This window comes from Drosophila innubila (genome assembly GCF_004354385.1).
Source record: "Drosophila innubila isolate TH190305 chromosome 2R unlocalized genomic scaffold, UK_Dinn_1.0 1_C_2R, whole genome shotgun sequence".
Lineage (NCBI taxonomy): Eukaryota > Metazoa > Arthropoda > Insecta > Diptera > Drosophilidae > Drosophila > Drosophila innubila.
The window spans coordinates 21,173,199-21,280,580 of record NW_022995374.1 but is presented as its reverse complement, the minus strand read 5'-3'; the positions used below and the strand labels follow the sequence as shown (position 1 = coordinate 21,280,580).

The window sequence follows — 107,382 nt, the reverse complement described above, 5'->3', positions numbered from 1 at the left end:
ATTAAAGTGGATGCAGATATGTTTGTACAAGTATGTTGAGTGCAATTCTGGTTAATTGTCGCCACGCCCCATTAATTTCTAGAGTACGACAATATAAGCATTAAATTATAAATAATAAAAGTTTCGATGTCATCAACCTGTGCGTCATGCCGCCTAATTGCCTTTTATGATGACGCGAAACATTTGTTTGCTCTCCCCTCTATGTTCGAGCTATTAAAGTTGAGACCAACTACCTAATAAATCGACGAAAGGATAAACGAAAGTGAGGAAGAGAGAAGGATGTTCTTAAAATTAATGATGGCGCGGTACTGACAATCTCTGGCAATGTTGTTTGTCATTGTTGGGTCTTTGCTTTTGTTCTCTTCCCTTGCACAATCCCGAAACATTGGATGCCTCTGAGTTTGACGGATTTGTGCGCATTTTCAGATTAATGCTGCGATTATTGTTTACTGTTGGCACTGTATACTGTGGTGCGTATACGTTATTTATTTGTTTACTTTCAACATTTTAATGTTTGATGAAGCAATTTTCCATGTGTTGTGTTTAATCTGTTAAAAATCTGTTATTATTCAAATTTAAATGTTCATCTTCCATAAATATATTGTCGCCTATATTAAGTGGATTATTCTCCAAATTGTCGATACTCCCTTTGACTAAATTATGGGAAAATAAAAGACATCTAGGGAAGCATGTTGTTAATTGATTAATTAATAATTTATGCAGGTGTGCTCCAAAAATAAATTAGCTTACATTGGATTTTACATATTTTTATTTAATTCAAATTGCATTTGATTTAGAATGGGAATGTCTGATATTTAATATTATTATCATTATAAAATGACTATCATAATATAAAATACTGATTTTTAAATTTGAAAAACTGACACACTGTGCAACTGCAAAGACGACAGTCACAGAACCGTTGTCTTTTATATGCAAAATTTAACCCAGAATGTAGTCCTGTTCGTTCGTTTGTTGCGTGGGTTAGTGGGTCGGTCGGTAAGTCGGTAGTTGGTAGTGGGATAGTTGGGTGGGTGGAAGCGCCTTCTTCATTTGCTTTCGTCCCTTGCACTCTCGCTCGTCACTTTGTATAGCTTCGCACGCACGATTTAAGGATAACGAGGATGGAATGCAGGAAGCGAGGCAAATATTTACACAGTTGGATGATTTAGATAAAGAAGACATGAACATGAACCATAAAACGAAGCAGCCGAACACCGAAGCTCCGAGGCCGTTAACGCAGTGAGGTGGGGAGGAGAATGAGTTGGCGATGCCAACGGAAGGGGAAAATAAGCCCGAGACATTATAAAAGTGGGTTGGCATTATAAAGGATAAAGAAATTTGAATACAATGAAGAGGATTTAGGAAAGCCGTGATTGCCGAGCGTCACTTCTCGGTTGCTCTTGTGGCAGCAACAGGAAAACAGCAACCATAACAACAACAACATCAACAACAATAAGAGACAAGTAATTGTTGTTATCCAAATTAATGCAACTATCATGTTTATCCTTCAATTGTGTTTAATTGTGACCCACCTGATAGTGATAACCTGTCAGTTTGAGGGATGGAAAGGCGCAATTAAATTCCAACAATTTTCCATAGAATTTAACAGGTCAAGTTAATCGCCAAAGCAACGTATAAATTTCGTATAATATGCACGTTCTAGCTTTGGCTTTAAAGTCAAGTCTGAATGAAAAAAAGGTCCTGAAATACTCGTATGCAAAACAGCGAGCGTGGATAATTTATTCAAGCGAATATTGCATTGGCAAAGCAACACAAATGGAAATGCAAATGCAGATGAGTGTACGAGTAAATATGGAGTGTGTAGAAGCCAGCATGTTGTAGCTCACACAGACACCTGTATCCGGGTGTAGCGGATCAGGTTGAGAGTCCTGGTTGTAGTTCTGGTTGCAGTTCTGGTTGCAGTTCTGGTTGTAGTTCTCGTTGTAGGTGAAAATGGGCCCACTTCAATTTCGTGTATCGTGTGAAATGCACTGGAAGCTGAGGGCTCAAAGAGATGCCGCACGTGCCACATGTTGCCACTGGCAATATGCATACACTGGTGCACACAGATGGGAATAGGCGGGGGTGGGAGGTGGTAAGGAGGATTGTTGGAATAACATATGAGAATTTCGTCAGCTTCACACAGCATTTAAATTATTTGTGTCTGTGTCAACATTTGGAATTCCATAAATTTCAGTCAGTCGATGCATAGGAAATAACATCAGGTTTGCTGCACAAATGCTTAACTCAGCGTCAAAATGTCCACCTGCCCTCCCTCTCCCTCTCCCTCCCCCTCTTCCACCACCTCATCCCAACTACTCCAACTATTTCCAACTGTTTGTGTATTTGCTGACTTGCTCATATGTTTGTGCATATGAGTGCAAAATTGAAATATTTATGCAATTCCCACTATGAGAATTACATTCCCACTTCTCTTTCCCAATTAGCTGCCTGCTCCCTCTGCTCCCTTTACTCATACCCTTCTTCTCTCCCCCTCGTCCATCTCTAGTTTTGTTTTTGTTTCCTTCAGATGCAACTGAAATTCCTGACCGGAAATTGTTTCACAAACGCTGACCAATTAATATGAAAAACAAGTAAAAATTCTGCAATAGATATTGCTCGACGATGAGATACTCTCGGAATTCTATTGATTCCAATACTCTTAATATCCAGTTTCTTTATTATTTGATATGTATATACCTTAATGTTATGGATATGTTATGACTCCATTATATATAGTACGTTTGTACGTTTGAATAAAGCTAAAATACCCTTTAATACACATTTGCAATATGTACAGGGTGTACAATAGAAAGCGAGAAGAGCAAAAGAGAAACACAAAACGAGGTATGCAAAATAAATTGAAAACACGCCAATAACTTTTTTACTTATCGAAGAAACTTTGAAAAAAAAACTCAATAATAAATATTTAGAGCATTTAATGAACTTGATTTGGAAATTGCTGAGACTGATTTGTGTTTCGAGAAATTAACGAATTCCCCAAACAGCATTCTTACTTAATTATATACATATTCAATTTAAATTTCATTTATAATCAAAGTCCCAAGATATAAAAAAGTATTTTTTGTAGAACTAGTTGCAACCATATAAAGCTTGCAGAATGTCACAAAGTTTTGCGGTTAGTTGCCACAAATGGAGCACAAAAATAGTTGAGTGGCCTTTCAACCTTTTGGGAATCGAAATTCGGCCTGTACTCATAATCATACGAGTGTATGTATATAACATTTTTTGGTAATAATGCAATGTACATATATAAATAGGCGTACAAAGTAAAAGTTTTGCCTTTATTGTCCGCAATGTGGTTGCCCAGTGTTGGCCACAAAAAAGCAATGGCAAAGGTCCTTTGAGCTGAATATATTATAAACAATGTGGGCCTAAATAAGAGCGAGTATATATTCATGATGTTAAGATTTAGTTGTAAACATTTTTGAGGGTTTTCTCAAGTCTGAGTTTTGTGGTAAGAGATTCTAATAAATTAAGCTGTCCTAAAAGGACTCTTCTTATAGATGGACGGATGCCAGAGAGCAATTGAGGGCAAATTAGTGAACATCAATAAACAAAAGCATTTTGGCCATAATTTATCTAAATGAGTTTTATTTTGTCAAGCCTCAGCGTAAATCAGTTAATAAATGACACTTCACATTCACACCGACATCTTCACTCTCCTTCTCCCCCACTTCCTCTTCTTTCTCTGTCCCTGCTCCTTTACTTGCCCCCCCTTAAGTTGTCGGCAATGAGATTGAGATAAATCAGAAGCAATTACAAACATCCATTCTCGTTTACAGCGCCCCCGGGGAGTCTTCCCATATAGGTGGATAAGTATATACATACTTATATCTGATTACAGTTATAAATACACAAGGGCATAAGTAACTGACCATTGAATTGCCCGTCGGCTATCTGTATTTACGGTTAAGTAAATAATTAAGTCGTTTTCCCTACTGTAATTAAGTTGTTACATTTCCAGCCGTATTTCCACAAATGTATTTCCACAGCCGTATTTTATTTCATCAGTAATTCAAATTGATTACCTTTAGTCGAAACTGAACTTTCCCCAAAAGCGTAATAACAAATTACTTCTTGATATTTAATGCATACAAATGAAAGTGTTGTACAAGCAAATCTAGGCTAATGACACTGTACTCGAAATACATGTGGGAGTATGTAAATATATGAAAGCAAATGTCAATAAGGAAGGGTATTTCCAAACAACCAGAAGCAGCTGCTTCTCAACCTCCTCAATCATGCAAGTTGGTTAACAAATGGTCCCTGGGGATACCGCTTGAGAACACAAATCCCAAAGGATTCGAATACTTTCTATGTTAATAATACCTATAAATTATTAAGAAAGGCACATAAATCTAAAGAATGACGGAGCATCTACAAACAACATAAGAATAAAAAAAGGTTTTCCCCTCTTAGAATGTTGTTAAAGTTTGGAGTTATGTTATGCTAGAATAATTCACAAAATGATGATATTTATAAGCATAATCCAAAGAAATATTTCCTTAAATATATATATTTGTAATCTCTTCAGTTGATTTAGCCCTAATTTTTAAGGTCTACTTAAGGCTTTTGTAAAATATACCGTATTTATGTAAATTTGATAAATTAAACTTACCAGCTTAAATAAAAGATATTGTTATGATTCGCATCAAATATTTAAAAAGTGGGTAGTTAAAATAATCCGCTTGAATTGATGCTTTAATTGTGAAACATTTATCTCAATTTTCACGATTCACTTAAATTTTCACTTTGCGTTGCGTTGACAAATGCCTGGAAGTGCTTATTTAATGCTTTATTCATTCGCTGCAAACATTTGCACATCCACCAAATTCATCAGGGCTGATTAAAGATGCATGGCCCCTGGGGAGGAGGTGGTTGAGTCGGTTGAAGGGGGCTCGAGGTGCGAAGACTTTGCTCGCTTTTAATTTAAGTCTGTCTGGCAAAAAAACAACGAGAGCAATAACAGTAACAACTACAGTGACAACGGCAACGACAACGACAACACTGTAGATATATCCCGCGGGCCTCAGATAATGTCATCCGATTGGGGAACCGCACGAGAGCAAAGCGCGCGCGACGACATCAACGACGGCGACAACAACAACAACAATCGTTATGCCTCCAGAGGAGCGTTCCAACTGTTTGGCTAAGTACTCCGCAGACGGCGCCACACGGCACCCACAACAGCACCACCAGCGACAACTTTCACTGCCTGAGAAAGTCGTCTGGGGTTGGATCTATCTGCTCGTAGGCCGACAGAGAGATGGGGATGCAGAGAGCGGACGAACTCCGGCAATGTGTTCCTAGCACTTGACACAAGATAAACAATTTGTCTCTGCGACGCGTCGAAATGGGCAGCTTGGCGCCAAACACCTGAATAGAACAGAACAGAACTGAACTGAACAGAACTGAACTGAACTCAACTGGAGATGAGAGAAGCAGTAGCTAAATTAGCGCCACAGCGTTCCCAGTAACCGAGCACATCTCACTGACGATTTTTAACCGAATATTGAACCGTTCCGTCAAGAGACCAGCGCGCAACTGATATGTCCGTTACCTTTACCAAAGTCTGGCCAAAACAAAACCCATCTGTGGATGCTGATGCTGTGATGCACTCAACGAGTCTGCGCACAATTTCCCCCATTATAATCTCTCTCATTTATACTGGGAACACTTTGAGTTTCATTTCCTCCAGCATTTCCGTTATGCTTTAAAATCCACATTTGAACCGACTTCAATGAGGGTTTGTTATTGTGGTCTGCCAGGTCGTGTGTACGAATACCTAACATTTGGCTTAACATCGTCAAAGAAGTTTTGCAAAGATAACACTAATAATTACGGAGAATATGGGCCAGAGATTATACGGCTTAACCAACAAGCATGACGGAACTTAAGCCCTATTCAATGTCCTTCTCCATAAAGGGTTGGCGGTTTAATCGCATTAAACAGGGTTGCCACCTCATGAAATTTAACGCACGATAATTATATAATAATTAGCAACATAATCTGAGACGTTACGGAAAGTGATTCCGTTTAAACTTGTTGATGCTGATTGTTGTTTAAATTTCCGTAAAACAACAAAACTTTTTCTTTTTCAAAGTTGGAGCGGGATTAACTCTAACTGTAACGAATGCAGGAGAAGAGGAGAAAGGCTTTAATCAAACGGATTACCGAAATACTCTCTTGTAGAAGCTTTAGTTAAACTATATTTTAAGATACCACACGTTATACGACCTGAAATCATGAAAGTGGATTTCAATTGTTTACTAGCACTTATGGAAGCGTTTCATATGCAAATTTGCATTGCAAATCAATCACATATTTCACAGATTATATGGCCAACATAAGGTATCGATTGTATTGGTGCAATTGAAAAAGCTTCCATAGTGTTTCAGTGCAGTTTAATTTTGGCCACATCGAATCGATCTGGACTGAGCCATTGGCAGAATAAATTTGCATTCAAGTTATCAGAGGTATTTCGGTAAAATAAAAAGGTAGAACAACAAGCATTTGTGGGATGGACGTGACCACAACAACGGTTGCACCAAAAATGCATATATTTTTTCAGGAATGTCGTTATCCTTTTGGCGAATGTTCGGGTATACTCTACTCCATGACCATGGTTTACATACTCGGGTACCCAGTGTCCAGCACCGAGCACAATACGCTGGGGGCCCTATTTGGATACCGTTCAATGCGCTTGGGACTCTCCTATGTATGACAAACAAACATAAACATTGTGTGCTGAAATGGAGACCGTAAAGTATCGTTTTCTCGGCGTTTATGTTGATGCTGCCGTTTGGAGCCACTGTGGATGCCAGTTTGCTACCTTTGCTTGAGTGGGAATGGAGAATGGAAATGGGAGTGGAAGTGGAAGTGCAAGTGCGAGTCTAGGGCCTTTCTCATGTTTGCGTGGCGCACTCTAATTAAAATTTTGGCCGGGGGCTGCTCAAAATGTTTTACGATGTTAAGGCCAAAAAAAAAAAATTCTTTACGAAACTAAACAAATGCCAACAGCTTAATTTGACCAAGCAGGGAAATGTAATAAACTCCCGCCCTAGGCTTTTTGCTACGTCTGAAAGTGTTGTAAAATTTCGATACGAAAAGGAGAAAAATACGGCATTTATATTTTGTTAAATATAACATTGAATGCACGAAATTTGGTATATATTTCCAAGTAGGCACAAAAAAATTATAGCGTGATCATGATTAGATATCTGATTCTAAATAATGAAGTCCTTTTGCACAATATCTTATATTATAATATTATTATTCGCCCTTAAATAATAAAATAATATACCCTTATACTCATATAATTATAAGTAATATAAGTAATAATTAACAATGTTGGTCATTTTCACTTTTATCCACTATTATTTAGTTTGATATAAAAGAAAAGCACGTGTAATATTTCAACATTGTATTTTCTATTCGGTTTGTGTTCAAATTATAATTACTTAGTTTAATATCAAATATGTTAACATTCGTCTATAATTAGACTTATTTTCATAAAATGATTGAGGGATGTACTGTGTCGGAAGTTTGAAATACATTGTTGACATTTTGATAATTGGAAAGTTTGTCTGTTGGCTGCTTAAGCCCAACTCATATTTATATATTATTTAAATCAAATATTAATACTTTACTAGATGTTAGACATGCCATCATGAAGTGTGTGTGACACGGATTAAAAAAAGGAGGAAGAGTGTGTCATTATAATTGTGCTTTACAAACTGTTTAATTAGCTTTTACTGTCAGTGTGACATCATGTCAGACATGCCGTTGAATGTCATGTTGAAATGTCCTTCTCCAGGTTGTCATTGGCCCAGAGTTGCAGTGACAAGAGCAAAGTTTTAATTGATTTCCTGCAGCGAGAGGACGTTGTATTGGAAAGACAGAAAATCATAATTCATCATGCGAGAAGTCTATGGGAAACTCCACGTCCAGCGGTAGAGGGACAGAGAGAGAGAGAGGATAACAAATTATAGCAACTATAAAGTCAGTTAGGAACATTTGAGTTTTAGATGTGGTGCAACAGATCCCAGCTCCCAACGAAGAAAACTTAGTAGTGGATAGTGGGGGTATTCCTGAAACAGATGCGGATTTGGTTTCGTTACAGATTTGGTTTCGCCGATCAGCTGATCAAAGTTGTGGTGTTTCCAAAAAAAAATAAAAAAAATAATACGGAAAGTGTGGCAGCCCTAAGAGATTCTACGAAATCTACTCTGAGGCAGATTTCGTGTTGATTTCATTTCGATAACATAATTTGGCCACACTTGGTGTTTGTTTACATTTTGTTGTGATTTTAATATGGAGAATCTTGAAATTATCCTGCATTTCAAGAATTGATGATTAAATAAATATATATTTAATGCAGAATAAATACTGTAGATGTCCCTGATGGATATCACAGCTAAGAAAGGGCTGTGAGATTTGAAGCTAAAGCACGAAAATAGTTTAAAAAGACGAAAAGGAGCTGATAATGTGTAAAATTGCAGCTTAAGCATTAAAAACAAATAGTATTATTATAATTATACTAGTCTGCAAGTAAACTGTTAATAAAAATTCTAAGAAAACCAGTCATTTGTCAATTTATGTTTTCGCGGCTTTTTTTTAATTCCCGAATCAAAATCAAATCAGTGTGCAAAAAGGGTCGTTCTTGAAATTGATTCAGATTTGCTTAAACCAAATCGAAACCAAATCTGAATCTGTTTCGGGAATACCACTAAAAGCTGAACTAGTAGTGTGTATAGTATGTAAGTTGAGGCAGTAGAAGCCGCAGTCGTAAAGTTTCGTTTAGTGCAGTGCATTTCTTGCGGCTCGCTTCGCACAGCTCTCAAAATAAAGGCTACAAAGTGTTTTGTGTTTTGTGTTTGCCACTGTGGCAAGCTTGCGACAACACACATAAAGTTGTCAGGCACTCGAGCGTTGCCAAAGCCTGGCAGTCCCATTCTCATAGGCACAAAATAGTAGATAGGTATGCGGAGCGGAGCTGTGAGGGAGGGCTGTGATGGAGATAGAAGCCAAATGTGCCATTTATAATTTAAGCGGGATTAAAGTTTCCTACAATGGAAAACTTGCTGCCTGAACATGCCGCGCGTCAAAAACTTTTTATGGCCGTTGGGCAGGAGCAGGATATAGTCTAGCGGAGGGCGGAGGGGATAACTAAAAACTGTAACTGAAAACGACCCAAGAGTTGCCTGCAAATTTGACATCAAGCGCCCCAGACATACCAAAGCGGATTAGGCAGGCAGTTCACCCTAAGGCGCAGTCAAAGTGCTACACACTTTTTTGACTGCTTTCCTTTTTGCACAGAGATTTCCATGTTTCTCGACCAGTCTCTGTTGTTCCTACTCCTCCTGCTCCTGCAACTGCTTTTGCTGCAAAGCAATTGCAGTTTGGCCTCCATTTTGTTTAGGGTCCAAAAGGGCTGTCGACTGTTGGCATGGAAAGCACGCGGAAAAGCACGTGGAAAACATAGCAAACACAGCAGCCTGCAATTTTGCAAATTGTCTTGAAATGCCAAAATGCTTTCCGTCAACCCACTCACCCACCAACCCACTTACCCACCAACCCACTTACCCACCGCAAGCAGTGGCGAAACGCTCGGAAATGCCAACGGCAGTTGTTGGATTAATTATGAAAAATACCAGCGCCATCACAGTGCCTACCAAGGGTGTGGTTCAAGTGCATTGTTGTGAATTGTTCACGAATTGTTTTCCCCTCGCTCCCTCTCTTTTGCTCTCTTCCACTTTTTCTCTCTCGCTCTATCTACTTGTGTGTGTGTGTGTGTGTGTGGGTCAGCAATTTAATTGTCTGTTAAGTGTCACAGTGCACATGCAAAGTGAGCAGGTGGTTATCCACTGAGAGGCGTGTTGCATGTTGCAACTTTGCTTTGTCATGTTTCGGATGTGTGTCGCCCAGTTATGTTTTGACACTTGAACGCACTTGTCACACTTCCTGCACTTACGGCAGCTGTTGCAGGTGACCTCAAGGACAAACATATCTAATTTGACGTTGGCAAGGAATTCACAGCAGAAAGTACAACATGTCAACCCCATAAAAAATTTAATTTAAGCCAAAATAATCCTATTGATTCCTTACATTACACTTACACATTTTTGATTTCATTTCTTACAGCCATAATTCAATCTGTAATCTTAAACAGTCAACTGTAGTATATTCCTGATATTCTCTTGACTAAACGTAAACTAATAATAGCCAGTTGCAAAGTGTCGAAAGCCGAAATTGGTTTGGTTTACTGAGCTCTAGTCTAAGCTGAAGAATAGTGTTGCCATTTTAGCTATTTTCTTGTTAGAAAGCATATTTTTTCTAATTTATCGCCATAAATTATGAATTTTTAGCTTGTTTTTAGCTTATTTGCAATTTAAATGCTCAATCTGTCTTGGTCTTTTGTCAAATTACCATAATAAAAATCAAATTGAAGAAAGAAATAATGAACTTACAAGAAAATCTTTAGCTTGAGGTTTGCTTTTTAAATATAACTAAATATAACATAATATTCATGCGTTGCCCTTTAAATAGTTAGATTCTAATTCGACTGCAGAAAAATAATTCAAGGAAATAAAGAGATAAAATATAATATAATATTTTGTTTGCTCTTTGCCTTTTATATTTAAACATATTTATATTGTATTTTTTACTTATTTTAAAATTATTAGGAACATTCTCTTTACAAATCTGGCTTTGTTTGACAGTCAAAAGTCCGGCAACACTGTTGAAGAAGCGTTTGGATTTTTACTGACTTTGATTTTCAATTACGTCCACTTGAGTCATATGCATTCAAAGGCTGCCACTGGGCAAGCAGTCAGCTGAAACGACACACTCACAGATACACTCACTCACACATTCACACTCATATTGAAAATATATTCATATGTACGACCGTAGTTCATTGAGATGTACGTGGTCGGCATGGAGCTATTACGGCCTTGGGCAAATATTACGGCCTGCGTTGGACATGAATGATGGGAGCTTTGTGAGAGCATTGTAAAACACTTAACCGAGAGTCTGAGCCACCGAGTAGCATTGGTGATTCCTCAACCTTTTTTCCCGCCACACAGCTCGTATTGGCATCCTCAGCCTCATTCACAAACACTTCCACATCCGCATCCAAAAGATTGTGCGCAATTCATTGTGGGTTTTGATGAAGTGGCCAGCGGATTCTGGTCGATGAGTCGGTGGGGGGTAGGTGGTTTCAGTGGTCGGTGACCAGCTGTGTGCACAGCGCATATAACACACACTCCATTGAGTCTCGGCCAACACTTCACACTCTTTTCGGAATTACCGAAGCCTTGATTAACTCAGCAGAGTCAGAACACAGAAGCGTCGGCAGCAAACGCCGCAAATTTCATAGGTGGTTAAATGAGGAGGGGGAGAGGGGCGTTTATGGAGCAAGTTAAATTGAAATGCATTCTCCGATAACGGACACCGACGTGGTCATTGAATGTGATTGTTCAATGGAGCAAGCTGAAGCTTTTTTTATTAATTAAATTCCACAAAGGTGATTTTCTTTTGTATGAACTTATATAAGTGCCCGATTCTAAGGATATAAAAATGTTCCGATAATAAAAGTCGCAACCACTTTGACCGCGGTCAAATTCTCATTAGCTAATGGCTTGGAATTGAGCCTAATGGAGCTCCGAGATCCAAGATCCAAAATGTGGCTTTAAAAACTTTAACCCTTTGATCTGGAAGAAGCGGTCACAGGACCGCAAAAGCCATTCCATTCAACATTCCATGCTCTGCAGTGTTAAGGATTTCAGCATTTATTATGATTGTTTCGCTTTATGATTGTTTTTCGCATTCGCTTTCATCAAAACGGAGCTCTCCAGCTGCTCCACTTGAGTCAGCCGACTGCCTACTTGGACCTGACAGCCAACTTGGCCAACTTTAGACAAAAAGTTGGCCAACAGAAAGTTGACCCAAGTGCAACTCAATCCTTTCATCAATCATTAGCTTTTTTCTGCAACTGCAAAGTGCTTTCAAAAGCCCCATTCAATAAGGAAAGGTATATACACTTCGGTGTTTCAGAATTGTTTTGACTTGGTTTTTTTTCTCCAGTATTTGCTTTGATAGTGTTTACATGCCGTTTCTCTCGAGCTTTTCCGGCTGCCGCAAAAAAATATAAGGGCTTTACACTCATATATTTTTTCAGTTTTTATTCATCGTGAATGGAAAATACAACGTAAACACAAACAAAGAGAAAATTGTAAAGAAAAACCAGCACTGAGCCTATTTGCAACGATTGTCCTTTTCATTCAGTAGATTGCGTAAAATTATTAACAATTAAAACACTTTATGCTCGAATAAATGAAGGAGCATATGAGATGTAAGCAAATTTCAAACAGCATACTCATAGTATAAAAAAATATATTCATTCAATTTGTATTTTTTAATATTTTAATTTGTTTTTTAATTTTAAATTTTAATCTTATCTAATCCCCTTCAAGTTTGTCCATAACTTTATATATGTGTGTGTAAAATTAGTAATTTGTATATTCGGTTTTTTCGGTTTCGGTATAATAATATATAATAATAATACAAATGTGTTGTCTTGGTTAAGGCTTCAGTTACGGTTACCAATTTCATTCGGTTAATACTGTTTAAATCTTCGGTTTTTTATGATATACTTATTTTATTAAAATTGATTTTAAGTATACTTAATATGTATCCAAACTTTCGATTCTCTAACTGTTTTTGCATAGGTTTCAGTCTCACATTTTTAGTTGTTTGATGTTGTGAGTAATTATAACTAAGCCATCGTATTAAATATCAGATTGAAATAGATAAAAAACTTTCCGTAATTGGCAAGTCGTAAACTGTGATACTCAATATCTCAATATTTTTAAAGTGTAAGATAATCAAATGCAATTATCGCTCATACGTCTCGTGGTTCAATTTGTTCTGTTGTGTGTCTGAAATTTAATACTTCTTGACCGTAAAGTCCGTCCAAGTATGTGTACACGATATTTACATAGTATAAGCAAATACACATATGTACTCTAATACATTTACATATGTATTTCCACTAAAATCTCCTGTTAGCTAGAGATGAAATGTGATGACAATAGATGAGAGACACACACACACACACACAGTCACATTGGATACTCGGAACATCCATTAGCATGAAATGGATGTTAGACGTGCATGTGCTGCATTTCTCTTTAGGATGGCTAATACGAGTGCTTGCAACTGCACTCATACTCGACTCATACTCAGTATCTGTAACGCATCTCATTAAGTTTCTGCCTGCCAGCTGATTGAGCATTTAGCCATTTATCAAATGTGCCGTAGATGCTAAATTACTGTTTGGAAATTTGAATTTCATGTCATCGTCGTCAAATGCAAATTTTTGATTCAAATACAAATGTCGCCACAGGTCGCAATTGACGCATTTCGGGCGTTTGCATTCAAAGCCAAATGTGGATGTCAATTAAAATTGTGGCAAACTCAAGTGGCACTCACACACACGCGCATCAGATCTGCTCAAAAAACGCAGCAGCAAACCACAGGCAGTGCCACAGACACAGCCACAGCCACGAGTGCGAGTGCGAGTATGAGTGCGAGTATGAGTATGAGTATGAGTGCGAATATGAGCACGAAATGTATTCACTTGCAGCAATGGCTGTGGCAGAAGCAAGTGGCATTCACATTCGCATGAATGTGCATATGTAATTGCGGTTATCTGACTGAGTGTCAGTCCCGTCTGTCTGTCTGTTTCACAGCAATGGAAACTGCAGCTGGGCGGGGGGAGTGGCAGAAGGAGGGGAGGGGGGAGTCGTAATGACGGGTTGCTTTGCATTGAGCGCATTGCTGTTCAATAATTCAAGCATTTTCACACTTGTGGTCAGTTATTCCCATGGACATTTATTCGATGAGTGGGCTTATTCGATGGTAAAATGGGCGTGGCAGAATTTCATATTCAAATTTTATTTTTGCGGCCTTTGCTGCATCTAAGCGGAAACAATCAATGTATTCTTGCCTTTATTTATATACTCACAAACACAATCAAAGGAGTTGTCCTTATCCGATGAGAGTATTTGTCCATTTGACTAAACCAACAATATATACATAAATATGCAGGTCAGCAAATACCCTTAATTGATGCACTCTTCAATCAAGCCGTCCATTCAATTCTGGAAGTTTTCTATTGTTACCATCAATTTTATCTCAAATTTTATTGAGGCCCAGCTTGTGCAAATAAATTGTTTGTGTGCTTTTCCCTATTTGTGTGCGTGTGTTGCACAGAGTTTAGTTATTGTATATTCTAGTCTGTTATTTAAGTTTTAATCTTGACTCAATTCTGTGCACATTGTTCATAATTTCGTATGCAACAATTAATCAGCTTTGGCTTTGGATATGGGATATTATGTGGACAGTCAAGGGCTATGAATTGATTACCCATTCATCTCTTTTTCGAAAATCAGAAAATGAGACATTCTGCACAGCTATTTCAATCGAATAAAGAGAGCTTCTGTGAAACAAAAGTCTATTGTACAACATTTTGGAAATCCTATCATAATATTAAGCAACCGTTGCATAAAATGCATTCTTCTTAGGCATGAGTGTGCTAAAATTGATTTTCATTTTTAGACCCCGTACTTAAAAAAAGTACAGGGGTCTATTGGGTTTGTTTTACCGAATATGTGCGTAACAGGCAGAAGGAGACGTGGCACACCCCATAAAGTATATATATTCTTGATCAGCATCAATAGCCGAGTCGATATAGTAATGTCCGTCTGTGTGTCTGTTTGTCTGTCTGTCTGTATGAACACCTAGATCTCGGAGACTATAAGAGCTAGCGACTCCAAACTTGGTATGTGGGTTCCTCTATATTGCAAGCAGATCAAGTTTATTTCAAAATTTGGCCACGCCCCCTTTATCGCCCACAAATTGAAATTAAAAAATTTCATATCCAAATTATAAGAACAATTTAAAAGCCAGTGACACCAAATTTGGTATGTAGATTTCTCTATCTTGCATATATATATATCCTGTCCAAAGTTGGATCAAATCGGAGCACTATATCATATAGCTGTCATAGGACCGATCGGGCGAAAATCAAGTCTTAGTATGAAAAACTTTTTTGTTTAATGAGATATCGTAACCAAACTGATTAAATATGCATAACAATTGGTTTTATATATCCTGTCCAAAGTTGGTTCAAATCGGACCACTATATCATATAGCTGTCATTGGACTGATCGGGCGAAAATCAAGTCTTAGTATAAAAATCTTTTATGTTTTATGAGACATTTTTACTAATATGATAGAATATGCATTTAAGTTAACTAAATATTTTTTAATTTTTTCCATTATTAGTTTTTGCCATAGTAAGTACGGGGTCTCCGACAGGCGAGTATGCTCGAGTGTAGCACCGGCCGACTATTTGAGCTTAAATTTTGCCTAACTTTTAATTTCCTAATGAAATGAGAGTACAGTTGGGAACGAGTCAAAGGAATTCAAGTTTTGCTTAGGGACTGAATTTAATTCAATTTTTCTACCTGTTAATTTCCTTAAACTTTTAGAAACTCCCTTTTTTAACTGCTACCTTCCACCTCAGTTGGTTAGAACTGTTTTTACACTCTGTTCATTGTTTAAAATGTCGAATTTTGTAAACAACAATTAACCACAACGAGTTTGTGAATTGACACTGAAAAACTTTTCAGTGAAAGCTTATACAATGAACAGTAGCTGACACTCTCTTAACTGTTATTGTTGAATGGGCACTTTGACTCCAAGTCCAAGCGCGAATCCGAGTCCGAGTTCAGGTTCAGGTCGTACTGTTAATTATTATAGCTGATCGCTCAATTGAAGTGAGTTTGTAATGCAATTGAACTCATTTAGAAAAAAGGAGAGTACAGAGTACAGAAGAGCAAATATAAAAGTAAGGTGACCCTCCGACATCAACTGTAAATGAAAAGGAAAAGCACAAAGCCAAACGTCAAGTGCTCAATACTCGCACATTTAACGAAAAATCAGTAAAGAGCAAAAGTTGATTTTTCATAGCCGACGTGACCGAGTATCTGCCCCCCATCCCCATCCCCCTAGTCCAGGAGCAGTCATTGATGATGCCAAACGGCAACGAGGTGCCAACTGGCTAAAAACCAATCCAACCTCCCCATCCCGGAAATAGAAAGGTTCTTTGTTCGTTTAGTTGCGTGATATTTCTATGGCTGACTGCTTAATCGTGTGGTAGCAGCAGGAACAGCACCAGAATGATAATGATGAGGATAATGATGACGTTGCTGGTGGTGTCAAAAGTTAATGCCAATGCGGCGATTTCCATTTGACCTCGTTACGCGACTTCCCCAACAGCACATCCCAAACGCGACTGCGGAATCAATGACAAAAATTCAAAGAACATTGCAAATTTCATTGTTTGATTTGTCACATTTTTTTGTCTATGCGTCCTTTGTTTGAGTTTAAAAATGTTGTTCGTTCTTTTTATGTCACCTCCGACAATTGACATCAATGGTTGTATATGTATGTGTGTGTGTGTGTGTGTCTGTGTGTACTAAAAATGAATGCGTCAAGATTGTAAATGGAACGGATGGGAAGGGGAAGGAAATAAATGTATCTGCTCTCATTGGTCACGTTTTTCATGTGGAATATGCGAGAAAATCGCAGTGAAAATAAAATATTTTATGTTCGTTACATATTAACGGGTTACTTGGCAGGTACAAATCTTGGCCAAAACATTGTATATATCAGAATTTATAAGAAAACATGTCGGAAGGCTAAAGTCGAGATTCCGACTATAGGATACCAGTTACATATTTAAATATATATAAAAGTACTTGAAAGGTGTTTTCTTACACTACAAAATATACTGCATACTCTAAGGAGCTTGTATTGCTTTAAGAACTTTGGTTAGCCATTTCTGCTGTTCTCCTTGTCCGATCTTGATGCAATTAAGTGAAATAATAGATAATAATAATAGATAACGGTTATTATGACTAAAACTGTAGAAGTTTCGAAAGGGGGCGTGGCGTTATCTGCTTTAACGCCTTTGGAGTCTCTGTGTCAAATTTGGTTGATCTAGCTCTTATAGTCTCTGAGATCTAGGCGCTCGCACAGATATATATACTTTATATGTAGGGCCGGAGATGCCTCCTTTCCCTGTTACATACATTTCAACGAACACAATACACCCTTTTACTTATTTTTAAGGTAACGGGTATAAATATAGTTAGTTGTAGTCGAATTTTTTGATTGTTAAATAGATTCGTGTTTCACTCTTAAGCTTGCGGCTGAATAATTAGGAAGAAAATTACTACTGCATTTCTTTTCTTGTTGAAATTCAATAAGCCTCGTTTCCATTGAAGCCAAGTCGTTATACTCTCTCTCTCTCTCTCTCTCTCTCTCTCTTTTCGAAGTCTTTTCTTGTTATGACTGACGAATTAAAAAAAAAACAATCCCTGATTATCTATTCCTCTTTCTCTTAGCAGGCAATGTAAACTGTTGCTCCCTCTATTTTTTGTCATATCAGCAAACATGGGAGGCTCAAATGTGGAAATGGAACTCATCAAAGGCATGCCAGGATACTCATATAGTCTAGGAAAAGTGAGACAGATCAAGTGACATGTGACTGGTATGTGTTTGTTTGTATTTCGAGTCAACGCACAACGCACAGAGTGAAAAAGATAGAGAGAGAGAGAGAGAGCAAATAAATTCATACGCCACGTTGCACAAAGCACAGCTCTCAAAACGAGGAAGCTGCCGAAATTGGCCAACAAAGTCCACGATTTACATTCGAGCACTCGTAAATATTTGAATACTAAATTTGTAATTTAAATGAGCGAGTTGTGATACAATGGCATGGGAGCTTAAATACTTATGCTGATTACATGATGGCACAATTACAAGAGGCAATCGAAAAATTAAAAAAAAGGACACTGTTTAGGAGATTTGATGGCTTTATAATTCATGTCGACAGCTGTTGGCACACTTAAGCTATAATTTCAAATTGCGTTCATAAATTGATGCTCAAATTGGCGTCAATTTTGTGCTTTTTCTTTTGGTTCTTCGGTTCTTCTGGTTGTCCTGCTTCTTTCACATCATCCACATTACCTGACGCTCCGTTCAAGCTATTTGCAACTGCGTCTCTGACTTGCCATCAAACTGAAATTTATCTCGTTAGTCCGCCAGGCAGGACCAGACTCGTACCAGGAGCAGACCCGTACCCAACTCGAGACTCGAGACTTTGAAACCGACCCAGACAGCTGTCACGGCAGCCCGGAGGCAGCAGGAAGCGATGAGTTGTAGTGACACTCGGCGACAATTTTCAACAAACTCAAATTACGAGCCGGAGACGCCACTCGATGGCAATCGATATGATTATGGATGGGAATATGTAGATGATGTCACCGACAGATGCTTCGTCTCCTTTAATGAAATCAATTAAATTATTTATTTCCCTCGTGTCGCATTTGCATATTTATTAAACGCTTGTTCATCATGCAGTAACATACTCAAAAGTTTAAGCAACTAAGTTAAATTTAACTGTTGTCAAAATTTCAAAACCTCAAATTTTCCTGTAAAATTCCAAAATTGCATTATCATAATTGTTTTCCTTGATACTTGATTGACTTTACATTCAATTTTTAATCTAATTATATGACTATATCGGTTTTATAACCTACGTCTATATACTCGTAATTTCTATTATAATAATAATTTTCACATCTGGTATTCTCTACTCAGAGGGAAATTTTAGTCGATAGAGTTTAAGGTCTACGGAAATTCTTTATGGCCACAAGAGCAAATACATTTCCACACCAAAAGCAATGTTGACTCATACTCTTAATTTGTGAGCTGTTTCCTTTTTTTATTGTGTGGCAAAACGCAATAAATTTTTCATGTCCTTTTCAAAATATAAAAAAAATCTTTGGTTGTTTGAATGCCTTTCACAAAAGGAATTTCATATGAAATTCCAGTAAACGAATTTGTGACTTTTTTAATGAAGCTAAACAACAATTATTACAATAAATTCTTAAACTGACTGCGGGGCAACGGGAACACGAGTAGAAACTTCAGCTGGGGAAGTGGAAAGGGGAACAAGAGGTGGATGAGTAGGAGACCCCGTGGCGACGTTGAATGGGAACAGAGTGCTTTATTTTTTGTTTTCTCTCTCTCTCTCTCTCTCTCTCTCTCTCTCTCTCTCTCTCTTACCTTTACATTTGCCCAGGGCTTTTGTGGACGCCCCATCATCAAAAATTTTAGGTGACAAGTTGGCGTGAGATGATGACGAGGGATGGCGAAGGGACAACACAGGCCGGCTGAGGGTTGGCTTGACTCTGCCTCTGCCTCTGAGCCGGAGCCTGAGTCTCTGTCTCTGTCTTTTTACGCTTGTGTAAGTAATATATATTGCTGAAAATTAAATTTTAATTATTCATGTGTGTGCTGGTAAATTTTAATTAAATGTTTTCATTTGTCCCCTCTGCTTCCCATTCCCTTTTTATTTACAACCGTCGACAGTCAACAGTTCTAGATAGGTTTAGCTTATTGTTTTGCAATATTACGCGACTTTTTGGCTAAGGATTATGCTGGTTTTGCATCCTAATTACATATATGCAAATATTTATTTACAACTCAGTAAATATTTAAAAAATTCTGGTTGCTGTCATATGCAAACTGAATGAAATGAAAATCTGTATTGAAATTAAAGTGGGAGAAATACAAATGTCAGCATTAAAGTCAAAATATTAATTTTATTTTAAAACCTTGATATTTTTAGCCGTGAGCTAAAAAATAAGTAAAAGGAGACTCCGACCCCATAAAGTATATATATTCATCATCAACATCAACAGCCGAACAGTACTAAAATCGCGAAAAACCACCACACCCACAGTTTTTAAGATAATACGTTTTTTTTATGGTAACTATATATCTTATCTATATTACTATTATCTTATTTAACCGCATCAAGATCGGACAAGTAAAACGGCAGTAATAGCTAACCAAAGTAATTAAAAGATAAGACAATCCAAGCACCCAAAAGTATGCAGTAGCTTTTATTAGGTAGTAATTTCTATTAAGTATGGTCTATGGTCGGTATCTCGACTATAGAATTTCCAACTTGTTTTCATTGTTGTTTTTTTGTTTTATATTACGAATGCATGTGTAAATCGAAATAAGGAATATTGCACCTTTTCTACTCTAATTCCTGGTACTTCGAGCATTCGTTTAACTTCAATTAACTAGGATTGATTCATGAATTCTTACTATTCATGAATTCATTTAGCTCCTTCTCACATTGCCTTACCTTTTCCTGCCTTTACTAATGTGTTCTCCTATTGTCTGCCACACAAAACGAATTAATCCCTGTCAGAGGCTTACCTGCTTCCTTTTTGGCCAGTTTCTCTACTGGCTAGCTCTTTCGGCTCTTCATCATTATGCCCTAGGATGTAGTTCACTCAATGGTCTAGCTTGTTTCCAACAACATGTTATGTTTTTTTCTAATTGAGAGCAGTTTATATAGTCTAATTTTAAACTATGAATTGTAATTTTTATCGGCTGCTTTATATATTGGTCTGAAACATTGATAACTGCTGAAAAAGATAATTACACAAATGTCCTTTTATTGGAGTCCATTGCAGCTGCCGCAGGTTATTGTCCAGCTCAGTTGCAGCTTTATTTCCACTTTTAGATTGCATCTCCTACACAGCCCACAAAAATGGGAAACCGCCAATTGCACAATGGGCCTGCATGTTCGTGTTTTTTTTTCCAGGTTGTTGTTGCTGTTGTTGTTGCTCGGTTTTTTGTGTGCTTTTGTCCTGGGGATAGCAAATGATTCCTAAATTTGCTAGCAAACTCGCTTTTGTTTAGCAGCGTTTCGCGCTTCGTGTGCAATTTCAATTTTCCGCCAGCGCTTTTTGCCATTGCCATTTCCTTGTGTCGCCCTTTGTCGGGATACAAAGGAGTTACATATAGAGGGAGAAAGAGAGAGAGAGCTTGACTGGGGGCGCTTGTAATCGGATTCGACTAGTTAAATTCATTCACTTTTTCATCGCACTCGTAAACTGTGCACAAAATGGCCAATGAGACCGATATGAAAGAGAAATCCAAACTCGTCTAGCTACCCATTAAATCTCAATTATGTTGGCAGAAAAAGGGCCAAACGCTGATGTCATTATAATGAATTGGACGCTGACTTCGTCTTTGAACCTTTTTATGCTCAAATCATTTAAACTTATGTATGTCGAAGTAAGCTTCCGCTTGGCTAACCACCCACAATTCCAACAGACCAGCAGCTGGTGGCCAAGACCATCACATGGCATTAGTATTACCTTACTCCTGGCTTTTCGATCCTAGCACTTTCATTTCCAGCCAAAAAGAGGCCAAAAAGAAGCCAAACCGAATCGAACCAAGCAGAAGCCAAGACGTGGGCCCAAGTTTCTTTTCTAAAATAACAGACTCGACAAAAGCCGCTGGCGGTAGAACCAAAACATACCCATTAATAACAATGCAGCACACGGGACATGAACGACCGCAAGGTAAACTGGAATTCAATATAAGTCCTGAAGCTGGTTAATTATATTACACTTCAGTTTCTGTTGCAAATCTACCATATTTCTTCTGAAGTGAAAGACGTCTGGTATACCCTTTCAAAGACGGGATAAAAACGGGCGCTTACAATTTGCAAATAGAAAGAAAAGTTTCCTTTTGTGTAACTTTTGCGTTTGTTGTGTTTTAATAGGAGCAAACTTGGTCTCTGCCAATTTATTTGTTCCTTTGTTTTTCCAATTCGTGGTGTGTATTCACATCTATGTGTTGTGTGCCTTTCACAGCCAAACACTTCCATTCTCGTAGGTGAGCAGGGATGGGAAGATGCACGGATAAACATAAAGGGTTTTGTTAACTGAATAATCCATGGTTGTGCCATAAATTTAAGAATGTTTTATTGCGCCTAATTTGGCCCATTGATTGTTGAACCGCATTAATCATGTTTAAACCGTTTCACACTCGAATAACGAATAAAACGCGTTGGTCTCCAAATTTTTAAATGCTTTGTAACGTGCTCTTTGCGTAACTTGTTTTTACTGTCGTGCAAAACACATCCATAAATAAAAAGTTTGCTGCACTTGCGAAGTACTCAGAGTTATGTTCTTGTATTCGTACTCGTTGTTGCACTCAAAGGATAAAAACTTCTGCAGAACCTTGAAAACCTTCCTGGTAAATCGCATAAGTGCATGGCAATTGAAGATTGTATACTATGTTGTTGCACAACAGTTGTTCTCTTTCGCTATCTTTTCCACGGACTTGCTTCCTTTCATTTCCCTTTCTTTCCTCTCATTTCATTTCATTTTCTCTCTTTCATGGCATTTTCCACAATGTTGAACCAGGTCAGAACTGCTGAAACAGCCAACAGCCAACAGATAACAGCAACCAGCTGGTAGCTTAATAATGGGTAATCTACTTTATTCACAGCTGACGAATTTAACATGTTCACTTTAAATATTTGTCACTAATTCAATTGAAGCTCAGCTTAAGGTACTGTCCTAATCAAATATTATTTTTATTTGAATTCATTTATCTTTTTTTTTATGCCGTGTAACTTTTACCAACAGTTTGCTAATATTAAGTCGTACAGTCATTGGGTTTCTTTGCAATTTCGTTGCTAGAAAATTAATAAGAAAATTCCAAGTGGATCTACGAGCGCAATTCAATCGAATAAATATATCTTTGTCTGTCTACTTCAAGTCCACGGAGGGAAATAAATAGTGACAGAGCAAGAGTGATAGAAAGAGATAGAGGATTGGCGATTGGGCAACATGCTGTCCATGCCACAGAGTCATACTAAGAAAAATGTTGCATGCCACTCGGATATTTAATGGCGTTCAGTACAAATCCCAATACAAATACCCAAACAAATACTCAAACAAATATTCACACAAATACAAGTGTGCAGAAGTACACATAGAACGCCATAAGTATACGTGAGAAATCAAAAATGTTGCGATAAGCACAAGGACTCAGTGTGTCCTTTGGCTTTTGCACTGAGCGATTGCGAATCGAAAGCCAAGTGCTCGTCGGCATTCACGAGTGTGAGCCTCAAGCTGGATTATCGAGCACGTACCAAAAATCGAATCAAATCGAATCGAATCGAAACGAAACGAGCCGAAGTTGAAGTCGAATCGAGAAACTTCAAATTTAGATTAAAGTGCTTCGCGTCGAGCGGCAACAAAAAATGACGCAAGCTGGAAAAGCTTCACCTTGTTAGCGGCTTGTTTGCTTTTCAATTTCGAGCTGAAGCCGAAAACGGCAATAAATCCCGTCCCAAGTGGGCGCACAGAGGACTCTCTTCCGCATCCTTCACAGGCGCGTCAAGTGCAAGTGGAGCTGGGGCTCTCACTTGAAGCATTTCCCCTCACTTCCCCTTTTCACCATTCCACTTGCATGAATTAAAATGTGACGCTTGGCGTCGTCTCTGAATATACTGCTGTCTGAAGTGGATGGTCCCCCTATCCAACCTGTTTCCCATATCCATTTCCAGTCCTTTTTGCAATTGGCATCCTTCACTGCATGTAAGCATTGTAGATGCTTTTCCATTTGGGCACCTTGAGTCACAGTTGCAGCTCCTGCATTATTTAAATCTTTAACGGCAGATTCACATATACTTTGTGCATCTTTATGCATTCGATGACTTCTCTGTGGCCTCAAACAAACACTGAAAATTCTTCACAGTTGACTTACCAATAATTAAATATTGTTAATGGTATTATTACTCTTGGAAAAGGAGACATATAATAAAAAAAAAAGTATCCGATTAAAAAACCACAAAAACATCAGGATTTTGATAGAAATTTTAATATTCGAACACAATCAAAGTTTCAATGCAGAAACAATTAAGACGTTAAGTTAGACGTGAAGTATTAACAATGCTTAAAAAGTTTTTAGAAAATCAGAATTTGTTGGTCAAATATAAAACAACTAAATTTGTTATGCAAGATCAAAAAAATAGGTAAATAGGTAGACTTGTTGTTTAAATATCATGTTTAAAAGATGAATCTTAACTATACTAAAATTGGTTACAGATATGCTGTCGTTGCTCTTATGAAACTAAAGCAATATTTTACATGGGATTCCTTTATCGAGCTTGATAAAATTTGAATTTACACATAAAAAACGATTGATTCATAGAGTACAAACTATTGAACAGCACATGAAGCAAAGTGAATACATACTCGTAATTTAAAGTTAACATATCAAAGGCATTTCTCTAGCTCAGCGAAGTATTCATTTGGATACGTTGAGTGCGTTACGTGGGATCGGGGCAATAAAACAGTTTGAGAAGCAAGCAAAGCATCGTGGAGTCCATCAATTGTGGCGATTTGCTAGCATCGACTTCAGGCTTATCTCCATCTCCATCTCTGTGTCTGTGTTTGTGTCTGTTCCTGGCTTCGGATTGGAGATGCATGGACTGTCCATTGAAATACACAATTTATCTGCATGGCAAACAGTTGCCACTACTTAAGCTCCAGTAATAAATATTGCAGGCATCATTTGTTTGCTATGCCACGTGTTTTCGTCTCTCAGCTGGTGTTGGTTTTTTATCCCGAAAGAGAGTCGGAGACGGTTGAGGTTCAGATTCAAGTCCAGGAGTCCATCACGCCAACACCAGACACAAAATAATGTGATGCAAATTTCGTGTAATCATATGCAAAGTTGCCCGACGCACACAGACAACGGAGGTGGGTGGAGGTAGTCGAAGGAGGAGGGGGGGTGGGGTTGGAGGGGTTGGAAGTTGCAGCTACAACGTCAACGACAACGAAAGTTTATGTTCTCGACAGCTGGTGTGATGGGCGACAGGAGGCGTATCAAGGACTTACGAGGTCAGTGAGATGTCAAGAGGTCGCTGCTGTGACTAACTTACATACACTGAAAAGAGAATATGTTATTAATAAATTATACACTGCAATTGACTACAATAAATTAAATAAAAACATTCACGTAGTTAAAACTATTTTATATTTACACTTTCTCCTTATATATCATCGATTGGAATTTGGATTTTCTTTGAGTTTCTTTCAGTGTACACAAGTATAACGAACTTACGCGCCCGCATAAATATTCATTAATTTGTGTCAGAGTCTTTTTATGTTTCAAGTTATGCTTATAGATAGACACTTACATAAGAGCAGTATAATCATGCATTGTGAGTCTTAAAAAGAACATCGAAATTATGCATTTGAACAATTTAAAAGACGCAGAGTTATGCAATGGATTCTGGTTAAAAGGAAACACTTTCTAGTCGTCCCTTTAAAATTTGTGGAAATTTGCAGGGCATCTTATTAAAATGTACTTTCTCAACTTGTTACCCAAAAACTGACACAAAGTGGGTCAGGGCCATCATCATCAACAACAGCTTCAACTCAGCACAGCTGAGGATGACACCTTGAAGACTAAGGGGGGACCAAGGCATCAGAATTCGTGACAGTTATGTGCCACTTCTCTCTTCGCATCTTCAGACTGATTATGAAAATTTAACCATTTGCAATCTGGTAAAATTTGTGTTTTCAATTAGGCCGCAAAAAGCAGGCGTTAAACTTTGATTAAACGAATGGCGTCAACACAATTAGGGCGGCTCTGCAGTTAATTGATATTCAGCTGAACAAACACGACCAGTGCAGCACCTGCAGCACCAACAACAACAACAACAACAAGAACAACCACAGCAGCAGTATCAGCAACAACAACGACAACAGTAATAATAGTAGCACAACACAACCCGAGGTACGAATATACGTTGGCGCCGTTCGACAGCCGCAACACAAATCTTTAATGACGATTCGACCGCAGTTGCGACTCTGCCAGCCGCACAGTGGGCCCAATATCATTGAAGCTAAGTCAAATATTACTAGCCTAGCAATTAATAAAATGTTGTTCTCCATAAAGTAATTTGTTGAGTAAAGCATTACATTTCTGATTCACATTTTAAGCACACTCTTCAATCCGATACATAACTTTACATCAAAGCAAACATTTTACAAAATATATTAAGTAATCTCTATTCAATTTGTATATCCGTTACTTAAAGAACAAGTAAAAGGGTATATTGTGTTCGTTGGAATGTATGAAACAGGGAGAAGGAGGCATCTCCGACACTATAAGGTATATATATTATTGATCAGCATCAACAGCCGAGTCGATATAGCCATGTCCGTCTGTCCGTCCGTGTGACCGCCTAGATCTTAAAGACTATAAGAGATAGAATAACCAAATTCAGCACACAGATTTCTATAGACCCCACGTTTTTTTTGACACGCCCCCGTCCGCCCCCAAACATTACGAAAAATCACCACAACCACAGTTTTTAAGATAAAACAGTTTTTATGGTAATTAACGTTATCTCTTAATAATATTTATAACCTTACTTAACCGCAGCAAGATCGGACAAGTAGAACGAGAGTAATAGCTAACTTAAGGAATTAATAAAGTTATTATTTCAATACAATCACCTAAAAGTATGCAGTAGTTCTTATTAGGCAGTAATTTCCTTAAAGTAGTTTTATATATATTGAAAAAAGAAACTGGTGTCCTATGGTCGGGATCTCGACTATAGCTTTTCCACTTGTTTTAATGTATAGTTAAACTTTCAGTTAGCTAATTCAGAAATATCTCTCATTTAAAAAAATATAAGATATTATTATTTAAAATCAATACTCGTAATGAAATTTAGTAGCTTATATTTCGTAATAGATAACTTTGGTATTATTAATAAACAATCAAAGCTTTTAATTCTAAAATCTTGGGTTTTATCTTTAATTAACCATCTGAAACCTTTTTCAAATCAAATACCGTCAGCTTCATATGATGTATGTATACTTGAGACCACTGTGCAAGGAGTGCTTGACAGAGGGGTAGTCAGTTGTACGCTGGCCGCAAAACTGTATTGAAATTTGCGGTCAATGCAAAACAAATCCCAACTCCATTGAACGGCTGAGTAAACAGGAGAATGAGAATGCTAAGGACGAGAAGGAGGAGAAGCTGTTCAGGAGCGAGAGGGAGAGGGAGGCAATTGCGATTTGTGTTTTCAATTGATTTGCTTGAAATTGCATTTGGCATTGCATTGGCAATAGCAAATAGGCCGCATTCGAGGACGTTGCCTTTGTAGAGCTTCCAGGCTCTTGGGAACAGTCCGTGCGGTCGACTGTTAATCGAAGAACATTCAGAACAAACACGGCTTCTGAACAGTGAAAGGCCTTTGAGCAAATGCAAAAAGACAGACATGCCTAATTTATGGGCAACATGGCATTAAGTTAATTATTTATGTTTGCACAGGCCCAAAAGGGGGAGAGAGGGAGTGGGTAAGAGTCCTGTACAAGCATCTTGAAGTCGCTTTCTAAAAAGAAGCTCTAAACAAAAAAGAATAAAAGAAGCAAAACAGTGGCGACAGGAACGTCCTGGACAACAAGGACGACACTCCACTCCCAAGTGTTGTTCTTTAATTTCAAAGTGATAAAAAATTAACACGACAGCAGGAGAACTTTATTCCCGCCCCGAGGGGCGTCCTAAATACACACACACACACACACACACACACACACACACAGGCAGACATTATTCTCCCGAGTGATGAGAAATGGCATCTTATTGGTGTCTGGCACTGCCATTAGTGCGTCCGTCTTGGACCTAGTGCCAAATGTGCGCATCCCACATCCGCACACTTGAGGTGAGAAAGTCGACTTGACGCAGGGACAGAGAGACGGAGAGAGAGAGAGAGAGAATGGGAGAGAGAGAGAAGATGCTGGACCGTGGGCTGCGAACCGTGTGGAGGGCGTGCTTTAGCTGTCAACTCTGGAAATGATTTATATTTGTTATTAAATTTGCAGTAGCATTTGAATACGGAATATGGAATAAAGGCCTGGCATTTGATTGCTATTATTTGCCGACAGAATGAGGCCAATGGCGCCAGCCAGGGGATTTGCCACTGGTCGTAAAGTAGCTCATATTGAAAAGTTGCAAAAAAAAAAAAAAAAAACTCAGCAGGCAAGCGAAGGAAAATGTCGGACAGGAAACGGGATAGACAATCCCACTGCCCACAATTGACAAATGGAAACTCGCACAAATTTTTTCGCTAATGCTAATGCCACTGTTGATGCTTTAATGCCGCTTTTTCTTAAAGCAATCTCAGTGAAATGTAAGGGAATCTTGATTCAGAGGTATCTGATTACAGACACAAAGCGTCTAAATATCAATCAGGCTAACAAGCTCTACACACAACTGTTCCTTGACTTGGTAGAGCTGTCATCTATCACTGGACCAGGACTTTGTGTCACTTTCAAGCCTAGGCAAGATGCGATGTCGAGTATTCTGTTTGGTTTTGTAGATTGACCAACTGATCAATGTGTGCTTCCATTTAATAAAGTAAAGAAATCAATTTCAATTATGCATAAGAACATAAATAATTGAAGATTTATATGGAAATGTTGTCGTTGCACAAATTGCTCAGCTCTTTTTTTTACTGCCCTTTACATTTGCATACAAACGAAACAGTTTTCCTACTTCTGTACATACAAATGTGTGTGCTATTCATATGTGTATGTGAGCAAACATTTGATGCCTTTATTGCTTAGAGTATTTCACACGAGCGCTCCTCGGTTTATTGATCCCTTGGCACAGTAGCACCGAGTAGACGAAAATTGAATGTGAATAAGAATTCGAATTCGAATGTGTTGTGAATGCAGTCAATACACTAAGGAATTCATTGCTATATTTACTCGTAACTTGCAAAGCAGTCAGCTTGAATTGAGTGCATGCGTGCATGGGATTCCCCTGCTAAAAGAAAAATAATAAAACATTTTGTTGTTTGAATCAAGAAGTAATTTCAATATCATAATAAGCTTGAACTCAAAATCTACTAAATACAAATTTAATTTAATAATTTCCGTTCTGGTTTAAATTCACTTTCTGCTACTGCAGATATTTCAATATTTCAATATATCTTATATGAAATAAAATATTATATTTAAAGAAATAGGGCGGAGTTATTACTTTTAAGTTAGATCATGAAACCAGTGTGCAGTCAAATTGCTTTAACACGTCAATGGTTTTGCTTGGCCATAAAGTTAAATGGCCTCCAGATGAGCGAAGTGAGAAGCAACAAATTCAAAATACAAATCATAATCGTGTAACAAATCAAACTTGATGATTTTCTAGATCATATTTTATGTGGCGCTGTCTCTGATCTAAGCAGAAACGATAGCAGCTAAGGCCCTGTAATCCCAAAAGTCAAATGTATGCGTCACACATGAGGCATATGAGGCATGCGGCATGTGGCACGCAACACGAAGTAAGCACTGTTAAACGTCGGCCATTATTTGATTTGGCTTCCTTCCTGCGGCACAAAGAGACACTGGGGAAACATTAGAAAGAAAGCGCAACGAAATTACCTAATGCCTGAAGAGCGAACGACCATTTAAGTGGTATTTGAGTACAGATATTATATGTACATAATATGTAGTACATATACCCAATAAGAATATGTGAACCTGCATAATTTAGTTACTAAATAAAGTTAGAATATCTAAAGAATGCTTGAACTGCAACTTATCATAATAACCGACTGAAAAGTAATTTATCTCGTTTGAAAGTTATACTTTATACTCTTACATAACAGTTTTCCAGTAATCTGAACGCATCGAAACCAGTAGTAATAATCGCTTTCCATGATGTTCGACACATGTTTACATAGACAGCTGTCAACATGGCCGCTGGCTTCTTCTTCTTCCTCTTCAGTGCGGGGAACCCCAAAAAAACGAGCGCGAAAAACTTTCTCGATTGCCTTAACATGAAGCACGTGCCGCTGCTCACAAAGTTTGAAATATTCGGTTTTTTTCTCTTTTTTTATATGTGTTTACTTTTCTTCTATTTGTAGCTGCAGGCTGGCAGAAGAAAAAATGCCATCAATATGATGGCATTGTCTCAAGTTGAAGCAATTTCCGACCAATAACGATATATCAGCCCAGGGGCGAATTATCCACAAGTGCACTATAAAATCTGAGCATAAGTAAAAAAAAAATAAAAGACATACGTAATTATAGTAGATATTTCTAAAGTTACAGCTTGATTAATCAGAAGCTTAACTACAAATCCTGTCAGTTTTTTAGATTTATATTTGATTTCATATTTATAGAACTGGTAACTAAAATTTAACATCACCCTGTTATGTTACATTCAATTAACATAGATAACTACAAATCCTGTGAATTTGTTAGATTTATATTTATTTTCATATTTATAGAACTGTTAATTAAAATTTAACATCACTCTGTTATGTTACATACAATTAACATAGACTTTGGCTAGCTGCAAGGAACTTTTATTTGATATTCCGCTCCTGTCAGTTTCTTCCTTAATGCTTCGGTTTTTATGCATTTCCGATCAATATCCGATTTGGATTGCATAATCAAACGCACATGCTCTATAGATGGGTCAAATGTTACACAAACAAGAGAAATAACGAGGCCAATGCTCATCCGCTAGAAATTGTGCAACGATTCTGTACTAACTGTAATTACCCGACCAAGAGAACTGAGAACCGAAATCCACTTCAGCATTCCATTGTTGTCAAAGTGACGTTTGACAGATTTTTGCATAGCTTCACGGCTGCAACTGTAGGGCTTTGGACCGTAGACCGTGTAGTGAGGTGAAAGGAGAGAAGACTGTAGCGAAAACCACGCACGAAGAACCAAGCTCAGTTGAGTCGACGAGTCATTCACTCATTGCCATTTTGCGACTGGCGCTCGCATCTCGAGTGGTGTGAGATTCGAGGACAGCAAAGAGCAGCTCTGACGGGGAATGGATACAAAAGAGAAGAAGAGGAACGCGGGGAGGAGTGTAGTGATGAGGACAGGAAACGAGGCCTGGCATTTACACAGTCGGATGATTTAGATAAACAAGACATGAGCTGTTACGCTAAGCAAAACAAAAAGTAACACAATGGAAAGCTCCAGTCGAGTGTAAGTGACGGAAATATACCCTGTAGTTAACCTTGAAATTAAATTTACGAAAATAAAAAGAATATTATATTTTTTACTTTTCCAATACGTTACATATTGTCTATAAAATGTTAACATACCACTTTGTTGGACATTTACAATGCAGGGTATATCAAAAAAAAAAAAATCTGAAAAGCTGCAGCTGGAGTCAAGAAGTACGAGTAGTTATTATGACTCAGGATGAAGCAAAGAGATTAGGACAAATCTGAGATTTTGATTGTGCCAGCGATTGTTGTGTCAGTTGCTTCTTATCCTTTCCTTTTCACCTTTGGCTTCTTTGCTCTTTGCTTTCTGACTTTTTCGTCGTTTGGGCCACAAATAGCACAATTTCTGGCATTTAATTGCAGTTCATTTAGTGTTTCACTTAATTAGCCGTCAAATTGCCGAATTTAAACAGAGCTTATAAACTTATAGAGGCGAATAACTTAATCATTGCTACGTTATTTAGTTGTCCATTAAAAATTCAATTGAATGCACATTTTCATATTTAATTATGTGATAAATTGTTGATTGAAATGCGCACAAATTTCTGCGTTGAAATCAAAACATGACATTAATAATATCTGGTTCTATCTACACAATTTCGATTTCAGTTATGGAAATAAATAAAGCAATTGGGAATACCTGAAAAAATATCTGAATATTTAAATAAATATTGATTTTGATAGCATACAATAAATTGTATCTGCACTGAATCATAGAACGTATATTAAAGTTGATTTAAACTGCCTTATCCAGATAATATTTTCGCTTAAATCTAAAACTTGTTTATACTTGGAAACTTTTTGGGGTAATGCGTTAAATAGTTTTTAATTTTGCGTGATCCAAATAAAATCAAAACAGAAAATTTAAATAGTCTTTTAAAAAATCCAAATGGAAAGTCTTTGCAGCTGAAAACTAGCAAAATAAAAAGTTTAAGTTACCGACGCATTCACTCAAATTGCTAGAATCAATTGTTATCAATTTAAGCAATAGAACAGAAAAGAGATTCATCTGAATATAATTTAAAATAAATTGATAGAGTGGCTCAGCAAATCAGAATTTAAGACCTACTTCTTCTAGCAAGTTCTACTTCTGACCACTCAATTTTTACGTTTATGGGTCAATTAAGTCTGGAAGCATCTTCACGAGCACATTACGCCAAGGGCTTCAATTGCAGGGCTCTTCAATAATTACGTACTTTCCGCATGAAGGCATGCAACCTGTTGTCTAACTGCGGTGGCATGTACTTCACTCTGAAAGCATTATCAGACTGAACTGTTACCAGTCGTGGCACAATTATGTGAGACTCAGTCAATGTGGATGCTGTGCTCCTTTTTGCAGCAGTTGTCGATTCTGCGCACTGGGAACAGTTTGGGAACAGTTTGCGATTGCTTCCCAACAGCATGTGTCAAATGTGGTGTTTGTGGTCAGGACAAGGGATAAGCATGCATTCCACATAATTCAGCTGATAATTAACCAAGTTGGCGATCAATCTTCTCCCGGAGACAGTAACATTCAGTTCGCAATGAATCCGATTTTAAATGCTGAGCCATAAGTCAACTCGTAATAATGAAATATTATTAAGCGCATGGGAAATTACGTTTACCCCTTTCCCTGATGTCTCCGATTCATGCTCCTGCTTCTGCTCCGGCTTCTGCTCCTGCTTTACTTATCCCAGCTGGAATGTGCGTCTGTCCGTCTGTCCGTCTGTCCGTCTGTCTGTCTGTTCGTCCGTGCGCCATTGCGGGATTAGCCTAATGAGGTGTGCAGGGCACCCAGTGACCATCTGATTGATGGTCTTGATTATTCAGCCTGACAGACTTACCAGTTGTCCAACTCCACTTTATCACCCTGCTCCCCACCCCCCCACCTTAGTAACTAACCAAGCAGTGAACTCAACTGCACACACTGCGATGAATTTTATCTATGCGATTGGAACCAAAATACATTTTGGTCGAGACCAAATGGCCCGTCGCCTGAAGCGATGTTTGCATGTGTACAATTACCTTATTTCAAATGCAATTTGCTGCATTAGGCGGTAAGTGTCGAGGGGCACCAGAGAACGGAGGGCGATGGGTCGGTTGCACCGACAAATTTGCATATTTTCAACGAAATTTTAAGCGTCGCTTCGGGCTCCTCTCTGCATCGCATTCTTACAACCCTTTTTGGGATTTGGGATTGGCTCACCTCAAAAATATATTACACGTGGGTGAAAATTTAGCCTCCCTTTTTGGGTTGGTTTTCCCAACCTGTTATTACTGTCGTTTTATAGCCATGATGGAGGGCAAACAGAAACCTTCGCTCGATGCTTCCATTAGCCAAATGTTACGAGTAGATACGAGTATTTGTCAGGGCGAATATTGCGCCCTAAGTGGTTGCCATTAAATTCAATGTTGTGATCAAAGTTACCTACCAAGGAGAACAAGTTTCTTCACTTAACAAATAAGCCAAAATATAGAAATGAACTTCAATTTTTTCATAGCTTCCAACCGAAAATCAGCTCTCAACAATTTATCTATTACGAATGTGTGTGTCGTAAAAGTTTCAAAGTAACCCACAATTATGGTAAATTTATTAGAAGAAAATAATTATTTTTATTGATTTTTAACGGAAAAAATACTTCAAGAATAACTGCATTCAAATCACTTTGAAAATATATGCTACATGCATTTCAATGCAATTTCAAGAATTAACAGAACAGGTAAGTTACAGATTTTTATAACATGGCAAGGTTCGAACTCAGTTATTTTTCAATCAGTAGTTCTAGTTATGTGATTGGTCGGGGAAAATAAAATGATAGTGCAATAAATAAAAACCTGCACTTGGTCTTCTAATCCTTGTTTGCAAGTTGCACTTAAGATTAAGTGGAAACAGCCGAAACTATTTTGACATGCATAAACGAGGCGCACAGTACGAGTAACATTATTGAAGAAAATACATCATAAAATATGAACAAACATTTCCGAAGTCGAGTAGAAGTTTTAATTGCTTTTCCGCATGCAACTTCTGAGCACATGCAACAGCCTCACATAAGTAGAATTTGAACAAGCTGAATTCCGCCACGTGTTTTGGTCCACACACACACATACAGATATGTGTATAAGAGTATGTTGTGCAATAGTCATATTTAAGATGGCATTTTCCCTACTGCACAGCAACTTTGATGAATATGTACTCGAGGTTGTGCATAACGAAGCCATAAAGGAGCTACACCAGCTGGAATGTCATAAAGTTGACAATGCTTAAGGATAACAGGAGTCCCCGGGCCACACATACTGAAAGCTATGCAGCATAACAAACCAGCATAAATTATTTAAACCTTAATCAAACCCGACCTCCATCTAGTTAGGTCTTCTGCTCCTCTGTGTGGGGGCAAAACTTCATTGTTAACTTGACAACTTTACTTGGAAATTGGATGTTAATTACTTCAACTCGTGTGCATTTCACCCATTGTCTCTATCATCTGCAACCCCCTCAAACTTGTCCAAAATTGTCCTGTGTATATGAAATAATAAATGTAATATACGATAATGTAAATAATTCAGTTAATCAACCAGTTGAAATACGTTTTGTAGTTTGCTTCTTGCTTGAGTTCTCAACAAATTTAATGTGATACTTTCTCATTTAAAGCCAAAGCTCTGTCAGTGCTCGTGGAGGAGGTCAGAGGATGGTAAACTGCCATTGGCTTGATAACAACGCCATAAAGAATTGAATCCAGTTCTGTTCCTGACACTTATGGTGCTGCCCTGCAGGATGTATAGAATTCCATGAACACGTCGTAATCATTTACACTAGTTGTCATCGTTGTAAGCCGAGTTGCCATTCAGTTCCTTTACTTTACTTTATTTTACTTTATTTTGCAAAATCCCCAAACCTCAACCCTAACCCTAAACCAAACCCTAACCCCTTTCTAGGTTGCCATCAACATCAGTTCTAGTTCTTCTTAGCTGTCGTTCTTGTTTCGTTGTTGTTGTTGTTGTTGCTGTTATTCTTCTCATTCTCATTCTAGTCTTGGCCACATTGTTGACTTGCCATAAAAACACCGAGCAAAAAACAGATGCAATGCACGTGGAAGCATCAAGCGTTGCAATTTCGCAAATTGTCTTGAAATGCAAGAATGCATTTCATTCGGTTTGTCTAACCTCCTTTTATCTCCTCCCACTTTACCTTCAGCTGCCTACCCCTATCTTCATTCTCACCCCCTTTAGCCCCCTTCAGCTTTGCCACCGAGTTGCTAGCACGCACAGTAGCTGCACCGCAGGCGGCTTCTGCCCAAAATTATGAAAGTGGGCTGAGGCAGCTTTTAAAATTTACAGAGACACAAATCATGCAACAACGAGGGTTGCTTTACAAATTTCTATATAATTCTATGATAAATAATACACACAATTGTCAATTAAATATTTTATTACAAAATATAATTATAAGTGAAGTTAAAATCAGTTTGTTTATTTCATAATTTTAGCATTTTGCATATTAAATATTTTAAATAATTATAAAATATTCATAAAACCTAGTTAAATTTAAACTTTCCAGAATTAAGTATGAATTTTATTTTGACATAGACATAGACTAAAAAGAAGAAAATAATATAAAGTTTATATACTTTTACTATCGAAAATGTGTCGATTCCACTAAGCCAAACAATTACACTGACCAAACCCCCTTTTTTTTAATAGTAATGGGGCCCCATTTTAATAAATCATATATTAAGCGTCGCCTAATTAATGCAACTATGCAAATAACAGTTCAAGCCATTTGAAAGTATTTTTTTTTTGTAATTTGTAACTTACAGTCGAGCACGCTCGACAGTGGGATACCCTGTGCCCAGGTATTCTGTACTGAGGTTGATTTTCGACCAATTGTTCATATGGCAGCTATATGATATATAGAAACGAATTAAACAAAATTTGGTCAGAATGTGCAAACACCAACCGAAATGCATATTCTATCAGTTTGGTTAAGATATATTAAGAAACATACTAAAACTTAATTCCAATGATATAGTGGTCCGATCTAAAAATAAAATTGATTTGCCTAAGGTATCCAGGAACCGACTTACCAAGTTTGAAGTGTCTAGCTCTTATGGTTTCTGAGATACCAGCCCAGATGCCTATACTATCAGTTTGGTTAAGATATATCAACAAACAAAAAATTTTTCATACTAAAACTTAATTTTCGACGTATCGTTTTTGACCATTTTCAATGGGCTCAAGGTGTAAAAACTTATAATTTTCTTAATTCAAAAATTGATGGCTCTTAAACTAGTGGTTTTAGTCTTAGACTGTGTATAAATGAGTTACAGATATATTCAGGAGTTTTCAGAAAAAGTAAAGCTAAGAAATAATAGGCAAATTTTTTTTTTTAGAAAAAAATGTTTTTTATCATATAGGGCTCCAAATATATATAAAAAAAAAGGGGTCTCGTTCGTGTAATAGCCAACAAGTTCAAATTTGTTCGCTTATGGAATACTCATTAAGCAACCGTCGGAATGGGCATGTTATGCATGAGAAAAATTAGTCACTTTGTGTGGGTCAGCAATTAACCTCAAAGAGTATGTATAATATATGCCATGTCTAGCAAAATTGTGAAAATGTTCGGAGTACTCGTATTCTCGAATTGAGGCGCTTCTGCTGTGGCACAGTTTTATAACTGGAGCCACATTCGAAAGACATAAAAGTGCTTATGTAGTGGAGTGTATATCAAGCTCAATAGAAACTTTAAGAGTACACCAGAGGCACACAGTTGCCATAGATACCACTCAAGTATAACAATCTTAGTTACAGAAAACCAATTTGGCTAAATGAGCTTATTGGCATAAAATATAATAAATAACCACAGTACATAGAGCAAGTTCCAAGTACATACGACACATGGAGTTGGGAAACAAGGAGGAAAAAGAAACTCTTAATTGAAATCAGTATTTTTGGTCTATAACAAGTAGTTAGCATTTGTAACAGCTGCTGACTCCCACAACTTACTTAGTTTTCTGGTAGTAAACAAATTAAAGAAGATCAATTACTTCACGAATATATTATTCAATATAGTCCTGAAAAGAAGAAATATAATATAATAATTTGTTAAATATTTAACGCTTTTGGGACAATGTTTGTTTCATTTTGGTTATACTTCGTTGCCCACAGGAATGCACATTCATTATAATTAGAGATTTTTCCATTAGAAGAAATTGTATATTCCTTACTTGGCACAGGATGACATTTAAATGCTCTCCGCAGTTGACCCATTTCGTTGACCCAAAAACGTAATATTCAGATTACAATAATGCAGCAGGTTCTAGGACCGTAGTTCACAAATACACATGTTTAATTTAACATTCAATTTACTTGAAAGCTTTGATAATTTTCCCCTTTCTGGGATTGAAAACCTCTTTTTCTGAATAACCGTTAATATCGATGGTAGTTGATTTGATTCCCTTGGGATAAAGTTCTCTAATATGCCAGATGCTATTGTTATGTTTCGAAAACTCCTGGCCTGCATCCACTTTAATGGAATTCTGATTGGTTTCAATCAGTTTGCCTCGTTTCCATGCTATAAATTCGGATATTGGTTTCAAGACCAAGAAATAAAACATTTCCGCTAGGGAGATTACGCTAAATCCCATAAAGAGGCCCATAACACCACCAATGTTTGCTGCAAACACAAAAATTAAAAATAACAAACTATTATTAAGAATTAGAGGGTCAATTACTCACACAAGAACTCGGTCAGGCCGATATAGACATTCTTCATGCTCCCATAATAGGCTGATTCTCTGTAGTACAAGTTCACGACAGCAATGTTGTCTAGCAGATAGGATTTATTTATATTTGCCACGAGGGCATTTGCAATCCGGAAATCTCGTTTGGCCAAAGGGAAATATAACGCATCCGCCAAGTAGGACAAATCAAAGCAGCTCGGCAGACATTGTTTACTGCATTTCAACGATTTATTTGCATTCGCTCGGCGACTTGCTCGACGAATACAGATCGTGTCACCCACAGTGCAAATACTGGCATTTTGATAAACATGGGGATATTTGTGGGGAATGCAGGCACAAGATTCGTACAGGAACTTGGCATAGCATTCGTTCTCACAGTTTCGGTGAGAGTAATGCTTGTGATAGAGCAGCTTCTTCTCGTCCATAAAAACGCACTGTCGATTGTTGATGGATATTGAACGAATGCTGGGCATGGCCTCTGACCTACTGGCTTCCAGGCGAAAGTTCATTTCGTAGCCAATGCCAACGACGAGTCCTTCATCTTTCATATCAGGCGTTGATATAGGATTATGAAATAAGAGCTTAAAAAGTGGACGAATATTTTAATTATTTTTAACTTTTTAATTGAACTGGTAAATTTAATAAAAGCTTATTTCTCTATGAACTTAAAAGCACAATCGAACCCAGATTTTACTCATTACTATTACTTGAATATGTATTAACAATACTCAAATGACATAACAGTTACATTTACAAATTAACATCTTTTAATTTATAGACAGACCTTAAATCCGGGTCCATTCGTTGAGGAACAGTAGTATTCATTCAACTGCGCATCAAGAACAACACTAAAACCCATTGTTATACCGGAGCCTATATACGATATTTAGCGTATCATCATCAAGTTTATTTATAATATACATCAGTTATCTTACCGACAGCAGGACGTGGATAATACCTGCTTGGTAACTGATTGGAATAACCAGCTTCAGGATCCCATGACACAGACTCAACGCCAAGTTTTGAGGTTAAGTTTCGGCCACTAAATAATTTATTTATATAGAGTGTATTTCATTTAATTTTCTTTCCTCAAGATACATACTGGCGTTTATATAATCGTTCAGGTGGGTGAAAATTAAACACACAGCACAGTCCTTCATCCGTAACTATATGTCGAAATAAATTGTCGCATTCATATTCAATGCCACTGAATCTACAGAATCGCAACATCTGATCACAAGTCTGGGAATGATTCATAACAAAGTCGGAGATTTTTAAGCTATTGTTGGCCAATGATGAAAAGAAGGAAATGGTTTCAGCATCGTCAGATTCTTCATCGTTTACTGACTCGTCACTGCAGAGAACTTTCAACAGATCACTCTCCTGCGATCCCCTGAACCCAAAAGAAGATGTAAACAGAATGAAAAATATGTGTTTTAGGGTGCATCAATTTGTATGGGGTCAAAAAACTTAAAAAATAAATGGTAAAATCGATAAAATCGATGCACCCTAATGTATATTGAAATAAAAAAATACTCACTCCTTATAATGAGCCACTTTGCTCCGCTGAACATTGTTCATATTGCATATGGTAATGGCAGGAAAGGGCACCTTTAGAATAGAAGTAGCATGCGGACTGATTCCTATGATAACTGGGGTGCTATTCCACTTCTCATATATGTTCGATATCAATTGGAAAGTCAGTATAAATGCAGCCACAAAGGCAATTAAAAAGAAAGATCTGCAACTCATAAAAACTTTAATAATTATGCAGGGATTCCAGATCTTACCTTTCCCAAATGCTTAGGGTCGCATCGCCAACAAATTTGAGTCCATGTAGTCCAGTTTCCTTTAGAAATGTGCCTAGACTTTTCTGAAAACTCTTGAGTACTATCAAATGAGTCTTTTGCTTCTTTTGCTTAGCTTCCATTGCGAGAACTGAAGACATCGTCTGAGAATTATTCCAACTTATATATTAAGCAAAAAGCAATCACGATTTACACTAACTAATTGCCTGCACTTAATTTAACTGGGTTACGGGGAAGACAATTAAAGCCATCGATTGATTGAAATCGTTTCAACAATTTACTTGATTAATTTGTGGTTTCAGTTGCACTCACTACCTACAATTATACAGATTGTGAAGCCACATACTTAATCTTGCTTAATACAAGTTGATTTAGAGAGTGAACTGTTAAGCAGTTAATTATTTAAATTAGTTTCTGTAAATATATACTAGGTTGGTAGTTCAAAGTAAAAGTCATTTTGGGTCTTCACAAATTGTAATTAATATTTTTGACCTATAAATATCAAGGCAAGTATATATATATAAGAACATAAAATAAGTGTGTACAAATGTAGGTGAGTTTCTTGATAAGATAAAGTTATGTTTTGTTTAGTTTACTGAGTGCTTATCATTATCCGGACGTAAAGTTCTCTAATAAACGGTACAAGTCATTTTAATGCACCGTTTCTCTACTAACTTTGTTAATTCGTTTTATTCATTTTATAATTTAATATTGACTTAATTGACTTTATTTTAATATTTATTATTTAATAGATAAAAATGAAATGCTGAACAAGAATATGAATTTCAAATTAGTCTCTAACTTAACCCTTGACCTTTTAAAAATAGCAGGGTATGATCTCCATTTTAATTTATCACATTAATATAAAATTTGTTTAATATAGGCACTCTCCGTTTTTTGATAACAAAAAAAAACAATGCTCGAAAGCTTAAAAGCTTTTTTGGTACTCGTGATGTCCAACCGGTTGTGAGAGAGGCCCGGTATCAGCTGCTAGTTGGGCCCCGTAATCAGTTCAGTTCCATTCGCAATGAAGGTGAGACGGAATCCGCTGCCTCGCCGGTTGGTGGATGCATTATGTTACCTTGTCATCGGGGTGTTTTTACCCATTGTCTTCATATTCGAGATCATTGTTGTGCTGCCGGCAATACATGAACCGGGAACTTTTCTACACACCTTTACTTTTTTGATGGCGATGTTTCTGTTATTCAACATAAAGGCAAACATGATAGCGTGCATGGTGATTGACACAAGCGTTGATCGTGAGTAATTCTCAGCCTACATTCAAATCAATCAATCACTGTACTCTTTACCCCTTCCCCTTTCAGATGACCGCACTGCAGTACCGCCAGATGGCGCATTGGAGCGCCTCGAGTGGCGACATTGCCCAACCTGCGATCGATTAGCACCTCCGAGATCATGGCATTGCAAAGTGTGTGGAGTTTGTATTTTAAAACGTGATCACCACTGTCTCTTCACGGGCTGTTGCATTGGTCAACATAATCATCGGTATTTCATGTGTTTCACATTCTACCTCTTTATCGGATCGGTCTACGCCCTCGTCTATAATTCCTACTATATGTGGGTCCTCAACGCAGCCATCTATAGTACATGGTTAACGGCTTTCAAGCTGATTTGTCCCTTGTTCATGTTGATCATAGGCAACTTCTGGCCAAATGTCCAGCTATTGTTCTATAGTCTCAACATTCTAGCCCTGCTATATTCGATCATAATATTGATCTATCATGTGCCCATTGTTATGCGTGGTGAGGTCTGTGCGGAGAGCGGGAAACAGCACAAGTATAATAATGGACTATTCCTGAATCTGAGAAGTGTCTTTGGCAATCGAATGCATTTGGTTTGGCTCTCTCCTTTAGTCAAAAGCGAACTTCCCGATGATGGTTACAGCTGGAGCACACAAGTTAAAAAGTCAAGTTAATGTTAATTTTATAAAAGAGTGATCTTATTTATTTATTCAAAATGTAAAACTTCTAGTATTTTATGCTAATCATAAATAGCCAAGCATGACTGCAATCCCATATTATATACAAATTAAGCAAAGTACAAAAAAATAAGACTTATTTTATTGTTAAGTTTTTACTGGCCGTTTTCAGTTGACATTTTTCATAAATTCTTTGTAAGTCTAGAAATTTTAATAACAAAAATGAAGCTACGACGCAATCCCTTTCCCGGACGGCTAAAAGAATTATTATGCTACCTTTCAATCGGTTTACTCCTGCCCATCGTCTTTATATACGATATTATTGTTGTTTTGCCAACCATCCAGAAGCCAGGAAGTTTTTCATACATTTTAACTCTCGTAACAGCCGCATATCGTCTGTTTAATATAGAGGGAATTGATATATAATATATACTATATTACCAACTTTAGCAGAGTGTTCTGAGGTGCAGTCTAAAGGTTCGGAAGATAGACTTAATTGGAGTCAGTGCACGATCTGCCATCGATTAGCACCTCTCAGATCTTGGCATTGTAAATGGTGTGGGATCTGTATACTTAAACGTGATCAACATTGTACATTCTCTAACTCGAACCGAATTGAGTGGCAATTGCGTTTACTGAGCAAATTACAAGCAATTCGGCTTCCGTAACTCGAACTTCCATAAGTTGAATTTCTCTATAACTCGAACAAAAGTAGAGCAAAATGGTCGAATTTTCCGAGAAAATCGTTAACTTTAAAAGTGATGATCACTACAGGGTCTTAAGCAAACTAGTAGCCCTTTTTTAGAAAATAACATAAAAAATAATTATCAGACCCTAAGAGAAAATTTAAAAGTTCATGTATAGCAAAGTAAAAATTAAAGCAATTTGAAGTGTATAAATTTTAGTAATGTATAGCAAAGTAAGAATAAAAGCAATTTGAAGTGTATAAATTTTAGTAACTAACTTTTAATTTTTTAAATATTGTTTATTGTATTTAATTTAACAGTTTCTGATTTTTGATTTCTTAAGTACGCTTGTAAGCCCTTTTTATATACACTTTGAGAATCAAAGGAGTTAAGATTATCCATGCCATATATACATAAATACAAATAATTTTACCCAAGACAAGTTCATATATCTTTTTAAATTTTACCAAACTTAAAATCATGAGGTTTCGACAAAATCCACTTCCTCGACATCTTCCGGAAATATTTTTATTCCTAACCGTAGCGGTAATTGTGCCGCTTGGTTCAATCTACGAAGTTTTTATTGTGGTTCCGGCAGTTCATCAACCTGGAGGATTTCTATATACTTTCACAGTGATATTGGCCATTTTTATGTTGCTTAACATTGAAGGCAACTTGTTGGCCAGCATGTTAGTTGACACTAGTGTAGATTGTGAGTATCCAAGTGAGCATTCAATGCACTCATTTATATTTACAAGATAATGTATTTAGTTAAAAGTGTCGTGGCACCACCGAATGGATCGAAAGAGCTTCTCGAGTGGAGACATTGCAAGCACTGCGATCGATTAGCACCACCTAAATCCAGACATTGCAGGGTGTGTGGTATCTGCATACTTAAACGCAATCACCATTGTGGATTTACAGGGTATTGCGTTGGTCACCAGAATCACAGATATTTTATGTGCTTTGTATTGTACACTGCTGTTGGCAGTGTCTATGCACTGATCTATAATTCTTACTATATGTGGATACTTAATGGATCTCTATTCGGCAAGGTTTATTTATCCATGATGTCAACTCGTTTATTTCTGGCGTGGCCCAATTTGACATTCTGGACAGGTCTGCAAATTATAGTCTACGGTCTTAATATCATTTTAGTGACTATTTCGACTGCAATATGCATCATGCATACGCCCTGTGTGTGGCGGGTTGAAATGTATTTCGAGAAGAAAAATCGGAGGAACACAATAATGGAGTCTACAATAACCTGAGAAGTGTTTTTGGACAACGAATGCATGTAGCTTGGCTATTTCCGTTAGTTGACAGCCCATTACCTGAAGACGGTAAATGAAATGACTCAGAGATAAATGATACAGCTCGTTTAATTAACTAAGTTATAATAAAGTTGAACAATGCATTTAGGCAATAATACTAATCAAACAACTTTTCTCATTGATTGGAATCTTTTGGACAGACTGTCAAATTAGCACTCAAAACTAATGGAATATTTTATCTAAATTCATGTTTTCACTACTCAAATAAATAAATTGTCACAAGCTTAGAAAATAATTTCAATAAGTTTTTGTTAGTTCTGAAACATTTAAAATGAGAATGCAATTTCGACGCAATCCGTTACCTCGACGGCTGGAAGAATTCTTGTGTTTCTTCTCAATAGCCTCGATCCTGCCTATCATTTTAATATACGACATTCTTGTGGTGCTACCGGTTATCCATGAACCAGGTAGTGCTCCACATACCTTCATAATTTTAATAGCCACCTTTATAACGCTAAACATAGAAGGAAACCTGATCATTGACACCAGCGTAGATCGTGAGTTTGTAGCTCAACTTGTAAAAGTGTTCAATCATTTTATATACTCTTACATTTAGAAAATCGAGTCAATTCTGCGACTACTTAATGGAGTCGAAGACTGTGTCGGGTGGAGGTATTGCCCCCAATGCGATCGATTAGCACCACCCAGATCCTGGCATTGTATACGATGTGCTGTTTGCATACTTCGACGCGATCAGGATGTTGCATTGGCCATCAAAACCATAGATATTTTATGTGCTTCTTGTTATACCTAATGATTGGATCAGTCTTTTCCGTATGCTACTGATCAATGGACTTAAATTTTTAATTGTACCATTTCAAAAAAATTCAATGGATTTTATATTTACCATTTTCTGTATACTCCATGTGGTTCTAATGGTTCTTTCGATACTGGCATTTAAATATTATGTGCCCATGGTTTTGCGAGGTGAAGTCTCTCCTGAGAAACGCAAATACCTCCATGATTACAATAATGGAGTCATGAAAAACCTAAAAACTGTGTTTGGTCAACGATTTTATGTGGCTTGGATATTTCCTGTGATCGAAAGCCAACTCCCCGAAGACGGTTATATATAGACAAAACAGTCGGATTCAAAATTACCGCCAATATAATAGAACTCCATCTTGTTCTTAGCAATTTCAAGTATTTTTCCATCTAAGTATAGTACTGACAATACAATTATATAATGTATTGCGTTTTTATTTCATAAGTTTTTTTTTTATTTATCTAATTAATTCGTTGTAATTTAGTCGGAGATATTAAAAGCATTTTATGTTTGAGAATGGGCAACTCCATATATTACAACTGTTACCTTTGCACTTCTTAATTCGAACTCATCATTATGGAAGCAGTTCAAACGTAATGTCGTAAAATTAAAACCAACGCCACCTTGGATTATATCAGTCTGAACATCCGATTCCAAAGTACTCTCATCAAAGACCAATATCAGATTAATTATAAAATTCAGCTGGTTCTTTGGAGTACGAGTCTTTATATATAAATATTTTTCAATAACACATAAAAATTATTTACCCAATTTGATTTCTCGTCGACATAACTTATATAATAAGCTGGACTGTTCCAATTTAACTCAACTTCATAGATGGGTACTGCAGCCGGATGCTGATAGCCAAATTGAATTGAGTATCCAGCTATTTCAGACAAATATTCCATTAAGTAAATGGTGAAAATTGACAACAGCATCAATGGACACATGATTTAATTCTAGCCAGCACATAAATGACAACTAACTGTAGAGAAAACATTCTCTATTGTTTAAAATAAATTCTTATCAATTTTGATTCCTTTAAATGAATTCATGGTATATATTGTTTGTACAACTTCAAAGTACTCATACATTGCTTGTCAATTGATAAGCGAATTCTGTCATAATTTTGACTGCATTCCCATATTATATACAAATTAAGCAAAGTACAAAAAGATAAGACTTATTTTATTGTTTAGTCTTTACTGGCCGTTTTCAGTTTTAACGAAATACTTTTTAATACCCAAATTATTACATTTTTCATTAATTCTTTGTTAGTCTAGAAATTGTAATAAGAAGAATGAAGCTACGAAGCAATCCCTTTCCCGGACGGCTGAAAGAAATTTGCTACCTTTGGTTTACTCCTGCCCATCGTCTTTATATACGATATTATTGTTGTTTTGCCGACCATCCAGAAGCCAGGAAGTTTTTCATACATTTTAACTCTCGTAACAAGCGCTTATCGGCTGTTTAATATAGAGGGAATTGATATATAATATATACTATATTACCAACTTTAGCAGAGTGTCTTAAGGTGCAGTCTAAAGGTTCAGAAGATAGACTTAATTGGAGTCAGTGCACGATCTGCCATCGATTAGCACCTCTCAGATCTTGGCATTGTAAATGGTGTGGGATCTGTATACTTAAACGTGATCAACATTGTACCTTCTCTTACTCGAACCAAATTGAGTGGCGATTGCGTTTACTGAGCAAATTACAAACAATTCTGCTTCCGTAACTCGAGCTTCAACAAGTTGAATTTCTCTATAACTCGAACAAAAGTAGACCAAAAGAGTCGAATTTCCGAGGAACTCGTTAACTTTAAAAGTGATGATCACTACAGGGTCTTAAGCAAACTAGTAGCCCTTTTTTAGAAAATAACATAAAAAATAATTTTCAGACCCTAAGAAAAAATTTAAAAGTTAATGTAAGTAAGAATAAAAGCAATTTGAAGTGTATAAATTTTAGTAACCAACCTCTGATTTTTTAAGTACTGTTTATTGTATTTAATTTAACAGTTTCTGATTTTTATTTCTTAAGTAAGCTTGTAAGCCCTTTTTATATACACTTTGACAATCAAAGGAGTTAAGATTATTCATGCCATATATACATAAATACAAATAATTTTACCCAAGACAAGTTCATATATCTTTTTAAATTTTGCCAAACTTAAAATCATGAGGTTTCGACCAAATCCACTTCCTCGACATCTTCCGGAAATATTTTTATTCCTAACCGTAGCGGTAATTGTGCCACTAGGTTCGATCTACGAAGTTTTTATTGTGATTCCGGTAATTCATCAACCTGGAGGATTTCTATATACTTTCACAGTGATATTGGCCATTTTTATGTTGCTTAACATTGAAGGCAACTTGTTGGCCAGCATGTTAGTTGACACTAGTGTAGATTGTGAGTATCCAAGTGAGCATTCAATGCACTCATTTATATTTACAAGATAATGTATTTAGTTAAAAGTGTCGTGGCACCACCGAATGGATCGAAAGAGCTTCTCGAGTGGAGACATTGCAAGCACTGCGATCGATTAGCACCACCTAAATCCAGACATTGCAGGGTGTGTGGTATCTGCATACTTAAACGCAATCACCATTGTGGATTTACAGGGTATTGCGTTGGTCACCAGAATCACAGATATTTTATGTGCTTTGTATTGTACACTGCTGTTGGCAGTGTCTATGCACTGATCTATAATTCTTACTATATGTGGATACTTAATGGATCTCTATTCGGCAAGGTTTATTTATCCATGATGTCAACTCGTTTATTTCTGGCGTGGCCCAATTTGACATTCTGGACAGGTCTGCAAATTATAGTCTACGGTCTTAATATCATTTTAGTGACTATTTCGACTGCAATATGCATCATGCATACGCCCTGTGTGTGGCGGGGTGAAATGTATTTCGAGAAGAAAAATCGGAGGGAACACAATAATGGAGTCTACAATAACCTGAGAAGTGTTTTTGGCCAACGAATGCATGTAGCTTGGCTATTTCCGTTAGTTGACAGCCCATTACCTGAAGACGGTAAATGAAATGACTCAGAGATAAATGATACAGCTCGTTTAATTAACTAAGTTATAATAAAGTTGAACAATGCATTTAGGCAATAATACTAATCAAACAACTTTTCTCATTGATTGGAATCTTTTGGACAGACTGTCAAATTAGCACTCAAAACTAATGGAATATTTTATCTAAATTCATGTTTTCACTACTCAAATAAATAAATTGTCACAAGCTTAGAAAATAATTTCAATAAGTTTTTGTTAGTTCTGAAACATTTAAAATGAGAATGCAATTTCGACGCAATCCGTTACCTCGACGGCTGGAAGAATTCTTGTGTTTCTTCTCAATAGCCTCGATCCTGCCTATCATTTTAATATACGACATTCTTGTGGTGCTACCGGTTATCCATGAACCAGGTAGTGCTCCACATACCTTCATAATTTTAATAGCCACCTTTATAACGCTAAACATAGAAGGAAACCTGATCATTGACACCAGCGTAGATCGTGAGTTTGTAGCTCAACTTGTAAAAAGTGTTCAATCATTTTATATACTCTTACATTTAGAAAATCGAGTCAATTCTGCGACTACTTAATGGAGTCGAAGACTGTGTCGGGTGGAGGTATTGCCCCCCAATGCGATCGATTAGCACCACCCAGATCCTGGCATTGTATACGATGTGCTGTTTGCATACTTCGACGCGATCAGGATGTTGCATTGGCCATCAAAACCATAGATATTTTATGTGCTTCTTGTTATACCTAATGATTGGATCAGTCTTTTCCGTATGCTACTGATCAATGGACTTAAATTTTTAATTGTACCATTTCAAAAAAATTCAATGGATTTTATATTTACCATTTTCTGTATACTCCATGTGGTTCTAATGGTTCTTTCGATACTGGCATTTAAATATTATGTGCCCATGGTTTTGCAGGTGAAGTCTCTCCTGAGAAACGCAAATACCTCCATGATTACAATAATGGAGTCATGAAAAACCTAAAAACTGTGTTTGGTCAACGATTTTATGTGGCTTGGATATTTCCTGTGATCGAAAGCCAACTCCCCGAAGACGGTTATATATAGACAAAACAGTCGGATTCAAAATTACCGCCAATATAATAGAACTCCATCTTGTTCTTAGCAATTTCAAGTATTTTTCCATCTAAGTATAGTACTGACAATACAATTATATAATGTATTGCGTTTTTATTTCATAAGTTTTTTTTTTATTTATCTAATTAATTCGTTGTAATTTAGTCGGAGATATTAAAAGCATTTTATGTTTGAGAATGGGCAACTCCATATATTACAACTGTTACCTTTGCACTTCTTAATTCGAACTCATCATTATGGAAGCAGTTCAAACGTAATGTCGTAAAATTAAAACCAACGCCACCTTGGATTATATCAGTCTGAACATCCGATTCCAAAGTACTCTCATCAAAGACCAATATCAGATTAATTATAAAATTCAGCTGGTTCTTTGGAGTACGAGTCTTTATATATAAATATTTTTCAATAACACATAAAAATTATTTACCCAATTTGATTTCTCGTCGACATAACTTATATAATAAGCTGGACTGTTCCAATTTAACTCAACTTCATAGATGGGTACTGCAGCCGGATGCTGATAGCCAAATTGAATTGAGTATCCAGCTATTTCAGACAAATATTCCATTAAGTAAATGGTGAAAATTGACAACAGCATCAATGGACACATGATTTAATTCTAGCCAGCACATAAATGACAACTAACTGTAGAGAAAACATTCTCTATTGTTTAAAATAAATTCTTATCAATTTTGATTCCTTTAAATGAATTCATGGTATATATTGTTTGTACAACTTCAAAGTACTCATACATTGCTTGTCAATTGATAAGCGAATTCTGTCATAATTTTTATCAAAATGAATTCAATTACATTGAACGTCTGAAATATCTTAAATAGAAACCGTAAGAATATGACATACAAAAATATAACAAATGGAGTATAATATTTGATACAAATTGTATGTTAAAGGATCGGTTTTATTCAGATTTAAAAGTGTCTTATTCAATTTATTGTTTAAATGGTTGAACTCATTTTATTAGAATTTAGCTGCGCGCCATGTCTACTTTTATTGAATAGTAGTTCAATTAAACATAATCCGAACGATTCGAACAACACCAGTTCCGGTGATAATATTGGGCGGCGCACAATTCAAATGTGAACTTATTTCTAGTTCATTTAGCAATCATTTTGCAATAAATTAATAATTTGATTAAAATGTTTAATTCGAAATTAGATAAATTGAAGGTTTTCATACTATGAAGCTTAATCAACCTTCGAGGGAAAAAGTTGTATAGTTTAATTTTAAAAAAGAAGTACAACAAAACTCCAACAAAAATACTGCAAACATTTTTTCTCCAAAATTTAGAAAAATAATTAAAAAGATCATTTTTATAAAAAGGCATTGAAATGAAAAATGATTTAGATCATATTATAAGGTTGCCAGACGTGCAAACTATAATTTTTTCTTTTATTCAGAGTTGTCATTTCTCCTGCAACAGCTGTTTGTAAACGATCTGAACAACTCTATTATTTAATAACACGCTCGCGAACTGCATTCGACTTGATTTTGTAAATTTGTTAATGAAAATGTTTCGCAAACAAATTGGAAAACTTTCAGTGGTGTCGGCACACCTTCAACGGAATCCCATTGCAATATGTGTATCCAGTCGCACTGCAGAAATGTCCACAAAAGTGGCACCGGCTTCGGAAGCTCCACCCATTAATGAGTTTCGTACAAACGTAACGAATCCCGGGGAGCACTCGGCGTTGCAAGTGGCGAAATTCTACACGATACCAGCGGAACAAAAGAAGCAAATCTTTACCGGAGGCGGCTTACCAAAGCAGTACGAGCAACAGATAAAAACCTTTACCGAGGCTTGTCTAATGGTGCGGTCTCCTGGTCTGGAGCTGCTGCACTACATCAAGAACGCGGATCTAACGAAACCCGCTGTGCGTTACGTGCTTTATGGCGACAATGGGGTGGGAAAGACGTTGACTATGGCACATGTGTTGCACTACGGTGCGTTGAACGACTTTCTGTTGGTGCATGTACCTTGGGCTCCCAACTGGATGAAACGGCCCAAAGAGGCATCAAATTCAGCCAGCCAGGAGGGCTTCATTGACCTTCCGTTCGATGCTGCCGCTTGGCTGGTGCATTTCAAGAATCAGAATGCACAGTTGCTCCAGAAATTGCAGCTGAAAACCAGCAAGGAATATGTGTGGAGTAAGCGAGAAAGCACACCAGCTGGATCCTCCCTGATTGAGCTGGTCGAGCATGGCGTTGCACGCATCAAGTATGCATCGGAAACAACAGCTGCGCTGATCTCGGAACTGAAGCTGTTGGCCACCAATGGCCAGTGTAAAATAATGGTAGCCATCGACGGATTCAACGCCTTCTTCCATCCTATCACGCGTATCTTCTCCGACAACAAACAGCGTGTGTCGCCAGATCGCATTACCCTCACGCAGCCCTTCCTGGATATAACCAGCTACGACTGGACGAATGGCGTCTGCGTTCTATCTGTTGACAAAATAGCCATGACCGAGGGTTATATGGACTCCTATATGCCCCGCTATTTGCTTGGCAAGGAAGGATTTGAGCATTTGGACCCCTTCGTGCCAATTCAGGTCAGCAATTATACTGACAAAGAGTTCTTGAGCTACATCAATTATTACTTGGATCGCCACTGGATCTCGAAGACGCCGCCGGGTTTCGAGAATCAGCTCAAGTTTATGAGCAACATGAATCCTTACACACTAATGCAGCTTGTGAGGGGATTGTAGATCTTTTGAGTTCATTTGTTGCTAGCTTATAAAATGTAATTAATTAAAATAAACGAAATTATAAAAAAAAGCCATTGACTGCAATTTTATGAATGTCCATTCCTGGAGTTACTAAATTTAAATCGTGTCTGATGTAAAGTTTTCCAATATAATTCTGAAAATACATGGGTATTTCCATTAGGATCCATCGATTTGTATGGGCCCAAAAAAAAAATGTTAATGGTAATCCAAATTCGTAATCTACGGTCTATTCAAAGTATTTTTCACCAACAACGAGAAGTCTTAAAATAATTCCTGGTCCCTGCTTTTTTAGCATAGTATGATTAGCAAATCATTAGTGTTTTTTGCACGATCCTGACAAGATTGGTATCAACACTCTTGTAAGGACCAGGACTTTCAAAATTTCATAGAATCATATACCAATTGTCATTAAAACATAATTTTAGTTTGTGCAAGGACTAAAACATACAATTTTTCAACTCAAATAGCGGGGACTAGGAATTGATATTAGAACTATGGTTTGGTAAAAAAATCTTAGAATTTACCGTAGATTTCGAATTTGGTTTACCATTCTTTGTGAAATAAAATCGATGATTGAGTGTAGGCTATAAGAAATAAAAAATGATTTCGATTTAGGTTTATTCAACATATTCAATTCAAATTGGGAATTTATTTAACGATAATCAGCAATATATAATAATGCACTGTAAAATATAATGTGTGTGTGTGTGTAGGTGTGTGTATCTATGTTTGCATAGAAAATTAATAGAAATTATGTTGTGTCGCTTCAGAAGCTCGCTGCACACACACTACAATCTCACATGCATCTCGAGTACAATTGTGAGTTTCTACATTCAATGATAGTAGTTAAGGTTCATTTTAAGGAAATGCATAAACAAATTCAAATTTTACATACATACTTTTGGGTATGCATACCGTATCTTAGGTAATATTTTTGGCGTGCGGAATTCGAAAAAACGAAAGTTTATACTTGTATTCAATATGTACTTTGCTTTCGCGTCTCGTTCACAATTAATAACTAAGCTGCAATTTAACATTGTCATCATATTTGTATGTATATTTGCATAATTCTATTACAATTTTAGTTGCTTTCAACAACAATAACAATTATGTGTGGGTTTGCAATCTTTCTTATCTTTTTCATTAAATGTATTTTTATATTTTTGTTTATTCTTTTCTTTTTTTTCTGTAGAAGTTGTTTTATTTGTATGATGTGATAATGCTAAGCTATGTTATGTCATATTATCGTAGTCATATTATCGCGCTTTCGCCGATATATGTGTAGATTCATGTTTGCATTATTCTTTTCTTTTCTTTTTTTTTTTTTTTGGTTTATATTTATGTAAATATATGTATTGTATGCTTGATTATATGTTATGTATTTATGTAGGTAAGTGTATGTATATATGTGCCTCAGTGTGGATGTGATACAACATATTCAACTACACGCAAATACAAGTACAAATAATAAAATTAAAATATAAAAAAACATCATATTTATTCTTTTCGACTGTGCAACGTAACAAATAAAAAGCCTCCTGATCGTTGTAAAAATCCATTAACGAAATTATGTTGTATAGTTATAGCATTGGAGTAAAGTACAAAATGAATTCTTGATATTTATGTATAAATATGAAATGGATGATTAACGAAGAAATGCGTCAGTAATGATCGATCATTATTAAAAAAAAAAAAAACAAAACAAAATAAAATTCAAGACACCTTGGGGTCCGTCTGGATTGACCAATTCACAAAATTCTCGCAGAGCTCAAAACACACATTTCAAAAGAATCCAATTCAACAATAATTATAGCAAATGGCATCTTAACGAGAGTCCTCTTCAATCGAAAGTCCAACTATTGTGGATGCAATGGTGTCCGTTGGTGTGTGTGTGTCAGTGTGTGTGTATGTCTGTTCATTTGGAGCATTCGTCTACTTAGGCTAGTTTCTTAAACGTACATTCATTACTCATTTTCATTTCATTTGTTATTCATTTTTCATCATTTTTTGTTATTGTTTTTCGTTTTGGTTTTGGATTTTCCACTTTCGAAATCGTGTTCAAGTCAATGTGTGAGAAATTGTATGTTATGTATTTATAATTATTACATCTACCTTTGGAGCAGTGTGTGGTATGATTTGACTTGGGTCTTGGGCCTCTACTGTGTGACCAAAGCCCAACCAATCAACCAATCAGATGGCGGCGCATGCACATGCATCACTTTCTTCTATATGTATATGTATGCACATTGCTAGGCGGGGCATGCATTTGGATGAGTTGATGACAAAATGGTGAACAAACAGCGAGCGGAAGGCGGCGCATTGCTTCTGTATTATTTTTTAACAAACTGATATGGGGCGGCGGGACGGTAGTGCCGTATTGGCGGCACAGCACCTCCAATACCGCCGCCCGTGGCAGCTACAATGCTGTTAGTCATTATCCCACCTCCGGCATTGCCCAGGCCAGCGTTGCGTCCATTAAAACTGGCCGCACTGACCACCATACCAGGCGGCGATGCGCGAACAATTGCCTGTGGCGGCAAGGTTGTATGCATGGCATTGCCCCTCTGGGCAGCTGCAAGAGATTTGAAGATTTGTTGTTGTAGTGAGTGAGAGGTGGACAACCATTTGGTGTTAACAAACTTACCTGGCACATAGGGCTTTGGCTGGTGGTAGGCGTTGTTATGTGAACGATAATAGACAGTCTCGTCGTTGTGATGATAGTGCGATTGCTGCGGAAACTTTTGTCTGCAAATGAAAAGCATTAATATCAGAATACGATTTGGGAATACAGATGGAAATCCACCTGTAGTTGCCGCCAGAACGATTGTTGCCGTTGCCACTGCCTCCGGCAGCAACTGATTGCTGTTGTTGCTGCTGTTGTTGTTGTTGTTGCTGCTGCTGTTGTTGCTGTTGCAACTGGCGCAGGGTCAACTTTTTGGCAGCTTCAGGATCCTCCATGAGCTCCCGGTACTGCTCCTGACGTATGTCGTCGTGCTTATCGGGTATAAGATAACGCCTAATCTCGGCCAGCGCATAGGCAACACGGGCATACGCCTCGGCTGGTGGCGCTATGGTTGACACTTCAACGTGGAGCGGAAGATTCAGGTGGGCATATTTGGCGTCCGCGGAATTGCGTAGCTCCTCCTCGCGAGCACGATCCTTCATAGAGAAGCGACCAAGAATGACGATTTTGCACTGCGTCTCCTCCTGCAGCCGGCGCAGGGAGTTGCCCTTGGGGCCAAGCAGTTTGCCAACATAGTTGAATTTCTTGTCCTTGATCGGCACGTGCACCTTCTGCGACAATTTAATCGTTCGCTGCTGATACACATCGGCATACTGATCTCTCGTGGGTATGCGCCCATTCAACTGCACTCGCTCCAAAGCTGTAAGATCGAGATCGTCAAAATGTGTACACATATGCATTTGCATGCGTATATGCCAAACATCAGTGTGTACATATTGCAAATGCTTGAATCGATTTCATACCTTCGTCAATTAGTTTTACTGCCAATGGAAATTGGTTCTCCATGCGCGATCGCTCGCTCATCAGTTCCTGCATATATTTCTGAGCCGACTCATTCAGGCGCGCCGGCTGAGCCTTCTCATTGTCAGCAGCATTGTGTTCATTCTCGTGCTCCCCATTGCTGGTACCTGCATTCACATTGACTGCTGCTGCCGCTGCCGCCGCCGCCACCGCTACTGCCGCCGATGACCCTGGGCCCACACGCATTCCGTTTTCCGCCATTTGTCTTGCTTTCCCTAACGGCGCCCGTATTTAATTGATGTGGCGAATATTACCAAAAGGAGTCGGCACAGTGCGTGGCGCGATTTATCTAAATGGCCTCGTCGCCGAGCAGTCGATTTTATTTGAATTTATCAAATATGTTTGCAACCTCTTTGTGGCCCTAATTTTTTCTCTCTTTTTCCATCAAAGTGTGTACATATTTAGCGAAATGTGAAAAAACGCGTTTTCCATCGCAATGCGCCCAGCCCTGACAAGCCCAACTAATATTTTACCATCACTAAGTTTGCATATGATTTTTGTCGATATTATCGATAGTGTATCGACAACAAACGTATGTAATAGAATATCGATAGCACTGACACCTCTAGTACCCCATACATAAAAGAAAATTTTTTTCGCCCAAAAAAAAAATATAGAAAAGAAAAGAAACAAATTGAATTTGTACTTTGAATTAATACGTGTTGACCAAAGTTTTGCGTAGCATAAAGTGGTGCTCTTCATATTTCCATATTAATTAGAATACATCCAAACAATTAAGATGCCGCGAGACTACGACAGAGACTACAACGAAGACACCGCTGCCGACTACAAGCGGAAGCGACGTGACGACGAGGCAGCCGGCGCCGGCAGCGCAGCAGATGCTCCCGAAGTAGACGGCAGCCACGGCCATACAACCAGTCACGCCCCTTTGCACGATACGCCGCAACTGAATGAGAAAACAAATGCGTACCTGCAGGAGTGTTTAATGGAGAAGAAAACACTTGAGAAGAAGAATATTATAACGAAGCGTCTGCTGGACGATGGTGCGCTTAAAAGACACGTATGCCATTCATTCAGCAATACCTAACCGACTCTTGTTGTGTTTTTCAGAGGTCGAGAAGATCCTGGTAAGTGGTCGCATTCCAAAACCCGAGATTTACGCGAATGTCTACAGCGAGAAGCCAATTAGGGTGGCTCAGAAAGTGCTCTTCCCCATCAAAGAGTATCCGAAATTCAATTTCGTTGGCAAGATACTGGGTCCCAAAGGCAATACACTACGACAGCTGCAAGAGGAGACAATGTGCAAGATGGTCGTCATGGGCCGGAATTCGATGCGGGATCATGGCAAGGAGGAGGAGCTGCGCAGCTCGGGTAATCCAAAATATGCACATCTCAGCAGAGATCTGCATGTGGAGATATCAACGGTAGCACCGCCAGCCGAAGCATATCATCGCCTGGGATATGCTCTATGTGAAATACGGAAATTCATGATTCCGGATGCAAACGATGACATTCGTCTGGAGCAACTACGCGAAATGGACGGCAAGGAGCGTATGTATAAGAAATCTCATCACTACTCCAAGTCATACGGTGAACACGGCGCCTACAGCACTCGGTAATTATAAATAAATATAAATATATAAATATACATTCTGTAGCATTTAAAGTTTCATTAGAATCTGTTCAAATTTATCAATTCCCATGTCAAGCTATATTCAGTACATTATTATTATTTGTGAACAAAATTTAGTTTATATTTTGTAATTAATTAGCTTAACTTGCTAAACTAAGTTCATATCTGTGAAGCTTTAAAACATCATCCTTATACTGAATATTTGTATTTATAAAGCACACCACCGCCAACCACATCCAAGCCCAAGGTGTATTCGATTCTGGAAAAGGCGCGATACGTCATGGACGATCCGAATTATGGGATTGTTAAAGCTCACAGGTATATACAGAGTCTAAAAATTATCAATGAGAAATCCGATTAATTTCTAATTGTTCAGATCGAGGGATCATGAACTGTACGATCACCATGGGGAGTATGATCGATATGCGACTCCGCCGCCGCCGCAATCGTCGAAGCACTCCAGTCATCATGCCCAGTACGACAGTAGCTCGTACGAGCGGGATTACCGCCGTGAGTATCATCCGCACTCGTCTTCCTCAACATACGCAGCGGCCTACACAGGTAAGAGTGTTCAGATTTAGTTAATTAATGTCTTTCCCGCAGCAGAACTATTTTCAATCGACTAATAAATAAACCGCGCGCAACTGTTGACAAACGTTGAAACAAAACAATTTAACTGCGATAAACAGCAACTGAAAGTTAAAAAAAGAAAAAAAAAGAAACACAAAAGAGATGCAAATTAAACACCAAAAAATATCTAAAGCTAAAACGCGACTCGAAAATATGATTAAACGGAAGTTTCCTCTCCTTTATATATATTTTAACAAGATTTTAAATGCACTATGCCTGATCAACTGGCGATCATCTTAATTATTACGACCGATTATAATCAGAATCTCGATATCAATGTCAATCTCGATTTCGAACTCAAGACTACTAACAACATTCGTACAAAAGCATTTCAAACACACACTTAATGCAATTTATCCAATACTCATCCATCAAATAAAAATCAATATTACCTATTTTAAACCAAACTGTGATAACACATCAAATTGTAAATTTAATTGACAAATTAACTAATTATTTACTGGGGGGTAGTGCATTCAAAACCGGTTAAACAACATTCTTTTTTTTTTAATGTATGTTAAGACAAATATACAAAAAAGAAAAAATTAACAACTGCAAAATATAAAAAAAGAAAGCACAGAGACAAACAGACAATTAAAAATCTAAACAACAATAAAAATTCTTTCCAAAATAGCAAAACCAAGCAACGGTCGTTCTTCATCGTCATATAGACCAACGACATCGGGCTCGGGATCACATTCATCGGCTCACTATGAAACTGGATCACGTTCTCGTGAAAGCGTCCGTTATCGCTCGGCTCCATATCCAAAAATGCGCTAATTTACATACTGTATTTCATAATAAACCAACCAACAGTTAGCCTATCCACCTACGAGAGCAACAAAGAAAATTCCATTAAAAAAAAAAACAGAAAAAAAAATAAGAAAAACAGTCAACAACAAATATTAAAATGTTTAAAGTCCAATAATCCAACCTATAATACATCAAATCTATGCATACACTTACTTAACTTATAAATATCTACTATAATCTAAATCCAAAATGAAAATGCAAAAACCTATTTTATAGTAATTGATGTTCAAAATATTTTATTTGTGTTAATCCCAAACAAAGAAAAAACAAAACAAACCCACAAACAGTAAATATAATAATGCAACAAAGAAGAATGCAAAAAAAAAAAGCAATTAAAAAACAAAAGAATAAGAAAAGGAAAGTTAAAAGTATTTGTAAAAACAACGTAAAATGCAATTCACATAATCAGTTAAATCGTAGGCGAAAGACAGAACAAAAACATTATACACATGCCCCCCCATATGAAATCAAAATAAACCCCATAGATATTCTAATAAAATGTTAGCGTAAGTTTTGGAATTATTTTTCAAATAAGTTTACGAACATAAACAATAAACAATTTAACGCAAAAATAACAGAAACGCCCAACGACAAAGTAAGTATGTAACGGCTTTAATAAACAAAATAAACAATTTAAAGGAAAATGCAAATTTTAACTTTCCCGGCTTCGTTGTTATTCAGAGCGTTCAACGTTGTACAAAAAAAAAAAAACAAAAAATAAAAATAAATGCGTATATTCTTGTAACGTCGGCAACTGTAAAATGAGAAAATATAATTGTCTAATATACTTAATTATTATTTATAAATTATAAACTTCATGTGCGCATTATAAATAGGATGAAAATATAATTAAATATTTTAAATCTACTTCTCTCACTGTTCGACGAACACTTTCCCAAATAAATACCAATTATAATTATAATACAACCAAACAAATGGCTTTTTCTTACACATAACTTTATTATCACGTAATTTCAATAAATATTTAAAAATTCATGGCGCCATCCAAGAACATAAGGCTGTCCACGGCGGATATAGCCAGATCCACGTCCCTCTTCTGGATAGTTTTCTTCTTGGACTGTGCCGTATAGGAGACGGACTCTCGTGCCAACGACTCTATAAACAATTCGACGGCTCTGGTTACTGCAAATACGGCTTCATTGGATGCTATCTGCAGATCTGGATCAAGTTTCATTATGTTGCGAATGCGAGCCATCGGTAAATGTGTCAATTTAGCTTCGGGTTCAGCATCAGACGGCTTTTCGCCATTACTAGCTAAAATACATTAATTAAATAAGACTCAACTCATACATGAATTGTGTAATCTACTAACTTGTTTTGTTTGGTTCATTGCCAGTGGATTCCGGATGATTTTCACTTGCGGAATTTGTTGTTGGGCCATTTGGTTCAGTCGGCTCATCATTATCGGACTCAACTGCGTCTATATTCATTTCATCGGTCTTCTGCAACTCTTGCTCCAAGTCTGGATCCTCGGAGTAATCATTTTGAAACAAATCCTCACTTGCCATTGTTTACAATTTGTCTTTTTCTTAGTTTTGTGCGAAATAACAACGCTGTTTGCTCTGCCGGCGCCAAAAGTATCGATACATTGACATTTCGTGACAATCGATAAGAAAATAGCTCATAACTATCGCTTATAGAAGCCATTTTCGATAATTTGATAAGTTTGAGTGAAGAAGAAGAAGAGTGTGTGCTAACAAACTATTATACACAATTTTCACGTGAATTTTTATTAAAAATTGATCATTATGGATAATCCAAATAGTGAATTTAGCGAAAAGCCGGCTCCACATGAGCATCAGCCACGTTTAAACGAAGTGGCCCAGAAATTTCTGGCCGATTTAGATGAAGAACGCCAGCGTTTGTCCGCCGAGTTTCCATTGTGCGCACTATTAATTGACGAAGGTAAATCCAGTGAATAACAAGCTGTATATATATATAAATCATACTATATATATGTATATAAACACATTTTCCTTCAGCTGTGGATAGAGTGTACTGTACAGGTCGCATTCCTGGCCGTGAGTTTTATGCAGACGTTTACAAACAGAAGCCCATGAAAATAACCCAGAAGGTGTTTGTGCCTGTTAAACAATATCCAAAGGTAATAGAAATCAATTCAATCTAAGGAAAATCTTTAGAACTTGTCGTATTTCTTCAGTTCAATTTTACTGGCAAAATCTTGGGGCCCAAAGGCAATTCATTGCGTCGCCTTCAAGATGAAACACAGTGCAAGATTGCCATCAAAGGACGCAGCTCCATTCGTGATCGTGGCAAGGAGGAACAGCTGCGAAATTCTGGAGATCCCCGTTATGCTCATCTCCAGAAAGATCTCTTCCTTGAAGTTAGCACAGTGGCAACGCCAGCCGAGTGTTATGCTCGCATCGCTTACGCTCTGGCCGAGATCCGTAAGTATCTAATTCCAGACAAAAACGACGAAGTCTCCCACGAACAGTTGCGCGAGCTAATGGAAATGGATCCCGAATCTGCCAAGAACATTCATGGGCCCAATTTGGAGGCATACAGGTATGAGCCAGCAGCATGTTTGAAAATGCAATAAGTTAATAATTGTAATTTGTAGATCCGTTTTCGACAAGAAATTCGGTGGTAGCAGCGGTGCTCCGAAATACTTGAATCTTATCAAAAGAACAGCGGAAAATCCGCCCGAGTAAGTTACTTGTAAAGTATAAATTTAAATAAATTTTCTCTACGCGTCTAATAAGCCACGGATATCGATCTAATGGATCAGCGTATACGACATTTGAGCTTTAAAATATATATCTAAGTATCTATTTCGATTGTTAATTTGCTATTGTTATTTCTAGAGCTGAAGAGGCTGAGGAGGTGGCCTACGAGTACGATCATAGAATGGCCAAGCGTGGGGCACCATCGGGATATGAATATACCAAACGTAAGTTGATAAATCGATGTGTAGTTGTGCCTCTTCTTGTATGTTTCTATACCCTATTATAATGGGTCTTTTGCTGGGCTTTGGGGTAAACAAACATAAAACAGACCGTCAGTGTCTATTGATAAATATTAAAAACGCATCTGAACAATGACTATGACTAATTTTAAAATAACAAATTTTCTATTTATAACTACATACATATTTACCTACTCAATTTTGATACGTATAAAATAATAAAAATGCATAAATTTTAGCACGCCCATCAATAATACCAACAAACGCAGCTGCATATAAACGGCCTCAGCCCTATCAAACTGACATGAAACGTATGCGCGAACCACCCATCAAGTCTTATAAACCCAATTCGTACACCATACTCAAAAAGTATAAATAAAAGCAAGTGATCAGAGAGGCAAAATGAGTTGAAATTATATATTCATATAATAATAATGATAATAAAACAAAAAAGGGACATGCTAAGATGATGTAATAGTTACAAAACCATTAAGAATAATATTATTAATTTATAAATTATATCAAGAAATCCTCTCAATTTGTTTTGGCCTTGGGCGAAAACAGTTTTGAACAGAATTACCAATGCCCAATGCTAAATAAATATGAAGTATAATACATTAATGACATGGAAATTATATACTTATAAATGATTTTAATTGAGATGAATTTAATATAAAATGTTCACGTCCGCTCATTATCGCTGACACTGTAAGTATTCCCATAATTTGGCAACAAAAGCGTCGTGAGCAACCCAAAAAACTAATTACTTATTACTTTCAAATTATTTATAAAAAATTAAGTAATATCAAAAATACAAACAAAAATGAAATAAAGCAGCTTATAAAAATTCGATTATAATATAGATACATATAAAACGCCCCTTACATGATTTTGTCACTAGCAATAGAAAATATAAACCAAAATGCTATAAATGATATAACTTTGTTTATAAACAAAAAGAACTTTGGATCAATTTAAATATATTTGAATATCAATAAAAAGTTAAAGTTAATAAAAAAATATGCGCATATTACAATAAGATAATAAAATTTATAAACATCTTAAACTTTAATGAACGAATAAATAATATGCTCAGCACAATGGCAATTATTCCATATTCAATGTAATTATTTTTGAAACAAAAAATTACTCTTACAGCTAGTTGAGCACTGCAAGTTGCCTTGGATAAACCTACCTAAGATTTCACTTCGATATTGCACATATCATGGCTATATATGTACATACATCGAGAGATATGGATATGCAATGGTAAAGGTACGTACATAAATATAATTAATTCATACAAACAGAAAGAAGCAATTTAAATAAACTCAATTTCTCAAAAAAATATATTTATAATTGGTGGTTTAATTCTTTAAATATAGCTGAAAACTGGAACATATTGGGTATGTATTATAAGCATTTCAAAGTGATCGTACATTTAAAGAAATCCTCGGCTTTTAATAACTAGCTAGAACGAATTTTTATAAGATAAATTAATGAAAAGTTGTCAAAGAAAAACTCATCACCATCATTGAGAAATCGTATCCAAAGAGTGGCATTTGTTAACAGCGGACTCTGTCTATCACGCTCCAGAAAATTCTTTCAGTGCAAGTTACCCATATAAATGGTATAAGATTACAAGGAAGTACACTCCCATCTCACAAAGAAACTCGCTTTAATAACTTAGTAATACTTCTTATTGTCTCCACAATAGTTTATTTGGCTCTGTCAGCTTGTCTTATAATTGTATATTAAATCAATCGAAAACTTAATTTCAACTCCTGTTCCTTATATCGGGCTATGCGCGATAATATATATTGCCTCCTGTAAAACTGGAAATCCAGAGTTGTTTAAGAGTTTCCTCGTGAGGATTTGGTTTGTCCTGGCAATGCATCTGTCTCTGCAGATGATCCACTATTCTGCCATAGACATCTGCCGCTGTTTGGAGTTGATTACATCGGCTTTCTTCGCAGAATATATCGACTCCGATTGCTGCAACCTCAAAATTGTCTTGAGCTGTTGCAATGTCTTCTGTTTGTGGAATCATCTGAGGTGGAATTTGGAAAAAAAGAGAATTGCATAATCTGATTTTGGTTTATAGCATTAAAATGTTATATTACCTTGTTTAAATGCAGCAGCACAGATTTAGATCGATCACTAGAAGTGTGTCCTGGCTGCAGCTCTGTTCTCAACTGCCGCCTGCAGGAAATTAAACATGTTTCTGAGCCGCGCTTGGCTTGCGTCGTCGTCGTCTCTGTCGCTGTCTCAGTCGGTCGGTTCCACCACCCTGGCAGAGTGGTTTCGGTTCTCTGAGTGGCCTATTGTGCTTGCTTGCGTTGCCATATGGCTGGCATGTCCTGCGCATATTGCGGAATTCCTACCCACAAACTGCAGCTGGCCAGGACTCTCAACATGTGTGCGATAGAGAGGCGCACCGCATTGTTTGTCTCTCTCAGTCGACATTCGGCAGCACGACGGGTGTTTTCTTCTTCACCCGCCCCTATTCATTTCGGTTGTCAGCGAAGAAAACAGTGCCCTATGGAATTCTACAGCCCCTATATCATAGGGGTGGGTTCGCAGTACCGTCTGCAACTCATTCAAAAAGGCTAAAATTTCAGTTTTAAACGGTTTCAGCATTGATTGCACTGCACACCATCCATTCATCAGCTCATCAGTTTCGTTATTTATTGAGAATATTACATTATTCTTATTATTATTGTCTGTAAAGATTATTTAATTAGACACTTGGCTTTGTTTTTAGAAGCTCATGTTTATTAGAGGGAATTTGAAAGTATCAATTTGTATTATCCATTTAAGAATCTAAAAACGGTTTAACAAAATACAAGATATAGCATTTGAATACAACTTATTTTTAATGTTTAACATATACTTTTATAAGATATATCTGTCGCTCCAACTAGTACTGTAGGAGAAAGCCCAAAGATACTAACTATTGACTTACAAAAAAAACTCATCCTAGGCCTGAAAAATAATCTGTTTAAACTTTGACTTTAATATTTATCTTTAAAACAATCTGCATATTTGCGATCTCCTTGATTTTATATTATATGTACGTGTATATTATCTAAGCATTCTTTGAATTTGAAGGCAAATATTATATTAAGGCTGAGTTTTAGTACAATGTATTTCATTTGTTTCGCAGAATTATTGATTAATTAAATAACATTAAAGGGGAAACTTGAGTTGTATTTAATTTTTAGGTATAAACAGAGGGAATCTGGTAATATAATTGATAATCGAGAAAATAGCTTTAACAAGAACTTAAAGGTAAAGATCTTTGTACTCATATATACATTCAATCAATCTAAAAATAGTTACGTTTTCTTATACCTAAGCTACAGTAATAAAGCAACACCTAACATTTTACTACATAAGCCATTGCCGCATGGTTTAAAGCCCGACTTGAAGGGAACCAAGGAATCCATAACACATTCAACAACTTAAATCCAAGCTCATTCTTGAGTGTGCGCAGTTCCAGTAATTACAAACATATACTCGATTATTTGTTAGCCTAATCCTACTGCAAGGTAGTTCAAGTGCCGGTGGTGCAGTGGTTAAATGTGTGCCACATTCGAGAGATTCAAAAGCGACTGGCTAATGGATAGATGAGTGCAAATACACTCAGGATAATCGAGTACAAAGTATTCGGCCAGCTTATGGAGGAAGCCCCATTTGGAGTCTGAAACTCAACGGTAATATTTCGACGGACTTTCGACGGCATGATCCAACAGGAGTAGTTGTGACTGGTGGCATTTTCCACGGGAATGGTCAGAGCGAACTGTTTGTCAATGGTGTATTCTTTGGTACTCAACTGATCGCCAGTGGAAACACTCTTCTCATCCTTATACCACATAATCACATGACTTTTGGCTGAAAGCAAAGATGGACGCAATTTCGCATTTAATTTCTGAAGATTTTCATTGATTCGCCTATTTACCATCATAGTTTTGAACCGGACAATCAAGCTTCACGCTTTTCGCAGTACTGTTCACATAGACAACCACCTGCCCCTCGTTAAAGTATGGTATCAATGGAGCTGGTGTGGGCTTTTGCAAATGTCCAGGTCCGTGTGACGAATCGTCGCCATCATAATCTTCATAATCATTGCTTGTTTCGCCGCCATGAGCTGAAAAGAGGGAGCATGTATTAGATAGTATATTGACTGAATATGGATAAACTGGGCGAGGCAAGGTCAACAAGCCCGCCTGGAATAGTGTAATTAAGTCCAAATTATGCATTGAGGAACCACAAACTCCACAGATTTTCGTGGCGAGCGATAATCGCGCTTATCCGCATATCGGCTGGGCCTAGGCCTTGGCTCCTCCAACCCACTGACCCACCCATTATGCCACCATGCTACGGACACTCACATGCGACGACAACATAAAACCATTACGAAAAGGGCGCAGCTCCAAGTAGCAGAGTGGCAGCGTGTCAACGCCCATTTGTATGACTCGTATTCGAGTATATACTCATATTCCCTGTGTTTTCACATGCCATGCCACATGCCACATGCCCCAACTCTTCGAGGTCATCATTCGTTTATGAAATAGCAGCTTCAACACACGGGAATTGTCAGTCTCAGGTATTCGGGATTTTCAGCTTGGATATGGGAACTGTGTATTCTATTGTATTGATTTATGTCAAGGTTCTTCAGCTACACGAGTATTCGCAGTGAATATTCGTAGGTATTCAAGTTTCGAATAGCTTGCGTCATTTGCACTTTTACTCCCCTAAAATTGGCCAACGTTTTGTGGTTATTAGTTTTGTTTTGTTTAACGAACACATCAAATTGGGTGCAAAGAGACCGAATGTTCCTAATAACGATACCAACATAGAATGCTAGTTTAAGGATCTATTCATCATAGTTCAGAAAAATATAAACAGAGTTATTTTTCTGTATTTTGTGATATTTTTTTATACATCTTACGCCCAAATATCTTATATATACTTTTTCTTTAAGAAATATTAACCGTATTTCTATATATTTTTTAACTATGCTAACTTTAGGTACAATAATTTATTAATATTTAAATGAAACTGATACAATTATATATTGTTGGAGAGCTGAGATTGTTCGCCAATTTTTTGGCTATTATTCTGGTGATATGGTGATACATATTTTATATAAAACATTTGGCACCATCCTCCAATCATTATCCAAAAAATATATTTTTAACCATAGAAATATTGCTATTTATGAATTTTACTCATCTTAATTAAAGGACACACTATTTTAGAAGTATTTTGACACATGTTAAAATTTCAAATGCTATAATATTTTACACGTAGAAGATTAATATTAAAATAGTTATTGTATATACGAAGGCCAAGTTCAACGACAACTAAATTGAAGATATCCGATAACAGCCCTTTTAATTCAAACTTACATATGTAGAATCTCAATTAATTTTCTCTTTTCACTTGCCCAATGTGTTATTAATTTAATTTGTGTTATTATATAATATATAATAATTAACTCGAAAAGCTATTTGTTTTTGTTAGATAACCCTCGTACTCATTTGACAGCTCCGGTTCGGGCTCCCTATAGCTTAATTATTCAAAGCCACTTTAATCATGTTGATATTTTTAACAATGTGCTCATTGCCCCATTCCATGGATGAGTCTGTCATGGCACTAATTTGTCTATGTACACACACAGATGCACACATACAAAAACATTATGTTCAACAGTGGCAGCTACAAGTGGGTTCCAAATATCAAAAAAACATATTGTCATCATTCGGTTGCCAAGACGCGTTTCCCATCAATGATTGACTCGTGTTTGTGGCGGTTTTGTTAGGAAAGTTTCTTACTTGTATATACAATGTACTTTTACCTCTAGGAACTTAGATACGTGACCATGAATTATGTAAATACGTTTTTATTTATGGATCTATGGCCTTATGCGAAAATATGGCGAATATGTAACTCTATATGCATACATAATCATGTCTTTGTGATTATTCATAATAATTAAAATAAACTATGCAAAAATTAACTTTTATTAATTTTTTCTATAAGCGGTATTACATATTTAATGATAATAAGTATATTCAAAAAGTTATTCGAAGAGATAATAAGGAAATATATTTAGGATTAATTATACTTGGAAGAATTTTGAACTGTCTAATACTTAAATGTACATTCTTGTATTTTATTTTGCTCCCAAAAGTATGCTACATTTTTATAGTATAGAGGTAAAACTAAATGGGTATGAGCTGCTTTGCCTTGGGTTTAATAATACCTTGGTGCTGGATAAGCTGGATACAGTTTTAGGACTATGTAGAAAGCTCTCTGGAAATTCTCGTATAGAAAAGCTTCCTAATCAAGCATCTTTATCTCTAATGCAAACAAGGAATGTATAAAGTGCAGTGTAGTTGTTTTTAAACAGAGAGAGGCGTCGTTAAATGCAGAGTGTATTGCACGGGGCGGAAAGGGGCAGGGTTAATCCATCGATTTCTTGAGCGTTGCATAGTCAGCTGTAGTACGGGAGGCTTGTGTACAGTAGGTATATATATGTGTATATAATGTATAAACCGCTAGCACTTGTGTTAAGGACACTTTATCACTGTGCTGTGTTCTTGAGATTATACAATACAAAGACTGCAATTCATTCTTTTACTAAGGAACTTGTATAAATAACATGTTCTATTGAATTTACTTCTGGCAGAGATTTGTCCAAGACAGATACATATTTCAATTGGAAGTTCTGTCAACATGACGTATGATTGATAAGCTTAAAATGTTTTCAGTTCAATTTGTTGGCATGTTAATTGTTAATCAAAGCCCAGACAACGAAAGACCAAAAAAAGGCGAACCTAATGGATTTTCATCCCAATTTGCTCAAAGATTTCAAATGTGAATAGTTTTTTATTTTTATTTTTTTGATGTCTGTCCATTAAACAAACACACAGATGTGGCCAAGAATTAGCTAAAGTTGCAAAAAATATGTGAATGCCAAAGCCGAAAGCAGATGCTGCTATAAATACGAATACATATGAGTACTCGCATGAGTTTCTGTGCGCGATTGAGTGAATGGACTTGCAATATGCTTGAATAATTCTAAAATAAATGCCAAACTGATGGCCACAGAGATTAAAAAACATTAAACAGATTTTAAATAGCGACAAGTGAAATATACTTATGAGTTATGTATCAATTTCTTGAACGGATTGAATGGAATTGTACCTGGCAGATATAGAGATGCGATGATAACTGACAGCAGCAGAAAATGCGTCATTGACAACATTTTGTTGTTGTGGCAAAAAGGAAGCGACAGATAGATGGCAAAATGTAATTATGATAATTTGTAGTCCAACTCGTAATCCTTTTCACTTTTAGATGCTCTCTGTTTTTGTTTATTTTGCGAAAACGAGCACCAAGAACCGAAACCCGTTCACACTGAGCGACACTGAGACACTAAAAACTTTGCGTGGGTTGTTTGACTGTTGCTCTTGTTGTTGTTGTCGTAGTTGCTGTCGTTGTTGTTGGCGATGTTGTTGTCGTTTTCGTTGCGTGGAGAGCAACAAGCGGAGCAGACCACGAACCGTGTATTACTGACGGCGGGCGAATGCCAAATGAACTCGAGGAGCAGCATAAAAAAAGGAAATAAACGAAAACTATGCGAATGGATGATGACGATGACTCACAACGCGCTCGCCGACTTGCTGCCCAATTGGAAATTGGCGCATGTTGAGCTCCAAAGTGTAAAGCAACCATGTGCTCAGGATACTGGAGATGTCTTTGCATTTCTCACTCGTCACTCGTGACTCTAGAGTCTCTTTCGCTTCGCGCTCTGAATATTCTCACTTGGCAGTTGCAATTTCCCATTTGGTATTCACCGCATGCCCATGCGCAAATGATTCTCCATCGACAAGCAAATGGAACCACAAAATGAAGTTGCGATTCAAGCAAAACTTCACAACAACAATAACAATAACACCAGTCAGAGCATGCCCTAAATGTCGTAAAACTTATAATTTATGGAGGCTACACTCGAATGCATACAAAAATAAGAATGTAAACGAATACTACAATTGCCTAGGTCAATGCGACATTTTAAACAGCGTATATTTCTGTTCAAACTTTGCAACTGTATTAATATAATAATTATATGAGAATATACTCGAGAATTAGCTTAAAGAACGACTGTAAAATGTATACATACAATATTTCTGAAAAAACATTGATAAATAGTGTATTTAAGACTGTGCTGACAAGTTTCAAAACAACACGGTTGTTCAACAAATCTCTAGAGACTTTGATAACATTTTTTCTTGATAAATAAACCAAATAATTTTCTTAGATTTTATTCGGTTGTAATAATTTTCTTTATTGAATTTCAACAATATTAAATAATATGAAATTCTTTTATACAATAAATAAATTCATTCAAATAGATGTTCAGTTGTATTAAATCACTTTTAAAAAAATATTTTAATATATATATTTTTTTAATAAATTAGAGTATATTTTTATTTTATTTTATATTTTATTTATTTTTATTGCTAATAGTTTAATACTTTAATCATTTAGCTTAATTAAAATTAAATTATTAAATCATAGCTTAGAAATTCAAGTTAGAATATATAGAGTATACCCTGTTCATGTATATTTAAGGCATAATTATTCTCGCTAGCTTGCTGTAGAAATTGAGTGTGTGAATATGTTTTTTATGTATTTTGCAGCGAGAGGTTTAAACTGCTTTGCCACATTTGCTGACACATTAAATTCCAAGCAATTATATTAGTTGACGTTGCCATGGCTCCTTGTTTTCATTCATCAAGTATTATTTTTTCGCGGAAGTCGCAGCTAAACAACCCCCAACCAAAGGCACCCACAACATAAGAGATGCGAAGCCGCCGCGTTGCCAACTGTGTCAAATATTGCCGACAGTCGCTCTCTTAAATTTTAACAAATGCTCTTTTTGCTGTTGGAGAGCAACTCGTTGCAAATGGAGTCTGCGCGGCGACTAAGATACAGATACAAATGCAGATAAAGATGCAGATACAGATCTGTTTGGTTCTTTACGTTGACAGCGCACAGCTTTTAACACACACACCCGTATATACACACACACACAAATTGTCGTTGTTGTTTGTTTGATTAATTTGTTTCCAAAGTTGTAAAGAAATTCTGGGAAATTCGGTGAATGCCGCCTCCCAACAATGTGTGGTTGTTGTCTACGTGTAAATATAAATATTTGATTAATATCCTCGGATTGCTTAGCTGCAGGCGCGAACATGCAACATGTGCAGCATGTTGCTCTGCCACAAATCTCAGACAGACTCATCTCACTGGGCCCCCAAATCTGCATTTGCGGATGTTTACAAACTTGGCACCAAAGCAGCCAAGCAGCCAAGCAGCCAGTCAACCAGGCAGTAAGTCCGTCCCCCAAACAGAAGACAACACAAACAGCACACACAGATACAGATACAGATAGAGATACAGAATGTATGTAAGTCTGTATGTATTTAGATTCATAATGCATAATGCAAGCATCAAGCAGATACTCGCAATCATACAATACACACTTTGTTTTATGGTCGTAGATTAATTTTAATTGTTTGTTTGTCTCGCTTCAAGTTGAACATATCAGCAAATGTTGCATATTGCACATTACATGTGTCCACATGAGCACAAACAATTTTCTGTTACTGCTGTTCTGCTGCTGTCACCGACACCAACAACAACAACAATGACAACGACACTGTCTCCCAATGGTCGTCATCGTTGTCATATCTTGCCGCTGACTCGCATTGCAAGTGCACTCGTATCCGTAGGATGCGTTTACAAAAACAAAACGACCCCTAAATGTGCAACAGCAGCCGCAGACACAACCACAAGTTGGTGAGATGGAGATGGAGATGGAATAAGTAAATCACAGTGCTTGCCAAAGCAATCAACCGGCTTCCCATACAAATCGCTGAGAACGACGCGATTTTATTAAGCAAATGCAACTGCAACTGTAACTGCAACTTGAACTGCAAATATATATACATATATTTATGTATGCACGAGTATATCGTGATGCTGCGGACTTTCTGGGAATGTGGACGCCAGAGGAGCATGTGGAATTAACGAGCATGAGGATTCCATATCTGCACAGTATTGGAGGCGATGCCCTGTACAAAGAATTTAGCACAAGAATGCAGAAATGAGATAAACATGATATAATTACATTTCTTATGCCATTTCGAGTCGAGTTGAATACCAAATTAATTGCTAACCGATTGCCTTAAATTTAACCTACATATGCTGTTCTCATATACATGTATGAGTGTAAGCTTTATGTGTATGACTCTTTTTTTTATTGTACTGAAAATACACTGGCTTTCTTCAATTTAATTACTTTCAATTACTTATTCATTATGCTAAAAAAATACTTCCATATAGGAAACTAATACTTAATTAATACATTTATATTGTATATATTTTATGTTTACTCCATTTTAATGACAACTTTAACTTAAGGAAATTTTACTAAATTTTATAAAATAGTTCTGTCGAAAAGAATTGCTATTACTTAAACAAAGTAACTTTGAAGTATTCTCAAATATCTCAAATTTGTTGAACTTTTCTTTTTATAGATCAACATTAAACATATAGAATGCCAAAACACGATATTTATGTTTTTGCACAATACATAAATTTGTCTTTATTAAAAATGGTTTAATAATCCAATCGAATTGTTCCTTTTACTCAATTTCCCAAATAGTTCAGCTAGTTTTATAACAGTACATTTTTAATACTCCTTAACCTTTCTAAGCAATAATTTATATTTTTCAAGTGTCCTATAAATAAGATTTTTTAATGTGTTCTATGCGAGTATTTATTTAGCATACATATTTCAAATTCTTGGCGAAAGAAATGCTAACAGCCATATCGAAGGTATTTCAACTGAATGAACTGCTCTCTTAGTTATGCTTGCGGTCGATGCTCTCTTTGACTGGCTCTCTTCAGCTTCGTTCACTCTGTTGCTCTCTCTTACTATACTTGCATCGGGCCGAGTCAGCGGCCGACGTCATTTGATGTCGTGCTCTTGTGACGAACAGTCCGAGTCCCAGTGAAACGGCTAACCCGAAACCTAAGCCAAAACCGAAGTGAGCCGAACGCTTGGCAAAGCAATTTCATAAATTCGCGCCCCAAAGACTTAGATACAGATACAACTGAGACACGTTCGTGTAATCAAGCTTTGTGCGGAGATCGGAATTGTTATCGGTCAATAATAAGTGAAAACTTTTTCTGGATTTCTTGAATTTGTTTACCTTTGCCAGAGTGCAGTGTCAGTGAAAGGGTCGACAAATTGTATTGTCCAGAAATTGAAATCAAAACAAATAAATGATTTTAAATCCCCGACGAAAAGTGCTGAATATGTAGGCCGGTAATTGGGACGCTGAACTCAAATTAATTACTCGACAATAATTTCTGAAAAATCACAAGAATAATAAACAAGCGATCGAACAACTAACAAAAGACGCAAACCAAAGCAAACTGAAGACGTGTGACACAATTAAAAAAAAAAAAGAAAAACCGTTCGGACGACGATTTGAGAATATTACCAACACATTATCATACTATCTTCGAGTGTCAAGCAGTTAAGAACGCTACAAAATGGTGTCGAGTGGAGTCCTAAATAAAATCCTGATGTTGGCAGCATTACTAATCTTTGGATGTCGCCTGGGTAAGTCAGATCGTTAGATCATTTATTCAAGCTAAGCGCAGCGGAAGTCTGTTGCAATTGGGAATGGATTATGTAAGACACACAAGCACTTAGGCATAATCTAATCTCTGTGATTATTAAGACCCTTTGAACCGACTCAATCGGTGTACATCAGATTCACATGCAGTGCCGTTCGATTTGAAATGCGTTTTCCAATGGATTTATTTTCGAGCATCTAAATAAAAATGATTGTGTGGGTCTCTCTGGAATGTGTAGAATAATTTTTGACCTACATATGTCCACTGTGACTATTCGAAAGTCGAACGCACTGAACTTTCAGCATGAGCACTGTACTATTGACAAGAATCTTTTCGAACAACTCAATGTGATTCACACTCATTCTGGAGGATTAGACACTGTTCCCAAAATAGAATCATGTCTATCCTTAAAGTCAACCTATATGTAAATTCGAAATGTGAACAAGGGAAGAGTGTTATATTAGAATTCTAATCAAATTTGAATGTATCACAGATGTGAATATATTTAATTCTTTGGAAGCACATGACTAACTAAATGATTCACATTTTGAAATTGCCAAAAATTGTAGACATTATAATATCCATTGATATTTAAATGGAACTGATTGATTCATCAGTGAGCACAAGTTTAAACTCTTTCACATTTCTTAATTAACGACATTTGTCGTTTGTTGAAGGAGACACGAAAGACATTGATGGATTCATCATTGATGTGGAATGACATTTAAGCGTGATGGCATTTATTAACAATTATTATTGTCAGTAATCAAGTTCCGCTTTTAAAGGTTAATCTTTCCATGAGCTATTGCTCAATCAACTCATAGTATATTACACGAATACCCGCTGACATTAATGCTACCTGTTTTCTGAATATTGACAATCATGCGAGTTAACTCAGGCGAATACATGGCGCGCTTTTCAAACAGTAAAACTCCATAATTTATTGGCGAAAGCTGTCGCATTAATGCAATTATTTATCACGATCAATAAGCCGAGTGCAGCTTGCAGAAACGAGCACTCCCTCATTCAATGCTGGCACTCATTCAATAGGAAGTGAATATGCCAATTTTGAATGAATGGAAAATGCCGATCGGCGATCGGCGATCGAAGTTGGCGGCTCTACGGGGCAGAGATGCAGGGTGAGCAATCCATTCGCGTATCGGTTACGCTGTTAATTATTCTATAGGTGCCTAATAGGCGGCAACATAGGCAACACAGCAACAACAACAATGTATGACAACAACAACAACAACAATGACAAAATCAACAACAGATCAGCATAAAGGAAGTGAGCAACAAGGCGGAAAAACAGCAACCAGGTAACAACAGACACTTGGTCAGGGATCGAGTGCGAATCTCGACACACCACAGCTCCTTGGTTCGATTTTGGTTAGGGAAGCGTGAGAATGTGTGTTTTTATTTTCTTCTTTTGCAAATACGAAACCCTAGGGGGCGCCAGTTACCTAAGTTTCTCCTCTTTCCCTTCCTGGAGTAACCCTTTTGGCCATAAACAATGCGATTGCAATCGCATTGATTGGATTGCATATAATGGAATTAAGAGAGGTGAACTTTAAAGAATTTACTTCCCTTTTTCATGGCAACTTTAATTTCGAAATGGCCATCAATTTTTCACATTTGGCATTATAATATAATACTCGTCTTCTTATTTTTTCCCATACTCTGACATGGGTAAATAAGCTAAATGATCTGACCTTATCTCTGCTCTTGTTTGTCTACCTTTTCTTCTGCTCTTCCTTCGCGAGAAGGCATTAAATTTCACGACCGCGAATCGGAGAATCGAAGAATCCGGGAATCGGGAGATATACAATAAGATCCTCTCTTCGTTGTTGAAAAGGGGCTGGGTCTGTCTTTTGCATAATTCTGTGGTATTTGCATACATATTTATTTTGGAATCTCTGACTCATTGCAGATACACAGATCTTGAGTTGTTGTTACTGCTCGTTGTTGTTGTTATTTTTGTTGGAATTCTTGCGAGTGCAAGCAAAGATACGAATGCAGATACAAGTTTGTTGCCGCTTTATGTAAGCCGCCCGATTCATTCGCATTTCCATTCCCATTCCAGTTCTTTCTCTCTATTTTCCTCTCCTCTCTCTCTCTCTGTCATACTCGTTCTCGCGGGTGCATGTCTGCGTGCATCAGATGGGGGCATTATGGTGTGGGGCAAGAGGCATGCCGCCAAGCGGCAAAGCGAGTTAAACAAACTCGTAACCAATTCTCGACAATTAAAGAATCAATTTACTTAACTGAGCTGGCGAATTGGCGCTGTTGCTTTCCTCCTCCTTCTCTTCTGTGGTGCGGGTGCCGCTTCAAAGTGAGGTTTGAAGATACAGAGAGGGTTCGATTTCGGTTGCGGTCTCCGAGTGTGCGCACTCAAGTGGGGCAGCAGTCAAAGGCGGGTATTATTATTTGAGCATCTGTTGTTATGGTGACTCCCATATGAGTGCGAGTACTTACTGTACATAAGACACTCGTACTCGAACTCACATTGTATATAAATTGTGCCACATTAAAACATAAAAATTAAACGATTTGATCACAATGATAATGAAGAGCTCTTCATGCTGTTGCTGATGATGATTCAGCTGCCACAGAAGCCACAGATACTCTGACAATTACGGAAAATCAATCTATAAACAAAATGGTATTATAAAAGAGTTTAATTGACAACTTTTTGTCTCGATTTGACTCCATTGTGTAGGCAATCAAACCGAAATTTGACTTTCTTTCTTTTCTTTATACATTTAATTTAATCAAGAAACATTTAGGAAATTTATAAATCATAACCTTACAGATCTGCATCTCTTGAGAAACTTGAATATTTTCAATTGGTACAGATTTCTGTGACAAATTCAGTATGAATATATATGTATTCTAGAAATTATACCTTATTTAAGCTTCAAAATTCATATACTTTTTAATGGTTTTTTTCAATTATTATTTTTATCTTTAAGTTGTATTTGTTTTGGAGTTGTTTAAAATATTTTAGACATAAAAAAGTACATAAGCTTTGTGGTGAAGAAGGATGTAATATAAATTTTATGTATTAATCTGTATTTTTGAAAAATTGAAATTTTAAAATATTAAATGTAATTTTTAGTGTAATGCAATTTTTTCTCTAATTTATAATTTTTTTTAAGAAATGTTACAATTTTTTTTTTTCTTAATTGTTTTGAGATGTACACAAAATATTCTTGGCGTTAACACAGTGGCTATTTGATATCGGTCTCCATTGATGGGTCTTCGAACTAAACAATTATGTATAGCTATGACTTATACACACACACACACACACACCCATAAGCACTTGAAAGGGAATGGTCGTAGCATAGCAATAAATAACATAAGTGAATAGAACGAATTAAAAAGAGAAAAGGAAAATAAAATTAAATATAAGAGCTGCGTTGCCTTTTGCGCCAAATAGTTGGCGGTGCTGGAAAAGGAGTGCCGCATATTAATTACATGCCACAGCCACTACTTGAATGGAACACGAGCCCTGGGCCGAACCCTGCCCCAATCTATCCCCCCAAAATCCCCACGCAATCCCGACTCGAAATGAAAAGCGTTTTAATATGCGTTCGGTGTCGACTGTCGGACTCTGCAAGTTTCGGTGCCTATTGTTGACCTATTGGAATTATGTGGGGATCTAAGTATATACGTATATAGTGTACAGTCGACATGAATGTATATGCAACATAAATGTATGTACGTGTATGTATGTACATATATACTTGTGATTTTGGCTATGTGCCCGCATCGAGGCACTTGCCGAGGCCGCAACTCGAAGCTCGCAACTTGGGACTCATAAGTGCCGACACGTGCACTTTGGGCAACGGGAAGTGTTGTCCATGTCTTCAGACTTAGCCTGGGCCCCCGTCTCCCGACTATGCCAGAAGTTTAAAGGCGATGGCTGGCGCTGATCATAACGCTGACGGAGCACGCACATTTGGGTACACTGAAAAAAAGGCCAACTTCTTAAATCAAGAACATTCATCTTTAATATTTGGTTCTTAAAATAAAAACATTTTAAGACCATATTACTAATATTAAGAATATTAATCTAACACATCAAAATTCTTAATACAAAAATACAAATTTTAAATTGATAGGAAAGTATAAATATGTATTATTCCATATGAAACAATTAGTGGCACCGTGGTGTTTAGGTTAAATTACCTAGTCTCAGAATAAAATGCATATAAAGGAAACTTAAAAAAAAAAATTATATATTAAAAATCATTTTAGTTTTAAGAACATTTATTCTTAAAATAAGAACTTGGTCTTATTTGAAATGTTCTTAAAACCAACATATGTTTTCTTAATCTAAGAATTTTATGTTCTGACGCATTTTTTTAAATTCTTAGTTTGTCACCAAAATCTTGATTCCAGAACATTTTTTTGTCAGTGTAGGCGATGGGAGTGAAATCAATGTTCTGTCTTGTACTCGCACTTCTATATTTGGTTAGAGTGTAAGTGCACATTTATGTCGATATGTAATTTATGTGTTGAATCGTACTTTCATTTCAATTTGAGTTTCTTCAACCACTTGATCGCATTTGTGGCCCGCTTCGTTTTCAATTGAATATCGATTAACGAACCAACTCCTCACATTAATTTTTATAACTTGTATATATTAAAGTACTTTGATTTGCATTTTGAATCGAACAGCTTTCCATAATTACCAGAAAATTCGTAAGGCAACATCTGTCGATTGGCAAGCCTGGCAATCTTGAATTCAATCCCCTTGGCAACGCACAGGACACGCGGCCTTTCAACTCTAATTGAATGCGAATATATTGTGAATGTGAGTGTGAGTGCGAGTGTGATTGTGCATCTGTGTGGGTTATTTGTCAATGGGTGTCTGGTCTGATCGGGAGACTGCTGCACATCTGCCTGGATGGAAGTGCAGTGCGTAGGTAGACCTGGTTTATGGCTATGCTGTCCCTTTGGTCCGTAACCTGATCGCTTTCAGAGAACCAGAATGCCATTATCATTATCCGCTTCGTTTCATGTCTCTATCTGCCACCAAGCCACACAAACAGCATAATTTTCGGCTCGTATAACGCATAGTCAGTCAGTCAGTCAGTCAGTCAGACAGCCAGTCAGTCAGTCAGTTTGGCTGTTAGACAGTTGGCCTGGACCCGAAGCAAACGAACAACAGTCAGGGTCAGTCACGTAGGGGCAGGCCAAACTCGAAAACCTGAAAACACAAAAAGACAACAGACAGACAGACAGACAGACAACAAAGTCGGACAGACAGGAGATCAAAGATCAGGGCCACATCAGAGCGCTTTTAGGCTGCACTCGCCTCTTATCAGGTAGTAAAAATGCTGCACTTGGATGATTCCATGCAACTGCCAATGACTGGCACATTGTCAGGCCAGGGACCCAACGGACCCAACGAACCCAGTGGTCATCGTCATCCGCTGTCGGGTCAGCCTCTGGGGTTATTAGCTGAAATTTTCAGAATCATCGTGTTTATGATAAATTGTTTTTGGCCTAATTCTGAGTACCAATTAAAAGAGGAAAACAACTTTGAGATGAGCAACAATTGTTATCTTAAGCATTGAAAACATGACAAAGAAGCGTAGAAATGTTTCTCATGAGAATACATTTATTGGGCTACAAATATATGGAGCATTACATTTCAAATCCAATAAGAAAATCCAAAGATACTCATACATATGGATTTAATTCGAAGTTACCAGAGGTTTAATTTCCATAGCTTTCAGAAGGTTTGTAATAACACTCGACTACACGAAAGTATCATATCAACTAATTATATTTCAAAATTTTTGTAGTTATTTAATATCGTGGGAGCACGATAAACACGTGTTATGAATGTACTTTGTTTATTGTTTTTTACTTTTTAATTTAAACAATTTACCTTAAAATTTTCATCACTTGAACGAAGTGTAAACATCTTTTTCGGTTCTTTTCGCTTCATTGATAGCTGCAAAAATGTGTAAAAAATCTAAAGAGATTTCTCCATATATTATCTGGTGTCTTTCGCATCCTGGTTCATTGGCTTTTTCTCAGAAGCACATGCAATGGATTTTGTTGCTTCTTCAATTTTATGGACCAACTTTACGACAAAGAGAAGTCGATGGGGTTAATGCGTTTGCTTCTTTTTTTTGTTTTTTTTTTTGGTGGATGTGGAATTCGTATCCGAAGAAGTAACGAATTTGTTCAAAAGGAATGCAACTTACAAATTCATTTGCATTCATTTAAAGAATTTGGTTCTTCTTTTAAAGCTATTGCACAGCAATTGCCGAAATCCCAAGTTCACTCACCCACATTCTGACACATGTCTATGCTTGTGGCTATATCCGTATCCGCAGAGCATTAACTGCTGAAATTTAAGTCGACTGACTGCTGATACCCTGCAAATAGACTACAATGCGGTAGTATACTCTCTTTCCACAACAAAGTTAGTTTGAAATATATAAGTAAATTCTTTTTTAAAAGTAATTAACATTAAGAACAAATTGTAATGGATTTTGGTTAAAATGTATAGAATTTAATTAAATTACTATTTGATTTGTAGAAATTGTTACTTGAATATATTTAAAAAAAATTAAATCTCTGAAATTAAAAGAACTCCGACATTTTAAATGGTTGTTTTCAATAGCTATTCTCTTCAAAGTCTCTAGTGATTTGTGCAACCCATATGAATTGCTTATTTTTATAAAAACACAGGGTATACTAACAGTCCAGCACGAACGAACTTTGGTAGTTGTTTGTTGTTGTGTGAGTGTCCGAACTTTATGCCAAGTTACAATTTGAGCACGCAACGCTGAACAGCAACGCGACATCAACAAAAGTGGCCATAATGAAGAGTGTGTCAGTGTGTGTGCGTGTGTGCGTGTGTGTGTGTGGCAAAGAATAACACAATAAAGAGAACAACAACAACAACACGGACAACAAAAACAATAACAATAACAATAACACAGGCAGTAGCTGCACCGAAGACATAAACGCGACGCGACGCGACGCCAGAAATGGCAGAAGTGAAATACTACAAATGTAAATTTAAACTTTTTCACAATCGTCTGATCATCTCCCCCTCTCTTTCTCTCTATCTCTCACTCCCTCTCATGCTCCCGACACATTGTCTGCATCGCGGAGCGAGGGTGTGATATGTCTGTGTGTATGTGTGTGTGTGTGCGTGTGTGCAGTGCAGTTGCCATGATGAAAATGGACATTGTTGTGAAATGCTTTTCGATTTTGTGTCCACTGTCGACACCACTAAAAACAAAGTAGCGACGGCGACGTCGCTGCTACTGCAGGCCATGGCACCAATTCTGGCCACATTCCCCGTCCCCGTCCCCGTCCCCTTGCACTTTCCTCCCGTCCTAAACTGAGCACATACATATGCTCATGTGGGTGCGGCGATCGGCCGACCGACACGGGATTGGGGATGGGGTCTCTGTTTTCTCTTTCCATTCGCTTATTTTAATTTCTCATTTCTCATTTGCCCCGTGCACCCAATTTTCATGTGACCCCATTTCCCTGAAATGTTTTCATATGACTTTGACAAAATGTATGTAGCTGTGTGTTTAGGAGAATTGAAGGAAACGAAATGAATATTTGAAATTATGAAGCAGGGAAAAAACATGCGAATTGCCTTAACCCGACAATGCAGCTGGTGTTCCCTGTATTTGTGCCTGCCACTGTCTACACCCCTTAATTGTATCCGTATCCGCTTCTACATTTATTTATCTGTATCTGTATCTGTAGCTATGAGAGGAGGATATGAATATGAGCTGCAAACTGTTTAAGCAAACATCAACAGAACTCACTGATGAGCTGCCCTAATGCATTGCCAAAACAAAATATGTAGGTTTTCGATTTCAATTTAATTCACAGCACAACGCGATTAGCCAGCAGGAAATGTGGGTCATCAATATGGCACACCCAACCACCTACAAACACACACCAGGCAGGCAACAACATAATAGTCTTTTTTTATATGGGTATTCTTTTTATAGGTACTTTGTTTTGCCAAAGCCATCAATTCTTTATATACTAAACAGATCAAAAGGTCTCGTAAAACCTCAGATAATGATGATCAGATCGTAAAACGATTGAAAATTCAAGGTTGTCCGTCAATTCGGATAACTACATATTTTTATTTGACTAAAGAGATTACTTAAGCGATTAAAATAAAATAAATTAATTTGATAAGATATTCGTTGTTTTCAAACTATTCCAAACATTTTTGTAATTCATTTCGATGTGCATTCTTTACTTGCAGCTCTTTCTTACCCACAGGCAGGCACAGAGGGTGACGATGGAATGCAAAATGACTATGTGGACTACTCTGATGATGACAAGAGTAGTCCCAGCGAGCAGACGAAGCCCTATATTATCCCCGAGCCCGCCATTCCGCAACAGAACAAAAGTCTGACCGTAACAGGAATTCTTGGTGAGGATGTTGTGCTGAAGTGCGGCTTGAAGGCAGGACGTAAGTGCATAAATCAATTGAGATACAATTTGGAATCAGTATAACTAAACTCATGTTTATATTCATAGTAAATCAAAACATTCTATGGTACCAAGGATCCAAATCAATCGCAACTGGAACATCTGTGACGTCGCCCAACTTCAGCCTCAATGCGACCACCTACGATTTGACCATCTTGAAGTCGAGTCCCCAAAGTGCCGGTGATTACTATTGCAAATTGGTGCCAGACCAAGTTTTCATACACACATTGGTCGTTCTGGGGGATCACTCAATGGACGTCATAACGCCAGAGAGTTCCAAGTCCGCTCAGAGTAGCATACATGGAATTTCCTTGATGTGGCCGCTTTCTGCAATTCTTTTGGCAGCTTTGCAGCATCATAAAATTTAGATATAATCGTAGATTAGTATTACGCAGCGATTTATAAAATGTCCCCCGGATGTGCTTAGATATAATTACAGTGAAATTGCATTTCTCTCTCCCGCTTCTGTCTCCAAAAGCTAAATAAGCTATTTAAGTCTTGTTGATCGTGAATTTTCCCTTTTGTAAAGACAAACGATTTTATTTATTAAAAAAAAAACCAAAGTATACATAAATTTGTTTGAACTTACCCCAACAAATTATTTGTGTTTAATTACTCAATCACAACGCAAAAACTAAAGCATACTTTTAGGATCTGGTAAAAATTAAAAGTAGACGGTTACGAATTTGATTCAAATGTGGATTTCGGAACATCTCTGAATATGAAATTCAGAAATAGTTTCTGAAACTCTTAAAAAGCTAACGATATTTAAGTCTAACTTTAACAAGTTTATAGGAAATGCAAACGAAAATAATACAATAATGAAATTTGCTTTATTTATTTATCGGTATGTATATATTCTTAAAGTCGCTTTAATTAAAAGTAAATGAAAAAATTACAATATTTGTTTAAGACACTGGCTTTAAATATGTATGTATGTAGTATGTTAACAGGTCGGCTTTCAAAATAAGGTTTTGCAATTGCAAAATTCATATGGAACATTTTCGACACAATCTTCAAATTGATTGCTTCAATTGGCACGTTTATCATTTTCCTTTGATTTTTTTTTATTAACATTTTTTCTTTACAATTTTAATATTAATTTTGTGATTCTTAAATAAAATATAAGTATACAAAATATATTCTTATATTGATGCTTTGATTGTAAGTATATATACTTTATTACATCTGTATGATCAGCGGTTGCATTTATATGTATTCATATGGCCAATGGCTAATTTCAGGTATTGTAGCAAACAAATTTCAATCGAAGCCAAACAAATAAGCGACTCTTCCTCTTGCTCCTTACATATCCCTAACATATCGCCTGATTATAGATATTCGTTATAAGTACTTTTTAACACGCCGTTTGTTCAATCTATTATCTCTTAACCAATAAGTATCTTTCGGACTCCTCGACAATCGTCTATATCTTGCAATGCCGTCGTAAAAAATAGTAGTACATATGTATGTGGTTAGGTACATATGTCTAAGCTTTGGTCTAGTTATCATAATATATTTCAAGTGATTCTCGTTATTCGATTATATTTATTAAATAAAATATAAAGAGTTTTCATATATTAATTATCGTTAAGCATATATATACCCGTCTTCAACACGCTATATGATCTTCTTTTACCCATATTCATATTTACATTCGACTCTGTATCTGATTTTGTTTCTGTATCTGCAACTGTTTTTATTTAGGTTTTGCTTCTCAAATTGTATATTATCTTGTATCGTCACTGTTAACTACTTGCATTTCTCGTACATACAAACAAATAAATATTATATGCTAGGTTTTGGGCGGTTTTCAACCAATCGTCGCATCTTCAACTTTAACTTTATCTAAACTAAGCTACACATATTAATTCGTTTCCTTCTCTCCCACCATCTCTCTCTCTGTCCCTCTCTCTCTATCTCTCTATTTCCGGATGCTTCTTGGCACAAATGTTTCAATTAGATTTGCTTATGCGTGATTGATTTTAGTTTAACATTTACATTAACATTAACATTAACATTGACCCCTTTTAGGCGCATTAGCATTTGCATTTGCATGTATAATTAGAATACTTGGGTTTTTTTTTGCATTGGCATTCTTATAAATAAGCTGCTAGGTGCCTAGGTGACCATTTGACCAGGTTACCAGGTGACCAGTTGCCAAGGTACCGGGTTCAAGGCATATTTAAGTTGAAATACATATGTACAGTTCCCATGGCCCTGTACCTGCTCCCCGTTGCCAGCTCCTCACTCTGCACACTCTTAGAGCTGGAGCAAGGATATGCTGAATGCGGCTACGATCAAGCCCGGCAATAAGCTGACTAAACACGCCGTATTCTTGCTGTCCCCACCCACAGGTCCAAATCCGGCACGTACTAAATCCTCTGGCGGCACAGCACCTTCATCGATAACACTTGAAGCTATTGGAGACGAAACATAATTTGAGTGATTTTTTTTAGATATTTGTAGGCAGCTAATACTGTACCCTCTTCAATTGTAAAATCGTGTTCTGGCGAGAAATGGGACCAATCATGGGTGTTCTTCGTCTTGACACGCGCATGCCACAGTCCAGGCGTCAGTTCCATCTGATGTGTGATCTTCCAGATGCCACTCTCCTTCTCATGGCGATGTGTTTTAATCATCGACACCGTGCTCCACGTAAATGACTGTAAGCAAGTGAAGGAATTACATTTTTAATAAATACTATTTAATTTTGTTATTTGATTTCACAGTTTTTTTAATTTTTTAAGCCTATCTAATAAATAAAAAGATTCTCAACTTTTATAACAATCTAGTTAATTATACCCGTTACTTAAAAAAATAAGTAAAAGGGCATATTGTGTTCATTGGAATGTATGTAACAGGAAGAAGGAGGCATCTCCGACCCTGTAAAGTATATATGTTCTTGATCAGCATCAACAGCCGTGTCGATATAGACGATATAGCGCCTAGATGCTCACCCAGACGGACTATAAGGATAGAGACTAAAAAAGAATAGGGCAACCAAATTTGGCACGCAGGTCAAGATTGTTTTAAATTTTTGACACGCCCTCCACAGTTTTTAATATAATACGTTTCTTATGGGTATTAACGTTATCCATTAATATTATGTATTATCCCAATTAATCGCAGCAAGATCGGACAAGTAGAACGGCAGTAATAGCTAGCCAAAGCTATTAATAATTATGGCAATTCAAGCACCCAAAACTATGCAATAGTTTTTATTAGATAGTAATTTCTATGAAGTACTTTTATATATATTTAAATAAGTGACGGGTACTCTATGGTCGGGATCTTAACTCTAGCCTTTTTGACTTGTTTTTATATTTTGTATGTGTATATATATATATTTTGTATATGTATACATATTGTATATATATATGTAGCAACTTTAGTACTTGGGAAGCTCAAGAATCGATGTGGAACTTACCCCCGTCATTTTGTAGTCCAACATGGCCTCGGAGAGGGGCTGGAGACTGCGAACCAACCAGTGCATGGTGACCATATTGCCATCGATGGTCATGTTCTCGAACTGAGGCGTCTCTGGATTGTAGCTCAGCTGGACACGCACCTCGTTGGATCCAATGGAGTTCTCCACATGGCACAGATACTCACCCAGATCATTTTCATCCACATGCTTAATCATAAGCGTGGTGCGATTGTGCTGCTTGTGCAGTGAATTCTTAATGGAATACTTGTCGGACAGGGTCAGAGTCTTGCCATCCTTGATGAAGAAGCTAATGGCAATGGGATTGGCGCGATAATCGCAGTAGAGTTGGGCACTGCCCCCCTCCTGGGTGTTCACATGGTGTCGGTGTGTGGAGACCTTGGGACTGTACTGAACGTCGATGGTGAGCATGCCATGTGGCGGATCAGAGCTGCCGTCGTCGCCCAGGCATTGATAAAGGCCGACGTTCTCCTCGTCCACATTTTCCAGCACAATGACACCATTAGCCGTGTCCTCCGCGGATGTTGCAAATCTCTGACCCTGTGGAGAGATTTGAATGAAATACAAATGGGAACAAGAAGAAACTAGGCTACAACCTTAGCCCATCGATCTTAGATCAACACATACATTAAAGGACCATTTGATGTCTGTCTTGTTGGGCAGGAACGTTTGGCAGAGTAGCGTGTGGCGGTCGCCCTGCTTGAACGTCTGCGATCGATCCGTAACATCGCGATCGTCGCAAAGGATCGAGAGCCGGGCGCCCACCGTCAGCTTTGTATGCTGCCTCACGTTCTGTGGCAACACCGCACAGTAATAATCATCCGCATCCTCGGCTGTTACACTAGTCAGCTTCAGTGAATTGTTCTTCATGACCTCCACCCGGTTGCTTATTGCATTCTGTCCATTTGCCACCAGGGTGGAGTCCTTGTACCACATGGCAACGTTGGAAACTGTCAAATAATGTGTAATATGCAATTATAGTGTAAGGGCATCAGCAGGGTATCTCTTGGTTGCGTACTTGCAAAGTTGCGGGCATCACAGTTGAGGATCACTGTGTCTCCCGGCTTAGCTTTCATCACAATCTCCTGTTGCTCAAAGAAAGGAGGTTCACTGAACGCATTCTCTGCAACTTTAGGCGGTTGGCTGTCCAAAGTTGCAGATTCATCCTCGTCATAATCACCATAATCATCGTTCTGAATATCATCTTCTTCTTCAACCCCAGTTGGTGACGCACGACAAAAGTCTAAAACGAGATTCGAAGATAGAAATACAGGTTAAAGATGATTCATTGCCGTGAGGTGGAAGAAATAACATGTTTGCTCTACTTGTTTACACGGTCTCGGGAACTATTAAATGGAATTGATAAAAATCACACCCCATCGCCATTAAATGGGGAGCGTTACTAAACAAGTTTGTCATACGATCTGCAGCTAAGAGAGTGCATAGTAATTGCTTCACTTTTTTAGGAAATTGGTTTGCAAGCGGAAGTCAAAGGGTGAACAGAAGAAGACTCAATCGAACCCTTTACAGTTGTACAAATACTCAGGAGATACGCTGGATTCCCTTTAAAATTGACATCATTGTAGTTAGGAAAAAAATGTTTACACTCATCACTGACTAATTAAAATATGACAATTTCTAATATTTCAGAGATAAGATTGAAATTATTCATATATTAAACAGCGAGTCTGGTAGCTTTATTGTCAACGTTAACAATTCTTATTTTAAAAAATAAAGAAAATATTTAAAAGAAACTGTATTTTTTCAAAGTAAAATGTATGATTTTTTCATTGTTCAAAACCACTTTTGGGCCAACTGTGTGTAGGTTAGATTCCAATGCAAATTCTACTCATTGACTTAAAAATAGATTTCAACTAATTATTCATAAATTCCTATGACAAGTTTAACATCAGTAATACGTTGATAATTTTTCTGAATCATGTTTTATTGTGACTGAACATCTCTTTAGTTGCACAGATTGCATACTTAATGTATGTTAAAAAAAGAGGAGACATAGCTGCAATTATTTTTAATTATAGACAGCCGAAATTGGATGTAACCCATAAAAGAAACGAGTTTTTTTTTGTCAGTTTTGGGTGATGGAATCTTAATTAGCATCGATAAAGGCGTTGGCCCATGTCGACGACAAAACCGTATCAAGGTAATGTTGTCTTTTCGAATTACATGCACGTAATCAAAGAGGCATCGCTATATGTAAATCTAATGACTAATTTATCACTGCGATTCACACAAATCGCCATTACCCATAACCCATAACAAATAACCAATAACAATTTGCATGCCATATACATACGTTGGATCTACAATATATCGGAGGTGAACTAACGGCAATTCCAATCTCACGACTCAGTGCCCACGCCAATGAGTCATTCGATTTATCCAAGAGCTAACGTCATCCAAAAATCAACAACTTTATGCTGGATTTGGATAGCAAAGATACTCGCCAGATAAGAAGAAGTTATGTGGAAGAGTTACGCAAGCCTCATCATCATTATCATTATTATGAAGACGCTTCAATTGGACTCGACGCGTTATCAAGCGTCGATAAAAGCGTTTACCTTAAAGACTTGGCAATCAACTGCAAAGACACTCGCTGAGCCAGAGCCAGAGGCAGTTATCTTATCCAATCCCCTGGAAGCCCCTCGCACTCAGACAGGCGCCCCATTTAAGGCAATCAACTTGAACAAGACCAAAAACTGAAACTAAAACTGAAATCGAAATCGAAACTGCTTATATTATTTTTCTTCTTCTTTTTTTTTGTCAGCTCAGCGCCGTTGGTGGCCATTCAAGAGCATCGAAGAGCATCGGAAGACCGAGAGACCAAAAGACCAAGACCTTCACCGACATCATTGAAATCCAAATGTGCAATCTTGGTCAGCCGCAATCGTTGAGTCGTCGAGTCGTCGAGTCGTTGTATTCGGTGAGTCAAGGCCAAAAGGCGGCTATCTCAGGCCCAGTTTCCAGTGCCACTCTCATTCTCATTCCCATTCCCATGTGTCTATTGGATTACGCATAAGTGGGTCAACTGAAGGGGTGCCCCTCCTGCGCAGCAAGGACTTTCCACATGCGTCAGCTGCCCCGTCGGTTACACTCCAATTTCGCATTGTCCTTGGATCGATGTCAACAGTCTGCCATATGGATAATACGAACACTTCAGCTCCCACTGCAATTGTCAGCGTGTGGCATCAACAAGGAACAATGGCGTCAGGCCGACGCGGCGCCAACATCCCGGCCATTGTCAGCGCCATTGCCAGAATCCTACCCCAAAACTCCCCATTTTCTCTCACTGTCTGTATGCTTTGCTCTTCGCTTTGGGTTTAATGCCGTAATGGCTTTGGCCTTTGTTGGTTTTTGGAAGAGCACGCCTTGGGACTAGACCGGCGACATCCTGCGACTGGGAATGGCGTCAGCATTTGGAATTGGAATTTGTCTTGTTATTGCTCTTGAATTCCTCCAGTTAAGTTGCACAGCAGCTACAGTAATAACTGAGCCAAGGGAATTGCCATGCAATTCGTTATGCCGTCAGGCAAAGTTAATTTATCAAGAACTTTGAAGTACATAAAGTTTATTTTACTCATTTTATGGAGCTTAATTTTTTGAGTCATGATTTGCAGAACAAGCTGTTTTATTTGTTGCTAAAGGTCCACCTTCTGTGTGGAAAATTAGTGAATTTTCAGATGTAATCCTACAAATTTAACTCGTAAATAAATTAATGCCATTCTCAACTCATATAAAAGTTCTGCCTAAAAGCTAAAAAAAAATTGTTAAAGTTTAGCTAATTCAAACTCTTAGGCAAATTATTTAATTTAATATTATTATCTTATATCCCAGCGCTACACTGAAAAAAAGACCAACTTCTAAAATCAAGAGCATTCATCTTAAATATTGTTTTCTTAAAATAAGAACATTTTAAGACCATATAACTAATATTAAGAATATAAGTCTAAAAAGTCAAAGTTCTTAATGCAAGAATAAAACTTATAAATCGGAAAGTATACCGAACAAGTTGTGAAGCAGTGGCGCCGGTTCGAGTCCCAGTAATTAACTAATTAAAATAACATTTATAAAATTACCAAGACAAAATAAGATCTATATAAATCAGAAAAAAAAAATTATAAATTTAAAAATCAATTTTAATTTGTTTATTTTTTTATTTTAGTTTCAAGAACATTAATTCATAAAATAAGAGCTTGGTCTTATTTTAAATGTTTTAAGACCAAGATGTGTTTTCTTAATTTAAGAATTTTATGCATTTTTTAGACGGAAAATCTTAGTTTTGAGACCAATGTCTTGATTTCAGAACGTTTTTTTTTGCAGTGTTCAAGGATTTCCTTATAAACAACTACATTTTTCACATTCCGATTCGTATGCTAAACATTTATTTAAGTATTAAATCTGTTTTATTTTATTTTGATATTTGTATATTAAGTGGTATAATATCTATTACTATTGCTACTTTTATTTTTTAGTTTTTATTATTTTGTAATAGTGGATATTTTAAAAAAGATAGGTATATCTTATGGTAATAAGTTATCATAAGGCATATACACGTACACATATATATTGGGAACTATAGTGCATGAGCATTCATCGATAGACTTGGACATTGATTACTGAAAGTTGAAATATCAGTAAGGTCAGCATGGAAAGCATCGCTTCTGGAAGATAAGGTGGCCACGAGACTGACTGACCACATTAATTGTTCCCATCAATTCAAGATTCAGTTCATGATGATTGCTATGCATAAGCACGTACTATATAGAAGTGCGTGCTTATGTTATTGTTGTTGCTCTTTTTGTTGCATTTGTTGCTGTTTCATTATCATCACGGATGATGCGCCCACCTCTCAGTCAGACTGCATTTCGTACGATGTGTTATTTCGTGTCCTACATATGGGGATATAGCATGGTACAATATTCGAGTAAATATATACTATATTCATCGGAACGCACACAGATACGAGAGCCGTCGAGTTATTGGGTCAACTCGTAAACAAATAAAATGCCATGTCTGTCTCAATGAAATATACTATCATATGTATAAATAAATATTGAAGGCTCGCCAATGACCAATTTTGGTTGTGGATCTGTTGATTAGACCCCAAAAATTCGCAACCGAAAAATGGAATTGAATTTAATATCTCGTCGAGACTGGGGGATGAAACTTGGAGCATGGAAAGCTGTCATGACGGGGGTCATAAAAGTGCCACAGGCGAGTCTAATGTTAATGTCCAAATGGTCAGACAGACGGCATAAATTTTGGTCTATGTACATAATTTGATTCCATGAATTTGCATATGGTCACAAATAAAAACGAAAACACATTTTCAAATCGAAAATTAAATTTAAATCAATTGGTTCGCTTCGCATCGATCGGGGTTCCATACAAAACTTTTGCACACGGATCACTGAGGGCACGCCTCTGTTAGATTCATGAAATCACGCAGTTAGATGGATCAATTGATTCCCTCAAATGATTTATTATGCGGTTTTCGGACAGCATTTTCATCAAATCAATTCAAAAAGTTGGGCACGGCAAGTGAATGCGTAATTTGAGATATTTTTGAATACACAATTCCTACAAATCGAAACATTCTTTAGCTTATGCAAAAGCTCTTTGGGTATCGGCTAATTCTTTTGAACTTTTTTTGGAATTCTTATGCTTACGATAAGGTTTTTTTTTTAAGAAGCCACTACCCTTATTTCTTTCCAGTAATATAATCTGAAACCAAACCCAATCTTTGGTTTGGCTTACATTTTTGTGTTATTTGAAATCCAGCCAGTAATTTAAAGTATACACATAAATCTAGATAAAATATTTGCAAATTGAAAACAGTTAGAAAGCAGGGGCATGATTATAATTGTTTTAATATAATTTATAATTCTGACTAAAGTATAGGTAGTGAATTATAAAGTCGACTTTTGACTTCTTTTCGATTTTCGTAAGTGTCGCAATTGTGAATTAACAAACATAATTCGTACAGCTGCTAACTAAATCAACATCCGTCAAATTTGTTCAAATTTTTGATGCAACGAAAACATTTCAAAATATTTACAAAAAACCGATGAAAATATGCTTTGAACTTGTTCTATTTTTGATGTATTTATTTACTTCTTTCCCGACATTTTGGCAGAGTTTTTAGCTCAAAACTGTACAAAGACATTGCGTATCTTTACAAATTCATAGTCTAATGGTAAATGGTCAGATTTCGACATTTGCCATGCTTTCATGTCTTATCGCATGCCTAAAATTGGAAATGCGTTCAATTAATTAAAAATGTTCATTCATGGTGGCCCTGGTAAGGGTAAACTGAAGCAGATTGGAAACTGGATGAAAACAGAGATCATAATTCGTAAGAAGAGGGAATGTGAGAGGTAGACAGAGGGAGAGAGGGAGGAATACAGGCACTAACCGCGTGTCTGGCATGAGCAAATATCTAACATCAGACTGCCATTCTTTGCACAACAAATATTTGCTATTCCCATTAAACTTGGATGTTTTTTAGAGTCGGAGCCAGCACATGGCCCGCAGCCTCAATGATAGCATAGCAATAGCAATAATAACAACACCATACTGTTGAGTTGAAGCGAGTATCTGAGCCATAGAACGTTGTTTACCGTTATCTACATTTGCGCCATAATTCTGAGCGCGTATGAAATTTAACTTTCAAGAATAGATAAGCATTCTCTCTCGATAAGATATGCTGGCCCCAACTGGCATTCAGGTCTAAGGGTTTAGCTTTCGCTTTGTCGGTGGTAGATACTCGTATACATAAAACAAAAAAAAAAAAACGAAAAATAACGTAACCCACGTGGTAATGAGATACGAGTAAGTATGTGACGGCATAAACATGCTCACAAACGCACATCACATCAGATTGATATGTGGGCTGGGTTAATCATTGCTCATGCCTATTAATATGGCACAAATGCCACATTGGTAATTCATAATTTTGACACTTACGTAAAACTGTGATTGTCAACGCCCCCTCTCATTGAATTATGAATTGTTTTGTTTATATTGATTACAACTATGTAGCATTGAGAAACAGTTAAATGAACTTTAATTCATAGCGGTTCATTGAATAATCAGCAACTTATTTGCTTTATTTTTTTAATTTTTAATTTGAACTATACGAATATTAATTTATTCTTTACTATTTAAATTCATAGTCAACAGTTGTCTTTCATTGTTGAAATATAATAAACTTTGGGTATTCATTTATATAAAATGAATGAATGATCTTTTATTAGTTCCCTGTCTATTGTCCTTAGTACGTGTACACTTATACAAACATAACTAGTACAAGACTCTTATTAAAAGTATTTAATTATGGCCAAAAGTATTTCAATTTGTTGTGCATATTGCCAGATAGCCTTGCTTATTTATTATTTATTCTTACTCATCAAAGCAAAAATACGCATTATTCTATTGACTAGGGACTATTGATATTTTTGTTTATTTTGCCAGTCTGTTCTATTAATTGATAAATTTAATCGGAATTTCTAAATAAATGGCAGCATTGCGTATACGCAATAAATTGCTTTTATTCTGACCATTTGATGGGCGTCTACCCCAAGAGTGTTTCACCAGTCGAACTGTGAGCTTAAAGTGCCAATAAAAATAAAATATCACATTGCTATCAACTGCCAGATGGAACCCTTTTGGAAGTTGAGTAGATCAGAAGTTGAGGACTTACCAGCATTGAATTGTGCAATAAGCAGACAAATGAGTAAGATCCATTGCGTAGCTTTCATTGTTATCGTTTTCTCTTGTTCGCTTCTTTTCTGTTAGTTTTGTTGTTGTTCTTTTATTTGGCAGCACGCACTTTAAATTTGTTTTTTGTAATTGTTGTTGTTGCGCTATCGGAGGTAGATCGTTAACTGTAATTAATATGTTTTGTTGGTATCCGATTTAATTAATTTGCTACTAAATTGCTACAACCAATTGCAAAACCCAATTGGGAGCCGCAAAGCAAACGAAATTTCATTAATATTTTTTATTTAATTATTTAATATTTGCTCTTTGTTTTTATGTATGCGAATCGCGTCGCGTTCGGCGGAAACTGAAAATTGGCCAAAAGTAATATCAAAGAAAAGCGCACGCATATTTTATTTATTGAATTCGAAATCAGTTTGTCAAGAGACCCAAAAAAACAATATAAAACAAACCCCGGCTAAGATTCGCAGCTGTGCGATAGAAATCACAGCTTCAGAGTGGACACATTTTTTGCTGATTGGCAGCTAAATGGTAAACATGGCTAATAGATATTGGTAGTGGTATTTGTATGGTTATGCAAGCCACAAGCCACTCTCGTAGTCAAGCGTCGTATCTCAATGATATTATGATCTCAGTGCGAAAATTGCAATTTGTTGTTGCTCCGCTCTGGTCGCTAAATTACCCCGTTACCCACTCCTCGGTCAGCCTCCCTTCCCTTCTCTCTACACACACATCTCTCTCACTCTTCGTCTCCATCTGTGTCTGCCCCTCCTTCCTCCTCATGCTCACTCAATGCCAGAGCGTTTGGACGGCTACAAAGTGGGTCGTGTCGGGTCGATGTGGTAAGTGAGGGGCAAAGGGAGCAGGGGGTGGGGGGTGATGGGGGCCACCGTTGGCTGGGGGGAGGACTGGGTGTGCCAAGTTGAAAAGCATGCAAATATGTATGCATATAAATAAATTAATGTGCAAATGCGAAAACTGAAAAACGAAAAACAGCAATTCAAAAAAACACAAAAAAAAACAGGCCAAAAGCTATGACCGGCACAACGAAGCATAGATACTCTTTAAATGAAAATAATGCTGCGCATTTGTTAAGCTTTTCCAAATCTCAATTAAAGTAAGAACTTCAGTCATATAATTAGACTTTATGAAACAGATTGTGGCAGTTGCATGTCTTTTAGCAAACTTAGGTAATCTACAAGGAAGGAAAGGGTATGCAAATGCAAGCATTTAAAGATACATTCGTGCTGCCGCTTGTTTACATATGGTACATAGACCTATGTACATTATGTATATAAATACTTCTACATGAATAAGTTTTTAGGTATTTGTTCTATGTATGTTGCGCTCACAAAATACATTTGCAATGTCTCGCAATCGCTTTAAGTTGATGCAACAAACGAATACCGAATATTCATTTGTATATTGACACACATACTACGAGTACTCGCATTTGGTTGTTGCCTACTGAGCGCAAATAACCGAATACACTCACTTCGCACTCTGCACAAATGCCCCCGAATATCTTGCGACCTTTTTGCGGAAAGCGTTAAATTGTGTTACACTCGTAACGCTAATGCAAAAATATTTTTTACACTTGTTCCAAAATATTGTATAAAAAAATATACACGTATATAGGGTCTACAACACCTTAAGCTACCATATGACAAGTGCATGCCATAAAAAAGCTCACGCTTATCACAAACGAGTATATTCGAATATATTTATCAATGGTAAGCGCAAGGTACAAACGTAATATGGAACTGGGCTTTTTCCACTTTTGACATTGCTTCTAACGAGGGTGGTTTAAAACATATGCAAGTATCTTATTTGGAATGTTTTGTTTAAAAGTGATAAAGGTATATTGATTACTTTTGAGAGATACTAAAAAATGTAAAGTACACAAAATTAATAAATAAATTAGCGAATTTTTATTACAGAATGGCAAGCTTATAAGCAGAATCGATAAAAATCAAAATTAATTCTTTTCAGTTTAATATTTTGATTTAAATTTAAAAAGGATTGTTGTCTACATTTAAGTGAAATAAAATATCGAATTTCATTAACGGAATGTCTAGTTAACTTCACAATTTTTTCAACTGCAGTATCGAGAAAAATCCAAATTAATTCTTTTCAGTTTTTTCACACTTTTTTCAGAATGACGTCAACTTGAAAAGCAGAACACAAATATACGTAGTATTGGAGCTGCCCTAGCGATACGACAGTCGTTCGTCTTCGTCTTCGACTTCGTCTTAGGGTCGTAACAATCACTGCTTGCTTACTTGCTTGTCTTGGACTTGTCTTGCCTTGTCTTGTTTTTTTGGTCTATTTGGCGTTTGTTTATTTACATTGTGCTCCAAGTTTACACACACAAGTGCAAATGTAACCAAGGGCTGTATGTGTGTGCGTGTGAGTGTGTGAGGCAACTGCAGCTGCGCTCAGTTTGCTATTACAACGATCTTTGCTATGGGAATTGGAAATTGAAAATTAAAATGCTTTGCCTCCAAATTGAATTGAAAACTTTGTACTGTAAATAATACAATTCGCTGTTGTATGTATGTTTCTTTTACCCCCTGCCCCTGCCCCAAAGAGTGCCTGGCCTGCATTGTGTCCATCTGTGTCGACTCCTGCTGCCCTACAACAACAGCCGCTGTCGCCGCCATTCCATTCCATTCCCATTTCCTTTCATTCTTTTCGCTTTCGTTTGCTGTACATTTTGGGAAGAGAGCCGGCAACAGCACCGAAAACAACAACAACAACAGACGACAGACGACAGAACTGCATGTTAGGGGTATTCGAGTATTTAACATATTGCACATATATATTTATAGAATGCGCCACAATTGCATTTGCATATTTGTTGTTGTGCTTGCTGATTTTGTTGTTGTTGTTTCTAATTGCGAATGTGGTGTTTGCCAAAATGCATTTGAGATTGCAATTTGAATTGGTTTTTTTTATTTTATTATTGCAAGTTGCCATGGCTAGTGGCAAAGATTTCGTTATTATGAATCACAGAGACTTGGAGTCTGTGTGTGTGTGTAAATCAGTGGCAGGCTTTGGGGCAGCTGCACCCGCTGTTGTTGTTGTTGTTAACATTAACAGTGCTGCTCACGTTGCGGCTGCCAGGGCCAGGTAAAGAATGGATAAATGTGAAGTGCCTGTGCCATTTACACAGCACAACATTAAGAGGAATAAACAGGTTTTGCGTCTCTTCGAGATGCGAACGATGTGCGGATGCGGAGATGGAGTGAGAGATGGAGCGGGAGATGGAGAGTTGGAGACACAAGAGAGGCAACAACAAATATTCGGTTGAAGCGTTACTAAAGGCAACCAACTGCCAGCGACGACATATTGTACGAGCAGTTTTGATTTACGACCAGGTAACCGTCCTCTGAAATGATGCTCTTCCAGCTGTAACACTTGCACTTGCAACGCTTTCGCTCAATGGCGTGACCAATTTTGTGGGGCCCTTTTTTGTAATTTAAATTCATTTGTTTTAGATACAAATGTTTTGCTGTAAAAGCTTTGCTCGCTAAGCGATAGATAAATCGAATTGTTTATGTGAGTGTATGTGTGCCTGTGCGCACAAAACAAATTGAAGTTTTCAAGTACTTAATGGCAGTATTGATAGGAGTATTTTTTTCTATCTTTTTTTTATATTTATTTTGAAGTTGTTTGGTGCGCTGCGCGCTTGTTTCGTACCCGTCGCGATGCTTTTCAAACGAGAACTGAAAGTAAGTGTAGCGCGTGCTTGGATGCCAATTGGGAGCCAAAAGCGCGCCGCAACGAATGGAATGGAACACTGCTCTCACCACACTGTTGTTGCTATTGGTTTTGCTGCTGCTGCTGACGCTTCTTGGTGCTGCCTGCTGCTGTTGCAGGTAAACAATTTTTGTCGCTCACTTCTTTTCCGCGTTGCTCTTGTGGCGCCAAATTTATCTGAGCGAGAGAGACAATCTCACGGAGTATGAGTCCAAAAGATGCTCGCAATGTCACTGTCAATTGTTGTTGTTGGCTTTGCTCTTGTTGAAGCCCTATACTGAAATAATACCCTTCACATGGTAAGTAGGGAGTTTGCGTTAAATAACGATTATTAAAAAATTTTAATTTGTCAGGGTATATTGATATATTGTGAGAATTATATATTTTTTGAGAATGTTTCATTATTATTTATATACCACAAATAAATTCTTAAAAATTCGCTTTTTTCAAGATGTTTAAAACGAGATTTTACTTAAGAAGGATGTGAAAATATCCTTACGATCTTTCTCAGCTTTCAATAATGTTTTTAATACATTTTACATAATTTAAGGTAGCAAATGTCTTTTCTGATTGGTCATGAACTCTGACTCTGATCTATTATTTCATACTTTTTTCTAGAATTTTATTTGATCTAATCAAATTTTGATAAATTTCAGGAAGCATTTAACAGCTTGACTCATTTATTCGTTATCAAATATGATGCAGACAAGCTGACTAACTTGAAAAGATACGTGTAGCTGGCAAGATTCATTAGTTTTTTTTGTTATTATTTACTTTTGTTAAAAAGTATGTATCACAGGTGAGATCATTTCCTTAACATGGTTTAACATAATAAATAGAATAATCTTTTTTGTAATTTCTAATTAAATTCACTGTTTTCAGTAAAAAATTTTATTTTTGAAACATACTTTTTTTAATAAATTTAAACTCTCGAAACTTTATCATAGCAACAGATTTTTATGCGGAATGTCAATTTCAACTTTATTTTATTGATTGTGCATTTAAATTTATTAATTAAGGTAATTTGTTATTAATTTGTTTGCTTTTTTACGAGTTTTTAAGAAAATAATTTATATATATTTTAACGGCTTTTTAAAAATAATATCGATACATCGATAATAAATTTGCAATTGGCGCAAAATTTGCAATTCTAGCAGTTTCCAGCACTGGACAATTTTGGCACTTTTAGCCACTGTTGCCAACTTGGATATTTTATAGCTAGCTCTGAAAATAGTTAGAGTTAAATTGCTGATAAAATTTTATATTTGGTATTATCCGAAAATATGGCCATTTTCAATATATATTCATCTATATTTTGCTACCAGTATTTCTTCTACAGCTACGCAAAAATTCACGCCAAAGCTATATCCAGTCAGAAATAGATCATTTTTCCTTTAAAAAGTTGTCAGCACTGCTTTTGGCACTGTTTAAAACTTTGTTTACATTTTGCTTAATGGACGTGCCTTTATCGGAATTCACTGCTCTTGATTTGGAGCGGGAGCTTTACGCCTATGGCCTGGATACAAAGGGCACAAAGCAGGAGCGGTATGAACGCTTGTTGGCAGCTCGGCAGAGATTCAATCAGCCGCATTGGAGATCCAGGAGACCGGCAATCACAAAGTTTGGAGCCCGCGTGCAACTTGATGATTTTGCTGAGATTCGAACTTTCAAGCAGGCGGAGTGCGAATTGTTATTCGGCAAAGTACAATGGAGAATAGAGCGTGTTCGCAGGACGGAGGATGGTGAGGGACTGGAGTACTTCCATCCCGATGTGCTGGGGCGTATTGATCGCTCCAAGACGTATATGTTAAATATGGATGAATTTATGGTGCGACAAGAACCATATGTGCATAAGGTAGTGATAAGAAACAGGTTTATTAAACATATATTAATAACTAATGGTTTTGCAGATATTTGTTATCTTCGTATCACGAACAAATGGCCAAGAACAGAATCTTTGCTATGCTAGGAGCATCGCCAAGCTGCGCAGTTGGGATGAAAATACGGAGGAATTCGAGTGGCCAGTAAGTTAGCTATTTAATTATAAGGAACAACTGCAATTTATTCGTAAACTGTGCAGCTTATCACAAGTGAGAACATTGCCAGCGAGGATGCGGAGACTGGAATTCTACAGACAACCGTAAGTGATGATTCTTTTGATCTGCTTGGATTTTAAGTTATACTTCTTTACAGATCATTACCCCCGAGAACATTGCCAAAGCCTTGACCTATATATTGAAGGAAATTAAAGATAAGGGATTCAGTAACTATGTGGCCATTGCTTGTGACCAGGTCAGACTCGGTTTGCCAGCTGTGACGCAATTGGTCGAGGCTAGCGGGCTTGTAATGCTGCCATGTATCGCGGACATTCGTGATCTTCAAAAGGTGTTTAGGAACATGTTTTGTTCTGGCTGTGTGCGCTGCTCCATGTGCTTGGAAAATGAGCTGTTCACTAAGAGTACATACGAGAAGCAGCTAAACAGGATCTGTAATAGCAACACTACTAAAAATATGAATGCTGTGCAGCCGCTGTTGGACTATGTCAACCAACTGTCAGGCATCTTACTAGCAATGTGGAACCAGCAAGAGCACCGCGACAAGCCCATCTCCTTGCTGGGATTCAATAACAGAATGCTTAAGATATATGCCAGACATGTTAAGAAAGAGTTGCCTCCTATCACGTTTGAGGACTGTGCAGCCGGTGCAGGTCTCTTACAATTAATTGTCTTTGACGCCTTGTGGTGGTTTTCCCCGGAGCGTGAGCCTGAGGAGATCTATGCAAGTTCAACGCTTTAGCAATTCCCCAGACAGAACTGAACAAAGTATACTAATTAAATACTAAACAAATGAATTATTATACATTTAATTATAATTGACAAAGTTACTCTAGAATACGATTTTGTCATACTATATATTTATTTTTGGGAACATTGAAATCAGTACAAATTACTAGTATAAGATATTTTATGTGTAATGCATTGCGAGACAAATTTGTAAAAATATCGTTATATAGGTCAAGACACCGTAAACACGGCTAACTGCGCCATTGTGAATCATGCTCGCTGTGAATACGTGAGATCTCGGGGTTATCTCATTATCAAAGACCTCCTCCGTTGCATCATATTGCAACTCCGATTCCGTCGAATAATTGGGCAGTTCAACTTGAAAATTGGGAATGAAAAGCTATAGAACTTAGGTGAGAGTGTAGAAGATATAGACTTACCTTCGCCGCCAGTTGCAAACCGCACAATCTTGCTGTTGTCGCTCCAGCCAAAGCTGTTCCTGGCCAGCACTGAGACCTCAAAGAGACTGGCAGGCTGCAAGCCATGCAGAGTATAGGATGTGATGTAAATTGGACCTGAGATTGACAAAATATGTTTATTAATTTTAGAAATACTTAAAGTTGTGTTTAAACATAAACAAATAAGCTGAAAAGTTGCTTAATATAATTTTATTTGTGTTTCTTTTATTTTTTGATAGCTTTGCAAATTTTTAAGAGGTGATTTTGTTTGGATTTATTTATATATGGCGACTGTTTATTTGTTTATATCAAATGCGGGAATGTCAAATGTTGTTTTCAAATATGGAAATCCATTTCTTGGACTCACCAATGGTAACTTGAGCTGGAATTGTCAGCTCCGTCCAGTTGGTTCTGACGGGCTTAGTTAAATTTCCTGCAGAAATAAAAGATAATGTGTTAAATTATTGTTATATTAACCCCTATTTGACATACGAACCTGATGGAATCTGTCGGAATTTGAGTTTAAACTCCATAATCGGCAGCATGCTCTCGGTTTGCCAAACGAGCACATGGGACGTGGAGCTCTGAGTGCCGGGATTGATTTTGAAGACACAGGGCATTGGGCGTCCAGTTAGCTCGACGGTGGCGCTCTTGAAGCCAATGGAGTTACTGGCTCGGCACTCGTACTGTCCCATGTCCGAATCGCGTACCTTTCTCACGATCAGCACGTGCTTGATGAGACTGACGTAGCTGTCCTGGGATTGACTGACCCGCATCTCCATCTCCTGGCTGTGTATCTGGGCGCCGAATTGAACGGGCACGCCGTGATGGAACCACTGAAGTGTCGCCAGCGGTGCCGATTCCACTATGCACTCTAACTGAGCGCGATCTCCGACTTTGGTGTATACCACAGATTGCGGCAATGATAGCTCAGGAGCAACTAGAATGGCACGAATTGGGATTGTAGAGATAGTTTAACTGTTTGTTATGTTCACCTACAGAGTACATGAAGATAGACGCCTGCGACAGCTGGTTGACCCACTCCGTTGACTGCCAGACACTCGATCAATCCTGCCATGTTCCGCGACTTGATCTCAAAGATGTGACTCTGGCGATTGGCCGCATTGCTGTATTGGTCCAAAGAGTTGCCGTTTAGTCGCCAACTGATTGCCGGCTGGGGCACACCCTGGGCCAGGCAGACCACCTCAAAGGTGGCCCCAATGGCCAGCTCCAAGATGCCGCTGGGTTCTGTGGCCACACTGGGCGCATACTGCACTTCAATCGCGTGCAATTGCACGGCTTGATTGTTGTTCGACATGATCTCGCAGTAGTAGTCGCCGGTATCCTCTGCCTTAACATTGGACACCTGCAAACTGCCATTCGACCAGAGCACAATGCGTTCCGGAGGCAGAACCTCGGGATGTCGCGAATCCACCAACGGCACATTATCCCTATGCCAGCGCACATACTGTAATGGAACTATAATTCAAGTATTTAATAATAAAATATTTAAAATTTAATATCTCACAGCAATGGATACTTTGTATCCATCAAATACTTTTAAATTTAATTACATTTTACTGCTATATATTTAATTATATTTAGATTTTCGGCGGCAAAATTAATCTCACATAAGAAAATATACTTTTTGATCTAATTACACTTTAATAAAATATAATTGTGATTCGACTTTCAAGAATCAAATTACAGACTCAATATATACTAATGCTTCTATCAGATACTTTTATATATAATTAGATTTCAATTAATCATATTTTATTTTTTTATATTTTCCGTGGCAAGAATAAAATTACACAGCCAAAGATTCAAAAGTATTTGTTACATACATTAATATTATTTAGAATTCAGGAAAATATACTTTATTTTCGATTTTCTCTGACACAGACTCAAAAGATACTAATGTATCTTTCAGGTAGCATTAGATTTAATTAGATTTCTTGAAATTGTCTCATAGAACTTAAGTATGTATCTTTTTGAAACCATTTGAATTTAATTAAAATGGATTCGGGTTTCCCCGCACAATTAAAATAAAAATATAATTCAATCTTAATTTAAATTTCATCTTAATCTCTGTCTGATCTAGTAATTTTATCTTAAGGTTGCTGTCAACAACTCTTTTATTAGAGAATTGGAAGCCCTTCTAGAAAACTTATCGCAGTAAGACGTTAAATTAATGAAATCCGTTTTACTGTATTTTTCTATTGTGAATAATTTAAAAAGAAAGATGAAAATCCATTGTGATGAACGAATTTCCTTGGCTGACCATTGTGAAGTCATTCCAGGGGCTTTATGATCGTAATATCAATCAAGTCGTAGAGTCGAATTAAATGCCATTGTTCGGGTCCAATTGTCCCCTGTGGAGGGAGCACAAAGGAACACTTTCAAGGCCTATTAATGTTGGTCATCTAACACATTTAGCTATTTATATATCTCTGCGACACTTTACAATCGAATGTATCTTAATGTTAAACACAAACATTGTAGTGATTATTATTGGGTATTTAATAGCGCTTACTGTCCGAATAACACGGCAGGAGGACGGTGTCGTTTTCATAGGTTTTTATGGTTGTGGGGATACTTTTAAATTTCTGATTGTCAAGATCATTGTTAAAATTGAGTTCGGCGTTGGATATAGTGGACATCAAGAGGAGCAGCGATATCAACAGATCAATTGAGCACTTTGTGGCACACATATTGTAAGCACTTGAATTTAAATTAAATTAGAGAAATACTGCGATTTAACGACGTTTCTAATGTACGTAATCGAATGAATCTATTTCAAGTAAGTCTCCCCCGTTGGACGCGTGTCACAATTGAAAATGTTCCGGCGAGTTTGCAGTCGCGAGCTCAACTGATCGCTTGAGCTGCCGATGTGGATCTGTTGCATGTCACAGTGGCATCAGAGTCGGCGTCGGCGTTGGCGTTGGCGTCACCCAACGAACAATTGCGGCGCAGGAGGGGAAAGAAGTGACTGAGAGACGGAGGCATCTCAGTGACAGCGACAGTGACAGAGGCGAAGCGTCGTTGAAGACAGCTCAAAAAGCCACTTGCTCTTTCTTGAATGCCGGTTGATTAGCAGCCTTTAATGTTCGGCAACGGAACGACGCATTGTGTTTGAGATACATATGTATCTATAAGTACATATGTACATAAGTATCTACAGATGCAACAGAGCGTCCCCGCAACACCCACGCCATCCATGTCCATTTGCATGGGATACGCATCGCTAGTTTTCAGCATTCTGAATCTGATTCTGATTTTGAATCTGAATCTGAATCAGATGCTGCTTCTGCCGTTACTTCTGATCTATTACATTCTCCGCTTCAGAGAACGTGCTTCTGTTGCATACTTTGAGATAAAATGTCATTGTGCCACAATGGGAAATATGCATGCATGTTTCCCCCCTACCCCTGCCTCCTCTCTCATCATTGTGATCGGATCAGGCACATTCACATGTTCACGACGAGGTGATGACGGCCGAGCATCGTTTCCCAGCTGAAGTTCTGTCCATTCGGGCCAAACATTTATTCCCCTATATACCATCGTTAATATTGTGAAGTGAATGCAAGCATTTTAACAAAACAAACATTTACCGGAAGTGCATCTACATATACAATATTATATATTATTTGAATTCCCTTTTGTTCAAATTGTTGCATAATAGTTGGATTCTTATTGGGCTCGAAAAATAATGCCGTACGCAGTTCCTCTTGCAAGCTGTCTTTACTATATAAGTATTTATAATAACAGATCGTAAATCTCTTTTTTGTCAAGCTTATTTTACTTTTAAACTTACTTTAACTTCTTCAAAATATTTAAAAAAAACTTTCTAATAATCCGGCTTTAATTTGTTTTCAATCTATAGATCACTATTCATATGTTTTTAATAAAGATGATTTTTATGTAAATATTTACTACTTAATTTATATTATCATTATCAACAATATTAAAAACTCATAAATCATTTTAACCTAACTTCAATGACAATCTGTAAATAAGGGAAACACAAATTTTCTGACAGATTGTCAAATAAAATGATCTCTTTAAGACTTTATTAGATATTATCGATTAAATGGTGGTAAATCCGTTGAAACCATGTCGTAATTTATATATATAACTTCTCAATTCGTTTGTGACCTTTAGAAACTTGTGTAGTTTAATTCGAACTCTTTTTTTGAAACACGATCACATTCAATTAAAAGACAATTTCATCGAATTAATTAAATTACTGATGGATCATGGATTCGAATGGGGCTCCAACAGCTGCGCAAACAAACTGCAAACCAATTAAAAGAAGCGTCGGAGAAGACTTGACTTGAGTCCGAGCTCTCATCATGGTACAGTTGAGCAATTAAGTAAATGACAGTTTGGATATAGAACTGAAATGTTGCTCAACATTTTGGCCGATGGATTGAGCATATTATAGTATTTTTATTGTTTAGACTTGGCTACTTTTAAATTGTATTTATTTAAATTTAATACAGCGTTCAATGATTACAACCGACGCATTATAATTAATGTATTTTGTATCATGTATTTAATTAGGTTTGTGGGGAGAATCAACGTTTGATAGAAGTACAATATACGCATGTAAGTATGTATAGTATATATTTATATCGCATGTACGCATATGCCTTAAGTAAAGGTTTATTTTGGGATAAATAGATAGAGTATACAGCAACTAATACAATTTGTAACTTAACGCTAAACAAAATTACAAAGGATTTGTGACCCTTAGACTATTTATAATTACAATAATAGGTATAATGTGGATTTAAATGAGTTTTGTTTTTGCTTGTAAAATTTGTAAAATTCAGCTAATAAATTGTTCATAAATTAAAATGAGTCACACAGATGCACACGCACACACAGACATATCCGACACACAAAGCAAATTAACGGTATGCAAATTGTGCATATCCGGTTCGTAATCAGGAGTCTCGAGAGATCTCCGACAATAGATTAAAAATAATCTGGTCAATCACTGAATGAGAATGAACGTATACGGTCTTCTATTAGTACAAAGCGATATATTCGTAAACATAATACAATTTGTAAACTATGTCTATAGGTGATTCATTTGCGTACTGCTAAAAATGGAGAGCTAACAATCATTTCTCCTTCTCTTAAATCCTCAATCGTCACATCAAATCGTTTACGTTTAATTACTCGCAACACCAACACTAACCTACGTAAATATAAAGAACGCCATTAATTGAAGCATGCAACACAGCTAGATGAGGCCGCGCTTCTTTTTGTAGTCTTCCAGGTTCAGCGAACGCTTGGACACCGTCTCGGTTGGTTTGTTTGCCGGCTTGGGAAGCGCATTGGCACTGTTTACTGTAATTAGATGGGGATGTGAGTGGCATTAAATTTAAAGTGAGATCAAAGTCAATGAAGCTTACCTGGCAGTGGTACATCCAGATCAATGTCAAAGTCATGCAGTGAGTACAAACTGTAGTCCTTGCTGTCCGTTGGTTTAGCATTGGAAGTGCTCGTCTCATTCTTCTTTTTGCCTGGCGGTGGTGGCGGCAAAGGTGCTGGCAACACGTCGTCCTCGTCCTTCTTTCCACCCTTGAAGCCCATGCGGGGCTGTGTGATGCGCCTCGTAAATGGATCCGATATCTTCAGGCCTTTGTTGGCACGTGCCTCCTCCATAATGGCCTTCTCGGCATCCTCTACATTTCGCTTGCGGTTGCGATCGTTAATGTAGGAAATTAAATTGAGACTATGCGAGCGTCTCTTATCCAGTTCGGAGGCGCGACTTTCGAGCTGATCGATTTGTTGGCCCAGATCATTGGCAATATCGTAGTCGCCACGCAACATGGCCGCGTCCCGTTCCTTCATGAGGCAGGTCTTCTTCATGGCATAGTTGGTGGGACGATTGCGGAAGCGATTCTTCTCCTCCACAATCTTGTCAACATCCTCATCCTTAAACTCATAGTTTAGAGCCTTCTTAATGTCATTATGTTTAATGTCGATCAGATCTATTGTCGGCATCGGTACATGTTGCTGCTGGCAGATCTCGTACCATTTGTTAAACTCGGTTTCAGTAAATTCCTGATTCGATATGAACTCCAGCCGAAAGACGCGCTCCTGTGTGCCGTGCTTCAGACGGAGTCCTCGATTGGTACGTGTCGTGCCCAATGAGTAAATCTTGCCAGTCTCCACAACGCCAACGATCTCGGCCACACGATAAACGGGCTTCTGGCCATTGTTGCCAATGCTGATGCGCACAAAGCAATTGACGACTGTGCTCTCGAATATGGGAAGATTGACAAAGCGCTCCATTTTGAAGCGGGACAGCCTCAACTTGTTGAGATCCTCGCGGTTAGTTATAAACACTGGGCTCTTTGTGGCTTTCTCGTCATCCTCCGACTCGCTGGAGGCCTTGCTGCTGTTGGAACGTGATCGTTTTCCCGCTGGCTTCTCATCGTCATCCCAGTCGCTGCTGCCCGAGTCGTCAGAGTAAATTTCGGATGCTTTCAGCTTCACAGCCGATTTGCAGCCAGATACGCTTTCCAATTCCTCTTTATCATCATCACGGTCGCGTTCCGCTTGTCGTTTAGCTTCTTCCTCTTCTGCAATTCAAATGCATAAGATTAATCTCTAGAAATATATGTTATAAATAGATTCCTACCTCTTTTGGCTTTTCCTTCTCGCTTGGCCTTGAGCATGGCCATTGCATTGCTTCGCTTGTCGTCGGTTTTGTTGGCCTCAACGTTCTTCTTGCGCTCCTTGGAGCGCTCTTTGTGATCGAAGTAATCAGATACTCCGCTGGCGCTTTGCTCCTCGGAACTTTTCTCTGCGCTGCTGCTTGTGGCACCTGAGCCTGTGGCTGAGGTTGATGGTCCCTCCCGGTTTGTGGGCATGGGCGAGGGACTCTTGGCCGAAGCCCGGGCTTCGATTGCACTGCTCTTGCTGGCATCAAGGTCAGCTGTGGTTGAAACCGGCACGGGTGGTGCCATGTCTTTAATTTTCTTACTGCGCTTCTCTTTCTTCGATTTCTTTTTGGCACGGTCTCCCTTTGTCTTGGACTTTTCGTTCTTTTCGCCACGACGGGCGAGTTTAAGCTTTCGCTCAATTTCCCACCGGGTTCGCATAATGTCGCGTTGTTCGATACGCTTAAAGATCTCAGTTTCACGCTCCTTTTCGGACAAGCCATTGAGCCTCTTGCGATCCTCCTCGTCACCCATCAAATCGTCATCGTAGCCATCGTCAAACTCCGAATCGGAGCTTGATGATGACGAACTGGACGAATCCGAGCCAGAACCAGAGCCAGATGATGAGCCCGACTTCGATTTGGATTTGTCATTGTCAGAGTCACTGTCTGATACCTCACCCTCTTCCTGCTCACTGAGATTGTCTGGCTTTTTCGTTTCGGCTTCAGGGCGATTCTCAGCGGGTGCAGGCGCCTCATCTTGGCTATCCTCATCCCAATTCTCCTCCGAGGAGCTCGAGTCTCTGCTTGCTTTCTTCTGGCGCTTCTTCTTTGTTGCTGGCGCGCCAGATTTGTTGTTTGCCCAGTCCGAGTCGGAGTCGGACTTTGAGTTTGCTGCTTTTGTTACATTGCTTGGCTTCTTCCGCTTCCTGGCCAACGACAATAAATCCTGTGTGCAAAATAATTATGGATTTTTACATTGCGTCAATCATCCCTTTGCGTTGGCGGCTATCTACAAGGGCGTCATGGCATTTTAATGCGTAATACTTACCGATTCCAAATTGGTATCCGCGTCGCTATCACTATCACTCGAATTTGAGTCGATCAGAGACTGCGTTCGACGTTTTCCCATTGTAATTAAGTAAAAATTGTGCCAAACAACAAAGTTAACCTGAAAACAGTGTGAAAATAAATAACTAACATAAATATGTACAGAGACACAAGCTTAACATGCTGCTCAACTGTTCATAACAGTGAGCAATAAAATTTACCCGGGAAATTTGGTTTTGTTGAAGTAAAAACCGAACAGCTGACTTGGATACGGGGTAGCTTGTGCATAAATTTGTTATCCAGAAAATAATGTCCAATAATCATAAATATACAAAGAAAATTAAAAAAATATATTTAAAATTAACTTCTGTTAACTATCGCCTCCCTGGCTTAACAGGGTAATAACAGAGCAGGGATGCTGGTCAGTATAATCGATTAATTAATTCGTGCACCTCTGTTTCTGTTAAGGGCTGACAAAAATATCGATATACGATTGGCATATTAGCGACTGTATGTGTT

At 37.4% G+C, this 107,382-nt stretch overlaps 15 protein-coding genes and 1 long non-coding RNA gene across 20 annotated transcripts; 7 read left to right on the top strand and 9 right to left on the bottom strand.

The window, feature by feature from the left end:
- Positions 1-37,277: 37,277 nt before the first annotated feature.
- Positions 37,278-39,691, bottom strand: LOC117783771 (pickpocket protein 28). The gene is made up of 7 exons (XM_034621315.1): positions 39,552-39,691; positions 39,302-39,502; positions 38,864-39,154; positions 38,697-38,803; positions 38,546-38,634; positions 37,757-38,342; positions 37,278-37,694 (listed from the first exon to the last, which is right to left on the bottom strand). Exons 1-7 carry the CDS (start codon positions 39,689-39,691, stop codon positions 37,384-37,386), a joined length of 1,725 nt encoding a protein of 574 aa, XP_034477206.1. The 3' UTR covers positions 37,278-37,383.
- Positions 39,692-40,596: 905 nt separating this feature from the next.
- LOC117784077 (probable palmitoyltransferase ZDHHC24) lies at positions 40,597-41,626 on the top strand. The gene is made up of 2 exons (XM_034621681.1): positions 40,597-40,828; positions 40,895-41,626. The coding sequence occupies exons 1-2, from the start codon at positions 40,597-40,599 to the stop codon at positions 41,503-41,505; spliced, it is 843 nt and encodes a 280-aa protein (XP_034477572.1). The 3' UTR covers positions 41,506-41,626.
- A 3,093-nt stretch (positions 41,627-44,719) lies between these two features.
- LOC117785140 lies at positions 44,720-45,236 on the bottom strand. Its single transcript, XM_034623044.1, has 2 exons — positions 45,062-45,236; positions 44,720-45,002 (listed from the first exon to the last, which is right to left on the bottom strand). Exons 1-2 carry the CDS (start codon positions 45,230-45,232, stop codon positions 44,799-44,801), a joined length of 375 nt encoding a protein of 124 aa, XP_034478935.1. The 5' UTR covers positions 45,233-45,236; the 3' UTR covers positions 44,720-44,798.
- A 3,282-nt stretch (positions 45,237-48,518) lies between these two features.
- Positions 48,519-49,035, bottom strand: LOC117785116. Its single transcript, XM_034623020.1, has 2 exons — positions 48,861-49,035; positions 48,519-48,801 (listed from the first exon to the last, which is right to left on the bottom strand). The coding sequence occupies exons 1-2, from the start codon at positions 49,029-49,031 to the stop codon at positions 48,598-48,600; spliced, it is 375 nt and encodes a 124-aa protein (XP_034478911.1). The 5' UTR covers positions 49,032-49,035; the 3' UTR covers positions 48,519-48,597.
- Positions 49,036-49,899: 864 nt separating this feature from the next.
- Positions 49,900-51,229, top strand: LOC117783480 (28S ribosomal protein S29, mitochondrial). Its single transcript, XM_034620889.1, has one exon. It carries the CDS (start codon positions 49,957-49,959, stop codon positions 51,157-51,159), a length of 1,203 nt encoding a protein of 400 aa, XP_034476780.1. The 5' UTR covers positions 49,900-49,956; the 3' UTR covers positions 51,160-51,229.
- Positions 51,230-51,796: 567 nt separating this feature from the next.
- LOC117785867 (RNA-binding protein asd-2) lies at positions 51,797-55,198 on the bottom strand. The gene is made up of 4 exons (XM_034624126.1): positions 54,667-55,198; positions 53,984-54,563; positions 53,825-53,925; positions 51,797-53,752 (listed from the first exon to the last, which is right to left on the bottom strand). The coding sequence occupies exons 1-4, from the start codon at positions 54,923-54,925 to the stop codon at positions 53,511-53,513; spliced, it is 1,182 nt and encodes a 393-aa protein (XP_034480017.1). The 5' UTR covers positions 54,926-55,198; the 3' UTR covers positions 51,797-53,510.
- A 48-nt stretch (positions 55,199-55,246) lies between these two features.
- LOC117785866 (KH domain-containing, RNA-binding, signal transduction-associated protein 2) lies at positions 55,247-58,489 on the top strand. Its single transcript, XM_034624125.1, has 5 exons — positions 55,247-55,728; positions 55,796-56,300; positions 56,535-56,636; positions 56,695-56,879; positions 57,583-58,489. The coding sequence occupies exons 1-5, from the start codon at positions 55,464-55,466 to the stop codon at positions 57,726-57,728; spliced, it is 1,203 nt and encodes a 400-aa protein (XP_034480016.1). The 5' UTR covers positions 55,247-55,463; the 3' UTR covers positions 57,729-58,489.
- Positions 58,490-58,697: 208 nt separating this feature from the next.
- Positions 58,698-59,390, bottom strand: LOC117785869 (DNA polymerase epsilon subunit 4). The gene is made up of 2 exons (XM_034624128.1): positions 59,095-59,390; positions 58,698-59,036 (listed from the first exon to the last, which is right to left on the bottom strand). The coding sequence occupies exons 1-2, from the start codon at positions 59,288-59,290 to the stop codon at positions 58,747-58,749; spliced, it is 486 nt and encodes a 161-aa protein (XP_034480019.1). The 5' UTR covers positions 59,291-59,390; the 3' UTR covers positions 58,698-58,746.
- A 62-nt stretch (positions 59,391-59,452) lies between these two features.
- Positions 59,453-61,520, top strand: LOC117785868 (KH domain-containing, RNA-binding, signal transduction-associated protein 2). Its single transcript, XM_034624127.1, has 6 exons — positions 59,453-59,687; positions 59,765-59,886; positions 59,944-60,308; positions 60,364-60,450; positions 60,608-60,693; positions 60,948-61,520. The coding sequence occupies exons 1-6, from the start codon at positions 59,531-59,533 to the stop codon at positions 61,085-61,087; spliced, it is 957 nt and encodes a 318-aa protein (XP_034480018.1). The 5' UTR covers positions 59,453-59,530; the 3' UTR covers positions 61,088-61,520.
- A 1,941-nt stretch (positions 61,521-63,461) lies between these two features.
- LOC117783687 lies at positions 63,462-68,309 on the bottom strand. Its single transcript, XM_034621214.1, has 3 exons — positions 67,924-68,309; positions 64,670-64,858; positions 63,462-64,602 (listed from the first exon to the last, which is right to left on the bottom strand). The coding sequence occupies exons 1-3, from the start codon at positions 67,982-67,984 to the stop codon at positions 64,313-64,315; spliced, it is 540 nt and encodes a 179-aa protein (XP_034477105.1). The 5' UTR covers positions 67,985-68,309; the 3' UTR covers positions 63,462-64,312.
- Positions 68,310-71,772: 3,463 nt separating this feature from the next.
- LOC117785708 lies at positions 71,773-81,508 on the top strand. The gene is made up of 3 exons (XM_034623902.1): positions 71,773-72,418; positions 80,711-80,920; positions 80,989-81,508. Exons 1-3 carry the CDS (start codon positions 72,349-72,351, stop codon positions 81,306-81,308), a joined length of 600 nt encoding a protein of 199 aa, XP_034479793.1. The 5' UTR covers positions 71,773-72,348; the 3' UTR covers positions 81,309-81,508.
- Positions 81,509-82,468: 960 nt separating this feature from the next.
- Positions 82,469-95,901, bottom strand: LOC117785707 (immunoglobulin superfamily member 10). 3 transcript variants are annotated; one of them, XM_034623901.1, is made up of 7 exons: positions 95,831-95,901; positions 92,109-92,292; positions 85,407-85,631; positions 85,016-85,338; positions 84,371-84,928; positions 83,426-83,606; positions 82,469-83,360 (listed from the first exon to the last, which is right to left on the bottom strand). In XM_034623901.1, the coding sequence occupies exons 2-7, from the start codon at positions 92,164-92,166 to the stop codon at positions 83,203-83,205; spliced, it is 1,503 nt and encodes a 500-aa protein (XP_034479792.1). In that variant the 5' UTR covers positions 92,167-92,292; positions 95,831-95,901; the 3' UTR covers positions 82,469-83,202. The 3 variants fall into 3 exon arrangements, with proteins under 3 accessions (XP_034479792.1, XP_034479790.1, XP_034479791.1); XM_034623899.1 differs by having other exon boundaries at positions 95,741-95,876; XM_034623900.1 differs by having other exon boundaries at positions 92,109-92,271; positions 95,741-95,876.
- On the top strand, positions 85,764-85,927 carry LOC117785709. The gene is made up of 2 exons (XR_004617525.1): positions 85,764-85,798; positions 85,855-85,927. It is a non-coding gene; the product is annotated as an uncharacterized LOC117785709 (long non-coding RNA).
- A 1,406-nt stretch (positions 95,902-97,307) lies between the features above and the next one.
- On the top strand, positions 97,308-98,784 carry LOC117785169. Of its 2 annotated transcripts, XM_034623082.1 has the most exons (5): positions 97,308-97,745; positions 97,801-97,914; positions 97,971-98,030; positions 98,084-98,664; positions 98,695-98,784. In XM_034623082.1, exons 1-5 carry the CDS (start codon positions 97,344-97,346, stop codon positions 98,705-98,707), a joined length of 1,170 nt encoding a protein of 389 aa, XP_034478973.1. In that variant the 5' UTR covers positions 97,308-97,343; the 3' UTR covers positions 98,708-98,784. The 2 variants fall into 2 exon arrangements, with proteins under 2 accessions (XP_034478973.1, XP_034478972.1); XM_034623081.1 differs by having other exon boundaries at positions 98,084-98,784.
- Positions 98,757-101,962, bottom strand: LOC117785168 (neurotrimin). The gene is made up of 6 exons (XM_034623080.1): positions 101,668-101,962; positions 100,131-100,610; positions 99,628-100,071; positions 99,499-99,564; positions 99,114-99,248; positions 98,757-99,051 (listed from the first exon to the last, which is right to left on the bottom strand). The coding sequence occupies exons 1-6, from the start codon at positions 101,843-101,845 to the stop codon at positions 98,855-98,857; spliced, it is 1,500 nt and encodes a 499-aa protein (XP_034478971.1). The 5' UTR covers positions 101,846-101,962; the 3' UTR covers positions 98,757-98,854.
- A 1,639-nt stretch (positions 101,963-103,601) lies between these two features.
- LOC117783684 (RNA polymerase-associated protein Rtf1) lies at positions 103,602-107,010 on the bottom strand. Of its 2 annotated transcripts, none has more exons than XM_034621211.1 (4): positions 106,865-107,010; positions 105,793-106,762; positions 104,558-105,733; positions 103,602-104,492 (listed from the first exon to the last, which is right to left on the bottom strand). In XM_034621211.1, exons 1-4 carry the CDS (start codon positions 106,943-106,945, stop codon positions 104,386-104,388), a joined length of 2,334 nt encoding a protein of 777 aa, XP_034477102.1. In that variant the 5' UTR covers positions 106,946-107,010; the 3' UTR covers positions 103,602-104,385. The 2 variants fall into 2 exon arrangements, with proteins under 2 accessions (XP_034477102.1, XP_034477103.1); XM_034621212.1 differs by having other exon boundaries at positions 104,558-105,730.
- Positions 107,011-107,382: the final 372 nt, after the last annotated feature.

Excerpts from the sequence above, each read along its gene's own strand:
- LOC117783771 (XM_034621315.1), bottom strand. The coding sequence starts at position 39,691 with ATGGAAGCTAAGCAAAAGAAGCAAAAGACTCATTTGATAGTACTCAAG. Across the intron at positions 38,343-38,545 it reads CGAATGGACCCGGATTTAAG|CTCTTATTTCATAATCCTAT; the intron begins GTCTGTCTATAA and ends CCACTTTTTAAG. Across the intron at positions 37,695-37,756 it reads CGGCCTGACCGAGTTCTTGT|CAAACATTGGTGGTGTTATG; the intron begins GTGAGTAATTGA and ends TTGTGTTTGCAG.
- LOC117784077 (XM_034621681.1), top strand. The coding sequence starts at position 40,597 with ATGAAGGTGAGACGGAATCCGCTGCCTCGCCGGTTGGTGGATGCATTA. Across the intron at positions 40,829-40,894 it reads GATTGACACAAGCGTTGATC|ATGACCGCACTGCAGTACCG; the intron begins GTGAGTAATTCT and ends TTCCCCTTTCAG.
- LOC117785140 (XM_034623044.1), bottom strand. The coding sequence starts at position 45,232 with ATGCTGTTGTCAATTTTCACCATTTACTTAATGGAATATTTGTCTGAA. Across the intron at positions 45,003-45,061 it reads TCGACGAGAAATCAAATTGG|AACCAGCTGAATTTTATAAT; the intron begins GTAAATAATTTT and ends CGTACTCCAAAG.
- LOC117785116 (XM_034623020.1), bottom strand. The coding sequence starts at position 49,031 with ATGCTGTTGTCAATTTTCACCATTTACTTAATGGAATATTTGTCTGAA. Across the intron at positions 48,802-48,860 it reads TCGACGAGAAATCAAATTGG|AACCAGCTGAATTTTATAAT; the intron begins GTAAATAATTTT and ends CGTACTCCAAAG.
- LOC117783480 (XM_034620889.1), top strand. The coding sequence starts at position 49,957 with ATGAAAATGTTTCGCAAACAAATTGGAAAACTTTCAGTGGTGTCGGCA.
- LOC117785867 (XM_034624126.1), bottom strand. The coding sequence starts at position 54,925 with ATGGCGGAAAACGGAATGCGTGTGGGCCCAGGGTCATCGGCGGCAGTA. Across the intron at positions 54,564-54,666 it reads AGTAAAACTAATTGACGAAG|CTTTGGAGCGAGTGCAGTTG; the intron begins GTATGAAATCGA and ends TCGATCTTACAG. Across the intron at positions 53,926-53,983 it reads CGTTCTGGCGGCAACTACAG|ACAAAAGTTTCCGCAGCAAT; the intron begins GTGGATTTCCAT and ends TTTCATTTGCAG.
- LOC117785866 (XM_034624125.1), top strand. The coding sequence starts at position 55,464 with ATGCCGCGAGACTACGACAGAGACTACAACGAAGACACCGCTGCCGAC. Across the intron at positions 55,729-55,795 it reads GAAGCGTCTGCTGGACGATG|AGGTCGAGAAGATCCTGGTA; the intron begins GTGCGCTTAAAA and ends TGTGTTTTTCAG. Across the intron at positions 56,301-56,534 it reads CACGGCGCCTACAGCACTCG|CACACCACCGCCAACCACAT; the intron begins GTAATTATAAAT and ends GTATTTATAAAG.
- LOC117785869 (XM_034624128.1), bottom strand. The coding sequence starts at position 59,290 with ATGGCAAGTGAGGATTTGTTTCAAAATGATTACTCCGAGGATCCAGAC. Across the intron at positions 59,037-59,094 it reads CAATGAACCAAACAAAACAA|CTAGTAATGGCGAAAAGCCG; the intron begins GTTAGTAGATTA and ends AATGTATTTTAG.
- LOC117785868 (XM_034624127.1), top strand. The coding sequence starts at position 59,531 with ATGGATAATCCAAATAGTGAATTTAGCGAAAAGCCGGCTCCACATGAG. Across the intron at positions 59,887-59,943 it reads CTGTTAAACAATATCCAAAG|TTCAATTTTACTGGCAAAAT; the intron begins GTAATAGAAATC and ends GTATTTCTTCAG. Across the intron at positions 60,451-60,607 it reads ACAGCGGAAAATCCGCCCGA|AGCTGAAGAGGCTGAGGAGG; the intron begins GTAAGTTACTTG and ends TGTTATTTCTAG.
- LOC117783687 (XM_034621214.1), bottom strand. The coding sequence starts at position 67,984 with ATGTTGTCAATGACGCATTTTCTGCTGCTGTCAGTTATCATCGCATCT. Across the intron at positions 64,859-67,923 it reads CGCATCTCTATATCTGCCAG|CTCATGGCGGCGAAACAAGC; the intron begins GTACAATTCCAT and ends CCCTCTTTTCAG. Across the intron at positions 64,603-64,669 it reads TCCGGTTCAAAACTATGATG|CCAAAAGTCATGTGATTATG; the intron begins GTAAATAGGCGA and ends CTTTGCTTTCAG.
- LOC117785708 (XM_034623902.1), top strand. The coding sequence starts at position 72,349 with ATGGTGTCGAGTGGAGTCCTAAATAAAATCCTGATGTTGGCAGCATTA. Across the intron at positions 72,419-80,710 it reads AATCTTTGGATGTCGCCTGG|CTCTTTCTTACCCACAGGCA; the intron begins GTAAGTCAGATC and ends CTTTACTTGCAG. Across the intron at positions 80,921-80,988 it reads GTGCGGCTTGAAGGCAGGAC|TAAATCAAAACATTCTATGG; the intron begins GTAAGTGCATAA and ends TTATATTCATAG.
- LOC117785707 (XM_034623901.1), bottom strand. The coding sequence starts at position 92,166 with ATGAAAGCTACGCAATGGATCTTACTCATTTGTCTGCTTATTGCACAA. Across the intron at positions 85,632-92,108 it reads TATTGCACAATTCAATGCTG|ACTTTTGTCGTGCGTCACCA; the intron begins GTAAGTCCTCAA and ends ATCTCGTTTTAG. Across the intron at positions 84,929-85,015 it reads ACATCAAATGGTCCTTTAAT|GGTCAGAGATTTGCAACATC; the intron begins GTATGTGTTGAT and ends ATCTCTCCACAG.
- LOC117785169 (XM_034623081.1), top strand. The coding sequence starts at position 97,344 with ATGGACGTGCCTTTATCGGAATTCACTGCTCTTGATTTGGAGCGGGAG. Across the intron at positions 97,915-97,970 it reads CGGAGGAATTCGAGTGGCCA|CTTATCACAAGTGAGAACAT; the intron begins GTAAGTTAGCTA and ends TAAACTGTGCAG. Across the intron at positions 98,031-98,083 it reads CTGGAATTCTACAGACAACC|ATCATTACCCCCGAGAACAT; the intron begins GTAAGTGATGAT and ends ACTTCTTTACAG.
- LOC117785168 (XM_034623080.1), bottom strand. The coding sequence starts at position 101,845 with ATGTGTGCCACAAAGTGCTCAATTGATCTGTTGATATCGCTGCTCCTC. Across the intron at positions 100,611-101,667 it reads CCTGCCGTGTTATTCGGACA|TTCCATTACAGTATGTGCGC; the intron begins GTAAGCGCTATT and ends CTTGAATTATAG. Across the intron at positions 99,052-99,113 it reads GTTTGCAACTGGCGGCGAAG|TTGAACTGCCCAATTATTCG; the intron begins GTAAGTCTATAT and ends CCAATTTTCAAG.
- LOC117783684 (XM_034621211.1), bottom strand. The coding sequence starts at position 106,945 with ATGGGAAAACGTCGAACGCAGTCTCTGATCGACTCAAATTCGAGTGAT. Across the intron at positions 106,763-106,864 it reads CGGATACCAATTTGGAATCG|GATTTATTGTCGTTGGCCAG; the intron begins GTAAGTATTACG and ends TTTTGCACACAG. Across the intron at positions 105,734-105,792 it reads AGAAGGAAAAGCCAAAAGAG|AAGAGGAAGAAGCTAAACGA; the intron begins GTAGGAATCTAT and ends TTTGAATTGCAG.